Consider the following 123,592-nt stretch of genomic DNA (forward strand, 5'->3'; position numbering starts at 1 on the left):
TCCTCACCCTTTTGCAGAACAGACACGGATGTCATTCAAGCAGTCCAAACTCCATTGTTTTAGATATGATAACCAAACAGAAACCATCTCCTCCCAACTATTACAAACGACGTATATCAGTATGAAAGCACTGAAGCACCTGTTTGGCACTCCTTCACACACATCTTCAGTCATCAGTCTGCAGGCCTTAAAAGGTGCAGCGTCTGTGTTGGTCTTTGCCAACATGGATGGAAAAGGTCTAAGGCAGATGAGAGTGAGAGGAAGAGGTAGAGGGGTCCGAGTGTGAGGTTAAGGTATAGTTGAAAGGGCTCAGGTTTCTGATGACATTCGGGCAACTGTTATTGATCACGTTATCAATCATGGCCTTTCGCTCAGAGAGGCTGGACAAAGAGTCCAACCTGTTCTGAACAGAATTACTGTCGCATCCATTGTCAGACTTTTTCGACAGGAAAACATGTAATGATGCTGTACAGTATATACAGAAATATCTTCAGTGATATGCTTTATGTAATTGTTCCCTCATTCCCATTACATGTATTCTTTATACACGTAATCCAAAGGCTACCATTCTCTGGTGTTAGAGGGAGAATGTTTAGTGCTGATCAGGAGGCAGCCGTTGTGAACATGGTTGTGGCAAACAATGCCATAAGGCTGCGTGAAATCAGGGCAGCAGTGATTGAAGATCAGAGCATGTTTAGGAACATCAACAACGTGAGTGTGTCCTCCATTGACCGCATCCCAAGAAGGAACCATATGGCCATGAATCAGCTCTATACAGTTCCATTTCAAAGGAACTCTGACGTTGTGTAGGAGGCCAGATGCCAATATGTGGAGGTAAGGAAATATTACTACAGTATACTGTAATGCCTTGTCATATCATACAGTTAGTCAACTTTTCATTGTATTTTGTCTTTTTTTACTTTGAGAATAATGGAGCTTGAAACTGAGGGGGCACATGTCTTCATTTATGTTGATAAAGCCAGCTTGAATCTCTACAAAGTGAGGCGACGTGGAAGGAACCTCATTGGGCACAGGGCCACTATAGCAGTTCCAGGACAGAGGGGCGCCAACATAACCATGTGTGCTGCCATCTCCAATGATGGTGTCCTATGCCATATCCCCACTATTGGCCCATCCAACACTGAGCGCCTCATAACATTCCTGGATGCACTTCATGACAGGCTGATCCCACCTGAGGAGAGAGGGCTGTTGAGGCCTGGCATGCCACTCTTTGTCATCATCTGGGACAATGTGGCGTTCCACCACTCTCGCCTTGTCAATGAGTGGTTTGCAGTACACCCTCAGATGATGATGCAGTTCCTTCCAGCGTATACCCCATTTTTGAATCCCATAGAGGAGTTCTTCAGCGCTTTGAGGTGGAAGGTTTATGATCACCGTCCCTATGAGCAGATGCCCTTGCTGAATGCAATGACTGCTGTTGCCCAAGAAATAGGTGCAGAGAAATGTCAAGGTTGGATAAGGCATGCAAGAAGATTTTTCTCTCGGTGCATTGCAAGAGAGGATATTGAATGTGATATGGATGAGGCCATGTGGCCCCATCATCAAGACAGAAGAGACTGAGTATCAATTGTGGCTATTTCTTATACTTTACAGTAATAAATATTTATACTTTACTCTAATAGATTTTATTTTGGTTTACATGTATTTTGTGTAATATTTACAGTATTTCAGTTTTCAGCCATGGTTTCAAAATAAGAATCACTTGAATCAATAAAATTTGCATCAAAGCATTTCTGATTCTGGATCCAATCCTTTGCAAGAAGGCAAATTTGACAACAAATGGCACTGGCATAAAAGCCACGCACATTAATGGGCTACAATGACAAGCAATGTTGCACTGATTCGCACTGAGGCAAAATTTGCTTTTGTTGCATATTTTAAATGTTTTGGCATAGTTAGAGCCTTTTGCAAACCAAATGTGACATTTTGACCATGAGTGCCACTGTTTCGGTCTGTGTGTTACTAACTTTTTTTTAAAATGTGGAGTTTTGAGTTGGCTGCTGCATCAAAGCAATCAAGAAAAACTAAGTACAGTGTGACAGTACAGTTTATCTAGACACGTCCTGTCTGACTGCTGGAATTCATGTCTACTTGACCTGAACTGACCTTTAAAGAGGCCGACTGGCCCTGGTATTACCTCCATTACCTCACATGACGTGGTTGCTTAGTGTCCATTTACTAGGGGCATCCTCTGAGTAACACATACAAACACACACAAACACACACATACATTAAGCTGGGTGGTGGCTGGTCCAAGTTCCATAATGAGGTGATAAGAGTCCAGCGTTCTGTGGGCCGAAGCATGCAGCCACTGGGCTTGAGGAGGATTTAAACACTACTACTTAGCGGCTCTTAACCTCACTGACCCCTTCGGGACTGACACAAAATCCTGTTGTGCCAGAGAATTACACTAAGCTCATGGCTTTGAACCCGGGCCCCAGAAAGCACATGGATTGGAACATTTATGAAAGATTTTGCCGGAAACTGTCACTCAAATGTAACATAGAAGGTATAGCATTATGTTTTACGACCACGTAGTCCCTGTAAACGGCCATTGCTATTGGGAAGGTTGGCGCCAACTCTCAGATTAGTTGTTGAAGGCTGGTCTATAGCCAGATGATCTCAGACAGCAGGTTAGCCTAGCCCTGTTCCTAGAAAGTAACCTAAATTATTAGCCCAACCTTTATCTAGGGCATCTGATTAGAAGAAATCAGGATTACAAGAGTAAACCGTTCTTATCTTATACAGGTTTCCTTGTAACTGGAGGATCTTTTCACAGTCTAGATCATGGTTGATCTGCTAAAGTCAAAATCAAAATCAAAAACCCTTGAAAGTACATCAACGACCACTGCAGGCTAGATTCTGGTAAAACTAGCTCATCTGCTATAAGCTATAAATTGTAGCTAGCACATGTTACAGGCTATAAATTATAGCTGGCATGTTACAGGCAATAGATTGTAGCTAGCACACGTTACAGGCCATTGTAGCTAGCTCACTTTTTTATATGCTAGATGTCTGATTATCTGTTACAAGCAATGCCCAGATGCCTTCATGGCACACATGCAGATGGAGGAAGGCATCTCCTACTGTTTAGTATGTAGGACACAGTGTTCTTTAGTGTGCATACGTGAGTGTATTGGTGAGTAGATGCGTCTGTTAATGGGAGTGATGTGCAGGAAATCTTGGTTTAGGTACAAGGTGTTACTTGGGTGAGTTAGTTCTGCAGAAGGACCCCTATCCAACCCCTAGCCAAGCTGCCATGACTTATGCATGCTGTCAGCAGTGCTTGAGACACTCCACAGGAATCACAGGTTAAGATCCAAAGCAGATGTGTGTGTTTTTTCCCTTCCCACCCATGACAAGAGGCCCTGTTCCCTTATGAGAAAGGCAGAGATGTGGTTCGCTTCTCTGTGTTTGTTTTTTTGTAACAGTGGCAAAGTTAAATATGTAGGATTTTGAATGAACTTGAAAAGGTTTTGCCTGAAGAGCAGAGTTTGTAAGAGTGCATGTGTGAGGATTGAGGTGTTGATGCTCTTTATTGCGTTGGTGTCACCTTCCCCATTTAATGGCTCCCACTATGTGAGGTTGTCTCTCAGCACATCTGGAAAACTGGACCTGGAACCGTTCCCATTCTCAAAGACCACCCTCCACCCGTTCTACAAATGCGTCACCTTGTTGAACATTTCTTAATGATTCCAGTAAAGCCATTTTGAGTGGTCTGTTCTGGAAATGCTGTATCAAAAAAACTGTTCTAGTAAACCAGCTGTGATGTAAGTTCAAGCAGGTGATTTTGGCTGCAGCCAAACCTCCAGTTTCTCCCAACAAAGGATGTCTGAGTCATGGTAGAGTTGAATATACAGTACACAGACAGTATGACAGTAACTGGATGTCTTTGGCAGATGTGTGCAATATGTGGTAGATAACCACATGCTTCTAAATCCTACAGTTAATGCATTTATCTGTTCTCCAACAGCAGGACATAACCCCTTTTCTTCCCTTTGTGATATTTGTTATCCCTTTGTTCTGTGAGTTTCATATGCTAATTGACTCCAGACCAGCTATACCAGGAAAAAACTCTCGCAATAGGAACAGTTTGTTGTTACAGTAAGTTCCTAGAAAGCTGCTTCCTCGGAAAACCCATGCCTAGCTAACGCAAATAGTTCAAGTTCAAGTCTTTTATTGTCAGATGCAGAGAACAGCACAGGGTCAGACTTGGCACTGAAATTGTTTAGACAAGACAACGCAAAGCAACCTGGCATAACATGACATATATTGTAAGTACTCAGAACACAGAGAAGTCTAGGTGTTTTAAGATATTTATGACTTTAGGGGAAGTTCTTGAAAGGGACAGAAGAAGACATCCAGTCATGTGCTGACGGAGTCAGATGGCTGAGCCGGTGAGGGAGGGTGGGATGGTGAGGGAGTCGGGCTAGTAATCAGAAGGTTGCCGGATCGATTCCCCACCGTGACAAATGACGTTGTGTCCTTGGGCAAGGCACTTCACCCTACTTGCCTCGGGGGGAATGTCCCTGTACTTACTGTAAGTCGCTCTGGATAAGAGCGTCTGCTAAATGACTAAATGTAATGTGCTGATACAACAGCTGTTTGATCCATTGTGAAGAATAGTGAGGCCATTGTTTGTATTACTTTAATTAGCACTAGGACCCTACAAAGGAGAGGTGACCATTTGCCTGGTCAAACCCCTTGAGTTATGCCTTCCTGACCTAGAGAGAAATGCAACATGGGGTCTTATCACCTGGGGGAGAGACAGTCTGGAGACAATGTTGATTCGACCCTGATTGAATGGATTGATTGTATTGTTAGTGTGAGTGAGTCAATCACAGACGAGACATGGGACAATTGCATGTCTGTATGGTGATTGTGGACGGACCAATGTCTGTTGAAGGATGTTCTGAGGGGTTCAGGGCCATCAGCTCCAGTTCCATTCTAGAATACTAGATGGAGCTGTATGGAATTATCTTTGTGTTATTGTCTTATGTTTGTGTGTCGATTACGTTATGTTGTTAACGTTATTATGTATATGTCATACTTCAAATAAACTAGTCTAGTCTGGAGGGGATGATGGTGTTGAATGCTGAGCTGTAGTCAATGAACAGCATCCTCACATACATATACACTTTGTCCAGGTGGGAGAGAGCGGTGTGCATTGTCAGGGCGATGGCATCAATAGCAGACTGAGGGGGAAGGGCCCCTGGTAACACAGCTTCGCTGCATAGGAGATCTGTCAAGACATCCAGTCAGTTCATTCAGTCTTTATGCCACAAACTGTCATCTTTTTTTCTCAAACCAGAAATGTTGGTTGTAGATATGCTAACAGAACAATAACTAACTGTTTAATCTCTGAAGGCTGTAGTCGGTTCCACTTTACATTTTAGAGTAGAGTAATTAAAAAGTTGATCTACAAGTTAACACAAAGAGGGTTTACTGAAGATGTAGAACTATATATTCTGAACACCGACACACTCTGAGCTAAACAGCCTTTACATTCTGTTAAAGTGAGTAAATTAAGTTGAACCGATTTATATTTCAACAGAATTACCATGGTAAATTGTATAGCTTGTATGGGATCGTTTCTTGGTCCTTCCACTGCTTTGCACCCTTCTAACTATCCATCTATCTATCTGTTTCACTAATGTCACATGGATCATTTATTTTGAAGACTAATCAACATTGTACTCTATCATTCTAAGCGTTTGAGCTGTGAAATTTTACACTTTACAAACTTGACACTTAGGCAAAGAGATATTTATACTAAATAAAAGACGAAAATATGTTTTGGATGTATTAGATTGGTCCGGTGTAAAGGTCGGACACATTCTGTTATATTCTGCCTTGTCCAGTCCTGGATCACAACACATTCATGTTGGTTAGGGTTAGGCTTACTTGCGTATGTACTCCACCAAAATGGTTGCACATTGTTGGAAAGCAGCTCAACTCCAACTATATTTCACAGGTGTATTTCCCCAGGCTGGATAAATCATTCCAAAAAGGTTCTGAATCATGACCTCATCATGAAAAGATCCCATTGCTATTTTGACATAACCATATAAATATAGACAAAAAAGCCACTGTACTATGTACAATGTAAAATGTACATAAAAAAATTATATTACAACATGATGGTTTGAAAACATAATTAACAAGCTAATAATTGTTTCTCTGCTAAATTTAAACTCTGTGACCATGTATCTTCCACTAGATATGATTAAGAGGGGCAGCAGGTGTTTTGTCTTGGCAGACACAAGCAGAGAAGGCAGCTCATCTGAGGAGTCTGGCTAGAAGAGGAGAGTCCTCATTTGAACTTTGTGGGAATGAGACAGCGAACACACTTGCCTCCACCCAGCCCTGTGCTCAAGGCTCTCAGCTCTTCTCTGCTCCGCTGAATTCAAATGATGTTCATCTAGGAGGCTGCTGGACAGACACGCCATGTGTCACAGTGGTGTCACGGCAACCAGGCTGCGCTGTTGTTATTAGCTTTATTATAAGGGATAGAAAGTTAAAGATAAAACACAAAATGTGTTGCAAAAAAACGGTGCAGGGGCCGAACAGTCTGTACACAAACAAACAAACACACAAACACGGGCATCCGCACAGATGCGCACACACACGCCCACAAACACATACAGCATTTGATTGCATAAACAGTGAATGAAGCTGTACTGTCATTGCCCTCCCTAATGAAAAGTGCTCTGATGACTTGATCGAGAGAGGGAGCTTTATTGCCTTGGCAACCAAATGCATCTGAAAGAGAAACAAAACAAAAAAGAACCGCATTGCGTCATTGCATCAAAACAAAATTTTCGGGACAAACCAACACAGTTTCACACCCTGACAGAGACAGACAGACAGACAGACACACACGGATGTGAACACAGCCAAAATGAGTTTTCCGGAAGTTAAAAACAATCAGTGACAGCACTAATGCCTTGACTACACTGCAAGCCTATCCCCGCCACAGCAGACAGGGTTGAAAGTCAAGCTGAGGTAATCTGCAGTCTGCAGTCACAGTGCTAAGCTGCTGGGGAGGGCAAGAGAACAACAAGGCAGTGTGGGGCGAGGATTTCACCACTCACCCCTGCATAAGTCTCATGTTCTTGGGAAACACCTGATTGGTTTCCAGATGTTGGCCCGTGTTTCCGGATGCAGATGTGTGACAAAGGCAGAGGTACAGAAGGGCATTTTCCAAGCATCTTTAAAGGGGATAATCTATGAAGCTTTGAGATATTTTTAGAGTGAATCCCTGCCCTTTAAAACAGTAACATTTCCTCAGAATTATCTCTGCTTTGCAAAAATGACAAACCGGATGTCATCGTTTCTGCTGGTTGAAATATTCAGTTGATGCTGAGGACAGGTGATGTTTATGATGGCAGGCAGAGCTTGATCCCCAAAACGTTTTAATTCTAAGAATTTCAACACAATGCTTAAACTGAAACTAGCGACTACTAGGACTGAATAAAACTACATAACTTTAATGTATTTTAAAGGTTCCCTTCACGGGACACATTTATGAAAATGAATACGTCACTAGTTAAGAAGATGGTTAAAGGTTTACAAGTAAATAAAATGTAAAGTTCAAAAGTTTCACTCTGTATTTTCTTTTACTATATCACCTCCAAACCTGGTCTAACATAAAATCTAACATCCAAACAGTTGGAGAATTTGCACAGGTGTACTTAAACTGATATTTCGGTACATTTCAAATAAGTATACATACTAATGAAATATGAATATGGCATATGTTAAAAGCATATATTTCTTGCTGCTCATTTACACAACGTGTACTACTCCACCCCCCACCCATCCTCTTCTGACCAACCCTGATCCACGCCCCTCTTCCCCCATCCTGCAGTGCTCTGCCCCTACCCCACCCATGTCCCACCATAACTTGCCCTGTCTTAACCTGACCTGCTCTGCCCTGTTTGAGAGTTCAGTGTTGATGAAATGTTCAGATCAGTGTGACCAGGACTGTGATGACTAAAAGCAGCAGCCTCCACTATTGAAACTCACATGGTCCTCAGACACAGCACATAACGTCACACTCAGAATACGCAAATACACATACACAAAGTACATGGTGTCCTCAAACCAAGCTGGATGCTCCCTGTAAGCTCTGCCCAGAGACCAGATCTGAACCATCCATATCTGACACACACCCACACAAACACACACACACACACCTACTTACCAACACACACCCACACACACACAAATACTCCACCTCATGAGGGGCCGGCTGATTGATGTGGCAGCGGCTGTAGCCTGGTATTTCTTGTATTAATAACCAGGAGATGAAAGGAGCACAGCGCATGCTGAACTAGTATAGCTGGCCTATGTTTCCTTTGAAAACAGAGTGTGCCAGGATACACCAGGGGGTCCCACAAGCCAGGACTGTAACAGAGTACGAGTGTATTGGGGGAGGGGTCCACACATGCTGCCTGGTTGTGGGTGTCTGTGCGTGTGTGTGTCTTTACCAGACTTAAACTTGATAAAGCCAAACGATTCTTCAGTAAATCCATTATGAATCCAGAGAAAAAATTAAAAAATGCGTAAGTGTGTGTTTGTGTGTGTGTGTGGCCTTGTACAACTACCCGACCAAATGTCCTCACAAGTGTAGGGAAACGTAAAAATCTTTTTTTCTGGTGGTTTTGGGGGTTTTAGAGTTGTGGTTAGAATTAGTGTTAGAATTGTGAAAGTGTTAGGGTCAGGGATAACGGGTTTATGGTTAGGGTCAGGGATAAGGGGTTGTGGTTAGAGATGGTTAGAACACCATTTTGAATGGAAGTCAGTTGAACGGTCTGGCCCCAAATAGGATTGAAGAGCCAATTTGTGTGTCTGTGAATATGGTCCTTTTTCATGATACCCAGAGGTATCCAGTAACCAGTCTCAACCACGTGAAGGTGCCAAGTCATTAAACACTATTTTTTAAACAGGTAGGCTGAACATTTACACAACTTTGTTAAAAATGCGTCTAACAGTGTACACCGTACACACACTAATACCGTAGACAGTATTATAATTCTACAAGCAGTGTGTGCATCAACTTTTTGAGTGAATTAAAAGAGAAGCCCGTAATCATTCCCAGAGACTTGCTAAGATTGCAAACAGACATTCTGTTGGGTGTGCTTCTGCTTCTTTGTGCTTTTCCAGGAAAACGCTGCCCCTCACTTAGTTTACTCTCTCTATAGTGTGAGTTGAGATAGATTTACAGAGTTTAAGCAGTTCTCTGCTGCACAGACTTCTTAGACACCATCTGGTGTTTACTGTATCACATCCTGCTAATGATGTCATGATAACCACGTAGACACTGACTGACAACTGGACAGTGATGGGTTTACTCACTAAATGCTTCCAAAGACTTAATCTGGATTCAATTTGGCCAGGAAGTGAATAAAATACCAATGTGAGTGTGTGCAAATTCTTTCACAAATCTATCACTCTTCTATAATGTTTACATTGTGAGAGAAAAACACAAAATCACCAACAGGAGATTTGGAATTGACAGGACATGTTGTGTGGATTTCAAAGTCATCTCTCTTCCTATAAATGTGATTTTGCTGATCCTCAAAAAGTGGAAGAAAATACCCTTAACTATGTCTAAAGAGCATCCTCTATCTATAAGACTAAATGGGGAATGCAGGAGTAGAGGGCTATTTCTGTTAACACCACATAACGCCTTTACTGCATGAATTTAGGGGCAGATGGCAGATGGCTGAGCGGTTAGGGAATTGGGTTACCAAACATAAGGTTCCCGGTTCGATTTCAGGCCGTGCAAAAAGACGGTGTGTCCCTGGGCAAAGCACTTCACTCCACTTGCCTCGGGGGAATGTCCCTGTACTTACTGTAAGTGGATAAGAGCATCTACTAAATGTACATCTAAGAAACGCTTTCATCCATAAACTTTATAAGAGGAAGAGTTACATGGCATATACAACCTAAATACAACCTAGGTTGATCAGAGCGTGATTATTTCTCCCTCATCCTGCTTCCACCATCTGGTTAGTGTGGGTGCACTCTGGGAGGACTGGCATCTACGGTTATACAGACGGACACGCTCTAATTAGCTCTATCAGACTGAGCAGAGGGAGAGGTCACATGAGGACAATCTATTTCCATGTTTCTCTCACTCTCACTCTGCCCATGGCCCCTTGTAGATATGTGGGGTTCTCAAATGGGGGAGAGCTTAACAGGAGGGGTCCTTTGCTAATTCACTTCTGAACCTTTTTAAAATGTGTTTAGATATCATCTTATTCTACTGAAGTCTGCCGTGTGATTTCTTTCCATGTGTTCCAAGCCCCCTCTTCTCCTTGTTTGAAGCGGTTCCCGTTGGCCAGGGGGGGGGTCTGAGGAGTTGCTGGGCAGAATAATTACATAATGATAAGAGGGAGGCGGGAGCTGCCTTCTGATGTCTAGGGAACTGCAGACTTGGTGCAAAGGTTAGAACAAAAAGGTTTCTGCTAAACATCAGCAGACAACCTCTGACTGGGGCGAAGATTCACCTTTCAGAATGACAGAACAGCCTGCAGCACTGCAAAGTTAACACTGTCGTAGCTTTGGTACAAGTCTCTCTTAAAGTAAGTGGCCAGGCAAATGCCTGGACTTGAACCCCAGACCTAAAGATGATAGTTTACAGACACGCTACATCCACTCTGATAGACCTTAAGAGGATCTGCATGGACAAATGGGAGTAACTGCACTGACAGAATGTGTGCAGGGCTGCAGGTGTACAGATTGACTCTGATAAAGCGAGCTTGCTTTTGGCATTCACTGTGCTGTATGTTGCAGTACAAAAAGAAGCAGACCCCTTTCTCTTACTGACTCCAATCTTTAGGTTTGAGTCTGTCAAAGTCTGCAAGAATTGTAAAAAAAAAATGTGTTGTTATATATTAAGAGTAATTATGTTTATAAGAGCCACTTGTGATTGATTATTACATGTCAATGGTACAGTGGTATAGAATGAATGCCTCTGTCAAAACAAATAGTTTAATATTTATATATTATTTTATAACCTTTGAGTTATAATGAAAGAATGAGATGAGACAATTACACACATTTAAAAGTAATCAAGCATTTGATTAGACTCAAAATCAATTATCAGGAAATCCTGCCAGCAGTGATGCTCAAAGTAAACCTTATTATAAGGGAACAACCTTTAGGTTGTGGTTTCTGGAACCCTTCCCTCGCTCCATCTCTCCTTCCATCTCTCCATGTGGGAGGCACCGGCTGGGTTTATTCCTGCACTTCATCGTCCTCAAATGAACCCGGAAGCTGATGCCAAGAAGCTCAGTTCATAGAAGGTAAGTGGGTTAACGGCCAGCACAGTTCCTCAGCAGCTAACCGAACCAAGAAAGAAAATCCTGCGACACGCAAAACGTTGGTAAGCATGTTTTCTTTACCGTAACTATCAATACACGTCCATCCCCCTGGAGTGATGGGGAAGATTAAGGATCCTTAAGGATTTACAAACCAGGGAGGAGAAATTAGCAGAGAATAAAACTGAAGGAGAAGGAGAGAAGAAAAGAGGGGAGGAGAAGAGGGGAGGAGAAGGTGCTAGGAGTGTGTGTGTGTGTGTGTGTGTGTGTGTGTGTGTGTGTGTGTGTGTGTGTGTGTGTGTGTGTGTGTGTGTGTGTGTGTGTGTGGGGTTTGAGAGAAAAAGAAAGAAGGAGGGAGAGGTTACAACATGCTTTTATACACCCTCCTGAAGCTCTTCTTCAGCAATGCCAATATTGTATCAATATTGGTTTAGCCAAAGAGACCTTGTGGTGTTCTGGATAAGCTTGATTTAATTTAGCCCACTTTCTCAATTAGTTCCCAAGTGTTACAACACTGAGGTAAATCTAATGAACCCTAATTACTTACAGGTCTGGCCCAGGTTTTCTACAAACCAAATTCTGTCTCACCTGTTCAGATATCAGGTCCTCATCTCTTTTACAACAGAGACGAAAGCAGAGCAAAGAGCAGAGCAGCAGCCTGAATCTAACAAAATGATTTTAGATCCAACTTCCACTATTTGTCTTCGTCAATAACACAATCTTAACCATTTACATTTAGCAGACGCTCTTATCCAGAGCGACTTACAGTAAGTACAGGGACATTCACCCCGAAGCAAGTAGGTGAAGTGCCTTGCTCAAGGACACAACGTCAGGGGGGAATCGATCCGGCAACCTTCTGATTACTAGCCCGACTCTCTCAGCGCTCAGCCATCTGACTCCCTGATTAACACATCTGATTAACCAGTGGTTTACGGTAAAGCAACTGTGAGGTGGTGTTCTGACATCAGATTGTGCTACCATACTGCAAGATATAAAGGGCTAACCCTAACCTTAAACCAGGATCCGTGTGTCGAGTCCACACCATTTTGAACATGAAGCACAAACATCCACAATTGCTCCATTCTACCATAGGGACCTATACTAAGTCCTTAGTTCCACCAACATGAAGAACGCCTAGCCTGGCTCTAACAGGGTCATGTATTTCCAATGACAACCATTCATTCATTTGGACTCTTCAAGTGTCTGTAGCATTGGGAGAATGTGTGGTATTTCCTGACTGGAACTTGGATTTATGCCACATATTAGCATTACCGAAGGATGGGGCTCAACCAATATGTGCAGTTGCTCAGGGGCTGATCATGTTATCCCACAATCACCAATATATGTGTCAAATAGTTCAGTGAACCGGTTATAGCGTTTGAGCTAATCCTTTGTAGATAATTGTTCTACTTAAATGTATTTATTATTATTATCATACGTAGGCCTGTTATCAGACAAACTGAGAAACTCTTAAGGCAAAGTATTTATATTATTTAGTCTGCTGTATGATATCAGGCACACTGTGTATGGAAATATATAGTTTAGAATTATGTCCACGGTGACTTCTCAATGTTCATGCTACTGTATAAGCAGGCCGTGGTTGCAATTTTACACATGACAGAGAGGAGGGGTGACACTACCTACATTTACATTTAGCAGACGGCTCTTATCCAGAGCGACTTACAGTAAGTACAAGGAACATTCCCCCCGAGGCAAGTGGGTGCAGTGCCTTGCCCAAGGACACGACGTAATTTTGCATGGCCGGGAATCGAACAGGTAACCTTCAGATTAATAGCCAGATTCCCTAACCGCTCAGCCATATGACTCCCATAAAGCTAAAGCTTAAAACATGTGAAAATATTTTGAGACATGCGCTGAAACATGTACAAGACTTTGCCCAGCGCTGAAATGTCTGTTTAGGACATCAGTGACGTAGAACAAGGCTTTAAGCATGCCGTAAATTTAGCGAGCCCCCATTGCTGTCTGTGCTGTTCCCCAAGCACTGCTCATTTTATGGGGTTACGGATTATGTACGTTGACTAAACCACTGGGCATCATGCTCGCAAAAGTCACACGGTTATTGTCATAGGTCTACTGTCTATACTAGAAATGACTTTGTGATGGGCATGGCGACAGTTCAACATGGTAGCCTATAAAATTTGACAAACTTTAATTTGTGAAATTTAAAAGCATTCGTTGATGTCCTTCAGACATAGACTTTCGAAATTTTCAGAAACATTTTGTTATTTCACTATCTAGCCTTTCAACGTTTACATTCCCGCGAACTGAAAAGTTAAAAACCAAAGGTTTTATTGGATATTGTAGCCTATTCATATTCTACGAAAACATTGCTGTCATACTACAACACTATTGCTACAATACGTTTATTTGCCGTTTTGTCATTTTCTTTTCATGAAAATAGACAGCTAACAGTTTGACTGTCTTCAGTTTGTATTTATTATAGGCTATAGTTCCGGACAGAAAGTAGTAACAATTGGGATAGGCCTATAGTTAAATACAACTCAAGATCCACCTGCTATTTCGCCAGGGATGTTTTGGAATAACAGATGATTTTGTTGATGATCGACAATACGCGCGCGCACACGCACAGATACACGCACAGTACTTACAAACATATCTTCCTCTCCTCTCTTGTTATACGTTGGAGTGGAGGGTAATCCCGCCATGTGAGGACTCGACCGGGCTTCGAAGGCGGGCTGTTTCCATTCAATCCACCACCGGCACTATAAAAAGGGGAGTTGCGCTCAACTAGCAACTTCAGCCCAGAGGATCGTTACGCACAAGAACGTGAACTGAACACAAAGTTTTATAGTGGCTAGTTTGAACATAGTGACCGGTCCACGATTTTCAGAGGCCATGAATAGCGTGAAAGCTTTGAAAAATGCTATAGTATGTCTTATTCTGCTGCCTCGTTTTCTTCTGGCAGCGGTAATGCTGTGGTTGCTGGATTTTTTGTGCATACGAAAAAAGGTGTTTTTTAAAATGAGGGAACCAGAAGGAAGTATTGTTGACCCTCCCTTGTGCATTTCCGATTCGAATCGAATGTGTAGCTGGGAGTCTCTGAAAGCCGTCTGGCACGGACAGAAATTAGACTTCCTCAAATCGGCGCATCTTGGATATGTGGCGCCGAACAGTGAAGTTGTACAACTGGGAAACCACAGGCGCAGCCGCATCCTGGACTACGCCAGAGACAAGAGACCGCTCATCCTCAACTTTGGAAGCTGCACCTGACCACCGTTTATGGCACGCCTCAAGGCGTTCCAGGGGGTCATGCGACAGTATGCTAACATCGCAGACTCGCTGGTAGTGTACATAGAAGAAGCGCACCCCTCGGATGGATGGGTGAGCTCCGACGCACCCTACCAAATTCCCAAGCACCGCTGTCTGGAAGATAGACTGAGTGCCGCTAAACTGATGTATCTGGAGGTACCGGAGTGTCTTGTAGTCGCTGACAGCATGGATAACTCTTCCAACGCAGCATACGGAGCTTATTTTGACAGACTTTACATCCTCCGAGAAGGAAAGATCGTTTACCAAGGTGGCAGGGGACCAGAGGGCTACCGCATCTCGGAGCTCAGGGACTGGCTTGATCAATACAAACTAAGTATCGACCATTCCAGAAATGTTGTTATTCATGTTTAGGGTCAGGTTTTTCTCAAAATAAGGTTGTCAGAGCTCAACAATGATCTGTTACACAGCTGCTATAATGTATAAATATCACAAGCTGCAACATTTGTCTCTTGTGTCCGAGGGGCACATTCTCTCATTTGTGACATTACCTGGGTACATGCGTTAATTTATAACAGAGCAAGGTTTTTTGGTCGGTTTTAGTTAGGCTATAGACGTTAATTTTATCTTCGTCTCTACCGATTCTGTTGTCATCCTGTAAAGTAGACCAGTGTATGTTAGTCACATGAAACGTATTTTTATGAAAAATAGTGTTTTTGTCGTATTTCTGTGGAACGAATGTGTGTATTGAGAGCAAAATGAGCTTAACCTTGTCCTTTACCAATATCGCCAGTATTTTTTGTGAAGTTCGGTTTTTAAAAGGTGCACGACCAGAAAACCGACACTGATGTTTTTCATACTGGAGATCATGGTCATCGGAAAGCTTTTCATCTACCTTCATTTGTAAATATGGCTAACTTTTTATGGATATATTTTTTAATAAAATAAACAGCTGTTTATATCATTTGACATATAGCCTATCATTTAGTCTAACTCAAGCAAGTGAAACAAGATTAAAATGTAATCTTCTATTTCTCAATTATACAAAGATAATTTGCTATTGTTGATGTTTGTTATCCAAATCTTGTGTGGTTCTCAGGCTGCTTATTTCATTGCTGACACTTTTTGACCTGCAGTCGATAATATTCAAGCAACCTAAATTACCTAAATTCACAATAGGATTTGGAAAACGAGCGATTGGTCAAATTGGTTTGCAATGGTAAGACATCTATAGGCCGTATTTTAATTATAACATTCACAAATGTACATTTTTCACCAACATAGAAAAAAATGCTTTTTCACTTGCACTAATGCAATTATATCCGTTCAACAAATCTCTGTAGGATCATTATGCATGGCCAGAAGAAGATAGGAAAAAATATTATTACAGAAATGAGTTGTTGACTAAAGTGTCCGTACATAATCTTTATGAGACTATATGATTTCTGAAAAAAAATGTTGCAGCGTGACGAAAGCAGTCAATAGCTATTTAATATGGCAACAAGCCTAACTCGTGGTTACAGGTTTATTCCCTGAACGAAAGCAGTGGGCTTTCATGTCTCCTCCCCATTTCATTGTTTGTTGCGACGTCTTCTCTCGTCTCAGAAAGGGGATTATAGTCTGGAGACCGGCACAGAGTGAAATCAGTCTGGAAACAGACCTCTTCAGGGCTGTCCTTCTTATGATCTGCCAATTTAGTCTATATGTCAGGTTTTCTTTGAATCCTGGTCCATAAAAGCCAAAGTGAAAGTCTGTACAGAAAACGTGTGAGTGGGGTGTGTGTGGGGGGGGGGCATCTCGTTTTTCCAATAAGCAGAAATTATGTTAACATACATTTTATAGATAAAGGAAGTTTTTCATTTAGCACTACAAACTGTTCTGGTCGGAGACATCACAGAGCCAGCCATTGTGTGGTTATATCTCATACAACAAGTAAAAACAGTATTGCTACATCACATTTTCTCTAGGGGCCTCAGAGAAATCACAGACCACAGCCAAGTGTTGCTCTTGTCAGCTACATCTGACACCAACCCAAAGCACCTGTCTCACCTTGTTGCTTAGTTACTGTGTTTACCTGACATGGCATACTTTACAAGTGATAGGGGAGTTATGTGTCTCTTGGAACCATAACAGTGTCTTGAGAGAACCCTTACTTGACTCTTCTTCACAACATTGGTTATTTTTCTACTCTTCTTGGAGTTTTGTCCTGGCTTTATCTTTAAGGTTAAGTTTGGGTCTGTTTCTCTGGGCTCTTTCTAAAGATATCACAAGCTAAAACTATACACCATTTTTTTATTAATCTGAAAACTAAGAAAGCTTTATCAAGTTAATCTTCATGTATCCCTGACCAGAAGTTTGTTAATCAGAGCAGTTAGGTTGTGCCTATGACTATAGCTAATCAATGGCTTAACATGGATGACACAAATCCAATTCAGCTTATGCATTTTCACAGTTAATCGTATTTATAATCAAATAAATAAACCTTCATATTCAGTCATGCTCTTTTAAAAGGAGTAAAACTACACATACTGCACATCACACATCGCACACATACACGTACATGTGTTTGCATGTGTCTGTATGAATGTGTAACTCTAATGCATTCATGTTTAAAGTTGCATTAAAAAACAAAACTAGTTTTTTAGTTTTAGACTAGGGAATACAGGCACATTATGCCGAATACACTTACTGGCTTGCATGCCTCTTCGTGCACCAAACCCACATGGGTGGAAAAGACAAGCCTCAGGGGGCAAGACATTCATCCCGTTCTCACACCTTAAATAACCACGGCAACTGGCCCATAGTCTCTGAGGTCTCATGATTCAAATCTAAGGCTGGGTTACACCAACATGGATTCAATGAATCCTGGTTAAAAGATGATCTAGGGGTTTGAAAATCTAGGTTTAAACTGTTTTGCTAATTGATCAGAGTTGTACATTTTAATTCTAATCCTGAATTGGTTAAACTAGTAAAAAGAAAAGTGAAGGGATGTAACTTGTTCGGGGTCCGCTATGATAGATTCTTCCAAAATGTAAACAAATTCCGGATGTAGGCAAAATAAATATGGACCTTAATAATGCTCATGCTCCTCTGGTAGCTCTTCTCCTCCTTTCTTCCCAAAGTTGTACAAAACTAGACTTTTGTGCCTAGTCCTTCATGACCTGGATACACGGAAATGTTTGCTTCCTCACCTCAAACCTTCACTTTCCCCCGCTTGTTTGAATGTGAGAGTAGTTTAACTTGTTCTTCCTGGGTCTAAGGTTCATAAGAGGAGTTGTCAGGTATGGGTGACATGCATAGCCAATGTCACCTATTATGTGTCTACTGATCTCCCCTCCTTCCAGCAGCGTACAAAGTTAACTGTTTTCAAAGATCCGCCTCTCATGCGTGGATCTTGGCCATCGGTGGGATCTGGGGCTGGCCTGCTTGATTGAGCAATAGGCTTTTTGATCACAAAACAGTCCCCCATTTTCACCACTTGGGTGATTAAGGTGAACGAGGGTGCAGTCAATAACCTCAAATACTCCAGAAAAACCATTGACAAAGTTCAGCTGTCCATCTCTCATCAAAAAGGTTCAAAAAGTATACGTTTTAAACTCACAATTACAAAAATGTATATTTCGACATATTCTGTTTTACTGGTATATATTTTGACATATTCTGTTTCTAAGGACAAAGGGTAGCAAGATGATGTTGACTCATAAACTAACACCAAAGTTATATGAGTTCACTGTCTTGGGGAAAGGATAAGTCAAACAAATAGTCAGAAGTGCACATTATTACAAAAATAATCTGTTTACAGCCAGGATTGTACTGGGAAACATCACGTTGCAGAATGTGTCCCCTTATGTCACTCTTCATAAGAGAACACTTCCTCAGCAAAGCTAACGGCTGACCTCCCATCTCCATGCCATCTCTGTGTATCTATTAAGTGAAAGCCATCTGGAGGGTTGAGCGTGATGACGGCAAGCCTTCCTGCTTCCTGAGTGCTTGCTCAATTAATACACGTCCGTGCTTGTTTAGCAGTGATGAAGGCAACTCATCTCACATGCATTACAGAAGCATTATTCCCATTACGTCTCTCGCCAATGAGCATGAGGGATAAGCCCATGCCCATTGGCGTCATTGGCAGCAAGTGACGCATTAATAAACATCATGATTTTCAGAGAACAAGAGGAATGCACTCTGTTAATGATCCTACAGAGGACTGCCTCTGGGCTGCCACATTTTCAATAATCTAATCCCTTGATGGTGTTGCCTGCATGGGAGTGTGAACATCATAATCTAATCCCTTGATGGTGTTGCCTGCCTGGGAGCGTGAACATCATTTGATGATTGATCGACATTTGTCTAGTATCAGACATTTCAATCCCTGATTAGCATGGCCTCACTGTGGTGGGAATTATGGCAGGATGACTCAGATACTTCCGGCCAAAAGCATATAGCAGGGCCAGCTCAAGTCAGGGTTAGGGTTAATGACATGCGTGGGGCTAGGGTTAAGGTCCAATTCTCTATCTCTGGTGAGTATAGTTAAACCAGATCTTTGCAGATGAAGACCAGTGTGTTGCCTGAAATCTGGTCAAAATGTCCCCCAATATATTGATATAAAAATATAAAAAAACATATAAATGTCCTACGCTACGACAGGCAACCATGCACGCTGTCTGAAATTATCATATAAAATGTAATTCGTCCCCGCCAATGTTGACTCCATGGCTACGGCCCTGATGTGCGTGTAAGTGTGTGTGTAAGTGTGTGTATTTGTGTCTCCATCTGATTAGGTTCCTATTTTGTTGCGGTTGTAGAGAGGCTTTAGCCTTCCATCCCACTGCTCACCTCAGCTGACCTTTCTCTACCCTCGCTTTTTCTCTTTTTCCTTCTCATCCTCTTCTTTCCTGGCCTACATACAACAGCTCCTTCTTCAGGCCTTTGTCTGAATTGCAGTCTTCCTAATCTATTGCTAAGGCAGGCATTGGAGATTTAACTTAATTGAGACATCCGGACTTGTGGAGTATGAAACATGACCCAGTCTGAAGGCAAGATGGGCTATAGCCCGAGTTAGATGGGTGCATGTAGGCTCCTGAAATAAAATTAAAACATGAGTGCATGTTATTAAATGCAACTCGGGGGTCAGATGGCTGAGCGGTTAGGGAGTCGGGCTATTAATCAGAAAGTTGCCAGTTCAATTCCTGGCCGTTCCAAATCACATTGTGTCCTTGGGCAAGGCACTTCACCCTACTTGCCTCGGGGAGAATGTCCCTGTACTTACTGTAAGTCGCTCTGGATAAGAGTGTCTGCTAAATGACTAAATGTATATATGTCATGTAAATGTAACTCTCCAGTTCAGCACCAGCTTTCATTCATGTGTGTGTATCACACATCCATCAAAGGTTTAAGGAAGTTACCTATTTTTCTACCCTTGTAAATTCGTAAATCTCGGCTGTTCTCTTGAGCATTAATACCAAGGCTGGAGCTTAAACTCTAATAAGTTGAACAGCGTGTTCATCAACAGCACGAGATCCTGTGCTTGTGTAGAGGATCTGGCACGCTTTGAGGACGTGACATTGTGGCAGAGTCACAATCTGTCTTTTTCAGGGACAATCCAGGAGCATTCAGAAGCCCTCGCCAATTAACTTAGACACACACTACTAGACATAAACAAAGGCTGCCCAGCTGCCCAGACCGAGGACATTCAGGGTCGGGTACAGATAGAACAGGACAGGACGGGTTGGGACATGGGACAATCAGGCTCGAGGTGGGGGGCAGGGGGCAGAGGGCTGTGAGGCTGGAGGCTGCCTGAGTACTAAGTAGTGAATCCCAGGCAGCCATCTGACCAGGGAGGGAGCATGGTATAAACCCTGCTACACCGCTAACGCAGTTGGGGCACCCTTCCCTGTGTCTACCAAGGACACCCTTTGTCTCTCCACTGGGGTTGACAATGTCTCTCTACTGAGAGAACCTGTCTCTATACTGGGGGAATACTGTCTCTCTACTGAGGGAACCTGTCTCTCTACTGGGGGAATACTGTCTCTCTACTGGGGTAACCTGTATCTCTACTGAAGGAACCTGTCTCTCTACTGAGGGAACCTGTCTCTTTACTGGGGTAACCTGTCACTCTCCTGAGGGAACCTGTCTCTCTACTGGGGTAACCTGTCACTCTCCTGAAGGAACCTGCCTGTAAAAAGGGGTCAGATGGCTGAGCGCTTCAGGAATCAGGCTAATAATCAGAAGGTTGACGGTTTGATTTTGGCTGTGACAAATGCCCTTGGGCAAGGCACTTCACCCTACTTGCTTCGGGGGGAATGTCCCTGTACTTACTGTAAGTCGCTCTGGATAATCTGAGTATTGACTAAATGTAATGTAAATGTAAAAACTATTGCACTTTGGATGCTACTTGTACAGAAATACATCAAAGCAAAATAAGTGTGTACGCAATTGGTCAAATGTGGAATGTTCATCTCATTGATAAATCTTTTAATTTGGTGATGGGGTTCTTCATGGATTGTACAAATCTTTGATCCGTTAACAACAATGGGGCCCTTTTAGATCATTATAAAAAACTGGCTAAAGTACTGGTTGGTTCCAAAAAATCCTGTTTGTCAGTTTGTGTATGTATTCAATGAAGTGATAGTTATTATAAGGAGTTGTTCCTAGAAAGCCTGCAACTGCTGGTACGTGTGTGAGACTGTGTTGCAAAGTTGAAACGATTGCTTTTGTTTTGTAAAATACAAGTTTTTTTTCTCTGTGTTCTTCTTAATAATGTCTTGTGATGCCCTGCAGCCCAGACAGGCCCCAGACAGGCCCCCAGAGCTTTGTATGTGAGAGATCACTAGATATTTCGTGTAGCTATGAATTTGATTGGGATTCAACCTCCTCTTTGGAAAATGATTCAATCTGTGCCATCATATTGCAAATTGTTCTGGCTGAAGTAATAATTTAGGAGGTGGTGTGTGTGTGTGTGTGTGTGTGCGTTTTGTGCAGGTGTGTGTGTGTGTGTGGAGGGGTGATCTGGTCAGATTAAAGGTTGATTCCAGTCTGAAAGGGTCCGTGCCGTGTCTCCTCTCCCTCCCGGGCTCAGAGCAGCATTGGGAACAGACGGTGAATCCCAAAAACAAACACCAAATCTATCCGGTAATAAGTCAGGAGTCATCATAGTGGTCATTGTCTAAATGCTATAATATCCGGTGTAATAACAGAGGATGACCCCTCACCTCACTCTCTCCTATCCCTTCAATCCCAGTGTGTAAAATAATCTGCTTGTTGTCATCAAATGCTTTATTCCTGTTGTATGGGTCTTTCCAGGATTTAAACAGAGTGAACACAGATTAGGATTAAAGTGTCAGGAAACGCTGTCATATTTCTGCTTTTAATGTATTTATTCTTTGGCATTTGACTTTCCTAACATGCACTTTGCTCATCAGCACTTTTCCGGCTTTACCATGGGAGGTGAATAACTCTATATTTATTCCTATTTAACTCCTTCCCTTGACCACTCGCCTCACATGATCCCTCTACTACCCCTCCACACACACACAGACACACACAAACAAAGAGAAAGAGAACATCGGAATCTCTTTCTCCATGCTGTTACAGTTTCCACTGCAAGATAAGGCTGAACTGTATTCTTTATTATCCACGACCCCAGTGGTTAAATACCATAGTGTAACAATCCGACTCACATGTTCACCACCCACTGCAGAATGGAATTGTTCTTGTTGCTGAATCCAATCCAGCAGACTAAGGATCACCAATCTCCTCACCCGGTCTTCACCTTCTGTACTGAGCTGACGTAAACCCCCCCCCCCCTCTTCCACTCTTTTACAGTCTTGTTTTCTCTGTTTCTCTTGTTTTACGCTTGCAGTTGTTTGTCCCCGTGTGACTTCAATCTTGTTGATCACTTTATCTGTTTAATTGTGAGGGCTGCACATGCACGTCACTCTTGGAAATGGGTTTTTGGTTCAAATAGGATTATTTCAAAAATCCCTCCACCCCCGTTTTCTCCCTCCATCTCTGTCATTTCTGCTTCCACTCTCTCCCCCTTCCTCTCTCTTTCTGACCCTTTCCCTATGTCTCTCTTCCCCTTCCTCTCTCTTTCTGACCCTTTCCCTATGTCTCACTCCCACGCTCTCCGAGGGAGTTAAGCTACCAGACTGGTGGGAATGGAATCAAATGAAACAGGAAGTAATCCATAATGCACGTGGATGGGTCGTAAAAGGTTGGATCAGGGCCCATCAATCTTCTATTAGTCTGATCCCAATGCTAGGCCAGGTCAAGTCAGGTGAAAAGTGTAAAACGTGTTCTCTGAGTGGTATTGCTGAGCCGTGGCCTAGATTTATAGGAGGTTCTGCTTGGGCCACAGATGGAGAGTTCACTCACAAAGCCTTCACTGAAGTTAAACAGCACCCTCTTGTGGATTAATCTTAAAACAACTAGTGGACTGCTACTGGGTGCATTCAGCTACAAGCTAAATAAGGAGAGTTGTGTGTGAGCTGTGATCTTTTTCCGATTTCTTTGACACTGAAGTAAAACAACACCCAAAAGTAATTTATGGTTGAAAATATAAATTCAAATATTCTCTTTATTCATTCTATATAGTTATACACCAGTGGAGACAGCGAGAGAAGCACACACGGCCTGGGGACATCTGTCACACATCTGGAGAAGGGTTCAACCAAAAAATATTTGAATATTTTCTAATGGTGCAGCAACTCACAGGCAAAACAGGAGAAGAAGAATGTATGTGTCACATGGACAGCTTCCGGTTGCTATGGTATTTTTATTCTGTACAGACCATTTTGTACAAAATTAATCTAGATATATCACACTACATAAAACAAAGTAAATCATATGTACAATATTAAAGGAAGCCATATAGTACAGGTCACATACAAAAGGACACTTGTTAATTTATCATAGTTTGGAAATGACATGTTAAACCTAAAAAGCTGCAAATAAGCTGCATCCAAGCAATCAAGAGTGAGAAAAACAGAGAAAAACAATCACCAAAACTGTTTTTCTCCATTTCCTGTCATATGGGTAGTTTATTTCTCAACAAGAAAACAATCCACAACAGCTCTGGACAAAAACAAAACACGAACTGATAAAACATTTTTTTCAAGCAGTACTATTTTATAAAAACTAGGATTTTTTTAAAGGAGAGAAAAAACGTTTGGTGAATGCTATTCTTCCAGGGAAACGAGACATGTTTAACATGGTAGTATCATTTACATCTTTCGCATTCAAGCAAATACAGTTTTAATATAGTTATCAAGCCACACCTTGATGTCACTTGTTTTCAGTATTGGCCTCTTTCATTGGCCATGTTTTTGTATCAACTTTTTTCATTGGCCGAGGCAACTCTAAAACTGCCATCTGGGATTGCAGAGAGAATGTGAGAACCCATACCAGAGAAGAACTAGAATGTTAAAAAAACAAACCAGATTCATGACGTTCAAACAATGGTACATATAAGACGCGTACAAGTACTGGGGGTCCTTACACCCTCCACTGAGTTATAACTAGCTGAGAGAGTAGACTGAACACAAACTAGACCAGACATTAAAGAACTTCATTAAAGATACACGAACATGCCACAACTTTCAAGTTTTCAGGAAGTGCTTTTTAGGTAGTTCAGTTAATATTGTGTTGATTTGCTTGTGTGTGTGTGTATGTGTGTGTGTATACATGTGACAGATTTTTTGTGTATGCATCTGGTTCTAATGAATAGGGTGTGTTCCTCTCTCCTTCCTCCTGACAGCAAAGGCACTCTGGTGTCTCAGAGACAGAGAGAGAGATTTATGGGGATGGAAGAGATGTCGCCATTTACTCACAACCCTCTCATTCCCCTTAACACCTTTCCTGCAAGCTGAGCTGTGCAGGGGTGAACTGAATTGAGCTGGGCCAATCCTAGTTCCTGATGCCAGACTGCTTCTCTGTGTGAACGAGGTACCATTGTTTGAACTGCCACCATCCCTCAGTTTGTCCTCAGGCTCACAGACAGCCAATGAGATTAATCTGTCGGACCTCTGACTCCCAATGAGATTCTGTCCTCTGGTTCACAGTCAACCAAGGGGGGAAGAGAGGAAGCTGCACATGGCACACATTTAGAGATTCACCCCTAACTGTGACCACAGACAAGTGTCCTCTCTCCGCCCTTCTCTCCTTCTCCTTGTCCCCTCCCTTCCATTCCCCTCCTCCTCAACCCTTTCACCCATAGACATTAGGAACCATTAGAGCAGGTCAGCAGGGCTAGCCTCAGTGTGCTGAGAAGAGCATCGTAGAGATCTCAGAAGCCCAGAACAAGGCAGCTAACAGACACACACAAGTGTCCAGCTTGTCAGCCTTGAGTCTCTGCTGACATCACAGAGAAATGGAGAAACATGAAGACAGAGATAAAAGAACACAACAAAGTCTTGGCACTCACAAGATGTCCCTGGGATTGATGAAGAACAAAAAAAGACACAAAAAAGGGGAGAGAGAAAAAGTAGGATGAGCAGAAGGTCTTATCTTTCAACTGCCAGTCTCTGTTACGAGTGTTTTCCCTTTGAAAGGACACCGGTGGAGGCTCTCCAGCCAGCCATCTCTGCTCAGCTCTCTGTCCTTAACCAAGCCCCTCCCACAGGGTCTGGACCCAGCTCTCTGTCCTTAACCAAGCCCCTGCCACAGGGTCTGGACCCAGTGCTCTGTCCTTAACCAAGCCCCTGCCACAGGGTCTGGACCCAGTGCTCTGCTCTCTGTCCTTAACCAAGCCCCTGCCACAGGGTCTGGACCCAGTGCTCTGCTCTCTGTCCTTAACCAAGCCCCTGCCACAGGGTCTGGACCCAGTGCTCTGTGCTCTCCATTGCTGTGGTGAGCCCAGGGCAAGTAGGAAGGGCAGATGGAGAATACAGAATGGGGTGCAGAGGAATGGGGGGGGGGAATGAAAATGCAGCTTAACAGAGAAGGAGAGAGAGAGAGACAGAGAGAGAGTAGAGACCAAAGAGAAAGACAGGGAATTATTTTCCTTCCCCCTTCTAAATAAAAACACCTGAGAAAGCAGATGATTGTGACAACTGTGTTGTTGGATGGGGGGCTCACAGGTGTGTGTGTCTATGGGAGGGGGGTAGGTGATGATGGACCAAGGGGGGGGAGGCAGGGGGAGAGGTAAGAGAGAGGGCAGGACTTAGAGAGAAAAGGGCAGTTGTGCATCCCACCATGCAGGGTAAACCTCTGCATGGAGCCGGAGTGCAGGGGGCGGGGCCAGGAGAAAGACAGGGCTTAAATTCCGTCCTGGGGGGTGATCATGTCTTCGGCGCGGCGGTGTGACTCCAAGGCCTTGGCGGTGTAGATGTCCTGAGGCAGCTCCGACTTCCTGCGCACTAACGGACGCTCCTTCTTCTGATCCCTCTGGAGCTGGGAGGGAGGAGGGAGAGGGAGGAGAGGGGAGATGCCAGTTAGGTATTCCTTTAACACAGACCAATGTTAGGACAATCTGTTTAGTTTTTTTATCATATTGTGGAACGGCAGTAAGACAGGGGCGCAGGTCAAGCCCTGGGGAGAGAATAGTGTCAGGTTGTTTACCTGAGTGGCTCCATCTTTAATTGTCTGTTTTAACCCCTCAACATCTTCTATCAAGCCAAACTCCGTCTCCATAGCTACCGGACTATTGAGGTCAGAGGAATCAACATACACAAGGAGCTACGGTGAAGAAAACAAAAACAAAACAGAAAGAATGGAAAACAGAAAGTAAGTGGCATGCAGAGACAGATGGGTCAGGAGAAGCAGACAAACATGCTGTTTAGAGATGGTAGTTTAGCCTCTTGGTGTCAATAAGGGGTACAAGCTGAAGAGCAGGGTTGCTATATCTACTAATAGCTACTAAGTTCATATGACTGTGACTTAAATTGGGGTGGAGGTGGAGGAGAAGAAGGGGGTGGTAGATGATGGCAGAAGAGGCCAAAGATCACTTCACTGGTTGATGATGCCAAGCAGCCTTGACAAACCAGGCCAGTTTCTGGTTGAAAATACTGCTGCAATTCTTTCTCGTTCTTATGTTGAAGTAGTATACATGTAATAGCTGTCAGGGTTAGTTTGGAGTCAGGGCTGCAGTTGGGTAGAGTTGGGTCTTATCTGGTTACCTGGGGGTTGGACTTGGCAAGGTTCTCAATCTTGATCCACGCCTCTTCTCGCTCTTTCGACTTTGCCTTCTCTCTGTTGGCAGTCAGGGAATGAGAATCATTATCATAGCTGCCAGGATGGTAGTGATAATGTATAATAAAGTATGTGGGGGAGAAATTGTGACAATAGTGAAAAAGTTGAAAGAGTTGCCAATTTGCAATGCATACTTATTCTTCTCTGCCCTGAACTGTTGTGTGCAGTCATCAAACAGCTTCTGGTTCATCTCCATGAAAAGCTTCAGAGCATTGTAAATGAGGCCATGGATGGTCCTGTACAGAGAGAGAGTGAGAGAAAGAGGGATAGAAAGAGAGAGCAAGAAAGGGAAATAGAGAGAGAGGGAAAAGATGGAGACCACCGTGAGTCAGTCTGCACAGAAGTTGTTGTGTGAAAGGCCAGGAGTGTCCTGCAGCTAAAAGCCCAAACAGTCAGAGGGTAACGCCTCACTTGTTCCAGTGTGTCTTGGAGTTGCGGTACAGAGCAGGGAACATGATGGGCAGGATCTTGGCCGCGTTGTCACTGATCAGACTCATGATGTACTCGTTGTTCCAGTAGTATAGAGCTCTTTCTGCCACCTGCACACACACATACACACACATTATTAACAGTGAAGCATCAGTCAGGAAGCTAGCTAGTCAGTCAGCCAACCAGCCAGATGGTCAGTCAGCCAACCAGCCAGATACTCAGCCAGTCAGCCAGTCAGCCAGTCAGTCAGATAGTAAGTCAATAGATAGTCAACCAGATAGTCAGCCAGATAGTCGGCCAGGTCAGGTGATGGGCTACCTGGAAATGTGGGCTGGACACACACTTGGCCAGCTGTCTGAAGAGTGGCTCCTGGACCTTGACAAACTCGGACGGCTCAATGACATCCAGGATCTCCTCCAGCTCATTGAGGAACATCACCTCCTTGGGACTGTGGGTCTTTGGCCAGTACTTCAGCAAGGCCATCACCACCTGAGAGGACCGGAGTTTTAATAGTAGTAGTTCTATGTAAAACCCATATGGTCAGAGAAGTCTTCTGTTCATCCTTTCAAATAGTTTGATAATCCAACTGACTTACCGGTTCAGTGAGAGTGCTGTCCTTCTCTAGAAACTGCACCACACAGTAGGCCAGCTAGAAAACACACACACACACAATAAGTGCAGTACAAGCAAGTCTAGATGAGAGCTGTTTCCATAGCTACTGAGCCTTTTAATGTCAGGTGTCCAATAACGTCCAACAGCTTTTATTGCTCCCTCACCCTCCACTCACCCCCTAACATCGAACAAACAGAGTGAAAGACAGACAGAGGTCTCACCTGTGGATGATAGACACTGAGTGATTTGACTTTGTGCAGAGGCAATAGGACCTTCAGCAGGAAGATCTTGTGCTCTTCTTTCAGTGGTAAGGCAAACCCATTGATTATACTGAACAAAAGCAAACCAAACATACACACTGGAGTTAGATGGCCATGCTGCCACTTAGTGAACCCTTAATGCTGCAATAGGAAACATTTGAGTGAACTTCCCTACTTTCCTCCAGTTCGAGTTTGCTTAACAGTGGTTTCACAAAATAAGCAGAGGAGGAAGGCAATTGGCTGGAACAGGATTGCTGGAACATAATTGTCTGGAAAGTAGTGGGAGTTTCCACAAATTGGAAATTTTACTTCCACTGTCTGGCACTGAGCTGTCTGTGTTGCTAAATAACTCTCAGAGGGCCTCATTAGCTTACACAACCTGTTTATAGGTAACAAAACCCTTTCTTTTTTGCTGACAAAATCTTACCTGTTATACTTTTACCTCAATAACACAAGGCAACATTTTGACTTTATGGCCCCACTTAGATATTCGGAAACATTATATACTGTATTTCCCTCCTGTCTTCCCCAAAACATCCTCTGATTAACATTACCGAAACGGTGAAGAATGTGTTCCTCTAGCGAAGCTGCTAAACAGTCCTGTTATGGCAGATGGGTTCCAAAGGCACGGAGGAACCGAGGGTGACTTTTAAGAGAACAGAAACGTGACAGATCTCAGTTCTCTCTTACCTTCCCAGTATCTCCAGCAGCTCAGCTATACCATTATGGTGTTCTGTCTCGTAGATAAACCTGAGGGAAGCACAGAATCTTCTTTCAGTTCCAAAACTCAACTCGGAGCCTCAGTTAAGACCATAAAGACAGCCCAGCAAAACACAGTTCATGTGGAAGTCCTGAGATCATCGATTGGCCTGGGGAGGTCAGATGACTGCTCCTCCGCTATACAGGATGCTATTGATCCACTTCCTTACCTATAGAAGATGTTATTGATCTGTTTCCTGATGTAGGCTCTCAGGCCCAGGAACTTCCCGTAGATCCTGTGGAGGGTGGTCTTCAGGAAGTCTCTCTCCCGGGGGTCTTCACTGTCAAAAAGATCCAGAAGCTGCATACACACAACAGGTAGCAAGAACATCAACTTTCTTTAGTTAGCTTTATTTGTATATACATCTTTTTTATTTTTTTACAGGGACAGATTGCAATACTCATTACGATTGATATGAATTTATTATTCAGCGGGTTAGTTTAAGTTAAGTTACATCTAGGTCTTACATCTATCTGTTCTTACCTGCATTACAAATTTCTGGTCGATGTACTTCTTAGCTATGTTAGGCTGAAAGTCGGGAGATTCTAGAAATCTGAGGAAAAACTCGTAGACAAGCTGAAAAAAAAAAAAAAAAGGACAAATTTCAAACAGAAATCTTTATGTAATTACGAGTTGTTGTGGACAGAGCGTCTAACCCATAACCTCCAACCCTGACCCTGACCTACCTGAAGGTGTGGCCAGGCTGCCTCCAGGGTGGGTTCATCCTCCTCTGGGTCAAACTCTGCCCCTGTGGGGTTGGACGAAGGAGGCAACGTCCTGAACATGTTCACAGCAAACTGGAGGAAGAGAGGAGAGAAGGCACTGGTAAGAGAGGAGAGAAAACGGAGTTTGACCTAATACGATACGATAGGCACACTTTTCTATAGACATCTCTATTGCATTTCAACAGTTTCTAATCAGTGCAATCTATGAGCCAGACCCTTCAAAGAAGTAGCATGCAGGCTGAGTCACTACGGGAATGTGTGTATTGTTCTACTGTGACTGTATATATTGTGTTCTGTAGAAGTGTGTGTTGTGGTTTGGTGTGACTGTGTGTTGTGTTCTTTAGGAGTGGGTGTTGTGTTTTGGTGTGACTGTGTGTTGTGTTCTTTAGAAGTGTGTCATGCGCTACAGCGAGGGCTCGCCAGTGTCGTCTTCTTTCCGTCCAGCATAATCAACTGACCTGTAGGAGCTATTCTCAGACACCCAGGCTGGCCATGGGTGCCTGCAGGTGTCCTGGGAAACACTGAGCTCCTGTCTCAGTCTAGCTTCTGAGAATTGTCAGAGTTGATTATCCTATTAGTACTTATATGTCATCTTATGCCAGGTTGCTTTGCGATGTCTTGTCCTAAGAATTTCAGTGCCCAGTCTGACTATGTGTTGGTCTGTGCATCTGACAATAAAAGTCTTGAATTTGAACTAAGATCTCTCGCGTGTTCCAGTCACTATGAAAGCTTTGAAGGAGATCTATAGAGATCTTGGGATAAGAGTTTTTTTTATGTATCTAGTTTTAAATCTAAATCTAGTTTAGATTAAATTAAATCTAGTTTTAATCCAAACCAAAGCCTCAGCCTGCTATTAGACCAATTTATAGACCATGTCGGTCCCCATATCAACCGTCCCTCCTTGCCTATCTTTTTAGCACAATTCACCCTCTAATCCTAATCCTAGCCTAACACTGCTCCATTCTAGCCCCAAACCCAGTCTCAACCTAATCCGGCCCTGTGCGGTGCCACTGAGCCTCAGTCTGTTGGGTACTGACCATGTGCACCACCTCTGGATAGATGGGCTCTGTGATGACGTTCCTGTTGTGGGTGATGTACTCCACCATCTCGCTCAGCGCCGCCCGCTTCACCTCCTTCCATTTCAGATCGCTCAGCGGGTCGGACAGGAAGTCAAAGAGGACACAGCACTGCCGGAGCTTCTGGATAAACAGCTTCTCTTGCTCTGCAGGGGCCACATCTGGGTGATTGAAGAGGAAAAAGAAAGAGGAGAGAGAGAAGAGTGAACACGAGTGAGTTAAGCAGCGACTCTGGGAGCTCTGAGGTATTTTCTTCTGGACAAGTGAAGTAAAAAGAGAGTTTTGATTCCCCAACACATATCTATAACACATTTTCAAAACTGTGGGCCTGCACTGTTCCTTGGTTCTCTGCTACTACTAGTTCTAGTAACAGAACGCGTTGTCAAAGAAACCCTGAAAACACTCCCTCACATACACACTCACGCAGACACACATTTACTCACACACACTCATACACACACACACACACACACACTCACTCACTCACTCACTCACATATACATACACCTACATACTCACTCATACACACCCACTTACACATACATACATAAATACATACACACAAACAAATGTATGCACACATTCTTACACAAATACAGTTTCAACAACACATCAACAAGAAGTACAAACAAATGAACATGACAGCAACCGTTAATCTTATGTGTCAATGTGGCACAGTTTGACACACACACACACACACATACACACACACACATAGTGCTGTGATGGCACATGGTGGCAGCATGACAGCAGAGGGTGGCACATGAACAGCATTGGGCATATTCTTGTCTGCAAGTCTTTTTTTCAACAGGCTCAGGTGGGGGTGCGGGGACAAGAAGGGAGGGTTTCGGAGAGGGGAGGAGGGTGCGGCTTTCTAATCAACATGTGCTCACTTCTCCGTCTCTGTTGCTAGGCGACAGCCCTTGCCCTGCCCCTTGAAGTGTCCAGTAACCAGTCACCAGGTGAGGCGGTGGCCTTAAAGGGCAAGTCAACAAGGCAGACACACACCCATCCGGGAGAGCTGAGAGGTGGACTGGAGAGACTTAAGAGTTGTGTACTAACTATAGAGGATGCCAGGAATAGTGGTAGTAATACACATTGATGCTAACATTTAGGCTGTTGATGTAAGGTATGCATGTTGAGGTTAGGTTGCAATGTTTCATTGGCAGTAATCCATAGCTAGTATTCCTAAAATGTGGCTTTACTGGTTGCTGGTAACTGGTTTAGGTGAAGGTCATGTGGACCTACCTGCCTGCTGCCAGTCAGCATCTATGACACACAGGCCTAAATCAGGGTTTAACACACTTCCTCTCTCCTTCTCTCTCTCTCTCCCTCCATCTCTCTTTATGTGTCTCTCTACCTCCATCTCTCTTTCTGTGTCTCTCTCCCTCCATCTCTCTTTCTGTGTCTCTCTACCTCCATCTCTCTTTCTTTGTCTCTCCCCCTCCGTCTCTTTTTCTGTGTCTCTCTCTCTCCATCTCTCTTTCTGTGTCTCTCTCCCTCCATTTCTCTTTCTGTGTCTCTCTCCCTCCATCTCTCTTTCTGTGTCTCTCTCCCTCCATTTCTCTTTCTGTGTCTCTCTCCCTCCATCTCTCTTTCTGTGTCTCTCTCCCTCCATCTCTCTTTCTGTGTCTCTCTCCCTCCATCTCTCCTTCTCTCTCTCTCCCTCCGTCTCTCTTTCTGTGTCTCTCTCCCTCCATCTCTCTCCGTCAAACTGTCACTAACGCTCATGCGCTCCCTGGCGCTATTTCTCTATCTTTATCTCTTTCCTTTCAGCCTGAGGCCTGTAGATAGTAGAAATAGATAGTACTAGATGTCCCCCTCTACATCCTCACCACTCTGCAGGGGAGGGAGGTTGAATCTCCTGACACCAACATCAACTGAAGACAAATGAGATGGCAGAGTTCATGTACTAAACCAGACTGAACCATGAAACAGAATGTCACGAGCACCATCTTTGCTGTGGTTCTGTATCTTTTCTCATGAGAACACTAAGGGCTTGGCCAGGACAGATGGCTTGAGGAAATGGCACCGGGAGGCTGAAGATACAGGCATATAGGTATTTGCTACAATTACACTAAAACAGTTCTAACTGTAACTTAGCCATGTGATTTGTGGGTTGGTATTAAAATTTGGTTATTACATAATTGAAGAACTGTGGACTGAGTGAACTGTCTAAAAGGATATTGGATCACAATGATGATGCCCTTTACAGCATAACAAGACATATCTGATTAAATCTAATAATAAAGGCTAAAGTAATTTAAGTATGATGACCATGCAGACCATACAGATAGCTAACATATTATATTAAAAAAGCCATGTTTGGTTTTACTTGGTGAATTTGCATGGTTGGCATATTGTGGTGCACAGACAGCAGTGTTGTCACCCTGGTGTGCTCTGGGACTGCAGCACCTGGCCTCATGTCACTCCTCACACAAAGACACACAAACGCCAGGGACACTGAACTCAGACATGTGAAAACACACACAGAACACACGTCTGGAAGTATGACGGTGGGCCCAGATATAGAACTCTTGGAGCTTGTGGGACAAAGAAAGAGAGCAAGAGAGACATAGAGAGAGATACAGAAAGACAGAGAGACAGAGATACAGAGAGAGAGATACAGGGAGACAGAGAGAGATACAGAAAGACAGAGAGACAGAGAGAGGGAGTGGAAAAGAGAGTATGAGAGAGAGGCTGCTCAACCCTGACCGTGCCACAGTAGATTGGTCTTGTTACATAACCTCGCACTGAAAGTTTCTGTACACACGTTAAATACCCCCACTGGGTTTCTCTGTATACAGATGCAAATGCAAGCACTCCTTTTTTTAGGACAATTGAGGGCCTGGACAGAACTATTACTGATGAACATGAGTGAAGAACACTGAAAAGGAGACTAGCTGGTTGGGAACAGAGAAGGCTGAGGCAGGCTCAGGCACTCAGACTGATGAACTGGAGTATTCCACATACCTTCGGCAAACTACAACAGAGAGTGGGAGGGCAAGACAGTAAGAGGAAGAGAGAAAAGACAGGTGGAGAGAGAGAAACAGAGAGAGAGAGAGAGGGAGAGAGAGAAAGAGAGAGAGAGAGAGAGAGAGAGAGAGAGAGAGAGAGAGAGCAAGAGCAAGGATTTAAGGAAAGACAGTAGGAAAATGCAAACTAAGCTATCTCTAATAGCAAAACTAGGAAAAAACTATGATGACACACACACATGCACACCAAACACACATAAAACAACACACAGATATATAGAGAGGTAGAGAAAAAGAGAAAACCCTTCCCTAGGCTATGACCTCACTTCCTCCTCCATCAGCAGGCTGGTGGGGGGATGGGCAGAGAGAGAGAGAGAGAGAGAGAGAGAGAGAGAGAGGGAGAGAGTGAGAGAGAGAGAGCTGGTCTGTAAAACCTGCTTTTCTGCAGCTCTCTCCCTGGAAATCTGGCTCCCTGTCCAAGAGAACCACACTCATCTGCTCCATATCAATCCAAGTGGGTCCCTCTCCGAACAACCTCTCAGCAGATACAAAGACCGGCAGCTTATCTCCATTTGAGCAGAGCAGACCGGTCGAGAGGAGCGTCTCTGTCACTGCTCCCCCAGATTCCCCGGCTCCAGCCCAGGACACAGGAACAATGGTCTCTCTACATACCTCTGAAGTGCATGAGGGCCACGGGCTGGAAAGGCCCATTGGAGTTCGGAGCGTCCACCACCATCCTGTCACCAGCCTTACTGCATGTCAACATCTAACCTCCAGCAGGCAGGCGAGCCTCTAGGGCCAGCAGGCAGACTCCATTTTAGCACAAAGCAGACGAGAAAATGAAGCTCCGCTGGAGGGAACGGACTGGGCACTGACGTCAACAGGAAGGGAGACAGCCGATTGGCTGAGCACGCACACAAGGGGAAGGCTGCAAGGAGGAGGGGGGGGAGGGGATTGGACAAGAGCAGCAGGGGGTGGGACTAGCTGTGGAATTTGGCCCTGTGACGCTGGGGGAGGAGTGTAGCCTCAGCCTCTGGTCTCAGATCAGATCTTGCTCTCCCATACACAGCCCCATACTACAGGGGCCTGTGATATATCTGACCCAGGACTAGGGTTAGGGCCCAGCCTACCCTCTGTAACTAATACATCCCAGCACAGGACTGGGCCAAAGTTGCAATCATTCTCCACTGGTGGATGAAAATACACATAAAGAATGAGCTGGCAATTAACATACCATAATTATGAAAAGTAATATTCAAATGATGTTTATACAAATATATATTGGCAATTTCATTTTGGGACATCTAGACTGTTTGTTGGAAGACTAACGAATAACAATCCAGACCAGCATACAAAATTTAAAAATATGGGAATTTACGAACAGTTATCAGGAAATTAGTAAAAAACGCAAATGTACATAATTAAATCCACGCCCACTCATCCACATTCCACACCACACACATTTCACTCCACTTTTCTCTCGCTAACCCATCACTGTTTATTTTACACAAATAGTGCCCTACAAGATACTGTATACCGTATTTCCTCTTTGAATGTTGAAGCAACTTCCTCTTACGAAGATTCATCTAATTTACAAGAAATCATATTGACCACACCACAAACCCACAATGCCAAACCAGAAAGTCAAATGTATGTGGGGTAATAGTAAAAGGAGGAATCGAGGAATCAAAAGCTAAGTCAATTAGCAGTAAAGCAGACCCATATTAAGAGTCTCACAACTGTGTCCACCTCACACCCAAACATACAGCATACACACACCCAAACTCTAAGGCCAGACCTTTCTGGACAGCTGGGCATCTCTCTAATTCCTCCAGCCCCTTTCTCTCATCTTCTCTCGAACTTCCTTTCTTTTCCATTTTTGCTGTTGTTGCCTGTTGCTTATGGGCCTCTATCCCTTCTCTGGTCACTCTTTACCTGGTCTCTCAGGCCTCACAAGACCATTTCTCTATCATGCATGGTCTGCATCTTTCAAGCCTCCCTCTTGCCAAAAGTTTGTAGTCTCCCTTCTTTTATTGGTTTCTCTCATTTCTCTGTCTGAATGACACTTTCCTATTCCACAGCTGTAGCACATTCCAACTCCATAGCATCCAGAAGGAGAGCTTCTTGGGAAGGGTCTTCTAAGACTCTTTACTATTGGTCAGGACAGGTATGAAGTATCAATGGCAAAGGAGGCACAGAGAGAAGAATCAAATATCCTCCTGTTTGAATCGTTTCTGATGAACAGGCAGCTACATCTTTCTTGAGAAGCTTCCTATCGACACTTTTCCCTGTCTGCCCAAACATGTGATCATAAATCATATAAAGGCTATTGGTATCATTAAATGAGGACATCATCAAAGCTTCAGTGCTGCGACTGATATACAGTTTCGAGTGAGGAGAAAGGACAGGGAGGGCATGGGTAGTTCGCCTTTTAGCCACTAGATGGCACTACAGTTCACAGATACAGTGCTCAGCAGCACAGGCTGGTCATACATTTAAGAGGAGAAAATCACCTGATTCAAGAAATGCTCCAACAGCAATTATGCTTGTTTTGTTGGCTTGTTAGACACTGTCTTCACTAGGCCTATAGATTTTCAGCTACAGTTTATGGATGAATGTTCTTTGAAGATAAATAGATATTAAAACTGCTGCAGTGTCATTTCCCAAACCAATACAAGATCCTGCTGGGCAGCCTTTCATGAAGGTCATATGCCTGAACTGGGATTATACATCATTGGCGGGGTTTCCGGGTTACATCAGTGGCCTGAGGCATCACAACCCAATTCTAGGACTGTCTTAAATAGCCATAGTAGCCAACTGTTAACAATAACAACCCCAGTGCCCAAATCCATTCATGTGTGTCTCAGCATTCACAGCTTCCTCACTGGGCCTCTCTACTCAGGCTGCCCAACACAGCTAGACAGCATCAGCAGATTGACCACGCCTTTTTTGAGATACCCGCCGATTCTCCCAAGTGGGTGAATATGTAACAAGCAGACACCCACAGCCACATCCTATGAAACTCTATGTAGGACTCCATAAGTAGGCCCGGGTCAGAACAGTGTGCTGCAGTGTAGAAGCCTTCTGGAACCTACTTAGCCCTGTACTTGTCTGTAATGCAGCATGTAAACAAAGAAGTCATTAAAGATTCATGTGAACGAGTAAACCTCAACTCTGTCTCATCTTTATTGCATCAAACAGAGTAAAGACAAAAGCAACCATTGTGTCTATCTGTCTCTCAAGTTATAGAGATGAACAGCAAGGCTACACATTACCATTACTACTGCAGGTGGAAAGAAAAAACATGATCTCGTCGTGACGCAAACCCCAACAACAAACAGTGGGTCTATCGCTGTCTCTTTCTCTGTCACTGTCTCTTTCCCTCTCGACGTCTCTTTCTCTCGACCTCTGTCCCTCTCTCTCCTCTTTATGAGTCAGTCTTATCTTACACAGGTAAGCCCTTGGCAGGAAATATCTGGTTCCTTCAGATCCAGTTGACTGGATGTGAGCCGCAGTATAAGAAACGTGCAGCCATGCATCCGTCCTGCTATCAATTATACAGTCCGACCGGGCCGGTAGCTTCCAGAGTCCGTCAAGAGAATCCCCTCAGGTTGTGAATAGTTGATGTGAAGATGTGACCCCGCCCCCTAAAGTTTTTTTTTTAAGTCACATAGGTCCTTGTGCTTGCAATACTTAAAGGCAGGTGGATAGACAAAAAATAAAGGCAGAAGGGACCCAGTGCTCTATGTATTGTTCCTAACTCCTGATTTGGACATACAGTATTAGGACCTGAGCACATGAGATGCAGATGTTCTTACAGATTGAATTTTTAGGGGCACCCTGATGCTGTCCATTCAGTCGTGAGGGACAAAAGTGAATGATGAGAATATAGCTGCTGTTGTGAAACGGGCGTTCAGAATGGCTGTGAGATCCCGTTTACTGTACTTTTTTGGATTGTTTTGATTGAGTGGTTGTGTGTTGTTGATGCATGTGTACCTGCAAGAGCAGCCAGGTTCTGTAGCTCCCTGTTCTGGCTGAGAGGGAAACAGGATGCACTCAGCCTCCTGTCCTTCTTTAGGGCCGAATGAGAGCCCGGCGGTTTCACCCTCAGAAGCTGGGCCGTGGGGGGCACCTTCTTACTGGAGCCCTGAGGAAACAAGAGTCACAGAGAAAAGGTTCCTGTTACGCCATGAGGCAGTTCCTGGCCTGAGGAAGCCAAGGATCACAATTACCCAAATGAGCGGCAAGCAGAAGAGCTAGGGAGGGGGGTCAGGGAGATGTGGTTAAGGGTCATGTTCCTTTCCGAATCAGATCAGGTGATTCCCTGGGAGGGAACCTGATCTCCGGCTTGGTACTTTATCTGTTGACAGGCGATGTGACAGAGTTCTCTGTCAGATAATTCTGATAGGAACTGATAGAGCTATCCATGGACTGACAGCTGTTATGTAAGCTGGTATCAGTATCTCCACTAACTATCAAATGTACAGTAAAGACTGGCACATGGCAGACATTAGAGGCCAACTTCTAGTTAATGTCAGACAGATGAATGAGCTAAACAGATCAGATTATATTATTTGGAGGGAACAGCCTCTAGGTATACAGGCTACACTGGGGATAGAGGGCAGATTCTGTGCATTGGCTTACATGCAAAGGAACACTGAGAGTGATTTGGGCAGATATAGACGGACAGTAGATAAAACAGTGCACAGTGACTGTCATTGAGCATACCATTAAACATTAGATCTGAGAGAGAGAGTGAGAGAGAGAGAGAGAGAGAGAGAGAGAGAGAGAGAGAGAGAGAGAGAGAGAGAGAGAGAGAGACTGTTTGTCCTTGGCTATTATGGTCAGTTGCTTAAGCTAAAGAGGATCTAAAGGCCAAAAGAAGATTCCTGAACGCTGACATCTTTCATTAAGCCTTCTTGCCTTTTCCCACTAACCCCAATTAACCTGCGATAGAGCCCATTTCCTGTCACAGCTCACACAGAGTCCAACAACCACAGACTTTTCTAACCCTAAAATAAATTACAATTAAAACCTTACACCCTGGGTTAGGGTTTAAATGATATTTTGACCAACACACCCAACCATCACTTCAGATGATTAAGATGTTGGGATCTTTGTTTTTACTGCTAAAAAAGTCCTGAGGCTGAACTAATGCATTCAGAAAATAATTGCTGTTCTACTTACTCCCTTTTTAAACGCCCTGCCTTCACTGTAGAGGGGTAAAGATTAAAGGAAAACTGTCAGCATCTGTCTGACCTCATCCTACCTCTTGGTCATTTGACTGTCCGTTTTTGCCTCCAGATCTGCTTGATTTACCGTGCTTGGAAGATTCCTTAAAATAAAAAGAAAGACAGCAAAATTAAAGACAAAGAAGGAAATAAGGAAAGAAATAAAGAAAAACACAAATAAATAATTTAACAATATAATTTACAACAATTTAATCTCAAATGTAGTCCATAGAAACTTTACCTTGTCTTTTTTTCCCTTGTGCGGCATTTCCAGTGAGGATTCCCCACGTCTTCCGCGGGAACTCCAGTTGAGGTCTCTTCTCTCCACTCAATTTGTAGGAACGCAGACAGCACACGCACAGAACTGTTCTCAGACTGATCATGTGACAGACACACATAAACACACGCACATCCTTCTTCGCAGTTCGGAAAGAAGCGTGCTCTGAAAGTGTCCGTCAGATACAGTTTTGGCTATAAACTTTTGCCTCTGTAGTGACCACGCAGTACGACGCTGATAACTTATATCTCAGAGGAAGTAACAAATCTAGCACATATTCGTATTTTGAAGTAGTGATCGATTGGCAGCAGAAGAACCCAGGGGTATCAGCAACTACCACCTAAAAATGTTGCCCCCCCCAGTGTCTAAAACAATCCAAGTATTTCAGTATGACGTATTTGTTTGTGTAGCTAGCTCTATTGATTTACAAGAATAAAAAGTACTGAAAGTTATTCGAAAAACAAGTCTATAAAGAAACATTACAGAATTTGTTCTGAGACAACTCCTTATCCACCCGATAGTGACAGACCATCTGAACTGCATTGTGGGCATTGTAGTATTTTCACTTGAGCGTTCCGTTTTTTCCGTCTTGGGAATGCCCGAGCGTTAAAAAACTACAAGTTCCAACATGCCTTGCTTGCATTTATGGGCTGTGGCTTTTGACCATTGCTTTTGACAGAACTTGCATCCGCATCGCATCATCGGCAGCACTGACACATCACTATTGGGTGCGCCAGCAACCAGACACCCCGTTTCTTTGTTCACTGTCCAGTCTACGACCGATTGTTGTTCACACTCTCGGAAAATGTCCGACAGCGGCGGAGGGGACGATAGCTCTGGCACCATGGAGGTGTCTGCAGCCGTGCAGACGGTTGCCGATACTTCTGTGTTGCAGAAGCATATTCGTAAACTTGTCCCTTTGCTCCTGGAAGATGGCGGCGAGGCTCCGGCCTCCCTGGAAACCGCCCTGGAGGAGAAGAGCTCTGTGGAGCAGATGAGAAAATTCCTCTCAGATCCTCAAATTCAGACCATTCTAGTTGAGAGAAGCACACTTAAAGGTCAGTGTCAACACTAGCAAGGTACTTAGCTTGAGGAAACGATGAATTTGTTAGCTAGCAACAGTAGCCTAACGTTTGGAGGTACTAACACGCTGGGCCAGCTCACTAATCAGACTAGTTAACCAAACGAATCAGTTAGCACGGAAGTTGGTGATTGTTAAGTCTTGCGTATAAAGTAAATTGGCCTTTCTTGTTAAGTGGCTTGTTTTCCTTTTTTAAATGTAGTCCGCTGGTAAAATGTAACTACTATTAGCTAAGTAGTTTAACAACCAATACTAACGGAGAGCACAATACTTTTAGAACAGAGTAAGCGTTTACTAGCAAGGGCAAATGCCTCGTCGTTGTATCGTATCCCAGTTTTTGAATCATGTGAATATCATGCTTTCAATGAAACCTTTGTTATTCTCGTGTGGCCTTTCCTCTGGCACGGTGACTAGCTGAATGAATTTCCTTCTGTTTATTTACACTGGGTTTGCATGACTTCAGAGATGAACTGCACAGTCAGGGTATTTGCGCCAGCTAGTTAAACTTAAAACGATCAATTGTGGCCTCTGCAGGCAATGCGGCAGTGGAGGGATTGGTCAGCTGATGTTGATCAGCTGCACAAATGACATCATCTGGCAGGGAGGGGCAGAGTCATCTCCTGGAAAGCACTGTCATGCACTTGGAGGCCTAATAATAATACAGTATATGATTAATACTGTGTGCAACTTGATAATTATTGGTTCAACTCAAGTTCTGTCGCCTTTATTTGCAGTGTGCAGCTTCATGTTTCTGTATCTGTCTTTCAGAGGATGTGGGGGATGAAGGTGAGGAGGAGAAGGAGTGCATCTCCTACAACATAAACATCGACATCCACTATGGCCTTAAGTCCAACAGGTAGACAGTCATTGCCTAATTCACAAACCAACAAAGCTGTGTCATCCATGTTGAGATTGGATGTCACGCGTACTCGATTGCACGTAAATAAATAAAGATAATGTGTTTTTGCCTCAGCAGACATTGTACAAGCAGTGACACAGCAGATTGTAAATGACGATGCGGGATGTTTGATTCTTCCTCAGCCTGGCCTTCATCAAGCGGACGGGGGTGATTGATGCTGACAAGCCCATCTCCACCCAGGTGCGCGTGCTGACCCTGAGTGAAGACTCTCCCTACGAGACCTTACATTCCTTCATCAGCAATGCTGTCGCACCCTTCTTCAAGTCCTACATTCGTGAGTCTGGCAAGGCCGACAGGTACGACTGGCATAGAATCAATTCAATCAATTATGGCTGGAACACTTGGTATTCAGTCTTATTCATTTCTTTTACAGACATTTTTTTTTCTTTTCTTTTTTACTGATGCTGTGTCTGTGTGTCTTAGGGATGGGGACAAGATGGCTCCCTCGGTGGAAAAGAAGATTGCGGAGCTGGAGATGGGTCTCCTTCACCTGCAGCAGAACATTGAGATCCCAGAGATCAGTCTTCTGATCCACCCCATCATTACCAACATCGCCAAGCAGAGCTACGAGCGTGGAGACAAACCCAAGGTCCAAGACTTTGGCGACAAGGTGGAGGACCCCACCTTCCTGAACCAGCTGCAGTCTGGCGTTAACCGCTGGATTAGGGAGATCCAGAAGGTACAGAACCAGAGAGAGTGTGTTGAAAGAGATAGCTCTTTAGTATTAGACTTAAAAATTGTATTTATACATTCTTTTTTTTCAACTTTTCAAAAATGTATATCCGTTTATGTCATTGTGTGCACCTTCCTGCCACAGTACATGGCAATAAAAAAAACGCTTCTGATTCTGAGAGGTCGTGGAAAGTTTTTGTGACTGTTTCGCATCATCCTCATTTTTGTATTCCACCCTCAGGTGACTAAGCTGGACCGTGACCCTGCCTCAGGCACCGCCCTGCAGGAGATCAGCTTCTGGCTGAACTTGGAGCGTGCTCTGAACCGCATCCAGGAGAAGAGGGAGAGCCCGGAGGTTCTGCTGACCCTAGATATCCTCAAGCACGGCAAACGCTTCCACGCCACCGTCAGCTTCGACACTGACACTGGTGAGAATGAGACGCTTTCTCACACTCTCACAGAGACGCACGCATGGTCGTACACATAACACACATGATCAAGAATGACTCTGCTGCCTAACTATTTGTTATACGTAAACTAAAGTGTTTCATAATGATGTGTCTCCCCTACCTTGTCAGGTCTGAAGCAAGCAGTGGAGACTGTCAATGACTACAACCCCTTGATGAAGGACTTTCCCCTCAATGACCTGCTCTCTGCTACCGAACTGGACAAGATCCGCCAGGCGCTGGTGGCCATCTTTACCCACCTGAGGAAGATCCGTAATACTAAGTACCCCATCCAGAGGGCGCTGCGTCTGGTTGAGGCCATATCCAGGGACCTCAGCTCTCAGCTGCTCAAGGTTCTGGGGACCAGGAAACTCATGCATGTGGCCTACGAGGAATTTGAGAAGGTGGGTGAGCTGTGTTGTCAGCCGAAAGGCCAAGTGTCATTACTTTGTACCTGGTTACACTGCTTAGCCAACTCTCCCTTGCCTGTGAATGTGGCTAACCTCTCTCTCTCTTTCTCTCTCTCTCTCTGTCTCTCCCCCCTTCTTAGGTGATGGTAGCGTGCTTCGAGGTGTTCCAGACCTGGGAGGATGAGTACGAGAAGCTGCAGGTGCTGCTGAGGGACATTGTCAAGAGGAAGAGGGAGGAGAACCTGAAAATGGTCTGGCGCCTCAGCCCCGCCCACAGGAAGCTGCAGGCGCGCCTGGATCACATGAGGCGTTTCCGCAGGCAGCATGAGCAGCTGAGAGCCGTCATCGTGCGCGTGCTCCGCCCCCAGGTCAGAAACACACAAACACAGCCTTATTCAATCCTTATCTCTTCGTTCTTATCTGAGCCAGCATCAGATCTGGACCTACAGTGTTGATTCATAGCAACAAAGCATTAAGCCTTCTCATTTTACCACTGTGTTGTACCTTCATGTCTGACCGTAGGCCATTGCTGATATCTTTCCTCCTAGTATTGCTAGTTTATGACCTCTTAGTATAGTTAGACCACATATTTAAATGTAAGATTCCTATATGTTTATTGTATGCACCTTCCTGCCAAAGCAAATTCCTTGTCTGTGCAAACTTTCATGGCAAATAGATCCCTTTCTGATTCTCCTCGTTCCTTCCTTTCCTATCACAATCTGACTCGCGTCCCTCTCCCCCAGGTGTCGGCTGTGCCCCAGCACACCCCCGGAGAGCCTGTTGAAACTCCAGACTTGAAGGTCACGGAGGTCCTCTTTGACGCAGCAGACGCCAATGCCATTGAAGAGGTGAACCTGGCGTACGAGAACGTGAAGGAGGTGGACGGCCTGGACGTGTCCAAGGAGGGAGTGGAGGCCTGGGAGGCCGCCATGAAGCGCTACGACGAGCGCATCGACCGCGTGGAGACCCGCATCACCGCCCGTCTGCGCGACCAGCTGGGCACGGCCAAGAACGCCAACGAGATGTTCCGCATTTTCTCCCGCTTCAACGCGCTGTTCGTCCGTCCGCACATCCGGGGCGCCATCCGCGAGTACCAAACTCAGCTGATCCAGCGCGTCAAGGACGACATCGAGTCGCTCCATGACAAGTTCAAGGTCCAGTACCCCCAGAGCCAGTCCTGTAAGATGAGCCACGTCCGCGACTTGCCGCCCGTGTCCGGCTCCATCATCTGGGCCAAGCAGATCGACCGCCAGCTGACTGCCTACATGAAGCGTGTGGAGGACGTGCTGGGGAAAGGCTGGGAGAACCACGTGGAGGGCCTGAAACTGAAGCAGGATGGAGACAGCTTCAGAGCCAAGCTCAACACCCAGGAGATCTTCGACGACTGGGCCCGCAAGGTGCAGCAGCGCAACCTGGGGGTGTCGGGACGCATCTTCACCATCGAGAGCAGCCGGGCCCGCGGCCGCACCGGAAACATGCTCAAGTTGAAGGTCAACTTCCTGCCGGAGATCATCACGCTGTCGAAGGAAGTGCGGAACCTGAAGTGGCTGAGCTTCCGTGTGCCCCTCGCCATCGTCAACAAGGCCCACCAGGCCAACCAGCTCTACCCCTTTGCCATCTCTCTCATAGAGAGCGTGCGCACGTACGAGCGCACTTGCGAGAAGGTCGAGGAGCGCATCTCCATCTCTCTGCTGGTGGCCGGGCTGAAGAAGGAGGTCCAGGCGCTGGTTACCGAAGGCATCGCTCTGGTCTGGGAGTCCTACAAGCTGGACCCCTATGTCCAGAGGCTGGCGGAGACCGTCTTCAACTTCCAGGAGAAGGTCGGGAACTCTTAAGGCCTAATGATCAACCAGTCAAAAGAATGTCTAAATCATATTCTAACCTATATGGAGATGTTTCCATAATTAGTACCCTGTTTGTTGAAAAACGATTTGCCTATATCTCTTGTTATAACTGTGTGCTTTTCTGTTTTGTTCCAGGTGGATGACCTTCTGTTGATTGAGGAGAAGATTGACCTTGAAGTCCGATCTCTGGACACTTGCATGTATGAGCACAAGACCTTCTCAGAGATTCTGAACCGCGTCCAGAAGGCCGTGGATGACCTCAATCTTCACTCGTATTCCAATCTGCCCATCTGGGTCAACAAGTTGGACATTGAGGTCTGTATTTAGAAACAACTTTGGCATGTATCCCCCTACCCAATGGGGTTGATATGAAGAAAAAAAAAAGATTTGCGTTGTCAATTACAGATGGAGAGAAATGCATGAGTAGGTGTGAGGCTTTTAGTTAAGTAAAAGATTGACCCGTGGCTCTTTTACCCTGTCTAGATCGAGCGTATCCTGGGAGTGCGTCTGCAGGCAGGTCTGAGGGCGTGGACGCAGGTGCTGCGGGGCCAGATGGAGGACAAGGCTGATGTGGACATGGACACCGAGGCTCCGCAAGTCAGCCACAAGCCCGGGGGAGAGCCTAAGATCAAGGTGGGCCTGGATGGAGGTCCTGATGGAGGCCGGTGTTGAATGTCACAACGATCACTTTTTTCTTCCCACCTGATTGGAATGAGGTTGTTGTTGTTGTGTGTCTGATTCTAACCTCCCAGCCCCTCAGTGTGACTGGGTTTTAACTCTGAGGTTTCCCCCCCCCCTGTCGGCAGAACGTGGTCCATGAGCTGCGCATCACCAACCAGGTGATCTACCTGAACCCTCCCATCGAGGACTGTCGCTACAAGCTCTACCAGGAGATGTTCGCCTGGAAGATGGTGATCCTGTCTCTGCCTCGCATCCAGAGCCAGAGATACCAGGTATGATGCTGTGCAGCTGATAGACGCACAGCCTTCGCATTGAACCACATGAGAAAGCTATCTTTTTCTGTTACCACGAGTCCCTCAAACGGTCATTAGGAAATTGGACAAGACATGTGGTGGCAGTGTTGACATCTGAACCTGCTGGCCTGGACTACTTTGGAATGTTCTAGTAGATGGGTAACCGCTGCAGCGCTTGTTTCGACCAGGTGGGCGTCCACTACGAGTTGTCTGAGGAGGAGAGGTTCTACAGGAACGCTCTGACCAGGATGCCTGATGGTCCGGCTGCTCTGGAGGAGGCGTATAACTCCGTCAAAGACAACGTCAACGAGGTGGAGCAGTATGTCAAGGTAAGGTCCTTTAGGCCTGCACGGGTAACTAGACACAGAGTAAAGATAGATGATGCATGTATCACTAGATTCGGGCAAGAACAGTAACTGTGGAGCTCTAATCACCTAGGTCTGTGTGCTGGTTGAGGACAGGATTGTATGGGCTTCTGTACCTGAAAGTCAGAGCATACCTCAGATACTGGGGGATGTGTATTTGTATAAAGGAGTGTTTGTGTAACAACATGTTCCTCCCTCCTGTGCACTCCTCCTCCAGGTGTGGCTGCAGTACCAGTGCCTGTGGGACATGCAGGCTGAGAACATCTACAACCGCCTGGGAGAGGACCTGACCAAGTGGCAGGCTCTGCTGGTGCAGATCCGCAAGGCCCGTGGGACCTTCGACAACGCTGAGACTCGCAAGGAGTTTGGCCCTGTAGTCATTGACTACGGCAAGGTAACATCCTGAACTTCCTCTCCACAACTTCAAAAAACGCTCTCCTCCTTTACCTGCTCTTCCTGTCCTCTATTTCCTTCTTCTCACCCATGTTTGTGTGTGTGTTTCCAGGTCCAGTCCAAGGTGAACTTGAAGTACGACTCATGGCACAAGGAAGTCCTCAGCCGTTTTGGTCAGATGCTGGGACAGAACATGCAGGACTTCCACTCACAGATCTCCAAGGTAACCAGCCTTGGGGAAAAAAAAGTTTCCAATGATTCTAAATGTGATGATATGTTTCAACCGCCTTGCGTTTAAACGTGTTGAACCACTGGTGTATGCATTTTATATTATTATTATGGTCTATCGTTCCGCAGTCGTCCCTAAGTCTGTGTTGAACTGTCGCAGACATCTTTTTCATCGTGACGCCGTTCATTTCGAGCCCTACACATGGGACAAGGACACAAGCTCTGAATATAGGACTACAAGTGTGTTATGGTCCCTAAAGTTCTCTGGTCTCATATTTTCCCTGTTTTCTCTGCCTTCCATTAGTCCCGTCAAGAGCTGGAGCAGCACTCTGTGGACACGGCCAGCACCTCAGACGCTGTCACCTTCATCACCTACGTCCAGACTCTCAAACGCAAGATCAAGCAGTTTGAGAAGAATGTGGACGTGAGTGCTGTACACTAACATGCATATGTCCACCCCCAAATGCACCTGGGGTGTGTACCCTTTTATTGTCCAACAACTGTTGGACATGTTCTCCCATGTTTTTGACAACCTTTGGGGGTTTCCTATTTCATCTGCAGCTGTTCCGTAACGGCCAACGCCTGCTGGAGAAGCAGCGCTTCCAGTTCCCGCCGTCCTGGCTCTACATTGACAACATTGAGGGCGAATGGGGCGCCTTCAGTGACATCATGAAGAGGAAGGACACTGCGATCCAGCAGCAGGTCGCCAACCTGCAGATGAAGATCGTCCAGGAAGACCGCGCTGTTGAGAATCGCACCACCGATCTGCTCACCGACTGGGAGAAGACCAAACCAGTCGCTGTAAGAGAGACGGAGCCCGTATAGGCCTATCACCCGCCTGATTGTATAACTACTTAATTCATGACATTTATGTGAGCATTAACTGTTATTTTCCTTCCCATCCACTAGGGGAGTCTGCGTCCAGAGGAGGCCCTCCAGTCCCTGACGATCTACGAGGGGAAGTTTGGTCGTCTGAAGGATGACCGGGAGAAGTGTGCCCGCGCCAAGGAGGCCCTGGAGCTCACGGACACCGGTCTGCTCAGTGGCAGCGAGGAGAGGGTGCAGGTACGCTCACAACACTCTCACATACGTGTTCTTAGAGGGTGCAGGAATGGTTAGCACATCCCCAGAGTCCTGACGTCTGGTGTGTGTGTTTCTCTCTCATCCTGTAGGTGGCGCTAGAGGAACTGCAGGACCTGAAGGGGGTGTGGTCTGAGCTGTCGAAGGTGTGGGAGCAGATCGACCAGATGAAGGAGCAGACCTGGGTGTCTGTCCAGCCTCGCAAGGTACAACCCCCTTCAGCCGGTTAACACATCAACCCCCTTCAGCCGGCTGACACATCAACCCCCTTCAGTATGTTTTGAGTCGTCTAAGTGTCTGAGTGTGTGTCTGGTTGCAGCTGCGTCAGAGTCTGGATGGCCTGCTGAACCAGCTGAAGAACTTCCCAGCCAGGCTGAGGCAGTACGCCTCCTACGAGTACGTCCAGAGGCTGCTCAAGGGATACATGAAGGTGAGACTCACTCTCTCGCCATGGCTCTCCTTTTCCCCTCAGGAACAAACAATATGAAGCCAAGGAAAGGTCTTGCGACGCAACCCCCACTTGACATCCATTTTTTTCCCCACAAGCCGATATTTAATCTGCTCACCCGTGTGGCCCTCTCCCCCTGTGCCTCAGATCAACATGCTGGTGATCGAGCTGAAGTCCGAGGCCCTGAAGGACCGTCACTGGAAGCAGCTGATGAAGCGTCTGCACGTGAACTGGGTGCTCTCCGAGCTGACCCTGGGCCAGGTCTGGGATATTGACCTGCAGAAGAACGAGATGGTGGTGAAGGACGTTCTGCTGGTGGCCCAGGGAGAGATGGCCCTGGAGGAGTTCCTTAAGCAGGTGAATGTTCACAACACCTTACACCCCCACTTGTAGGAGCACTCGATGCAGGTGCTGCAGGTCCAGCACCGCCCCCCCCTCCACACCCACATTCTGACGGCGTCTGTGCTCTCCATAGATCCGCGAGGTGTGGAACTCGTACGAGCTGGACCTGGTCAACTACCAGAACAAGTGCCGTCTGATCCGTGGCTGGGACGACCTCTTCAACAAGGTCAAGGAGCACATCAACAGCGTGTCTGCCATGAAGCTGTCGCCTTACTACAAGGTAGGTTTGACCCCCCCACGCGCCCGCGCACACACAGTACCACGCACATCTGGAGCGCAGACACAGGCATGCTGCTTGACGCTGTATCACCGCCAGATGGGGACCACGGTAACCCACACACCCTCTCGTCTGTCCTCAGGTGTTTGAGGAGGACGCTCTGAGCTGGGAGGACAAGCTGAACCGAATCATGGCTTTGTTCGACGTGTGGATCGACGTGCAGCGTCGCTGGGTCTACCTGGAGGGGATCTTCACCGGCAGCGCCGACATCAAACACCTGCTGCCTGTCGAGACCCAGAGGTTCTCGAGGTGAGAGGAGGAACCAGAGTCTTAAAAATGAGACTCCTACTTCAACTGTTATTCTAACACAGTGGTTGGGGAGGAAATGGCTTTCTTTCTGGCCAGCTAGTGTCGTAACAGGAAACTACCTGGCATGGAAGGCATTCGTTTCATTTAATCTTTTTCCCCCACATCTACCCCCGGCCCCCCTTCTGCGCTGCAGCATCAGCACAGAGTTCCTGGCTCTGATGAAGAAGGTGACCAAGTCTCCGCTGGTGATGGACGTGTTGAACATCCAGGGGGTTCAGAGGTCGCTGGAGAGGCTGGCCGACCTGCTGGGCAAGATACAGAAGGCTTTGGGAGAGTACCTGGAGAGAGAGAGGTCATCCTTCCCCAGGTAACACACACACACCTGGAGAAAGAGGTCTTTTACCTTATTAGACACACACACACATCTAACATGGTAATAATGGGTTAATCCCTCCATCCACCTCTCCTCTCCAGGTTCTACTTCGTGGGAGACGAGGATCTGTTAGAAATCATCGGCAACAGCAAGAACGTGCCCAAGCTTCAGAAGCACTTCAAGAAGATGTTTGCCGGCGTCTCCTCCATCCTGCTGAACGAGGACAACACTGTGGTTCTGGGGATCTCATCTCGTGAGGGCGAGGAGATCCTGTACAAGACCCCAGTTTCCATCACGGAACATCCCAAGATCAACGAGTGGCTGACCCTGGTGGAGAAGGAGATGAGGGTGACGCTGGCCAAGCTGCTGGCAGAGTCCGTCACTGAGGTGACAGCCTTCAACAAGGGAACCATTGACCTGGCAGCCTACATCAACTGGATTGATCGCTACCAGGTAAGATCAGCTAGTTTTGTCTAATGTTTGGATGTAGTATAAAAAGCCTTGTCTGTACTTGCTTGGTAAACCAATCGTGTTAACCATTTAGTTAAGTGACAAAATATGGATTTTGAACACCCTTCTATTCTGGATCTACCTTTTTAATAACCTTTTTCGTCCTCTCGGTCTAACCTCCTACCTCCTCCTCGCTCCACCCCCCCAGGCTCAGCTGGTGGTGCTGTCGGCCCAGATCGCCTGGTCTGAGAACGTGGAGGCTGCCTTGACCACCATCTCCGGGGGCAGCGACATGAGCCCCATGCAGGAAGTGCAGAGCAACGTGGAGGCGACCCTGAACGTGCTGGCCGACACGGTGCTGATGGAGCAGCCTCCCCTCCGCAGGAGGAAGCTGGAGCACCTGGTACGCTGGAAGGACCTTCTCTCTCTGGGGGGTTCAGGTTCACAGTATGACTGTTGTCGTGACCGTATTCCTCTCTCTCCCCCTCTCCCCCCCAGATCACAGAGCTGGTGCACCAGAGGGATGTGACCCGGGCGCTGATCAAGAACAATATCGACCAGCCCAAGTCCTTTGAGTGGCTCAGCCAGATGCGCTTCTACTTCGACCCCAAGCAGACCGACGTCCTGCAGCAGCTTTCCATCCAGATGGCCAACGCCAAGTTCAACTACGGCTTTGAGTACCTGGGGGTGCAGGACAAGCTGGTCCAGACCCCCCTGACTGACCGCTGTTACCTGACCATGACCCAGGCCCTGGAGGCTCGTCTCGGGGGCTCCCCCTTCGGTAAAGAACGGGAACTACACAGAGAGACACACACACACACACAGAAGATTTGGACTCCTCTCGACTGCTAGTTTTGCTGGTGTTGATGTTGACAGTTGTTGTCATTGCTGCGCAGGGCCGGCTGGTACTGGGAAGACCGAGTCTGTGAAGGCATTGGGCCACCAGCTGGGTCGCTTTGTCCTGGTCTTCAACTGTGATGAGACCTTTGACTTCCAGGTACACACCCCAGCAAAACATGTGTATCCGCACATGGCTGAAACTATCAAGAAACTCCAGAAGCACTGACACACACACACATGCAGTGCTGTGGTGTACACATGTTGACTGCCGAAAAAAACGTTGAAATAGTATGAAGTGTTGAGTTGTGTTGCGGTCCTCCCGTGGTGCAGGCGATGGGTCGTATCTTCGTGGGGTTGTGCCAGGTGGGTGCCTGGGGCTGCTTTGACGAGTTCAACCGTCTGGAGGAGCGGATGCTGTCGGCCGTGTCCCAGCAGGTCCAGTACATCCAGGTGGCCTTGAGAGAGCACAGCAACGTCAACAGAGACCGAAGTACGTGCTCCCACACTGGCTAACGTGCAACACTACATGGTGTATATACCCTTTCTGGGATACACACTTCCTTGGTCACGACCCTATGTTTAACCCTAAGCAGCAACCTGACATCGTGTGCCTACCTACTCCCTAGGTGCACCCATCACCTGTGAGCTGCTGAACAAGCAGGTGAAGGTGAGTCCAGACATGGCCATCTTCATCACCATGAACCCTGGCTACGCCGGACGCTCCAACCTGCCCGACAACTTGAAGAAGCTCTTCAGGAGTCTGGCCATGACCAAGCCTGACCGCCAGCTCATCGCCCAGGTCATGCTCTACTCCCAGGGCTTCCGCACCGCTGAGATACTCGCCAAAAAGATAGTGCCCTTCTTCAAGTACGTCTGGCCAGATAGATACACAGGAAGCATACGTTTGGGGCTTTGGGGGGAAAAAATGAGTTTGAGGGGTTCATAACCCTCATTAATCATTCCGGATAGTTCCACATGAGTTAAACTGGAAGATTGGCTCAACTTTATTCAGGCCATCGTTCAGCCACAGCGTATCGTTAAAAGTCACCTCTCCCCTATCTTACCCACCAGGCTGTGTGACGAGCAGCTGTCGTCTCAGAGCCACTACGACTTTGGCTTGCGAGCCCTGAAGAGCGTGCTTGTGAGCGCAGGCAACGTGAAGCGCGAGCGCATCCAGAAGATCAAAAGGGAGAAGCGCGAGCGGGGGGAGAATGTCGATGAAAACGAGATTGCAGAGAACCTGCCGGAACAGGAGGTAAGGGAACCAGCGCATAACTGAAGAACTTGTATAGCACAGAATTCAGGCAAGTGTAAAAAAAACAAAAAACGACACAAATAAACCTTGAGAGAGGCTGCCCTTGATAACAGATAACCCAAGGTAGCATGTGTATGTTTCAGGACTGTATGGATCACGTAGGGTAGCGCGTGATCCGATTGCTACTTCCTCCAGACTCCCAGTTACACTAACACCACCCCATCCTCTCCAGATCCTGATCCAGAGTGTATGTGAGACCATGGTGCCCAAGCTGGTGGCGGAGGACATCCCCCTGCTGTTCTCGCTGCTGTCGGACGTGTTCCCCGGGGTGCAGTACATGCGTGGGGAGATGACGGCGCTGAGGGAGGAGCTGAAGAAGGTGTGCGCTGAGATGTACATGACCTACGGAGACGGGGACGACGTGGGCAGCATGTGGGTGGAGAAGGTACGTCTGACACGCTTTCCTCCAAAGGGACATACGAGTGACATGCCACAGATGGAGGAAACACAGTGAGCAAGCAATATGTATTTATAAAGCACTTTAAAATTCAAGGTGAAACACAAAGTGCTGTAACGCACAACACAAATCCAATCAAATGGACAATAAAGAAACATGGTATAAACAACATGTTATCGATTATAGAAAATATAAGCGACAGGCAACAGCAGTGATCTTCAGTACCCTTCTTTGGTGTTTTCCTCCGGCCGTCTTGTAATCCCTGTGTGTCCTTCCCCTCGCAGGTGCTGCAGTTGTACCAGATCACTCAGATCAACCACGGTCTGATGATGGTGGGCCCGTCTGGAAGTGGGAAGACCATGGCCTGGCGTGTGCTGCTTAAGGCCCTGGAGAGGCTGGAGGGGCTGGAGGGGGTCGCTCATATCATCGACCCCAAAGCCATCAGCAAGGACCACCTGTATGGAACCCTGGACCCCAACACTCGCGAGTGGACCGATGGCCTCTTCACACACATCCTCAGGAAGTACGAACAGTCATACGCACGTTATACACATCCTCAGGAAGTACGAACAGTCATACGCACGTTAAACACATCCTCAGGAAGTACGAACAGTCATACGCACGTTATACACATCCTCAGGAAGTACGAACAGTCATACGCACGTTAAACACATCCTCAGGAAGTACGAACAGTCATACGCACGTTATACACATCCTCAGGAAGTACGAACAGTCGTACGCACGTTATACACATCCTCAGGAAGTACGAACAGTCATACGCACGTTATACACATCCTCAGGAAGTACGAACAGTCATACGCACGTTAAACACATCCTCAGGAAGTACGAACAGTCATACGCACGTTATTCATGTCCAGTGTTTCCCACAGAATGGGATTTATATTTTGGGAAACACTGACGTCAAACACACATGACACGTCATACATCATACACCCTAGTCTTAACCCACATTATGCACCCTAGTCTCAACCCATACATGTAGGAAATGAGAGCACGCACTTCCGGAAGGTTCTTCTCCTAATTGGTCCGTGTCCTCCAGGATCATTGACAACGTGCGTGGCGAGCTGCAGAAGCGTCAGTGGATCATCTTCGACGGAGACGTGGATCCTGAATGGGTGGAGAACCTCAACTCTGTCCTGGACGACAACAAGTTGCTCACCCTTCCCAACGGAGAGCGCCTCAGCCTGCCGCCTAACGTACGACCACCGTCACCACGACGACACAGTCACCACGACGACACACAACATGCATGCTCGACTTCTGAGTCCATTTCAAGTCCAAAATGGGGTCACTGAGAGAGTTTTTTTTGTTGTGTTGCCGTGTTTCTCCAGGTGCGTGTCATGTTCGAGGTGCAGGACCTGAAGTACGCCACCCTGGCCACCGTGTCACGTTGCGGCATGGTCTGGTTCAGCGAGGACGTCCTCAGCACCGACATGGTCTTCAACCACTTCCTGGCTCGCCTTCGCAGCATCCCATTGGACGAGGGAGAGGATGAGGCCGGCCGCATGAGGAAGGGGACGGAGGACGAGGGAGACGAGGCCGCCTCCCCCATGCTGCAGGTGGGTCTTGTGACCTCTAACCCTCTGGTCCATCCTCCTCTCTGATTGGATTGCTGTTCCAGCTTTAGTATCCCGCCTTTCAAGAACAGTTGGCACGTTTGAATACTCAAAGCCAAAAACGACAGAAGTTCCCAACGATCTCCACTTCTGCCCTCTGAACCTGACTACAGCTGTTTTGAGGGGACAAAAAATCTCAATTTTGTCTCATTTCTGCCTTTTAGATCCAACGGGACTCGGCAGCCATCTTGCAGCCCTACTTCACCTCCACCGGCCTGGTCATCAAGGCCCTGGAGCACGCCTCCAAGATGGAGCACATCATGGACTTCACGCGGCTGCGCTGCATGGGCTCGCTGTTCTCCATGCTGCACCAGGCCTGCAGGAACGTGGCCCTCTACAACAACAACCACCCCGATTTCCCCATGCCCATAGACCAGCTGGAGAGATACATGCAGGTGAGACGCACACGCACACACACACAGATCCCAGGTGACCCATTCCTCTACTGACCGTCTCCACACACACACACACACACACACAGACCCTAGTTGACCCTCCTCTCCCGTCTCCAGAGGTATCTCATCTACGCCGTGCTCTGGTCCTTCTCTGGCGATGGACGTCTGAAAATGAGGGCGGAGCTTGGCGAATACATCCGACGCATCACCACCGTGCCTCTCCCTTCTGCACCCAACGTGCCAATCATAGACTATGAGGTAAGTCCTGCCTCTCCACACCAGACATGGCACTTCATGTAGCTTGAGAACCCCCAGGAACTTCTACAGACAGAATAAAGAAATGTAAAATAAAAATAAATTATTCTCTCACTCCTTTCCCTCCTCTTCCCTCCAGGTGTGCATCTCTGGCGAGTGGCAGTCCTGGCAGGGCAAGGTGCCCCAGATTGAGGTGGAGACTCACAAGGTGGCGTCCCCCGACGTGGTGGTGCCCACGCTGGACACGGTTCGCCACGAGGCCCTGCTCTACACCTGGCTGGCCGAGCACAAGCCCCTGGTGCTGTGTGGACCTCCCGGCTCCGGCAAGACCATGACCCTCTTCAGTGCTCTCCGAGCCCTGCCTGATATGGAGGTGAGGGTGGCCTGATAAACACGCTGCTGTCAGTGGGGGATTCTGGGGCAAGTCCAGGGTCTGAAGAACTCCGTTTTAATCCCTACTTATCTATTCTCCTCAGGTGGTGGGTCTGAACTTCTCCAGCGCCACCACCCCGGAGCTGCTGCTGAAGACTTTTGACCACTACTGTGAGTACCGCCGCACGCCCAACGGGGTGGTGCTGGCCCCCGTCCAGCTGGGCAAGTGGCTGGTGCTGTTCTGCGACGAGATCAACCTGCCCGACATGGACAAGTACGGAACCCAAAGGGTCATCTCCTTCCTGCGACAGGTGAGAGGGACGACAGCATAGACGACGTGCACGGCACGCAAACAGTCAGCCTGAATACGGGACATGTGGATCCGCAGTCAGATGCTCTACCACTGAGCTATGTCAGCCTGTGTTTTTGAGTAGTCCTGTCATTCCTGAGTAGTCCTGTCATTCCTGAGTAGTCCTGTCATTCCTGAGTAGTCCTGTCATTCCAAGTGCGTGTTGGTTCTAAGCCTCCGTCTGTGTGTGTAGATGGTGGAGCATGGTGGGTTCTACCGGACCTCAGACCAGACCTGGGTGAAACTGGAGAGGATCCAGTTTGTTGGAGCTTGTAACCCCCCTACTGACCCAGGCAGAAAGCCCCTCACACACAGGTACAAATACCTCCCTGGAACTCCCCAACCCCCGCTGCTCTGAAAGATCACAATCCAGTAACAATCCTGTCTGAATCTGGTTTGATTCTGGTTCTGACTCTGGTGATTGACTGCAATGGTGTTGTTGTTCTTCTTAGGTTCTTGCGCCACGTTCCGGTGGTGTATGTGGACTACCCCGGCCCCGCCTCCCTCACCCAGATCTACGGAACGTTCAACCGCGCCATGCTTCGCCTCATCCCGTCACTCCGCACCTATGCCGAGCCCCTCACCGCTGCCATGGTGGAGTTCTACACCATGTCTCAGGTACCACCAGAACACCCTTTTCCCACATGAATACTGCACTGGTTCCACACACACACTCTCACACACACACACTTTCAAGCTTCGGCCTTACCCCTCTGCACCCACACCAAGCTGTTACCATGGGGAATCCTGACACACAGGACTCTCGGGATGTCATCAATTTTAATCTCATCTCTCTCTGTTCTGGCTCTCTCTCCAGGAGCGTTTCACCCAGGACACCCAGCCCCACTACATCTACTCCCCCAGAGAGATGACCCGCTGGGTCAGGGGCATCTTTGAGGCCCTGCGGCCCCTGGAGACGCTGCCTGTGGAGGGCCTGATCCGCATCTGGGCCCACGAGGCCCTCCGACTGTTCCAGGACAGGTGGGCAGGGGGGGAAGAGACACCGGAGGAAGGGTGGAGAAACAGGGAGGGATGGGCCCTTGTTTGAGTTGGCGTATGTTGTATGGTGTTTGAGGCCTGCTGTTGTGCCTGCAGACTGGTGGAGGACGAGGAGAGGAGATGGACTGACGAGAACATCGACATGGTGGCTCTCAAACACTTCCCCAACATCGACAAGGAGAAGGGGCTCAACAGACCCATCCTCTACAGCAACTGGCTGTCTAAGGTCTGACGGCTGCTTTATCAAAGCCTACTGCGTGCGTTATGCTGTGCATTTGATCCTGTGCGGGCTGCGTTGGTTTGCGATGGCTCACGGTGTCTCCCCTGTGCAGGATTACATCCCAGTGGAGCAGGAGGAGCTGAGGGACTATGTGAAGGCCAGGCTGAAGGTCTTCTACGAGGAGGAGCTGGACGTTCCTCTGGTGCTCTTCAACGAGGTGCTGGATCACGTCCTGAGGATCGACAGGTGAACAAGGACCACTGGGCTTCTTTTATTCGTCCGACTCGCCCCTCGCCATGTGTTTATCCAGTGACAAACAAAAACCAGAGGGGTTTTAACCTTCCTATGAGGGGGGGGGGAATCGCTAATTTTCTTGGGTGCAAGCCTTAGCAAACCTGGTTGCTGTACTGTAGAGCTCCCAGCCTGTGGTGTCTTCACTGCTGAACACATTTACATTTAGTCATTTAGCAGACGCTTTTATCCAGAGCGACTTACAGTAAGTACAGGGACATTCCCCACGAGGCAAGTAGGGTGAAGTCATTTGGCACGGCCGGGAATCGAACCAACAACCTTCGGATTACTAGGCCGACTCCCTAACCGCTCAGCCATCTAAACACAGCTGTTGTCTCCTCCAGGATCTTCCGTCAGCCCCAGGGTCACCTGCTGCTGATCGGGGTGAGCGGTGCGGGCAAGACCACCCTGTCCCGCTTCGTGGCCTGGATGAACGGCCTCAGCGTCTACCAGATCAAGGTAGGCAGGGGCTGGGAACACGGTTACCCAGGGTGCAGTGCAACCGTGTAGAAGGACCGATGTTGGGGGATGGGATAGACTAACGCGTGGCACGGTGTCAACCATGTGACCAGATGTCTGATGAGAAGTGTTGGAGTGAGGATCTGACGTGTGTGTGTGTGTGCAGGTGCACAGGAAGTACACAGGCGAGGACTTTGACGAGGACCTGCGTACAGTGCTGCGTCGCTCTGGCTGTAAGAACGAGAAGATCGCCTTCATCATGGACGAGTCCAACGTGCTGGATTCGGGCTTCCTGGAGCGCATGAACACACTGCTGGCCAACGGAGAGGTAACGCACTCTGTCACGTGAGGTCACACCTTAGAGCAGATAAGTCTCAACAACGGAACATTATGCACGACTTAGTACTCTATTGGAATGTGTTGTTTTGAGTTCTACCATTTGTATTCTAATGTACCTCTTCCTCTGTCCCCCCCCTCTCCTTTTTTTCTCTCCCTTTCCCTCTCTTCTCCCTCTCTTCTCCCTCTGTCTCTCCCCCACTCCTCCCCCCCCCCCCCCCCAGGTGCCAGGGCTGTTTGAGGGCGATGAGTATGCCACCCTGATGACCCAGTGCAAGGAGGGGGCCCAGAAGGAGGGTCTGATGCTGGACACCCACGAGGAGCTCTACAAGTGGTTCACCAGTCAGGTCATCAGGAACCTGCACGTGGTGTTCACCATGAATCCCTCCTCAGAGGGCCTCAAGGACCGCGCCGCCACCTCCCCTGCCCTGTTCAACAGGTACACGCACACACACTCACACACACGCTGTCTCATACACACACACACACACGGTCACACACACACGCAGTCACCTGGTTCCACACATATTCTCTAACCTAACGGCGGACCTCCTCAGGTGTGTGTTGAACTGGTTCGGTGACTGGTCCACGGAGGCCCTGTACCAGGTGGGGAAGGAGTTCACCAGCAAGATGGACCTGGAGAAGCCCAACTACAAGGTGCCAGACTACATGCCCATCGTGTACGACAAGCTGCCTCAGCCGCCCACTCACCGCGAGGCCATCGTCAACGGCTGCGTGTTCGTCCACCAGACGCTGCACCAGGTACCCTCACCCGCCTCCTTTCAAACACGGACGGCTTGCTGTTCACACCAGCTGTTTGGACGCAAGTGTTGAGCAGACACCAACATCTTTACACAAACACACACACCTGTCTTACAGCTGCAGTACCACCGCATTCCTACAACAACATTTCCTCACCGCACCCCCACCCCCCCCCCCCACCCCCCGCAGGCTAACAACCGCCTGGCGAAGCGCGGCGGGCGCACCATGGCCATCACGCCCCGCCACTACCTGGACTTCATCAACCACTACGCCAACCTGTTCAACGAGAAGCGCAGCGAGCTGGAGGAGCAGCAGATGCACCTGAACGTCGGCCTGCGCAAGATCAAGGAGACGGTGGACCAGGTACAGCAGCTCCCTGCCGCGCACCGCGTTATCTAATACGCAAATACAGATTTGCATAGAAAAGGCCCAGAGTTACGTTTTTGGGGTATTGTGTTTTTCTAATGCCCCGCCCCATCCCTCCCTCCTGTCCTCTGCGTTTTGATAGGTGGAGGAGCTACGTCGTGACCTGCGAATAAAGAGTCAGGAGCTGGAGGTGAAGAACGCGGCAGCCAATGACAAGCTGAAGAAGATGGTCAAAGACCAGCAGGAAGCAGAGAAGAAGAAGGTACACACACACACACCACGGTACGTCCTGTCAGAACCACGGCAGGTCTGTCCCCTCACACTTGGTTTGTGTGGTGAATCTAGGTGATGAGTCAGGAGATCCAGGAATCGGTGTACAAGCAACAGGAAAAGATCAAAGACAAACAGCTGAGTGTAAAAGAGGACCTGGACCAGGTGGAGCCTGCTGTCATAGAGGCCCAGAACGGTACAACAACCTCTCCCTTATCACTCGCAACATTCCCCCTGCCATACGCCTCAGAGCAGTATCACCTCCTTTTCAACATTCAGCTTTAATGTACAGATATTGGTACGGTAACAAAAAAAAGCATTTATTGTTTGTTATACAGGACGTCTGTTGTAACTTGCTGTTGAGCGTTGACCATGGAGCAAGTGACGAGAGATCCTCACCCCTCGTTTCTCTTCCCTGAGATGAATTGACTCCCTTTCTTGAATATTTCCATTTTAAAACCCAGGTTTTCCCTCAGTCTCCAGGACTTTACTGGCATCCATGAAGTCTTCCTCTTTTTCTGTCTGTTAACCTCTCTGCCTGTCTTTTCCTCACCTCCCCAACCACCTTCCTCCTCCTCCTGCCCCGTGTGGCGGTGGTGGAGTGTAGCTGTGAAGTCCATTAAGAAGCAGCACCTGGTGGAGGTGCGCTCCATGGCCAACCCCCCCGGGGCAGTGAAGCTGGCTCTGGAGAGCATCTGCCTGCTACTGGGGGAGAGCACCACGGACTGGAAGCAGATCCGCTCCATCATCATGAGGGAGAACTTTATCCCCACCATCGTCAACTTCTCAGCCGATGAGATCAGGTGAACACCTGCACGTAGTTGGTTCATATATTTAAAAAGTCTCTCTCCCCTCCCCCCCCCCCCTTCTTTCTCTCCATTTCTGCCTGTCTCTCCATCCTCTTTCCTTCATCCTGCCTCCTCACTCCTCCCCCCCTACCTCACCCCCCCCCCCCCCCTCCTAGCGGTGAGCTCTATAAAGAAGCAGCACTTGGTGGAGGTGCGCTCCATGACCAACCCCCCTGCGGCCGTCAAGCTGGCTCTAGAGTCCATCTGCCTGCTGCTGGGGGAGGAGACCAATGACTGGAAAAAGATCAGACAAGTTATTATCAGTGACAACTTCATCAGCAGCATAGTGAACTTCTCCTCAGAGGAAATGAGGTAGACTTGACCTTGGCCCGCTGGCTTACTTACAAAGCCCCGGATGGCCCGTGATATATCAAATCAATCAACAAATTGATCGATTTTGCTGTTTTGATTACTGCTTGATTTGTAGGCTATCGATTTGGCCTTTGAGGGAAAAAATCTTGATGGGATTGTCTTCTCTGCTGGTTCTAACTTGTTTGATTCTCTGTCCGGAATCATGGCACGCTGTCCAAACCTGATGAGCAGATGGCTTGTTGGAATCTCCAGCCATAGGAATTTGATTAGTTTAGTTTTAAACTAAACTATGTCTTGACAGAATAAGTCTTCACTTTCTTACTCCACCTCCTCATAATTCGAAATACACGACTTCACTCTCTCCTTCCACCCCCTTCCTAACATCAAGAGACTGTCTGTACCCCTTTTTCTTTTCCACATCGGGCGCAATTGTGATGATTGGTGAGCATGTGTCCGTACGGATGTGCTGACCTCTCACCTCTACCCCCTGCAGTGACTCCATCCGAGAGAAGATGAAGAAGAACTACATGTCCAACCCCAGCTACAACTACGAGCAGGTCAACCGCGCCTCCCTGGCCTGTGGACCCATGGTCAAATGGGCCATCGCCCAGGTAGGCAGCTGGACCATCTCATCCACTCCCCCAGACACCTGAGTATTGCCTCAGGGGTACAGAACTTAAAGATCTACAAATCCTTTCTGAAGGAAGAAAATACTTGTTCCTGAACACCTGCCTGGCCACATAAATGAATCTAATTTTCACCCTGTAGAATTTTGGATACGTTGAAATTGACCCCCCCTCCCCCCCTCAAGTCCTAATATTAGTCCTACTTTAACTAACACGGCCACTGAGTTAGCCTCTTGACATTGACCACAGTGACCGTTCTCCCCTGCCGCCCCTCTCCCAGCTGAACTATGCTGACATGCTGAAGCGCGTGGAGCCCCTGCGGAACGAGCTGCAGAAGCTGGAGGACGACGCCAAGGACAACAAGTCGAAGGCCGAGGAGGTGGAGCAGATGATCAGAGACCTGGAAGCTTCCATCGCCCGCTACAAGGAGGAGTACGCCGTCCTCATCTCCGAGGCCCAGGCCATCAAGGCTGACCTGGCCGCCGTGGAGGCCAAGGTAACACACACCTGCGCATCAACACACACACATGCACACCTGCAAATACCCCCCCCACACACGCACACACACACACACCCCTGCAAACACTCACACTTCACAGGCACACACATGCACACTATTACACCATTTTCACACCTTCACCCTCAGGTCGTCAAGCAGTCTGTGCATTCACCTGTCCAATCACCTCTTCGCCTATCCGTCGATCTCTCCATCTGTGGGTGTGTGTGTGAGTCTGACGTGTGGTTGTCCGCCAGGTGAACCGCAGCACGGCCCTGCTGAAGAGTCTGTCAGCGGAGAGAGAGCGCTGGGAGAAGACCAGCGAGACCTTCAAGAACCAGATGTCCACCATCGCTGGAGACTGCCTGCTCTCCGCTGCCTTCATCGCCTACGCCGGCTACTTTGAGCAGCAGATGAGACAGAACCTGTTCACCACCTGGTCCCACCACTTACAGCAGGCTAACGTACAGGTAGATACTCACCCTACCCTCCTGACTTCTTCTTGTGCTTCTATCTTGAACTTCTCTGGAAGGGTCGGTTTGTTTTTTTTCTATCTAACACCCCCCCTGCTCCTCCTCCACAGTTCCGTACAGACATCGCCAGGACGGAGTATCTGTCCAACGCGGACGAGCGTCTCCGCTGGCAGGCCAGCTCCCTGCCCGCCGACGACCTGTGCACGGAGAACGCCATCATGCTGAAGAGGTTCAACAGGTCAGTGCGGACGCCGTAGTGGCTCCGGCGGTGTGTGAGGCTTTTCTGGAAGCTTCTCTTCTAAAAGGATTATGGAACATGGATACTAAAAGTGCCCAACTTGGTGTTGGAAGAGGGGCCATATGGACACAGGCACGATCTTGCTGCCGTCATTCAACCTCCATGTCTCCCTTTTCCTTAGGTACCCTCTGATCATTGACCCGTCAGGCCAGGCCACTGAGTTCATCATGAACGAGTACAAGGACAGGAAGATCACCCGGACCAGCTTCCTGGACGATGCCTTCCGCAAGAACCTGGAGAGTGCCCTGCGATTTGGAAACCCCCTGCTGGTTCAGGTAACCCCTGACCCAGACCTGAAGAGACTGCCCTGTGTTTCATTTAACCGATACTTTGAGCGTCGATAACGTTTTTGACGTCTGAATATTGCCCTTCCCCCCAGGACGTGGAGAGCTACGACCCTATCCTCAACCCCGTCCTCAACAGAGAGGTGCGCAGGACCGGAGGGCGTGTCCTCATCACCCTCGGCGACCAGGACATCGACCTTTCACCTTCCTTTGTCATCTTCCTGTCCACCCGAGATCCCACGGTGAGCGATTGGTCAACGCTAACACCGCGTGGCACGTGATTGGTCGACAGTAATGCAGCTTAAACACAGAGGCCCGTGTGTTCCTGTGTTAACTGTGGTGTAGAAGGTCTCACTCTGCTGTGTGTGGGTGTGGTGCAGGTGGAGTTCCCTCCAGACTTGTGTTCTCGCGTGACGTTCGTCAACTTCACGGTGACGCGCTCCAGTCTGCAGAGCCAGTGTCTCAACGAGGTGCTGAAGGCCGAGAGGCCGGACGTGGACGAGAAGCGCTCAGACCTGCTCAAGCTGCAGGGTGAGGGCACACGCATGCGTCCTCACACACACTCTTACTCCTCTCACACACACACACACTCTTACTCCTCTCTCTCACACACACACACACACACACACACACTCTTACTCCTCTCACACACACACACACACACACACACACTCTTACTCCTCTCACACACACACACACTCTTACTCCTCTCACACACACACAGATATGTTCTTGCTCGCTGTCGCTCTCCCTTTAGCACACACACGCACACAGTCACCCCTCCATAAATGCACTTTTTAACCCTCCCACCCTCACCTCCCAGGTGAATTCCAACTGCGTCTGCGCCAGCTGGAGAAATCCCTCCTGCAGGCCCTCAACGAGGTCAAGGGTCGCATCCTTGACGACGACACCATCATCACCACCCTGGAGAACCTGAAGAAGGAGGCGGCCGAGGTGACCAGGAAGGTGGAGGAGACGGACATTGTCATGGCCGAGGTGGAGGCTGTGTCTCAGCAGTACATTCCCCTGGCCAGTGCCTGCAGCAGCATCTACTTCACCATGGAGTCCCTCAACCAGGTACTCACACATGCACGCACGCACACCTACGCATACACGCACAACTTCACACGCATACACATGCACTCTTTACCTCTCTTTCACATGTACTGGTCAACTAACCTCTTGACTTCCTGTCCTCCAGATGCACTTCCTGTACCAGTACTCTCTCCACTTCTTCCTGGACAGCTACCACACGGTGCTGTACGAGAACAGCAACTTGAAGGGCCTCACCGACCACACCCAGCGCCTGGATATCGTCACCAAGGACCTCTTCCAGGTAACACACTCACACCCTTTTGGAACATCAAGGTTCAGAAGATGGCAGAGAGGGTTTAGTGGTCCCAACCCTGTGCGCGTGTGTGTGTGTGTAGGTGGCCTTTAACAGGGTGGCTCGAGGCATGCTGCATCAGGACCACATCACCTTCGCTATGCTGCTGGCTAGGATCAACCTCAAGGGCGTTCCCAGGTAAGATGCAGCACGCTTAACAGTTGAGACACAATGATGTTGTTGATACCGTCACCATGACATGCATTTCCTGTCTAACTATCCCCCCCCCCCCCGCCTGTCCAGCGAGCCTCCGTATGATGCCGAGTTCCAGCACTACCTGCGTGGGAAGGAGATCGTGCTGACGGGGACGGCGGTGCCCAAGGTGAAGGGGCTGACCTCGGAGCAGAGCGAGGGCATGATCCGCCTCAGCCGCCTGGCCGCCTTCAAAGACCTGGTGGACAAGGTGGAGGCTGACGAGGTACGGAGGGGAGGGGGAGGAGGAGGAGTATATGATGGGAAAGATCCAGTCTGTATGGACGGAGGGAAATGAGGGAAGTTGACTGGATTTCTCTTGGTTGCAGCAATTCTTCATGTGGATCGAGAGCAACTCCCCAGAGCTGTCTGTTCCTTACCTGTGGGCTGAGGAGAAGCAGGCCAGTAAGTCTACATGGCAGCTGCATAGGACCATGATACACCTCTTGCAAACACCTCGTTCATTTTTTTTAATGATAATAAACATCTTCCATGGAATATGTCACATTTCTAACTTTCCTTCTCTACTACTTTCTGCCCAGCTACCATTGGCCAGGCGGTCCACCAGCTGCTGCTGATCCAGGCCTTCCGTCCCGACCGCCTGCTCGCCATGTCGCACATCTTTGTCTCCAAGGTGCTGGGGGAGACCTTCATGGCCATCATCGAGCAGCCGCTGGACCTGGCCAACATTGTGGACAACGAGGTAGACCTCGTAGAGCAGCTGAACTACAGCAGCCCTGCTTCCTCCAGCTCCCCTGCAGTACTTTCCCATCTTTCTTGGACTCACCCCGTGTGTGTCTGTATGTGTGTGTGTGTGTCTGCAGGTGAAGCCCAGCACCCCAGTTCTGATGTGCTCCGTTCCTGGATACGATGCCAGCGGCCTGGTCAGAGACCTGGCTGCCGAGCAGAGCAAACACATCACCTCTATCTCCATCGGTGAGAAGACCTTGAACGTGCTCTCTCTCTCTCTCACGCAGTGACTGGAGAAAAGACCTTGAACGTGCTCTCTCTCTCTCACACGCAGTGACTGGAGAAAAGAATTGGATTCTAAACATGCATTTATTTTATTTTTTTTCTCCCCAGGTTCTGCTGAGGGCTTCAACAAAGCTGACCGAGACATCAACACTGCAGTCAAGTCTGGCAGGTGAGGACTGCTGGCAGCAAGGACAAGCTTAGAGCAGGCCAGACCGAGCCATAGACCTACGCGTAAACCTTGCGTGTGCTCCTGGTGAACCTGTGTTTGTGTGCTGCTGCAGGTGGGTCATGTTGGAGAACGTCCACCTGGCTCCTGGCTGGCTGATGCAGCTGGAGAAGAAGCTGCACTCCATGCAGCCTCACGCCTGCTTCCGCCTCTTCCTCACCATGGAGATCAACCCCAAGGTCCGCCTTCTCTCTCTCTCTCCCCCTCCTCCCCCATACTACCTCTGCTCTCCAGCTCTCTGTTTTGGTTTCCTTCTCTGCATTCTGACTGTCCTCCTCCTCTTCCTCCCTCCAGGTACCAGTCAACTTGCTGAGGGCTGGTCGTATCTTCGTGTTCGAACCTCCTCCAGGCGTCAAGGCCAACATGCTCCGAACCTTCAGCAGCATCCCCGTGGCCCGCATGTGCAAGGTGGTCTCTCTCACACACACACACACACACACACAATGAATAATGCACGTTAAGACACATCTCAGCACTTTTTTTGTTCCCTCTCCTCTTGGTTGCCTGTAGTAACCCTTCTCCTCCTCCTCCCCCCCCCCAGGCTCCCAACGAGCGTGCCCGGCTCTACTTCCTGCTGGCCTGGTTCCACGCCGTAATCCAGGAGCGTCTCCGCTACGCCCCACTGGGCTGGTCCAAGAAGTACGAGTTTGGAGAGTCCGACCTGCGCTCCGCCTGCGACACGGTCGACACCTGGCTGGACGACACCGCTAAGGTCGGGCACTTAGTGCACCAGCACACCAGCTAGACTCCATGGCTAGGTCCAAGTCTTCTCCTCATCTGACCCTGGCTGTCCTCTCTCCTCACAGGGCCGTCAGAACATCTCCCCTGACAAGATCCCCTGGGCAGCCCTGAAGACCCTGATGGCCCAGTCCATCTACGGCGGCCGCATCGACAACGAGTTCGACCAGCGGCTGCTCAACACCTTCCTGGACCGCATCTTCACCACTAGGAGCTTTGACAGCGAGTTCAAACTAGCCTTCAAGGTGGACGGACACAAGGACATCAAAATGCCCGAGGGAATACGGTCAGTGGCTGGCCAGATTGGGGGAGCGGGGACAGTGCTGGACGGTACTGGGACAGTGAGGGGAATATTTTGGCCTAAAACCACAACTTATTCTTAGATATTTAACTTTTTAACAATTGTGTGTGTGTGTGTTTGTTTCAGGAGGGAGGAGTTCATGCACTGGGTGGAGATGCTTCCCGACACCCAGACGCCATCTTGGCTAGGGTTGCCTAGCAACGCGGAGAAGGTCCTGCTCACCACTCAGGGTACGCTTTGGCCAGTGGTCTCTTGTCGCCGACGCCGGGGGCCATTTCCATCTCAGTGGGATTTTCTTTAGCGGTCCCATGATGGAGACTTCCTGCTTTCCCTCTTCCCTGTGTGGTTCCACCCCTTCATCTCCTTTTCTCTCCCAGAGTAATGGAGCTTCCTGGAGCTGGCGTTGAGCTTGCTGCAGAAGCGAGGCGGCTGGGGTTTTTTTCTGTTCCCATTGCTGCTCCTACGTGTGTGTGTTTGTGTGTGTGTGTGTGTGTGTACTGTAGCATTAACAGATCTCTCCACAGCCTCTTCCAAGCGGGCTGACAGGATGAGAACTATCTCTGGGTAGAGCATCTCCACTGCTGTCGCTCTGTCTTACTACCTAGTCCGAGCCTTGCGGCCTGGAGCCAGTGTTGACCAGGCAGTACTGGAGGACTCTGGTGATAAGGAGAGCGACACAGGGCTGGGGGTGCTCGGACCTGGGCAGGCTCAGGGGGGCGTCTCTGCGTCCTCACCCTCCAGCAGCTGTACTGTTCACATCCATCAGACCGCTTCCCCCTGGTCCATCCCTGGTCCCTTGCCCCTGGTCCATCCCTGGTACCGTCACCCTGTCTCCCCCAGCCAACCCCCACCTACCCTGGTCCTCTCACTCTGATCCCACCCTCCCTGGTCCCTTCACCGTGGTCCAACTTCCACCATCCCCACAGTCTGCCATCCTTCTCCCTGTCCTTCTCTCCCTCACTCTATCCTCACAGAGCTCTGGAACACTCTTCATTTTGTTTTTACATGTCTGACATGATATGCATGTGTCTGACGGTCTTTGATCCCTTCTGTTTTCAGTCTATCTGCCTGTGTGCCTGCTTGACAGGTCTACATTAAACACGACCTTTCTTAGGATTAACTTGTTTTAAGGCGTTGCAATGCTTCGTGTACGTCGTCCACAATTAATTTCTTCTTCCTCCCCCCCCTCCCTCCCTTCAATGCACCACGGGCATGCGCCCTCCCCCACTTCCTCCCTCGTGCCTGGCTGTCTCCCCCTGCTGGCTGCCTCAGGCACGGACATGATGGGTAAGATGCTGAAAATGCAGATGTTGGAGGATGAGGACGACCTGGCCTACGAGACTGAGAAGAAGCAGAGGACCGCCTCGTCCTCGGACACCCAGCCGGCCTGGATGAGGACCATCCGCACCACCTCCAGCAACTGGCTGCAGCTCATCCCCGAGGCGGTCAACCCGCTCAAGCGCACTGTCGACAACATCAAGGTACTGTGGCAGGGGGAATGGGTCTGTCCACTGTCTCCTGTAGCAGATGTAGGATCGGGGGTCGGCTCCCAGGAGATCAGAGACGCGTCTGGTTGGAGACGGGTACGTTTTGCAAAGATGTTAACAAGCTTTTCCGTCCCCGTTTTTCAGGACCCTCTGTTCCGCTTCTTCGAGCGCGAGGTGAAGATGGGCGGCCGCATGCTGCAGGAGGTGAGGCAGGACCTGACCGACGTGGTGCACGTCTGTGAGGGCAAGAAGAAGCAGACCAACGACCTACGCACGCTCATCAATGACCTGGTCAAAGGTACACACACACACACATACCTTAATTCTCTCCCACTGTAATTACACCCAAATGTACTCCCAATGGGGTGGGGCGGGGGGCGATCTGTGTTTGTGTCCTCATGCCTATCCCATGTGTGTTTACTCCAGGCATCCTGCCTCGTGGCTGGTGCCGCTACACAGTGCCAGCCTCCCTGACTGTGATCCAGTGGGTAGCTGACTTCAGTGAGAGGATCAAGCAGCTACAGCAGATCTCCCAGGGAGCCGCCAGCGGGGGTGCAAAGGAGCTCAAGGTACGCAAACCTCTCAAGTCCTCAAACAAAAGATGTGTACAGCTGGTTGTTCTGACCTAACCTCCTCCCTCCTCTCTTCTTCTTCTCCTCTTGTGTCTTAACCTCTCCTCTCTGTCCTCTTTTTTTCTCCTCTACAGAACATCCATGTGTGCCTGGGCAGCCTGTTTGTGCCTGAGGCCTACATCACAGCCACCCGTCAGTACGTGGCCCAGGCCAACAGCTGGTCCCTGGAGGAGCTCTGTCTGGAGGTCAACGTCACCACTGCCCAGGGAGCCGCTCTCGATGCCTGCAGCTTCGGCATCAAAGGTCAGATCAACATCAGTCATCCAGCCATGTAGCTGAGGGCACAACTAGAGTCTGAGTCACTGTAAACATGAGATTCACCATGGCTCCTTAATGAACTTATCAACTCAATGAGTTTTAGTCTCCACCTTCAGTTACTGTTGTGTTGTTGTGAAGCTGACTCTCTCTCTGTTGTACCTGTCCGTCCCGTCCACGTCTTCCTCCTCCCAGGTCTGAAGCTGCAGGGGGCCACCTGCGCCAACAACAAGCTGTCCCTGTCCACCACCATCTCCACAGAGCTGCCCCTCACACAGCTGCGCTGGATCAAACAGTGCAGCACTGAGAAGAGACACATGGTACGACCCGCAGCTCACTGGACAGCCAGAGCCATCGGATGTTTCCGAGTCTGTTTGATGCATTCTAAATGAAATGATATGGAAGTACATTCACTATGCCTGTTTATGGCTCAAGTCTGTATCACTGACGATTCTCATCGTTTCTCTCCCAGGTGACTTTGCCAGTGTACCTGAACTTCACCAGAGCGGACCTTATTTTCACTGTAGACTTTGACATCGCCACCAAGGAGGACCCTCACAACTTCTACGAGCGCGGGGTGGCTGTCCTCTGCAATGAGTAGACATAACACACCCCAGAATACAGTGGAGAAACCATATTAACTCTATAATCTCCTCTGTTGATCATTAGTAACCTGTTCTGTGTAGTCAAGTCCATTTAGAACGTACTCTGTCATGTGGTCTAATCTAAAACATGACATAATCCGAGTCGTAGTTTAGTGGTCATTTAACTGGAAGTTTTGCATGTATCCATTGATGGTGTTGTAGGAAGTTTTCTGGAAGGTCTGAGAATGTGGTCAGGTGGTCTGTGAATGGAAAGGAGGATGGGTTTGATAAAGGAAGGTAGAAGTGTTTTTTAGGAAGGAATTTGTATGTTTTTATGAAGGAAAATAACATATGTATCAAGTTAATAACATGGAAAATAAAATGCACCAATGACTCATACAGTAGTTGTATTTTGCATCTGTTTGAATGCAGGTGGAACATGTACAGTTATTTGCTTGCCCCAAACATTGTCATTTTATTTTTAGCTTTCATTATTAATAGGGTTTTAAAAACTAAAGACACAGGAAAAACTGTTCAGAACCATGTGTTTATTTTATATCAAAGTCTAAAGACTTCACAATATCCATGATACGACCATACAATAGTGGAAGAGCCCAAAATTAATACATTAAACAAATAAATATTTCAAGATATGTTCAACCAAAATGGGCATCAGTGAAATCCTCTAAACTGACAAGACTTGTTTCCCAAAGAAAGAAAGGTAATGTGCACATGCATTTCTTATGCAGCGGCTTCACATGGTGTGAACAAAAACCCTGGAGGCTAGGAAGACCTCTGACCTCACCGGATGCTATAGACCTGTGAAGGAGAGCAGGACAAGTTATTGTCATGGTTCAAGTGTGCATTTTGATATGCATTTTGTAAGACCTGCAAAGATCTAACTCACATCCATACTAGAGTCTTCTCCCATCTCCATTCTAGAGACACACAGCCTCTTCCTAGTCTCTTCCTCCTTGCCTGGCACACCAAGAAGACCCAACTTTCTTTTGGATGCACAGCTGAGAGGGAAGGGGCTGTCTACAGACTTCTCTGGAGACATTCCTGGAAGGCAGAGAGAATTTTCTCCCACACAGGGGAAAGGGGAGGATGTGGTATGCATCCCAGAATCCACAGATCTAGTTCGCCCTCCTGATTCAAAAGTGCTTTCAGGCAGATTACTCTCTCCCTCTCTGCTATGGCCAGAGGATGAGGTCTCCAAGCCACAAATCCAATGATCCAACTCGCTGGTTGACCTCATCTGGATGTCCAAGGTCTTCTGTTGGTTCTGCTCAGCCCTGCCAGGTTCTGTCTCTACGGCCCTCAGCTCGTTCAGGCTGACGCCTCGGAGGAGTGGGGGGGCAGAGTGAAAGGGGACCCGGCGGCTGGTCCTCCCCCAACGACAGCCCGCCTGCGGCTGCCTCTGCCTCCAGGGGAAGCTCAGTGAGTCGGACACGTCTGAGTCCTCTGAGCTCCCATCGTAGGGATCTATGGACTTGAGACAGAAAGACACTTGTGCTCAGCTCCCACACTGGAGCTAAAGACATGAGCTCAGCAGGTCTCCAGTATGTAACATTTGATTTTTAGAATGAGAAGATCAGCTCTAAAGTATGAACAGACATAAGAGAGGGGGGATGTGTACCAAGCAGTGATATGAAGGATGTCGACCAGCAGGCTTATGTCCGCATAACAAACTCCGCTGGACTGGTCTGCTTTCTGCTGCACTGCTAACACAGCCCTGAGAGTAACAGCAACATCAACATCATACAACATTGGGTTGATTCTGGGACTCTTTTACAGGTATCTAAATAGAGCTCAAATAAACCAGGGTATTGTCATTCAGAGGACAGACCACAAATGTAATACCATAGTGCTGGTGTCTGACCATCTGGGACTAACATCAGACTCTGAATCTGTGCTTGACTCCACCTTACACATCTGCAGAAAGAGAAGAGGAATGAGGCATCCTGATCCTGTATCACGTGCTGCTTCGTCCAGGTGAAAGACAAATGACACAGGTACACAGAAATCTCCCTCTGAAAAAAACTTAGGGCTAATTATAGGCCTGTAAACTATAATATGACGATTGACGAGAAAATGGGGCCTAGCCGATAATCTTTAGTGTTGCTAAGCTTTATTTGCCTTCTGTTATAGCTAGGTAATTTACTCACCATATATCTGAAAGCCAATTTATCCACATTACTTGAGCCGTTTGAAACAACTTTTCCTCCGCCTGAGCAACCGAAAAAATAAAGAGCCTAGCTTTGCAGTTTTGCAGAATTGTTTGGGGTGAATATTTTGCTTTTGTCGAAAAGTTATTTTATATATTATTAGACCTACCTCGATTTGAGTGGTGTCGCTTTCGCCTTGAAGTTGCCATGCTGGTGCCGTTTCAGCAGGTGCGCAGTGACATTAAGTGATTTCTATTCATCAACAATGCATTTTAATTCAATATTTTTTTCATCAGATATATATTTTATGATTCAATCTAGACCAGTTGTTTAAAGGTCACGTTTGAAGTTTGTTAATTGTTCAATTACTCATCACAACGCAGCTGATCTCAGATAAATTAACTGATGAGGATGCATTTGATTGACTTATCTTGATTGATAAGCGTTATCATGGAAGGTGTGTTTCGTCGGGATTAAACAGTTAGAAAAGACGTTTGCCATTGATCGCACATGCACCACAGTTGCACGCGCACGCCACAAAATACAGTTTGAGAGATTTGAGTGCCAGAGAATTCTTCTCGACAGTCGCCACTTTCCTCCAGTGGTGAACGGGAAAGCGCACGCTCAGTGCGTAAGATCCGGGCCCGAGGAAGGATGAATGTTAATTTCAAAGATGGCAGCGGAGGGAGGAGGGAAGGAGATGAACGAAATTAAAACTCAGTTCACCACACGGGAAGGTGTCTATAAACTCCTCACTCACTCCGAATACAGCCGACCCAACAGAGTGCCTTTCAATTCCCAAGGCTCGAACCCCGTCAAAGTCTCCTTCGTTAACGTCAATGACCAGTCTGGGAACGGCGACAGAATCTGTTTCAATGTGGGCCGGGAGCTCTACTTCTATATCTACAAAGGCGTTAGAAAGGTAAACTTCCTGCTAAAACTGTCGAATGTTTTACAATGTCTCTATCCATTGCCTAGGTTGCCAGACATTTTTATTACCTCAGGTTTATGTTACCTTACTTGCGAGAATTTTGACCAAAACAAAGTGACAGCTACTGACAGTACTGTACTCGGTTAGCATCAGTGGCTAGCTAGCTGGCTAGTGCTACTAGCTAACTTAGCACAACCCTTAAAAGTGTTCTTCTAGGTATTGTATTCATCGCAGCTATAACCAGCCAGACAGCCATCTAGCCAGTAGCTTGTTTCTGAAAGCCCTGGCACTGGGACATCTCCCCACGGTCTTTGAACTGGCAGACTTCACAGTATTGTAAATTTAATGCTTGCGCATGGATACGTGTGACCTCCGCTGTTAGAGGGTTGACGTGCAGCAGAACCGGGATGCTGGGTCTAATGTGACCCGCTGAAGCTATCCCAGGCTAAGCTAAACTAACATGACATAACCTGCAGCTGGCTGGCTAGCTATTCATAATCAGTACCTAAAGCCTGTCGAGCAGAATAAATCACTAGTTGTCGGTGCATATTTCAAACTGGTTATGTGGCCGTAACTTATACTTTGTCAGTAATGATGACACTGCAGGTCTAGTAGGAGGAACTGGTTAACTTGCATGCTTGGTTTCAGATCCTATGCTGTGTTTGTGTGATTCCTAAATGTCCTATGTGGTTAGTGTGTCATTGCCTAACATGTCTGGGAGTTAAAAGCTGTAATGTCACAAATGGACAGTACCCTTGTGGTTAACCCTTATTTTAGTTGACTGTGGATAGCAGAACACTTGTTGACTTAAAAGAGCACTCAGGAATGACCTCTTATATACTAGTGGCCAGTAAACCTTAAGGAAATCCCCCCTCTGACTGATTTTTAACAATAGATGATTTGTAAAACACAAACACATCTTATCTGAAAGACAGCCTGGCTTTCTTGAAAGATATGGTGTATCATTTTATTGTTGCAGCTAGTGTCATTTTTCGGTCCATTGTGCCAGTAATTGGTATCACTGTTGTCTGATGTATTCATTAAAAAGTGCCCCAATATCTCAGGTCACAGTATCTAAAGGGGGTGACTGCCCTCTAAGAGCTAACTCTGTGTGCGTGTGTTTGTGTGTGTGTGTGGTTCTTGTAGGCTGCAGACCTGAGTAAGCCCATAGACAAGCGGATATACAAGGGAACGCAACCCACCTGCCACGATTTCAATCACCTGACAGCCACAGCAGAGAGTGTGTGTCTGCTAGTGGGCTTCTCAGCTGGCCAGGTGCAGCTTATTGACCCCATCAAGAAGGAGACAAGCAAGCTGTTTAACGAGGAGGTAAGTCAGAAGCCCTAAAGTCTGCCTTCTGTGTAAAGGGACAGGGCAGGTAGAAGCAATGTAGCTGTCTCTCTAGCCAATCAGATGCCTAGTTAGAAGTGTCTTCACATATTGTAGCTGATTTGTGTCCAATCCTTTTAGATCCTAAGGTCTAAAGTCCTGTAAAACTCATGAACATACAAAATGTGACATTTTCCCTTTTTCTCCTTCACTCCTCCTCCCCCTTCCCCAGAGACTCATAGACAAGTCACGAGTGACATGTGTGAAATGGGTCCCTGGGTCCGAGAGCCTGTTTCTGGTGTCCCACGCCAGTGGGAACATGTACCTGTACAACGTGGAGCACACCTGTGGAACCACGGCACCGCACTACCAGCTGCTGAAGCAGGGCGAGAACTACTCTGTGCACACCTGCAAGAGCAAGTCCACACGCAACCCCCTGCTGAAGTGGACGGTGGGCGAGGGGGCGCTCCACGAGTTCTCCTTCTCCCCCGACGGCAAGTTTCTGGCGTGCGTGAGCCAAGACGGATTTTTGCGCGTGTTCAATTTTGACGCGGTGGAGCTTCATGGCACCATGAAGAGCTACTTTGGCGGCCTGCTGTGCGTCTGCTGGAGCCCCGATGGGAAGTACATCGTGGCGGGCGGTGAGGACGACCTGGTGACCGTCTGGTCCTTCCTGGACTGCCGGGTCATCGCCCGGGGCCATGGACACAAGTCCTGGGTCAGTGTTGTGGCCTTTGATCACTACACCACCAGCGTGGAGGAGGGCTGCGACCCCATGGAGTTCAGTGGCAGCGACGAGGACTTCCAGGACCAGGTCCAGTTTGGACGGGACCGGGCCAACAGCACGCAGTCGCGCCTCTCAAAGAGAAACTCCACGGACAGCAGGCCTGTTAGTGTGACCTACCGGTTTGGCTCTGTGGGCCAGGACACCCAGCTCTGCCTGTGGGACCTGACAGAGGATATCCTGTTCCCCCACTTGCCCCTCTCCAGGACACGAACACACACAAACGTCATGAACGCGAGCAGCCCCCCAGGGGGAGCTATCATCACCACCAACCCCAGCACTAACGGCAACAGCAGCGGTGCCACCACCCCCCTGCCCACCCCCCTGCCCCGCTCTAACAGCCTGCCACACTCTGCTGGCACCACCACTGCCAACAGCAGCAGCAAGGGTGGAGGGGGGGTTGTAGGGGGTGGTGGAGGAGGAGGGGGCGGGGGAGTGATGGATAGCGCCAATGCCACTGGCGTCAGCAAGTTTGCCACGCTGTCGCTCCACGACCGCAAAGAGCGGCACCACGAGAAGGACCACAAACGCAACCACAGCATGGGCCACATCAGCAGCAAGAGCAGCGACAAGCTCAACATGCTGACCAAAACCAACAAGACGGACCCTGCCAAGACCCTGGGCACGCTGCTGTGCCCGCGCATGGAAGACGTTCCACTGCTAGAACCCCTCATCTGTAAAAAGATAGCACACGAGAGGCTGACTGTACTCATATTTCTAGAGGACTGTATAGTGACTGCTTGTCAGGAGGGATTTATTTGCACATGGGCGAGGCCTGGCAAAGTGGTAAGTTCATTTTGAATCAGACGCGTGTGCTTTAGTCGAGGGTTCCTCTTTGCCTTCTAGTCCCCGTCGTAGGCTAAACCAGTTTGCTGTGGCAGGGAAGTGACCTTGTTGCACCTGATCCATGTGACTCCCTACTGGACATTTCAGACAAACAGGCTCAGCTAAGGAGAAAGGGCTGTTTGTTCCTGCACAAGCAGTGCTATATCACCTCAAACTGTCTGTGACGTGTGTTCTACCCCACACCAAGGCCCATTATTCAAACAAGATGTTAAGAAATGTAAGGTGGTAAGAATACAACCGTTTGAGGAGGACATGACAGTAGGCTCACGACTGTACCACAAGGCATAGCAGCTTTACCAAATACTTGTCTTCTATCTGCTCACACCTTCCTGCTTAAGCCACAGCCTGATATGCAGAGCCTATGGACTGTACTCACATGTTGATGAGGTTTAAGGTTGGAAGACGAACGCATAAACATCTAACATAGGAGGGACAATCTGATCAGGTCCTAGCTTGTTCAAATAGCCTCCCAAACCATCCTTGCACAACTGGCAGTCCAACTCTTTAAAAGACACTTCACTCATAAGCACCCATGTTATAGATGCACTTCAGTGAGGTTCTCCTACTGTAGCCTAGTGTAGGACTGGGCATCATCAGGACTTAAGGATCTAAGAATGTATAACAGAAGAATCTCCAGGCTCATCCATAGTTGTTCCATTGGCTCCTAGTGTAATCTTGGGTGGTTCCAGGTAGTGTGTGACTATGACATCTCAGACGCTTCCTTAAGTATGTGGTCCTTGTCTGGGTAAAGGTTTTCCAACTATCGTGATACGGATTCACGTTACTCAATCCTCTAAAGGCAGGGTAGAGGGAGAACAGTCCGGAAGATGAGAGGGTTAGAGGGAGAACAGTCCAGAGGATGAGAGGGTTATAGGGAGAACAGTCAAGAGGATGAGAGGGTTAGAGGGAGAACCGTCCAGAGGATGAGAGGGTTAGAGGGAGAACAGTCCAGAGGATGAGAGGGTTAGAGGGAGAACAGTCCAGAGGATGAGAGGGTTAGAGGGAGAACAGTCCAGAGGATGAGAGGGTTAGAGGGAGAACAGTCCAGAGGATGAGAGGGTTAGAGGGAGAACAGTCCAGAGGATGAGAGGGTTAGAGGGGGAACAGTCCAGAGGATGAGAGGGTTAGAGGGAGAACCGTCCAGAGGATGAGAGGGTTAGAGGGAGAACAGTCCAGAGGATGAGAGGGTTAGAGGGAGAACAGTCCAGAGGATGAGAGGGTGATAAAAAGTTGTTGCTTTGCTGTGTCAACTCTCCCAATGCAAATCTCCTTGTTTTCCTTTTCCAGGGGTTATTGTCATCCCAAAACCCAGCCAGCTCTCCCAGTGGAACTGTAGTATAGCCTCTCTATCTGCTGCTAAAGACCCTGCAACCCAGAGCCACAGGCTTCTCTGCTCGCCACCCGCAAACCACTGCAAGATTCTGTTCTTTTTGTTTTACCCACCCCCCTCCCTCCCTCTCATCTGTAGACTTGGGTCCATTACATTGATCAATTACTTTAAAGACGTTGAAAGTCATTGAGGTGTGTTTGATTTGCCTCAGTAGGAACTTCTGGGGCTGATTTGTTTGCTTCATTACATTAGATAATTTGAATCACCCTGAGCCCAAGTATTTGCTACAAGTGATTGACCCGATTCTGGTTATCTGCTGTTCTGTTAGACATCTGACATGTGGAGAGAGAGGTTGTGGTGCAATGTGTGCCATATTCTTATTTCTCCAGAATATATTTTTTATGTTTTAGTTACTGTATTTTCCCTTTTGCTTTCATGTCTCCCTCGACTGTTTGGTTGTTTTGTTTCTGTAATTCGAGCTCTGTTTATTTTGATGCAAACCAGTCATGTGTCTTGAATATAAAGGTACAGTCCACCCAAATGTCACAACATTGACCTCCTTTACATTGGAAGTACGCAATAGGCCAGGAAATACAGGCTGAAACATAATCTGGGTGAACTGTCCCTTTAAGGCCAAACATGTAAGCATCAATGGATTTGCTTGCATCTAAACAAATCGCAGTCTTGTTTCTCCTGACTAGAATCTCCCCAGTGAGAACTTTGCACTGATTTTGTTACTTTGTTAATGTTTTGTAACTGCTCTAAAGGAGAGAGAAAAGCAGAGATGAGAGGGCTGCCTTGATGCACTCAGCTTTGACATCCTTGGTCTTGAAACCTGAATCTGTAAAGCTGAATGCTGCAATCATAGTCTCTTAAAAGAAAAAATTGTTTGCACTTAAAATTAGTTTATTAGAAGAAGATGGCTTTACATTTTGGGTGTGCAAGAACTCACAGACAACTACTAGGTTGAGTGATGGTGATGTTATTAAAACATTTGTATCTATTGAGCATTTATTTTAATATTATTTCAGATTAAAATCTGCTCTGTATCATATGTATAATATTGTAATTCAGTGATTTGATGGGGCAAAAACAACCGATCATTACTCTAGTGGATGTTTTGTCATCATTTAAGGAAATAGTTATATTTCTAAGGCAGAAAATATACATATTAATAATATTAAAATAATCTTGAATACATTGGTTTCTGTTGTTCCATCCTCTTGTTAAAAAAATGCCCAGCTGTGAAATTGTCTTTGATACTAAAGTGCTGAACAAGGACCTAAACATTAATTCACATATACTTCAACAGTAATATTACAGAGAAGACATTATAGACTTGTTCGTCACATACAAATGAAGCCTTTTCAATTATTCCTTTCAATTAAAAAAAGGTTCATTCATGAGCTTGAGGCTGAGGGTAGTGTAGAAATGTGAGCCCAGTAACAAGAATGCTATGTTCATCTGAAGGGTGAAAACCACTACTGTGTGAAGCATGTTTGTATTTACCTATGAAGCATTGGGATCAGGCTTGATAATATCTGGCAACAGACAACAGTCTCACAGACTGAGAGATCTCATAGAGCCAACACTTAAGACAGAGTCCAATATACTTTGAAAAGCACATTATATTTCATTTGCACTTCAAATGAACATCCCCAGTAGCTATTGCTACTTGGACACAAGGTCGGCCCTGCTTTCCACAAGGTGGCAGGCTTGGCTTGGTTAAATCATGTTATCCTCAACATCTCAAACAAGCAGATTTATTCATATTTACAGAAAGAACAGTTCAGTCTGGTCTTTTTCTCCCGCAGACTGTTGGGGGTAAGGCTGTTTAGAAGCCTCCGCGTTTCCTCTCCAGGGGCGGCATGTAGTAGGCCTTGAAGGCCGAGCGGTGGGACTCCTCCCTGGGCTGTGGGGAGAGACAGACCCGGGTCAACCCTGGTTTTACAACCCTGCTTCGTCACACAGGCTCACCTCATACTGTAGCCACTCTCCACAACACACAGTCACAACCAGATCCTTCCCCAGCTGCCAGACGTCAGTAGAGACGATGCGTTACCTTAGCCAGCCGCGAGTGGCACTTCTTGGAGGTGATGGCAGGGAGGGAGCCTCGGTGAGAGATGCCCAGCGCGGGCATGGTGGAGACAGGAAAGGATATCTGCGGGGCTGGCACCACCACGCTGAGCTTGGGCAGCTCCATCCTGTAGTGTGGGGCATTGCGTCTCAGGAGAGGCTCAGCCACATGCTTAATGTTGTGCTAGAGAACAGGAAGTAGAATTATCTAGCTATTCGGGGGGGGGGGGGGGGTAGCACATCTAACAAAGACAAACTTGCACATCGAGACAGAATGTACCTAGAATAACTAAATGACTAAATGTGACTGAATGTCAGTTGTGATTGCGTTCTGGCTGAAGCTGTGACTCACCTGCCTCCTGCCCTGTCTGGCCATGCGCCACAGTTTGTCTACAGAGTTGGGGGTCCCACTGCTCTCCCCTCCCTCTACAGTCCCTATGGCCCTTCGAAGACCGTCAGCTCTCCTCTCTGCCAGCCTGGAGGACGAACCAGGGGGAGAGGAGAAGAGGCATCATGGAATGAGAAGACGATCATTTGTAGTCTTAACTCGTGTACACCAGTTTTTGTTTTTGTTGTTTGCGCGTGGCTATTATCTTCTTACCGAAGGTCCCTAAAGTAGACGTGCTGCAGGGTGGCACGGGCACTGATGCGTTCCTCAGGGTCATAGGCCAACATCTGGTAAAGCAAGGACATTCCAGGGGCGGGGCAGTTAGGAATCAACTGGGAGATCCCACTGCCCTTCTGGGAGGGGAAGTCAAACCGCATCGCCCTGGACCTGCAGGAAGGACAAAGGAAAAACTGACAATAGTACACAAACAAACCTACTCGACAATGCTATGGGGCATACAGTAAATGCCATGGTTTCCTGTGTGTGTGCCTGAGTATACATATGCTAAGTTCATGTTAAATAACTTACTGCTTGAACTTCTGCAGAAGGCTGGAGTCAGGTGTTCCTAGAACTTCGTGGATCTTTGCTACCTGGTCCAGCTCATTAGTTCCTGGAAACAAGGGTTTGAGACTGCAACGTAGATATGATAATTACTTATTAAGAACTTGTGACATGACATCCAGGACATGTAAACAGTTTGTCAGTGACATGTCTGTGGTGGCAAAATTGGTCTTCCTGACCAAAACTAAGCCAGATGGGGCATTATACAGCCACTTCAATGGAGTTAACATCATGAACAAAAACAACCTCATAACCATGAATAGCACATATATGATGTACTATACGTCTTGTCTATTTCTCTGGCAGGTACCTGATGATCTCATAAAAGACACAGCCAACACTCCACATGTCCATTTTGAGGGAGTAGTGTCCGTCGGTCAGGAGGCACTCCGGGGCGCGGTACCAGCGTGTGGAGATGTACTCTGTGTGTGGTGGCTTGGAGTACACACTCCTGCAGGAGCCAAAGTCCCCCAGCTTCAGCACGTCTTGCTTTCGAACCGACATGCCATTTACAGGACAACGATACCGTCAGATATTTCGCCATTAAACCTGTCGTAAACTGTGTCTCATGTCATTTGTGATGCTGCACTGTCAGCCAAATCAGCGTAAGGCAGAAGTTTGGACTTACTTTGATCAGGATGTTTTCTGGTTTCACATCTCGGTGGAAGATCCCACAGCTAGAGAAGACAAAAAGAAAAACATACTATTACGTCACTAAAGACCCCACAGACAGACAGCACCGGGATGGTATACTTAGAGTCAACCTTTAGATGCCATCCCGACAGTCAACCAGGAAATTATTCATTAGACATCAAGTGTATAAGAATTTACACCTCCTGTAATGACCACAACTAAAAAGACAGTAAAACACCCACAGGAAATGTAGAAATCTACCCACAGGAAGTGTAAGAAATCTACCTGTGCATGTGATCCAGTGACTTGCAGAGTTGATACATGTAGTGCTTGATTTTACTTTCTGGCAAAGGATGCTGTCGCCCTGCAGGTGGTACAGGTTAAGTTAATAAGAATATGTTTGAATCCTTAAAGTATCTGTAATTTGAGTAACAGTGTGGCATAAACAATTTGTGATGTTCCCAGCTCTACTGACCTCGTATAAACTCATAGATGTTCATCTCCATGAGCTCACAGATCAGGGACAGTGATCCCGTCTCTTTGTCACTAGAAAATAGATAAAAAGAATGATCTAGCAGGTCAGAAAATGCTTTGCAGGTCAGTATAAGTCAGTTTTAAATCAAGACATGTTTTGAAGCGTAGTATAGACTCACAATATGAGTTCATGAAGCTGAATGATGTTTGGGTGAGGACATAGTCGCTTCATTGCCTGGACTTCACGCAAGTTGTTGGCCTGTTCAAGACTGTGCCAAAAAAACAAAACAGTTATAGTCACAGTGCCTATGTCATTATGACACCAGGATAGAGCTAACTTGAATGATGATTTTGATGTTTTTGTAGAGAGCAGGTTTGTGGCAACATTTCACTTTTTATTATTTACCCTTTCATTTTAATAATCAGAATAAAAATTCGGATTCCGACACTGGATGCATAAGGCTATAGATATGAGATGAATGGATAGAAATCAGTGCTCTAAAGACTGTGACTGGCGTCAGAACAGATCTCCATCTCCATTGCACAAGGTCAACGTCAGGGCTCAGGGGGTTATGGGGAGGGCGGGCTGTCACCTAATAGGCTACTTAAAGCTAGGGGTGTCAAGCTGCCGGCTCAGGATTCCAGGGTCCACAAAGGATAAAGCTCGCATGCAGCAGTGCACGTGAAAATGGCATACCTGGCGATGAAGTTAAGGCAGTAGAACTGAAGAATACCTGTTTATAGTCTGCTTCATCGATTTACAGGCATAGAACCTCCCATCTCTCAGGCTTTGTGTTTTCAACACCTCGGAAAACGTTCCCTCTCCAATTTTCTTAATTAATTTGTAATCTGCATGCCAAACAAAGATAGAAAACAAGTACATTAAGTGTGTTATGCAGCATCAGAAACTTACAACTAATCGTTAACATCGTTATTTACATATTGCTAATGCTAACATTCACTAGTACAGTAGTCAATGTTTTTGGCTAACGTCGTTACTGTAGACTACTTCAAGTCAATTACTGTATATCCTGTTGTTGTAACAGCTAAAGCAAGATGATTTAGCTAGCTCTAACACTTACTATCCATTCTTCAAAGTGGTCACTGCATATGAGTAAATTATCCATAATAGATGTGTTTAAATAACACATTACGATGTTTTCATGGCACAGCCTTGTTAGGGCTAGTGATCTAGGCTGCAAAATAAAGGGACTCTTAAAAATTAACTAAACACGCCTTCAGTGCTAGCCGAGGTAGCTAGCAATGTTAGCTGGCCGTCACCTTGGTAACCAGGCACGCGGCAAGCCTCACCCTCAACTCTGACCCAAGCCAAGGTGTGAACGAAACAAGAATCTACAGGCTCTAGCTTGCTGGTTATCTGTCTCGGTCAATACAATTTTATTGTTCCAGAACAAAAAGCTAGCAATGTTAGCTAGTATAATGGGCGGGGGTAAACTACATTTTTGTTATTAATATTTCGTGCATTTGCCCGATTCGTGCATTAGAGATAGAGCTGGTCTAACGCTAGTTAAAAAAGAGAGTTCAAACAAGATTGGCAACTGCATATTTATTCTGGTGAATAAACTAGACCGTCTAACACGGTCATATGTTTGAAGTTGAATATTTTTCGCCTCTCACCATTTTTCCAAAGATGGTTGCTGAGAGAAACCGAAGATATTTTTCGCTGCTGTGGATGATTGTTGTTCACGGAACTCCTGCTTCTCCATTCAATGTCAGGCGTCTGACATGTTTGGCGAATGTGTGCTCTGTTTTTTACACCAATAAGCCAATTTGAGTACTGCATCATTATACCAAAAAGGACACATTGGATGCAATGGATTGACTATAGTTCTTCAACCCTGCCGTGGGTAATCATGATAGAAATTTCTGGAGACACTCCCTCCGGCTCAGCGGGTGGACAACAGCATCATACATATCTTAGTAGCATAAGCAAATAAAACATTATTAGCTATAAGATAAGCACCAATCACAATTTCCGTTATTTGCGTAGGCGTGTGTGCGTGTGCTTCTTTATCGTCAGCGAGTATTTTGGTTCGATTGAAGTTTTCTCCACACAGGCTTCCGTAGAACATCCGTAGCCCTTACAGTGAGCGTGAAGTGTGGGTAGACAGCTCTGGTTAGCTAGCTAACGAGTTAGTGTTGCACTGATGGTGATGATCACTTTCGACTATACGTTCTACATTCATAACAGTTAACTACTAATTAAGATACATTCAAAATGAAAACCAGGTTTAATACAGTGGATATAAGGGCAGTCATTGCCGAGATCAATGCCAAGTGAGTCGTTTGTTGATTTAGCACTGCATGACACTGTGGCAGAACTAGAGCTAGCTAACCAGATGCTATCCAAGTTTTCAAGGCTAATTGTCCTGCACTCCTAATGGTACGCTCTTCTTTCAGCTATATTGGGATGAGAGTTAACAACGTGTATGACATCGACAACAAGACCTATCTTATCCGCCTTCAAAAGTAGGTTGTCTGCTGTTCTGTCTGTCAGTTCCAACGCTAACCAGCTAGATAGTTGCCAAAACAGTTGTTGCCCGTAAACCTGCCCTTTCCGCAATCTGTTGTAATCGCGGCACATGATGACCATATCTTTCACTTAATTGCCTGTTAAAATACAGTGCAATTAAGGTAAACTGTCAAAGAATATCACCATGTCTTCCCGTTGCTTCAGTGATCCCTGTGTTATCATCCTCACATGAGTTTGAACCTACATGAGTGGTGATAGAAGTCGCTGTAGTTCTGGTCAAATTCTGTTCCTCTTTAAGGCCTGACTCGAAAGCGGTGCTGTTGGTCGAGTCTGGAATCCGTATTCACTCAACAGACTTTGAATGGCCCAAGAATATGATGCCCTCTGGCTTTGCCATGAAGGTAAGATAGGTAGACCCTGATCAACTGTCACTGGTCACCTGCAATGTATGAGATCTTAAAGTGTGGTTGTATCTCTGATTAGTGTCGAAAGCACCTGAAGTCAAGGCGCCTGACGCAGGTGAAGCAGCTTGGAGTTGACAGGATTGTTGACTTTCAGTTTGGCTCAGACGAGGCTGCTTATCATCTCATTGTGGAGCTCTATGACAGGGTGAGAGTCTCATCTTTCAATCAATCCAATAATCATATTAGCACATCAAAAAACAAGTGTTAAACAAGGTAAATGGAGCATCACACACAAGACAAACTATACACACAACCACGTGACTTCTATGTCCTTTGCGTTTCTGTGTGCAGGGTAACATCATTCTAGCGGACCACGAGTACACCATTCTGAACCTGCTGCGTTTTCGGACGGCTGAGGAAGCAGATGTGAAGATCGCAGTCAGGGAGAGGTACCCTGTGGAGAAGGCCCGCCCCTTGGAACCCCTCATCAGCCTGGAGAGGTAGTCAGCCTGTTCACACAGATAATGGGGGCGTGGCTGAAAAACAGACAAAAGGAGTGGAGGGATACAGTAACCAGGATGTCTGGACCAGCTAATAGTACACCTGTGTGGATTCCAGCTCATGTTTGGTTGTTTGTGTCAATGCAGACTGACAGAGATCCTTACCCAGGCACCCAGTGGAGAGCAGGTGAAGAGAATCCTCAACCCACTCCTCCGTAAGTCACCTGAACTCTGTTCATTCAGCTCTAGTGTCGTTTTAGTAGATTATCTTCTAGTGTTCAGATTATTAACTGTTAAAACAACTTTACTAGTCTTACTGTCATTGGAAAATGGATATACAGATGTAGACTCACTGATGAAGATTCTAGAACATTAGAGCATTATCTGCTGTGCATTATTGTCTAAGAAATGTATTAACGTGTCTTGTCCATTCCTGGTGTGACCTAAACATGGCCCTTGTCCTCTCTGTGTTTGTTGTTTTGCAGCTTATGGAGCCACTCTCATTGAGCACTGTCTAATGGAGGTGGGACTGTCTGGTTTCATCAAACTGGATGGCCAGTTCAATGTTGCTCAAGGTAACAGCTATGGTACTTTTATTGGTACCTATTCATTCAGTGCTTTCAGTTCTATTTGTGACATTCATACATGCAGATCAGTCAGTCTGAGGCAAGCAATACTTTGATATCTCGGATGTTGCAATCTGATGTTGAATCTTTTTCTATTCGAATTTCTGAAGCTTGAATTTTGGGTATCTGAATTTTACTGTTTGAATTTGAGCAACCTGAATTTCGGAACTTTTTTTTACATTATAATGTCAACAATTATATTTCAATTTTAAAGAGGTGATTTCAAAACCAACACATTTGGTGGTGTTATATATAAGTAGTCATCGCCTTTTAAAATTCAAAACATATGTCACTGATTTGTATCCGTAATAACCCCCTCTCTGACAAAAAGTCAATTTTTTGTGGTGGTCAATTTTTAATTGTGGCGGGCCACCACAAATAAATCGATGTATAGGAACACTGTAATTAATGACTAATTAATTAACTTTACCTGTTGAACTCTTGGTGATGAGGCGATTTATATTATTTCAATTTTGTTTATCAGATGCACCTAAGATTCTGGAAGCCTTAAAGATGGCAGAGGATTACATGGAGAAGACAGGGAGTTTTAGTGGAAAGGTATTGTCTGACACAAGTCTTAAACACGTTTTTTGATTCTAATAAGTATACTTTTTAATGCACTTGTATGTCATTAAGCAACAAATTAATTTGAACTGAATGTAGTGCATGAATAACCCCCCTTTAGGGCTACATTATCCAGAAGTGTGAAAAGAAACCCAGTCTCACTCCAGACCAACCCAATGAGGAACTACTCACGTAAGTTCCCGTCCCATCTATTACCTTTATCAATTACTTCTAACTGAATCTATTTCATTTGTTCAATTTACCTCACAGTTCTCACTTTAGATTCCACTGTCCTGGGTTGATAAACCAACGCCAAATTATTTAATGGTATTTTAAAATGACTTGATGATTGTTTTTTCCCCCTGTAGTTACGAGGAGTTCCACCCCTTCCTCTTTACTCAAAATGCCAAAAGCCACTATGTGGAGTTTGATTCATTTGATAAGGTGACTTTCAAAAACAAATGCTGTATACACACACACAATTGCATGTAGAACTCCGTAGTAGGAATGTCTCTGGTGACCTTTGACTTCTGCCCCCAGGCGGTAGATGAGTTCTACTCTAAGATGGAGAGTCAGAAACTCGACGTGAAGGCTTTGCATCAGGAGAAGCAGGCTCTAAAGAAATTGGACAATGTCAAGAAGGACCATGTGCAGAGGCTTGAGGCTCTGCACCAGGCCCAGGTCATAAGATATACATATTGTCCAAACATATAGTATATGCTATATATTATATATAAATATATAGTAAAATCCAATGGTTACTTGAAAGCAAACAGAATCTCACTCAATAAATTGATTCCACTCTACTGTTCTGAATTTCAGGAGGTGGACCGTGTGAAGGGCGAGCTGGTGGAGATGAACCTGCAGGTGGTGGAGAGAGCGCTCCAGGTGGTACGCAGTGCCCTGGCCAACCAGGTAGACTGGGCAGAGATCGGCATCATTGTCAAGGAGGCACAGGCAGCGGGTGACCCTGTGGCCTGTTGCATCAAAGAGCTGAAGCTACAGACCAATCACATCACCATGCTGCTAAGGTCAGGATCATAACACATCACTGACCAAATAGCCTTGCTGCTCAGGTCACAATCAGTTACGATTAGGGCACAGGAATCTGGATGTTACTGTTGGTAAGGTATGACTCCTGCTTCTCCTCCCCCTAGGAACCCCTATATTTCCGAGGAGGAGCAGGAGGAGGTAGAAGAGGAAGAGGAGGTGGCTGAGGTGCAGAAGGGGAAGAAGGGGAAGAAGGACCGTGGTCAGAAGGCCAAGCTGCAGAAGAACAAACCCATGCTGGTAGATGTTGACCTCAATCTATCAGCTTACGCAAATGCCAAAAAGTAGGTGGGACCACTTCAACTTATTTTTATACTAATGTATCCAATAATATAAAATAACAAGGCTCTCTTTTTGGAAAGATTTCAGTAGCGATAAGGCAAATCCAGTGTTATTTTTTTATTTATCTGAAAGAGCTTTGCAGATGCTCATAGGTGTCAACATGAAGACAATCTGGGAGGAGAAATTGTTTATAATGACACTTGTATCAAAATCAACACACATTGGGGATTTGAACCCGTGACCTCTTTATCTGCGAACAAATGCTCTACCAATACCCATCCCCCATACGGGATTCTGAACCAAACGTTTCATGTCTTTGGCAGGTACTACGACCACAAGCGGACAGCTGCTAAGAAGGAACAGAAGACAGTGGAGGCAGCTCAGAAGGTCAGGACGCCCCCCCCCCCCCCCCCCCCCCCCCGTCTTCAGTTCCTCATCTTCATAATCCCTGAGGCAGATCATTTGAACTGTCCTACCGTGTATTCATGTGGTTCCATCTCCCTCCAGGCCTTTAAGTCAGCTGAGAAAAAGACCAAACAGACCCTAAAGGAAGTCCAGACCGTCACCACCATCCAGAAGGCAAGGAAGGTTTACTGGTGAGAGTTCTTCCACTCACAGGCTGTCTGGATCTGCTTACTAAACCAGCTAACATGTAACAATCACTGATTCCACAGATCATTCATATTTGATCCAATAGAAGATGTCTGTTTGATTTGACTGTTTATCTTCATCAAGGTTTGAGAAGTTCCTCTGGTTCATCAGTTCAGAGAACTACCTCATTATCGCTGGACGTGACCAGCAGCAAAACGAGATCATTGTCAAGCGCTACCTGAGGGCTGGTAAGTGCTTGCTCAAACACACAATCCACACAATCCCACAGAACTTGTCGTGTCTAGATCCTCAACGTGTATGTTTGTGTTCCCAGGTGACGTCTACGTCCATGCAGATCTCCATGGAGCCACCAGCTGCGTCATCAAAAACCCCAAAGGTGAGCCGGAATTGCCACTGCTGCTAGGCAACACGGGCCTAGATTAACCCGAGCAACCTTTGATGAACTTAACTGGTCGATGTTAAAGATGTGCATACCTCTTCCCACTGTGTTAGTGGAACTATGAAATAACTGATGCTTTCATCCCCTTGCCCTCTCCCCCAGGTGACCCTCTGCCCCCCCGTACCCTGACAGAAGCAGGCACCATGGCAGTGTGTTACAGTGCAGCCTGGGATGCCAAGGTGGTCACCAGCGCCTGGTGGGTCAACCACCATCAGGTCAGTCCACTCACAAACAAATACCCATACATTCCAGTACACAACCTCATCCCATTCCTCCAGGTCAGAAGATTGGCTGCTGTTGTGTTCCACCCAAAACCACTCTGGTTCAAGGGGTTTCATGTCTGTGTGTCCAGGTAACTAAGACAGCCCCCACAGGAGAGTACCTGACCACTGGTAGCTTCATGATCCGAGGTCAGTGTTTACATGCAGCTTCACAATCTACAGTATAGAAAATGCGAACAAACGTCTACAATTTTGTTTTGTATCGTCTTGTAATATATATATATATATATATATATTTTGGAATGCCCTTTTACCCTGCTGTCCTGAGAGGAATCTCATGTATAATAACCAGTTAGTTTAACAGGGAATAGGTTAGTAAATGGGAGACACAGAGCTCCTGTGTAACTGTAGTCATTTGAGTACAAATGAACTCTCTCTCCCCTCAGGGAAGAAAAACTTCCTGCCACCCTCTTACCTGATGATGGGCTTCAGCTTCCTTTTTAAGGTAAAACACACACTGACTTAACGCCTGATCCACACTAACTCCCTAACCATGACCTACAATCTCTGACCCCCCCCCCCCCCCCCCTATTCCATATGTGTCTGGTTAATATATATGTGGGTGTGTGTGTAGGTGGATGAGCAGTGTGTGTTTAGACACCGTGGAGAGAGGAAGGTTAAAACCATTGAGGAGGACATGGAGCAAGTAACATCCAGCACTGCTGAGCTGCTCGAAGATGGAGAGGAGCTTCTGGGTATACGTCAACACACACACACTCCAGTGTCTGGTGTAAAGCCTAACGGATACAGAATTCACTGAGTTATTTTTCCTCTTTCTAGGAGATGACAGCAGCAATGAGGGAGAAGGGGAAGAACAGGGAGAAGGGGACATGAAGAAAAATGGCGAGGTGGGGACAAAGGAGCCCAAGACAGGGGAGGAGAGTCAGGAGGAGGAGGAGGAAGGAGAGAGAAGAAACCTAGCCAGCATTTCCGAAGAGGCCACAGACAACCCGGAGAGAAAGTCATCAGAGTGTGCCAGCATAGAGGATGGAGAGGATGGAGAGGGGGATGACGAGGAGGAGGAAAAAGTGATGGAAACTGAGGCGAAGAGTGACGTAGAGAGTGCTGAGATCAGCTTCCCAGACACCACCATCTCACTGTCTCACCTCCAGTCTTCCAGGTAAAATCATCCTCACCTATCTGTCCATACCACTGCAGGACCTGTGTGGTGGCACTCTGTGATAACTTTAGTACAGGATGTATTGGCGTGTTGTAATACGGTTGACTGTCTTCATTACACCCTTTCTCCAGGGGAAATCCAAGTGCTGGGTTCAAAGCCGAGGTTTCCAGTCAGGTAAACCGTCTTTGTATCTATGAGTTTGGCAACTCTTGAGTGCCACTGCATCTGTTTTTCTCAGCATGTACAATATAGTGTTTCCATACTGGACACTAAGGCTTCATAGCTGATGGGCATGTATGTGTCTATAGGCTGAGGTTGATGCCCAGGGAAGGAAACACATGACTGCCAAAAAGCGGAGGTGAGGATCCTCAGATAACATGAGGAAGAATAAACATTGAACACCAATACCATCTCACTCCCGCTTGCATGATTGTGGTGTGTGTGTACTTCTCCACAGAGAGGAGAAGAAAAGGAAACAGACACAGGATGGCTCTGAACCCCAGGAGGAAGTAGACATGCCTCCTCCCTCTGCAGCCAATCAGGGAGCTGCGAGGACTGGTGGCCCCTCCCAGCAGCCTCTGAAGAGAGGCCAGAAGGTAAGAGGCTTGACTGCATTACTTGTGCATGGTCGGCAGTTTTACATTCATTTTAAATTCTGAGTTTGATTCAAGACAACAGTTTTATCACAGTTCCGTATGTTTTCAATATAGCAAAAGTTTTATTTTAGGTTGCCACCAGAATTAAGTTATTGTCAAGACAGCAGTGCACACGGATGACTGAAGCATGTGGAGCTGCTGCTCCCACTATAGTGCTCCAATCCGCACACACTAAAGGAGGCACAGAACACAGTATCTTGACCCTGCATTTCTCTCCCCCTGTGGCTCTTTGGTGTTTTCCAGAACAAGTTGAAGAAGATCAAGGAAAAGTACAAGGACCAAGATGAGGAGGACCGTGAGCTGAGGATGAAGCTGCTGGGGGTGAGCAATGGGGAGGGGAGGGGGGGGAAGAGGGCAAGCAGAATGTGGGAGACAGATGGCATGTTTTTACCACCACGATATCCACCTTTTTGTCTCCTGTCATCTTTCCTCAGTCTGCGGGGGTGAAAGAGGAGAAGGTGAAGAAAGGGAAGAAGGGGAAGGAGGCTGGGAGGAAACCCCCCCCGGCCAAAGCCCCTCAGAAGCCCAGTGCCCAGGAGGCGGCCATGAAGAAGTTAGAGCAGCAGAGAGAGGGGGAGCAGGAGGGGGGAGAGACAGGGGTGGAGGTACCAGCTGCTGAACTGGAGGATAAGGTACAGGGAGAGATTCACCCTCCCAGCAACCTATACTGCCTTTATACCACTTTCAACCATCTGAAATGTAACTGTTTGTCGTGTCTTTGCTGCAGGAGGGAGATGATGTGGACCAGGACAATCCAGGAGCAGAAGTGAGTCCTGACATCTCCTGGTTGTTGCTCTACACAAGCCATTATTTGGTTACCACAGTGAAATGATCTGCTATTTCATGAAGTCTTTTTTTCTTCTTTTCAAAGAGGATTTAATTTTTAGTAAGTACATAATCAAAATGTAGACTTTTGACATTTCCAGACAAAGGTATGACCAGCGTACACACATCTAGCAAAACAAAAATGAAATGTCAAAACAGTTTGATATCGTGAACAACACATGAATATTCAACGCCTTGCTTGAAATGTTTTATGAAGTGGCGTCAGGATGAAACCTACTCATGTGCCTGCTCTTGTCTCCACTCTGAGTGAACTTCTTGCCACAGACATGGCATCCATAGGGTTTCTCCCCAGTGTGAATCCTCGTGTGAGTTGTGAGCTGTTCTTGCCTGTGGAAGCTCTTGTCGCAGCAGGGACATTGATAAGGTCTTTCGCCCGTGTGCGTCCTCAGGTGCCTTTGAACATCGGACAGGCGGCTGTACGTTCGACCGCAGTCTGAACACGAGTATCTAGGCAGCGATTCTGTGTGCTTCCGCTTATGCATGTAGTATTGGGAGCTGTAGCGAAACGTCATGCCGCACTCTGCGCAGAGGTACGGTCTCTCCCCTGTGTGGGTCTGCATGTGCTTCATGAGCACTGTCGGGGAGGTGAACACCTTCCCACACTCGTTGCAGAGGTGCTGTTTTCCAGAGTGGAGCTTCTGATGTCTCAGCATTTTGGTGTGGTTTAGGAAGGTCTTCCCACAGTCGGTGCAGATCATAGGCTTCTCCCCTTCGTGGTTAGGGAGGTGAGCCGTCAGCTCCTCCAGGTTGGAGAATCTCTCATCACACCTGGAGCACAAGTAGGGTTTCTTCTTTTTGTGTTGGGTCAGCTGCTTGGACGCTTTGAGCTCCATCTCCGACTGAGACGTCTTGCCCCGGCGTTTAGGGCGTTTGGATCCCCTTGGCACCCGGGTGTGGACCCTCCGGTGTCTTTGCAAGTGGTAGTTTTGGCCGAATCTCTTCCCACAGTCAAGGCAGGGGAAAGGTTTTTCTCCGGTGTGAGTCCGAAGGTGCCTCTCCATCCTTGCTCTTCCTCTGAAGCTCCGGGCACAGATGGAGCACTGGCGGAGCCCCCTGGAGACCGCCGGCCGTGTCATGTGACCCGGAGCTTCCTCTTCTCGATTAGCATCATTGTCGTCATCTTCTGGGTCTTTAGGGTTAGGGTCCAGGTTGTGGATGTTTCGCAGATGTCTCTGCAAGTGGTAGGTTTGGCTGAATCTCTTCCCACAGTCGGGGCAGGGGAAGGGTTTCTCTCCGGTGTGACTTCGGAGGTGCCTCTCCAGCTTTGCCCTCCCTCTGAAGCTGCGGTCACAGATGGCGCAGTGGGGGGTTATGGGGATCTCAGGCTGTGCCATGTCATTCACTTCTTCATCCTCACCCTCATCATCACCTGTACCTTCATTGTCTCCGACATACGTTGTCCCGTTGCTAGGCAGCTGGTGGCAGGGGTCGAGGCTTTCTTGCTTGTGGATGTTTCGCAGGTGTCTCTGCAAGTGGTAGGTTTGGCTGAATCTCTTCCCACAGTCGAGGCAGGGAAAGGGTTTCTCTCCGGTGTGACTTCGGAGGTGCCTCTCCAGTTTGGCCTTCCCTCTGAAGCTGCGGGCACAGTAGGGGCAGTGGTTGGTTCCGCTGGAGATGTCAGGCTGCTCCTCGTCACTGGCATCAACATCATCCCTGGCCTCAGACCTTTCAAACCACTCTTCAACTCCTTCATTGTTATCGTCATAATCAAGTTCTACTTGGATGGTACTGATGTTTCTCATTGACTGGGAGCAGGCATTGGCTGCAGCCTCCTCCGCCGCCTCTTTAGCAGCCTCCTCTAGAGCCAGGGCTCTCTCTTCAACGGACTGGAGGGTGAGCTTTGTCTCGGTCAAAAGGATTCTCTGCAGCGACTTGTCAGTTACACCATAGAGGATTCTGTCTCTGAGCAGAAGTTCCTGCTGGGTACTGAAGCCACAGCCAGACGCCAACTCCCGCAGCTCTGCGATGAAACCTGACACGCTCTGACCTGCCTTTTGGCTGCAATCATGAAAACGCATCCTCTGGAGTACCTCCATCTGCTCGGGGCTGGTCAACATATTGGAAACGGGATCGTTATTAAAAAGTTCCATTGAGGGAACACCATACTCCCCTGTATCTTCCTCCTCGGTCACTCCCAGAGAAGCCATCATAACCATACATGAATCCGCAAATGTGATCTAATGTAGATGAACGTACGAAGCAAACTGCGGATAAAATGTAGCAGACAGGGCGTCTATCCTCTTTGCACGTCCAACTCGCCCCCTCACTGGCCCATGTGGACACTACGACAAAATAAACATTTGATGAGGATGTTGTGCATTATCAATAGGACATATTTACTTTAGGATGTGTGCTAACTAAGCATTATGCTTTACCAACGTATTTACATAATTATATAGCTATGTTATTGGGTCTATCGTATATATTTTTGTAAGATACTGACAATTTGGATATCATTGTGTATTCGGCCGAGCTAGCGTTAAGCTCGCAAGCTAACTTACTACGCTAGCTAACAAGCTAGCCGACTAGACCTAAATCAATGTTATTCAACTACTCACCTAGATCAATCTTATCCTTTCGATTCACCTTCAAGTTGACGCTCAACTGCGCAGTGGCTATTCTATACAACGTAATACTAACGTTAGCAAGTTAAATAATATAAGATTATATTTAGGTAAAGTTTGCCATCAACTAGTTACTCGATTTCTTCTCTTTTTCATCCATGAGTTTGATTGGCGGATCTATACCGCCACCTACTGTGCGGGAGGGTGAGATCAGTCACGGTTCTACTTGTACTGTAGGTAAAAAGAAGTACTGTAGAACTCAAGGCTGTGTTAATTATTTAAAGTAGTAGCATTTCCACACGCACAAGAATTCACGAGATTGGGACTAAAGTGGCCACAAGAAAACCCACTTGTTAGAGGCTAATTGGGGAAAAAAGGGAAGAACTTTCCCCGGACTACGTCACAACTCGCAATGCAACAATACATGCACTACTATCTCCTCCACCAAGCACTTCTCACACAACCCAATATAATGGCTCCTGATGACTGTTGCATTCAACCCTGTGTGCCCAAGCCTCTGCACCACCTCCTCCCTCCTGCTCCCCATGACACACTCGCACCCCTAACACACCTTCTCACCATACACCTTCTGTTCAAAGTCATTCTTTCTTTGCTGCCCTCAGTCAGGTAAAACTTTAAAGCAACCTTTTCTTTCTAGATACATGTAGCTGACCATGCAGCTGAAAGGTACTGGTGTTCCAGTAAAGTATGTGAATGTTACATTTGTGTTTTGTTGGTTTTCTCAGGAGGCTGAGAACTTGCTGACCTCCCTGACAGGTCAACCTCACCCTGAAGATGTGCTGCTGTTTGCCGTGCCTGTCTGTGCACCCTACACAGCCCTCTCCAACTATAAGTAGGTCTATGTACTTGTGGTATTATCTGAGAAGGAAACATACAATGCTTTAAGTTTCTCTACTTTGATGACTAGTTTGTTTTTATCGTGTCAGACATAAGGTGAAGTTGACCCCAGGGACTCAGAAGAAAGGCAAAGCAGCCAGGACGGCTGTTTTCAGCTTCATGAAGGCCAGAGAATCCTCCACTAGAGAGAAGGACCTGTTCCGCAGCGTCAAGGTACATTAGGCCCAACCCCTCTGAGCGCATCAAATCTGCCCCTCACTTTCCATCATCCTCCCCCTTCTTTCTCCCAAACCCCCTTTCCCTCCACTCGGTCCCAGTTTTTATTAATATTTTTCTATCCCTTTCTTCCCCTCATCTCAAACTGGCTGCGTAACAGAAGAAATATACACTCTATAAATCTAACCACCTCTACCTTATCTTGTGTTCCAGGATACAGACCTGTCTAGAAACATGCCAGGCAAGGTCAAAGTGTCAGCCCCCAACCTGCTGGCAGCCAAAAAGAAATGACACAAACACAGGCCAAAGTGACCAGGGCGAGGTCTGAAGTTTTGCCTCCAAGTTTTTTCTCTGTCCACTGCCGCCTTCTGAACTGAACTCATCAGCCAATGCCCCACAATGTCATTACAACAGTGGCTATGTGCTTCAGACCTCTCCAACATGTGACTGACATGCTGAATAATAGTTCTGAGGAGGTCCATATTTAAAAACCAGGACGTAAATAATGTACAGGCATAAGTTCTGATTTCACTTCTGTCTGTTTATTCTCTCCCGATTTGAAAATGAAAACATAATTTTAAACATTTTGTACAATATATTTCTTAATAAAAATGTCAGGGGAAAACTGTGCAAATCAGACAGGTTATAAAAACAACATAACTTTTATCTTTTGTGATAAGAGGGGTCTTCAGTGCAAATGTGACTCATTGATGTAGTTTGCTGTTTAACTGAAGCTGACTAATTAAAAGATGACGCTACAGCTGAATTATTGTAAAATCTGTTAGTCTCTCCAGCAATATTGATTACAGGAGCTTAAAAAATAGAAACTTTTGAAACACTGACAATAATTCCACACAAAAATATATATGCAATACAAAATTTACATCATTACAGACACTCAAAGAACAGCCCCATGGTAATAGCCTCGTTCCGAACTATCTGGACACGACGCATATCTGTAGACCCAACTACTATAACAAGCTTTGTTGCTATAGTTGAACGATTTGATTTGTCTGGCTAAGTCAGACAACAGTGATAGTCCAAGCAGCTCACTGTGCTATAACAGTAGTATATGCAGGTCTGATCCGGCGGACTCAGAATCTCCATCAGTCCACCAACAGTCCATAGTAGTTCTACGTATTATTGACAGAGGTTCTGACTATCCCTCCCCATGTATCAATGGTGGTAATTATCAGTGGGCAGTTGTCTTCAAACAGGTTTGTGGCAGTCCACTATTGCTACTGTACATTATACACACACAAAGTTTCGTTTTACTATTCATGTGGGGACTCAATTCAGTCCCATTCAAAATCCTGTTTTCCCTAACTCCCAGACTAAACCTTAACCCAAAAACCTAAACTAAAACTATCACCAAATGTATCCCTTAATTTAAATCTAACCCCTAAAACTCTAGAAAAAGCACTTGAACTTGTGAAGACCAAGAAAATGTCCAAACAAATAAATTATTTCCATTCTCTGCTATTCTTGAGGGGATCTCGGGTCCCCACAAGGACAGATAAACATGCCCACACATGCAATGCATCTGACATACACTTCCTCCTAGCATCCTAAAGACTGGTTTTCGTTTCTTTCCATTTAGGGTAATGGCAGCCAACTATTGATCTTTCTCACCATCTCTCTCACATACACACACACACACACACACATACACACATACACACAGTAGTGGATATGCTCCTAGGAACCCAATGTGTTAGGGTCGCCCATCCTCTGCTGGAGGCAGTGCAGCAGATGTTTGGGCAGGCAGTCCCAGGAGGAGGCCAGCCGCTCCCTGTGCTGCAGCGCTGCCTCCACACAGAACCTGCAGCATAGAGACAGAGCAAGAGAGGCCAACACACTTTGAAATACATATTTAAGTGCAGCTTAATAGCCATTTTGTGAAGCAGACAATATAAAAAATAAATCTCTAAAAAGGTGTTTTCCTCTGCTAATTCTTACCTCATCAGAGACTTGGGTTGGACAGAAAAGACCAGCAGCTCGTTGCTGTGAGCCTGAGAACAAAGCAGCTCCTGTCAGAAGAACTATCAAGTGAACAAACAACTAAACCACAAAGATATTTGTTTTTTCTGTGGTGACTTTGTTTGCTTCACATTTAAGAGTTACTCACAGCCCTGTGTTGGGACAGCAGGTTGTTGGCACAGCCCCCGAACACAAACACCTCCCCATCAGGACCTGGACATGCAGTGTGCCATAGCCTGAGAAACACACACACACACACACACAGTTACAAACTGACACACTTGAACCTGTACTACATCATTATTTTATCTCAACAAACTCCTTTAAGTACAGTAATACAAGATGTGATATTATATTGCAACAATGTGTTTCATCTGGGACTTGTGACTGTCAGATAACTTGTGCTGTACCGGGGAGACTCTGTGTGGCCGTGCTTAAAAGACTTCCATTCGTTCTTACTGACACAGTACAGCCAAGCATCACCTGAAAAGAGACAGAGAGAAACCGTTTTGAACCTGTTTGCTGGTCCCCTCTCAGGTTCTGCCTGGATTGATGAAGATTTATACTGTAAATACACATAATTATCATTCATATCATTCAGCAGTCATATTAAAAGACTAACTTAATGTCTCTCTGACAGTGGTGAATCCTCCAAACAGGAAGATGTGGTCAGGTGACACAGGGGTGAAAGAATGCCAGGACCGCCCCACTGGCCCCTGCTGTGGAACGCTCCTAAGGAAGTTAAAAGGCAGATTTGAAGGAAGTAGATGGGTTGGAGGCCACTGGTGAGAGCGGATGTTCACGTCGGAAAACATTGACACCAAACTTACATCTCATGCCACTCCCAGGTGTCCAGGTCAATGTAGTACAGATCGTTCAGACGGTAATCCTGGAGACAGGGAGAAGGAAAAGGAATGTTGCATAAATCCATTAAAGTTAGCAATATACTTGGTCTCTCCACCCCTACAAGTGAACGGGTAGTCCTCACCCTGTATCGCCCCCCAAATACGTAACCTCGGTTGCCCACCACAGCACAGGCATGTGCTGCCCTGGGAGAAGGAGCGTTTCCCTGCAACAGACACACAGGAAGAGAACACATAGGACGTATAGAAGTCTCACACAATGGAGCAGAATGTCCGCATCTCAATAGTGTACTTGAGCCTAGTTACCTTTGTGATAGGCTGGCTCCATGATGACGTCTCCAGGTCTAGAATGTGGATGTGGTTGTTCCAGCCACGCCCAGGGTGGTCCCCCTAACAAAACAAGCACAAAGGGACATTAAAAAGTGTTTTGTAACTTTACATGCTTTTAGATAAATAAAAAATACATGTTTTGCGAACATTCTTGGTACACAATTCAGGGAAGGACATCTTGCCACTGACCATGAAGGAGGAACTTTCGTCGTACTCAAAAGTCCCTCTATGAGGCCCCTGTGCAACGTAGCCGTAACCTCCGAAGAAAATTAGCCTTGGAGCAGAGCAAGAGTGAGGCACACATTTACTGACACATACACTCTCAGCTTTGTCACCTGTAATTAGTCAGTTCAGAGTGTTTAGATGTTCCCTTTCATCTAAACACTTAGATGAAATTTTAAAGCAATTAGGATCTATAACAAACTGTGACAACGCACTATGCACCTTTTCATGCCTGTGTGGACCCATACCTGTTCTTGTGAACCCAGCAGCCCAGCTTGTCCTTGCAGGATGGAGGCAGGCCCTTCAAATCTTTCATCTCTTCCCAGGACAGCTCTGGAGCTCTCAGGGGCAGACGATAGATCTACACACACACACACACACACACACACACACACACACAACAAGAAAAGAAACAAGTAAATCACCTCACTCAGTTTACAAGCTCTTTCTCTCCCACACACACACACACAACAGTATTTATATATTTTTGCATGCAGACAAACACTGCGCTCACCCGGTTAGTGTTGCCTCTGGCGTGGTGTCCTCCAAACAGATAAAGCACCCCGTCTACACACACTCCACAGCTGCCTGACATGGATGAGTGCTGGTTGCCACTGGTCACACACTTCTTCCTGTGAAGTTATTGTGTGATACATCATTTATAGTATCTAATATATTTTTGGTTTGTGTATGTAAAAAATGGCGTGTAAAAAGAGAGCAAAGAAGTTACCATCCTCCTGTCTCCATGTTGTATATCCAAATCTCATTTTTGGGCAAGTATAAGTCAAAAGATCCATGAGACAGCGAATTCTAGTAGAGTCAAAGAGATACATTATAATATGGTATAGATATATTACAATGTATACGAATGTTTCAGGTTTTCTACATTGTGTACATAATTGGCTTACCTTGTACCCGCCCCAGACATACATGCAGTTTCCATCCACCACTGCTATGTGACCGCTGCGCTCTGCTGGGGCGTCCAACTCCAATGACCCAGCAGCCTCACTATCCAGAGGAGGGTCATCCTCCTCTTCGTCATCTTCTTCCACATCATCCACATCGTCTTCCCCAACCACCCAGTCAAACTCCCTCTCATCTTCATCCCTCTCGGACTCATCGTCATCTTCCTCGGCAGGCAGTTGGTCTGCAATGTCCTCCTCCATTTCTGCCATGATGATCTGGCACTGACAACTGCAGTCTTGATTGCGTTGTGTGCTGAAATTAAAAAACTAAGCGTATTGTAACTTTCAGTATGTGTGTTGCTAGAGTTTCTTGTTACCTGGAATATTCAGAAAAACAAGACGTTAGCTCCGCAACAAGACAGTATACAATAATCTTTGACCAAGATTAAGCAGAATTGTGGGTATGACCATTACATGTTGACTGAGCTGCATCGCTGACCAACTGCAGTTTTTTTTTTTTACATTTGTTTGTTGACTAAGTACCAGACGTCATGATGCACAAAACAAGCACATTTTGTAATACTGTGACATGACTATACCGTAGATATAAATCACGCTACTAGTAAGAGTGCTTGCAGGAATGAAGCGAGCCACAAACTACTGTTAGATGTCTCTAACGTTAAGGTCTTTACAGCACAAAATATATCTATAAAGATCAAAGCTAAACAGAAAAGTAGCTTTGCAATCCTGCTACATCTTATCATAGACGTACTTTATTTCAAATGCTCTCCGTCTGCTTAGGCCTGCTGTGTTGATTTCTGTTTTTATTTTAGCAGAAGTGAAAGGCTGCGTGACGACATTAAGATGAGGTCGTTCGTTGAAGTCCGAAACCGGAAGTTACTTTCCCAATCGGCCATTTAAAGAAGGTAAAGAGGTAGGCTGTCTACCGTCAGAGCCTGTTTAATATGTTTCATATTAGACATTCCCTGCTACCGTTTATGTATTTTCTTGTTCAGTGCCCGTTGGATGCGGTTTATTGATGCCATATGATGTTGGTGCAGTTTGTTAGCGCCGTATCCATTGGCGGCATCCAAAGCATATTTTAGTCCTGCTGAACGTAGCGGCAAACTTGTTTTTAAATATTTATATTTTTTTAGTGGTCACATTTATAAATGTAAAACAAATTCTCACATGTTTAAAACCTTTCAACATACAACATAATGTAGATCTTTATTCCATAATACAACTGGTATATTGAAATACAGATATAATTTACACTTTTATTTTTTATTTTATTTTTTTTACAAAACGATGAGTTACACAGTTAATCCATGGGAAGCTCCCATCCATTCTCTAGAGCCCTTGAAGCTTGCTGTGAGGATAGAAAGAGAAAGCACATTTAAAATAACAACTTTAACTTTTTTCTCTCCAGTAGAGTTATCGTGGATAGGTTACAATGTGGGTAGAAGAGAATATTCCTTACCTGTCCTCCACAGTCCTGTTGGAGGGATAGTACACTTTGAAGGTGAAGCCAGTCCTTGGGAAGGAGCCCTGCAGAGAATGAAGGCATGAAACAGGATATTAACAAAATCCACTCAATAAATAAGGAGATACTACAAGTAGGCACCAAGTTTAGTTTGTCGATTTATTATTTGAGCTGCATCACCGCATGCACCGGTAACTAAAACAAAATCCAAATGTGTAGGTGAAGGCTGCTGCTGTTACCGGGTTGATGCAGAGGCAGTCTGTGTTGGAGATGTTGAACGGGTCGTATTTGTCAGCAAAAATAATGACGTCGGGCAGAGGGTAGACACGGAGGGCGTAGTCATAAGCCCAGAACACCGGACTGACATAGAGCGGCAGAGGGGTCAGGTGACCCTGGGACAAGATGGTCTTCACAAACTATAGAAGGAGAGGTACAACAGTCAGCTATAGTTATACCTTCATTAAAAAGAAGTGATGAACTGAGATTTTCAACTCTGTGAAAAATAAGCATGACAACTTTGATGACACCACGGACCAGTGGCAGAAGGATTGGCTGAATCCCAGATCTCAGACAGGAAGAGGACCACATGACAGCAGTCAGACACTCACATGGTTTGGAATGTCAAGATTGTTGCTAGGCATCCGGACACAGTTTCTGCACATCTTGTTGACCAGATCTTCTCTAAGGACAACGATTTCCTGACTACAATACTGAATCCTAAGGGGGAAGGGGTGGGGCCAGGAAACAAAGATAATTATACATTTGATGCACAAGCATTGCCCTTTTTAGAGACAATATAAACAATAAACATCTGAAAATCCTATAGTTCATATTTGTCCACTGGAGGCGATTTGTTGTTCCATACCTGCAAGGGTTTGTGGTAAAGACTGAGAAAGGAACCCTCTGTCTAAACTCCTCAGTGATGTGGTCTGCTAGGGGAGGCCTGGGGATTCAATGTGAGCACACATAAAACTCAACATGTATACTACAGGATGCCTACATCTGTTCAAAATATTTATGGTATATTGAAATGCAAAGCCAGCAAAGACATCACAAAAAAATCAGCATATGCCCTAAAGACAGGTCCAATCTTCATGGCTGCTGAATATGATATCTTAAATTTGTTCTCCTCTAGTGAGTTTTTCTGGGAGTTTTTCCTTGTCTTCCTTGAGGATTTAGGTTGGTTGAATGGCAGTTCAATGGGCGTATGTGAAGCCCTCATGTGACATTGCTTGTAAAAAGGGATATACAAATCATTTTGATTTGATGATCCCTAAATTCTTACCTGGGCAGGATGGTGCTGGGGCCAGGGTCGTCAGGCCCAGGAACAAACACAAAGCGACTACTGCAGGTCAGATTAGATGAACTCAGTCAGTAGCAGAATCCTCCAGAATTACACTTTGGTAAAACCATCAATCGAGTGCATCACAATACAATACTATGACATACACAGATCTAGGATCTTACCTGTTGTGAATGCTGGGGTATTCACAGATTGCATCTGCCAGTAGCTTCAGTGACTCTTCAAAGAGGAGACCAGAAGACAGAATCAGTCTACTGAGCAACGTAATATAAACAGCTGAGATAAGGATCTTGAGGCCCTCACCTTTGAGGGATGTGATCTGAGTTTTCCCATACGGGGCAGAGGAGAAGTTTCCACAGAAGATGAAGCAGGTGGGAGGCATGGCAGCATAGCCTACACAGAGCAAAGTATACCAAATGTCAACTGCTGTCACAATCACAACTGTACCAAAAATGTAAAGACACTGAGATCAATGAATCAAACTCTTACACTGTATGAAGATATTTTAGTATAGAAGGATTTGAGTATAGGGCAAGTCTGGGCCGAGACTAGCTCATAATCCAGACAGACAGACTCTCACGACCAGTGTTTCCTACCTGAAAACATAAGATGGATCTTCTCCAACACCTCCACACTGTCCAGCCACACGTCAGACAATACGACGAACATGGCATCCTCGTTCTCCTCCTCCAGCTGTTTCAACTTAGCGGACGCCTTTACTGACATGGTTGACGGGCCACCGAAAAAGTTAGTGTTGCCATAATATGCCCTAGAAAAGATAAGGTCACACACAGGTAAGATTCCTCACAATACTAAACACAAACAAATAACAGTAGTAGTAATTACTTTATTGATCCCAGAATTTCACATACATTGATTTATTTGTGACGGCATGACACAGTAAAAAAATTTACCACCACAAATGTATACACTTTTTGTTGTTGTTGCAATTTACAAATACAAAAGAGAGGAAAACAAGTGATAACCTAAACTAGTAGGAACACTACCCACAATACATATAAAGTGGAAACCAGAAGGTTGACCTGCTGACCTGGTGGTGGAGGAGGGTTCAGTAGGGGGGAACCCAAAGGCGTTGACATGGAAGACGGAGTCCTCGTACCAGCCTGTGAGGAGAGGGAAGTGCAGACGTATGTTTAGCCTTAAGGGACAGGAATGCTCCTTTTACACTATATAACATTACACCTGAAGGACTATCTAATCTCAAACTCTCTAGTAACTCTGTAGTACCTATACTTGGCACCACACTATAAAGACCTGTATGATTGTGTTGATAATAATGATTACTTTACCTTCTGCCAAAACAAAGCAAGATTCTGTGTACAAACCACTGTGAAACTGGTGGAGATACAGGTAAAGGAATGATACAATTGTAGCAGTGAAATAAAGAAACTCAGATTTCATGTAAATTTTCCCTGAACACAATCATCGTTCACTTTGTTGTTTTTTTCACTACCCTAAACTGAGATGTTCAAGAAACTAAGCAGAAAAGTATGAGTCTACATCTTTTGTGCTCGTCAACCTTGTATCGTCTCATCATCCTCCACCCATTCACCCACACTTGGACAGTGGAAGGATATTGCCTTTGACATGTTGAGCTGGATGGTTCCACTGGGGTCTTCCAGATAGAATTTACCCTGAAAAGATCAACATAACTTCAAACCTCTGTATACACAGAGCAGGCTTAATTTCCCGATTTCACCTTTTTCAAATGAAAATGTATTCAGTCGCCATACCAATGTTCATTTGTTGTGTACTGATTGATAGACTTTATTGCATGAGCACCTCCTATGAAAAAAACGAATGCATTAATAAGACTACTCCACCTCTTTCAGCTGTGTCACCATTCCTAGGACGATGACCTCGCCTAACTTAGCTGTGCAACCAAGCAAGGCCTCTATCGTCTTCAACTGTTAAAAATAACAGAAATATATAAAGTCAGTACCAAATCAGGGGATGCAACAAGGCATGCACATATAAACCATTGTTGTTACCTGAAATTTGTTCCTGCCTTCCTCTACAGCTGCACCTATAGCAGGGGGGGTGAAGAGCTCATGACGATGTGTCCGCTGTGAAAGGAGGGAACACATCAGGCAGAAGACAAGTCTCCTTCACATTTTTGTAAAGCTGTAAGTCAGTGCAGTGTATTAACCTGCTGCAGTTTATGAACTCAGTTGGCAACAGTGTACTAACCTGCTGCAGTATAGTATAGCGCTCCCTGAAGAGGTCGGCCTTGTCTCTGGCTGTGCCACACAGGCTGGGCGCAGGGTGATTCGTCATGCTGATGCTGCCAAAGACCAATCAGCAACAACTTTACTAAAACATGTCTAGAACCAGTTGTAGGATCAATTAATTACTGCAGGAAATGCTTACATTTTGAAATTATATGGTACTCACGGAATGAACTTTTTCCTCTCAGTACTGTAGATAAACCGTGGCACATCAAATGCACTGATGATGTTAAAAACATTGTCTCTGAAAATATGGACGTAGTTAATTTCAGCCCATCATAGTAAGAAATGAGACCACAACCAATAGACCATGATACAATGTACCATGATGTATCAGATTTTTGGACAATAACTTACATATTTTCATCACATGACTGACTACAATCCTGTACAGCAGTCTCCACTACTGGTAGCTCTATCATATTGGAGGACACTGTAGATGAAGGACGGACATTTATTAATGGCAGCTGATTGATTGATTACTTGCTGCGTACAAGATCAACTGTCATCGTTTGACACTCACAAGGCTGCTTCTCAACAGCATCTAACACCCGTTCGATGACATCATCCAGTTCCAGCGGACTGACTGATTCCAGGACCTCAATGAGATACCTACTGGCATCTCTGTAAATTCACAAATCAACATGTAGTCATCAACCCAAATGACAGCTATGTAGCTAACTATTGTTGGCTAGGATCAATGTCATTTATTCAACATATCCTGCTGACTTCAAGAATCAACACAGCATCACACAGTATCAACAGAGACGTTACTTCTTGGCTCACTACCTGTGTAACTGAGTTGACTACCCATTCCACAATAAATATACCCCCTACAAGATACAGACACACATAACAACAATAGACATACGGTCGAAGCATCAGTCCCCGCATCTTGAACCCAGCAGACACTTTAGATTTTACTTTGCGAACTTCCATGTTCACTGCTGCTTCACTACAATCAACCTTTCGCGCTAAACTTGATCAACTTCCGCATACATTTACCTCACTTCCGGTAAAGGGGTGCACGTTTCAATTCAGTAGAATGGCTTCCTCTCCCTTCTCTGCGTATTTTTACCAGATGTTTACACAGACTGTATGTAATATTTTACCGTTATTAATTATTCATCAAGCAAAATCCCCGCCTGCAATCTTTCCCCTCCCATTTTCGGACGTGGTCATTGTCAGGGGAAGGAAACGACGCAAGGGTGATGGTGAACACTATTAAGATGTAGACCATTTTCAGCTTGTCTACTTTGACAAGACTATGCACCACACACTGTCATGTGATGTCACATGCTAGAACTGACTTATGTTTTCTTTTTACAACTTAATAAAATTGTCTATGCAAGTATATTAGTTTTATTTCATGCTGTCTGACTTCAACAGGACCAGAGATTGGCTCTGAGCAGGACGAGCTGAAAGACGGACTTAAAATGTCCTTCGTCCCGTTCCGTAATAGCCCCCTTTGTCTCGCCCCCCTTCTAAATTCCTGCTGTCAAATGGCAAGCTTCTGGGTTGTTGACATGAACTCTTAGCCTATATGCTATTTCAACAGTTTATAATTGTCACGATTTTTTATATTCAATCTATCATGCATTTTTTATAACATTTACAGCGGACATGAATTCTGCTATTGAAGCACACTGTTCAGAGCTGGTGGCTCGCGAGAGAAGCGGACACACAGCTCTAGTGGAGGGGGACCAGCTTTATGTCTGGGGAGGCTACGTGGTAAATACTGTGATACAACAACTGTCAAATCAATAAATACATAAATCATTCTAGTCTTTTTTTGTATGTTAACGCAATGTTATGCCAGACTAGGCATCACAACGTCGATGTCAAGTCAAATATTAATGTGATCATAGTAATCATGTAATTATCTTTTGCAGTCAATTGCTGATGATGAAGTATTCCTACCCAATGATGAAATCTGGGTGTATGATATAGAAAGAGGAGCATGGTGAGATGGTGCATCTTACGACATTGTAACATTTGCGAATGGTTGCATGGAAACTGTCAAGCTGTCAGTGTCTCATGTTCATGAATGTTTCAACTGAAGATAAACCAAACTACACACAAGAGACAAATATGCAAAACTGAATCATGGTGATGTACAGTACTGTACAACACAGTCCTACAAGCAAAATCATCACTGTATTATAACACACATATAGCTACTTCATCTTCCATTTACAAAAACATTCAGTGTCAGTAGTCTCTTAATGCTTTTAGACTGTGTGTGTGTGTGTGTGTGTGTGTCTGTATATAGGTGTGTGCGTGTGCGTGTATTATAGACAGATTGATCCACAAGATCCACATTCACTGTTGGACTCTTTTTCCTGTCCTAAAGGGAAATGTTTCAGATGTCCGGCCAGGTACCGCCCTCCATGTCTGGCACCTGTGGCTGCTCTCTCAATGGAGACATGTACATATTTGGGGGTTGTGATGACAATGGACAAACAAATCAGGTGATTGCTATGTAAATGTAGTATGGCTTACTGTGACGTAGTATGGCTTAACTGTGAAGTAACAAAACATAAATAATATACAAATGAAGAAGCAAGAAATACCAAAATATTGTAGCACAGCCATTGTGGGTCTAATAAGAGTCTGTGTTGGTACACAGCTTTACTGTGTGAACCTGCTAGATGGTCAGTACTGTTGGAGAAAGATCATTCATGAGAGTGGCTCCCCTCCCTCTCCCAGAGACAAGCTGTCCTGCTGGGTCTACGCTGGTAGGTGAGTATGGTTATAGCTATGAATGGCTTTGGACAGTGAGCCATAAACTGAACATTAGTCAAGTTTACAATGCACTATATGTACTATTTGTACATCGTTTTGGATAAAGGCACCTGCTAAATGAATAAAATGTAATGAACATTTTTACAATTACAGGTTTACAATGTCCCAATTTTTTTAGGCTATTGTGGCCTTGACCAATGTCACAGTACATCAAAGTCTGGTAGAGTGTGTGATGTGGGTGTGTGCCGACCCCCGCAGGCTAATTTACTTTGGAGGCTACGGTCACAAGCAGCTGAGAGACATTGACAACAACAACCGAAGCTTCATTCTGGATGAGGCCTCATGGGTAAAGTTTAATGGCAGTTTATTTATAGATAGTCTTATAAAGTTACTTAAGAATATAATAAGGGAGTAAGGTGCACTGCTGCAGAATGGGGGTGGGGGGCAGGGTGGTGTGACAGTTTCTTACGTTCTTGTCTGACTTTTTTTCGCCCCTCACCCCCAATATATCTGACAAGTTGGCACCCATGGTAAGATTTATTGAAAGTCAATTGAATATTTCTTGGCCACACTCACTAGTTTTTAACCTTATAGGTTAACAATGTTTTTGTTTGTGACATTTTAATTGTTTGCACTTCAGGTTCAGGATGTCTTCTGGGGATGGAACAATGAGGTCCACGTGTTTGACCCCAGAGCATCCAACTGGAGTGAACCCCGCACTAGTGTACGGCTTAAGTCTTAAATTAGGCTGAATGTATTCATTTCAATTAACTTTCATTTCGAAAGGGCAAAAAAAAACACAATCACCAGGAAATGATCTGGAAAATGATGATACTAAGTAGCCGACTGCACGGCTGGTAGACAGTGATTGATGTTTGTGTCTGCAGGGTCGTGCCCCCGCGCCCCGGGCAGCTCACGCCAGCGCTATTCTGGAGCACAGAGGATACGTGTGTGGAGGGAGAGTCATGGTGAGAGTTGCATGTTTATCTCAACTTCTTGTGAGAATTCCGAGCTATCAAAAACATCTTGACACACGTTTGTCTGTTCTTCTTGAGTGTCAAATATGCTTCCTCACTTGTAGGAAACCAGGACCAGCGACATCCACTGTCTGGATCTGAAGACATGGACGTGGACGGAGATGTAAGTTTTTACACGTGACACAATTGAAATTCTAACATATTGACCATAGATATCAGTTGTCCAATAATAATTCAAAAATAATATCAGGTCATGTCTAGTTATTTTAATTGATTTTTGATAACCCCTCGTCTAGTGTACCAGTCTCCACAGTACCAGTAGGACGGTCTTGGCATACTATGACTGCAATATCAGATAGAGCTCTCTTCCTCTTTGGTGGATTGAGTGTGGAGTGCCGGCCAATGAGTAAGTAGTAGTACAGTATACCCACCGAGAGAATTGAAGTAAATTTGTTTCTATTTTTAAACAGAACCTTTAGACAAGCATCCATAAAGCCTGGATTCTATTTCCCAGGTGATGGCTGGGTGCTGGACGTCGAAACAAAGAAATGGAGAGAGATCGAACATCCCTACCAAGAGAAACCACGGTAGCCAAAGAGAATTTTGTTGCCAAAAAATACATTGTCTAAACAAAGTAAACTCGATTTAGAGTACCTTTCATTTGGCTGTATTTTATGTCAGGGATATGTATTATTATCCATGAAATATTTCACACCGTTTCACACAGGAGATTATCCTATGAGTCTTCTCTGTCCTTTACTGGAACTCACTTTTATTGTATTCCTCCAGGTTGTGGCACACAGCGTGCCTTGGCAGGGATTCTGATGTCATCGTCTTTGGTGGAAGCTGTGACTTCATCCTCCTTGTTGACAAGGTAGGTTTTCTATTAAATACTTATCTCTCTGTCAGGCTGTTGTTACTACTAGGACGGCATTGTCATGCATGACAGGATGAACATTTAAAAACATGCCTTAGAATCGAGAATATGTTATTCATTTAACAGATAACAATGTAGCCGGCTAAAATGAGGAAATACATGTTGAATGGATAATACACTCTCTCACTCTCTACCTTCTTTAAGGGTCACTGCAATGATGCACTTGTTTTCCAGATACAGCCTCATCCCCTCTTTAGGTAAACCATCTTTCCACTCAAAGTGAGAATAATAGTTTTGTTTCATCACATCCAACCAGTCTGCTTTCTCTTGACATTATTTATTTCCTGACAGGTTATGCGAGGACTACATCGCAAAGAATATACAGTCGAGCAAAATACTTGAGAAAAGGTTCACTTTGCTGCCCTCCAAGCTGCTTCAGGCTGTCCAGAGACGAATGACCTTCTATAGAGCCTCAAAAAAGAATGTCAATTAGTCCTACATGCTACAGATAGTTTTAGTTCAGTATAGCATTCTGCTTTGTACATGCAGTTTTATTTATTAATTATCTTTTATTAAATAGTGAGTATTGCAGTCACTCTTTATTGCAAACTACTACATATACATTATTTTCATATTTTCATCATCAATCATAAAAAAAATACATAACACACAAATACAAGTTTCAGCTGCTTTTACATTTGTATACTGTTGAAATAGACTTGATATCTGTTAGTATATGATGTGCTTTAAATATATTTTATACCATGCATGTGCATCTATAAAATGTGTTTTAAATGAATAAATATACAACTAAACCTGCATGGAGTAAACGGTCATTACTCTATTCATACACGTAGTGTTTTATACTCGTCAAGTCATTCCATGCATAATGGAGCCAATATATTATTTTATGTAGCCTACTACAAATGTTTCGATTTTTAGACGGATGTCTATTTTTAATGGTTTATTTTTCAATGACTCTGATTCTAAAGTTTTCCCCTTAGTGGATTCCAGCCACATGATCTGTTGCCATGGTTAAGTCAACAGACGCTTTGTGTCTGGAGGAGTGGAGCTGCGAGTCAGTTGAAGAACCATGGCAAAGCACTGTGTGACTTAAACAATTTGCTTGTGGTTTCGTATTAACCAGTAAAAAAGATTGAGGTTTTTGTCAAGTAAAACTAACTAACTACATTAAGTTTCAAAGTACATTAGCATAGCCTTCACGACACAAAATGGAGTTCGGCGAGAAACTAAAAGAGATGAACATGACAACCGATGAAATTAAAAGGTTTACCAACGCTTTCAAAGACCCTAAATTCAAAGAATTGCTACAAGATTACGCCCAGGAAATTTCAGACCCGAAGATTAAGATGATATATGAGCAAGAAATTAAAAAGTTGGAGCATGAAAGGGGCATTGACCTTAATTTTATTCACCCCAAGCCTTTTCGCGTCTTGAAGACGAGTGTGGACGGCAAACAGAAGTGCTTTATCAACATCTGCTCCAACGAGTGCATTGGAAAACCAGAATTTAAAGTCGGGAAGTCAAACGACGGCATTCCAGGCCACCACTGGTCTCTGCCCCACAGCTTGACCCAAGGGCGAACTGACAGGGATACCAAAGGAAACAAGTTCATTATATATGACGTTGTATTCCACCCGGACACACTTCACATTGCTGGGACAAACAAGACGTTCATGGACATGGTGGATGGTATTGCTGTTCAGGCCATCCAGGACGGATTCAAAGTTAAACTGGACAAAAATAACACTAGAGTCCTTACGATCAAGTACAAGGGGACACCTGTGGCTTCTGTCACCCGCAAAACTATCCCTGGACACCCTGGTCGAGAGAAGCCAGCCCAGCCTGACCCTCTCGCTTTCCCCTACCCAGACGAGAGGCCAAACACAAAAGCACCTAATCCTAAAGAGGGTCTCAAAGCTAAGGTGCAGCCCAGCCAGAGCCACCACAAATCGAATTCTGACCCTTCCAAGGGTTCCACCAAGCCCAACTACACCCTAAAGTACATAGAGCATATTGACTTACAGGATTTCAGGTTCTCAAGAGACTCTGCCCGCAGCCCCCGGCCCAAAGAAATAGTCGTAATGGTGGAGCTGCCCCTCCTCAGGTCAGTAGGGGAGCTGGATCTGGACGTGACAGAGAAGACTGTCCTGCTGAACTCCAAGAAGCCAGCCTACAGCCTGAAAGTACCCCTGGCATACCCTGTGGACTACGACAAAGGAGAAGCCAAGTTCAACAAGCTGACCCACCAGCTAACTATCACCCTGCCTGTCCTGCCCCTGAAGCAGCCGACCAGCCAGCCATTTCTCTCAGGGGCCTGCAGTGAGAATGAGGAGGGGGAAGACAGCAACAAGGCAGTGTTGTCAGAGGGCACGTCGACAGCATCTGGCCAAGGAGATGAGTTGGCTCAGGACGACGCTTCCACAGCAAACAGCTCAGAGGGAGCAGCTGACTGTGGGACTGATCCAGCACCATCAGCCCAAGCTGGGAAACAGCCTGGTTCACCCCGGAGAAACAGGGAAGAGTCTGGCCAGCCAGGTGGCCTTGACCGGAGTCACAACCTGAGACACTGTGAGGAAGCAGGAGACCAGGCCGGAGACCAGGCCGGAGACCAGGCCGGAGACCAGGCCGGAGACCAGGCCGGAGACCAGGCCGGAGACCAGGCCGGAGACCAGGCCGGAGACCAGGTCGGAGACCAGGCCGGAGACCAGGCCGGAGACCAGGTCGGACACCAGGCCGGACACCAGGCCGCTGACTGCAACGACCCGACAAGGGAGGAGGAAGAGCAGGCTGGCAATATGCATCTGAACAAGGTAAACCCCTTATAATCCCACATAATTGTACTTTTGTAGGATCATGAAAGTTAAAGTCATAGTTCTCCAATTGTTATTAACACCAGCCTCTCCACTTCCACTTCTTCCATTTCTTTTTAAAGAGCGACTCTGAGCCCTCATCCCTGATCTCCAACATGGTGTTTGAATCAAACAAAACATCTGCTGTGTCCACCATTGCATCCCAGCCTGACCTCCACCAGTCCCATCACCAGGCCACTGACCAGCTGCAACACAGAGAGAAGAGAGAGGGGGACACATGTCCTGAGGAGAAGAGTGGAACCCCAGCGTTAAACAGAAGTGGTGTAGAGGCCGAGAGAGCAGCTCTATTCACTGAGACAGACGGGAAGCCAGCTCCATCTACAGCCAAGGTGAATAACAGCACCGTGCACTTCTGTGAGGACGTGTCTGTGATCCCACAGAAGATGTTGAAGGAAGAGGAAGGGGTGGATGAAGATGACCTGGCATCACAGCAGACCTTTCCTCAGGACTGGAACATGAAGCAGTTTGTACCTCCAGCTGTACTGAGGGAGACCAATGAGGACGGACAGGAAGTTGTCATTACCGAACATGCTACTTCTGCCGGATTCTCCTTTAAGAACACTCTTCTCTATGACCTTGACTGATTCTCCTGTTTAACTATAACTTTGATTTAATGATATACTCATATAGCAGGGGTGTTCAATCCTAGTCCTCAGCTTCCTCCTGTATGTTTATTGCTCCAACACACCTAATTCAAATGAATGGTTGTTATAAGGCTTCCACAGAGCTTGATAACAACCCATTCATTTGAAACAGGTGTGCTGGAGCAGGGAAACTGCATAATATACAGAACAGTGGACCATGAGGACCAGGATCAAACACCGCTGTCATATAGCATATGATTTTCTATTTAGTTCTGTTCTGAACAGTTTTGTTGTGGACTATGAAAATGTTCTATATGGGTTCTATATTAACGTGCATTACAGAATGCTCATTGTGAGCCAAAGGCAACGGTGTTTGAGTTTTGCTTTACTCACAACAGTGATTTAAGTGGTAACACAAGCTCCTGTTTCAATAAACTGTTGAGTAGTTCTCTACCTAATGTAATCAGATCACTGTTAAAACATTTGAATGTTTGTATTCAGCCCCAATAAACGGTGACAATATTGGACTTTCTTTGACTTCAATCTTGTAACTTTATTATGAAAATTGTCCCAGTAAAGTAAAAAAATAGGACCCTTTTAGACAGCTTTGAATGTTTGAGTAGTAACAAAGTAGACTGACACAAAGACGACACTGTAGGTATCCCCGATAACAATGCAGAAATAACGTGGATGAAATAACACAGAGATAAACACGCAGGACATTGTCTGAGCAGAGATCCTGTCAGTCATCCTGCCATGTATGACTAACAACACTGACCAACTCAAGCTGACATTCTGTAACTTCCATTAATAACACTGCTGACATTCATTCACAAGCTCAATTGAGGTAATTCAACTTGTCTACTGCAATGCCTGGTCAATGTTACAACATGTCAATCATGTCAGCCATTGCTCTCCTACTTGTCCATCCTACTCTGCAATTAGAGTCCTGGTATGTCTTTCCCATCATCACGGTAACCCCATGTCCACATACACACACACACACACACACACACACACACACACACACACACACACACACACACACACACACACACACACACACACACACACACACACACACACTTCCATTGTTATCATCATTTGATGCCCCTTTGGAGGCAGTTGTCAAGGAACTCAGAGTAGCAGGCCAGGGAGCAGAAGTGTTGCTGGACAGGGGCCTCTGTGCCCCCCATGTCATCCACAAGTACCACAGTGTGGGACACCTGGTGAAGGTTCATGCTAACTGCAGTCTGAATGAAGAAGCTAATGCAGGGCTGGCCACAGTCACAGGTCTTGGCCCTCTCGAGGTCCCTGCACAGGTGGGCGGGGATGAGGTGAGGCCCGTATGGAACCCTGGGAGGAGTGACGGAAAGATAAGTGTGAGGCCAACCTTGATATAATATACCTGTTTAAGACATGGCAAATATACATTATATATACCTAAAGGGCAGACAGAGTAGAGACTAACCTGAGATTTACCACAGCCCTGGAGGCCATCTCCTGTAAGCTGAGGGGGAAGGTGAGCTCCATGTGGTGGTCTAACGGATTAGGCTGAGTAAACGGGTTCCCAAACAGGTCTAGATTCTCTAGGCTCAGCTTCCGGAAGTTATCAGGCAGCAGTGACAGCTGGTTATGTGCGGCGGACAGGAACCTCAGCTTGGACAAATGTCCGATGCGGAAGGGCAGACATTTCAACTTGTTGTCATCCAGTTTCAGGTTGACCAGCTCTCTGAGCTGGCAGAGCTGTGCGGGCAGAGCCTGGAGGCGGTTGTGGCTCAGGTCCAGGTTCTGGAGGGTGCCCTGGAGGGAGGACAGACAGAGGGCTTCACTGAAGCTCTCCAGGTGGTTGTTGTGCAGAACCAGATCAGCCAGACAGCCCAGGTCACCAATGGTGGCAGGAAGCTTCTTGATGTGGTTATTGCTGAGGTCAAGTTTCCGCAGGGACTTGAGGGAGAGCATCCTCAGGTCGATGCGGGACAGTCGACAGTAAGAGACCTGCAGTTGCTCGAGGGAGTATGGGAAGTTGGATGTCATGGGGTAGTCCTTCTTTGACATGATGGTCAGCTTCTTCTTGGGCTTCTCCACATCCCGGGCTCGCACTGGTGTCAGTGTAGAAAGAGGAAGACTGTTCATGTCACTTCCTCTGTCAGCCAGACGAGCAGCAGAGAGGAAGTTCTTCAGGCTATTAGCATCAGCCTGGAAAAATAACCACACCCATTTCACACAAATGTTGTATTTTAATTTTCTACATAGACCTGTTTAACTTTGTGAATCACTGATTTTACATGAAATAATTGGGTAATGGTTCACCCAATCCCAAAACAGATTAGATTTGGGTTCCCACTAGACTCACTTATTGCTGGTATTCAGAGTGCTGTACCATAAGACATCAGCTCACAGATACAATATTAGGCAATCACTTCCCAAAAAGTAAATTGACACATTTCCTCTCTATGAAAACAGAAATAAATCCTTCAGAGTGGTGTAAAAAATAAAATAGTGGCCTATACATTAAATTTAAAAACAATTAGTAATCAAACACAAAATTATTTTACATTTTACTTCAAAGTATAAAACACAGACCACTTTGTTTCTCACTGGAGGTACACAATTAATTACATTTAATTACACACAGATTACAATACACGGGAGGTTGCATTAACATAATAAGTCCCTCACAGGGGTTGGTAGTAATCTCTCTCCCATGGAGATTCGGCAACAGGCCTATGACTGTGTCTGTGATGCTACTGACCATGTGATGATTAGGCTACATTAAACTGCATTCCTATTTAGGGAAATAGGTCATACCCAACCCTGTAGGCACCAGAGGCAATCACATCAAGTGAAAATGATGAGCCTGAGAGATGGAATATTATTATGTTCCTCACACTAGTACACCACTAGGCTAACATCCTTACATTGACTTTCAAAGGTTCCTTGAGCATCACATGCAACCGTCTGCTTCATATAATAAATAGCAAATTCCTTCTTTACATATTCCTTTTATATTATTTTTGGTAACCCCCCCCCCCCCCCTCCTCCTCCTCCTCTTCCCTTCAAAGTGACTCAGTCAAGTGCCTTTAGCTACTCTTGCTGTGAACTGAACAGCACATAACCTAGATCAATCAACATGCAGTGCAATATACTGGGCCAAAACAACATGTCTCATTTAAATTTTCCTGTCACGTTTAATATTGTGAATAGCTAAAGAACGTGAGCCTATTCCTACCTTGCTCAGACAGATGTCCACAGCAGGCTCCTTTAGCCTGACGGTGGCCTTGCCCTCATCTACGAACCAGGTGAAGAACTTCTCTATGTTGTCCTTTAGCTGGGGACAGATGGCAAACATTAAATTTGAGGTAAAGTGGAAAAAACACTGTCTAACAATTTGATATGAAGCAGTTAGAAAGATTTAAGAATCAATTTGATGTACTTGAAATATATTTCACTCATTTATTCATGTTATTTATGGCACCTCATCTTTAAGCATGGTCAAATACATCACAATGTAAAATGTAGGGGTGTTGTTAGTCTTGTGTAGTAAATTGATTCTAGCCACATGACAGGGTAACTCGCTAAGCCAGCAAGATAAACAGCTACCCACCTTGTACTTCGAACCAGCCCGGTCCTTGGCTGTGCAGATCATCAGATAAATGTTCCGCTGAGTATTCTTGTCCACATGTTTTCCTATTGACAACACGGCCCGGACACCTTTCCCCTTTCTCTTCATTCCGAAGGTGGGTAGCATCCTGCTCACCACCTCAACATCACACTGGAGCTTCATGGCACCAAGGGCCCGATGTGTCAGAGCTCAATTCGTGGGGTTAATGCATGCCCAGATGAATATTATACGCGACTGAGCTGCATCGACACCATGTATTCAATGGGTGACATATATAGTCCACAACTAGACTGGTTCGGCTGCAAGAAAAACAAATGCAACGGCTGTTGAGAAGTAGCTAATATGAAAGCTATCCAACACTAAATCCAACTTCAAACCAGCTCAGAACCAGATCAGAGCTTCAAAATGTAAATTATCTTCATCGCACTTCGTGCAATTCGTTGTCGTACTTTTAATGATGATTGTACTTCAATAAACGGCGCCTAGAAACTCCGCCATTGCAGGTTCCTGTTCTTCACAACAGTCTGAAGCGCGCGAGAGGGAAGTGGACGAATGGCAGATGTACACATGCGCACAAGACATCGCACGGTTTACTTCATGATACTGGATTTGTTTTCCAACAACCTTAAAACATATGAAACGATCCTAAAAATACAGTCGCCTGTTTGTTGTTTTTGAAACTATAAATTATGTTGATATGCAATGCGGTTTCATAAGACAAACCAAATATTATTTTCAGTGTCAGTGAGTTTCAGACTATAGCCACTGGGTGGTAGAAAAGGTCTTTGTGGATTTCTGTGGGGGTCGATGGGCCAGTGATTTTGAGTCAACTGTTTGCCATGGCGACTAGTAATGGTAGAATATATTATTTATTAACATAAAGTATACATTAATATTATTGATTTGATACATACATATCAAATCATGTAAGGTCAGCGAGAAACAAATCCCTATACTTTTCATTTTGGAAGAGGAAATGATTAATGTTTACAGAGGTTATGCCTAGTTGCTTCTTCTGTGTGTCTTGATAGGTGTGACAGAGAAAACTGACTAATCTACGTGTCTCATAGATTCACCATTCAACTAAAGATGTAGACATATTCTTGTGAAACTGTGGCAGTGGCTTGCCTCACACAGGGTGCTGTTTGATTCCTGCTTGGAGCTTGAGTTTGGTGTTCCGGTGGGCTCTCTCCCCAGGTCTGTGTGGAGTTTGCATGTTCTGCAAAGAACTCAAATAAAAACATGCAGAACAGAATGCTCTCTTTGTCCATGTACATGGCCCAACTGAGGACTTGGACTAGGCCCCCCCCGTCACCTTCATGCTGGCTACCCTCAGAGGAAGGACAGTAAGATGGGAAAATGCAGAGGACTCATTTAAACGGTGGACACTCTCTGCACGTGTGTGTGTGTAGTGCTGATATGGAAAAGTTTATTCTACAACAGTGGAGAATCTTATACACAAGAGGTAGGTACAATTCAGTGCACATGTAAAAAGGGTGCAGGCATGCACCACCTATATACCTTTGACCACACCACTGTTGCAAAATCTTCTGTTATAGAGCAGAGTGTCTTGACTCCCGCTTACCAACTCATTCTCTCCCTCCTCACCCTTTTTAAAGCCACTCAACGCTAATCATATTTTCAATTTCCATTTAGCCAGCATGCTAATTCTATTAGTGGGATAATTATGAGGAATGCTTCTTACTGTAATTCAGCATGCAGGATCTCACTTGGCTGCATAAAACAGACTGGGAAAGTCAGCTCGTTTATTAAAACAGAGATTACGCTGAGACAAATGTCAAAACACACAATTGAATCTCACAGAGAATATTAGTCTTCTCCACCATCTGTACTTCACTCTTTTTTTTCTCTCACAGAATGCCTGGGAGATGTCCTGTCAATCAGAGGAAAAAGTATTTAATTTCTAACATTTCGAAAAATGGCTGTGAGCAAAGCTTCCCTTACCTCCCAGAAATCCTATTTTGACAAATCTCCATTAGGAGTAACCTTTTCCCATGTCACCCACATGCTCCAATTGATATGATTGGCTACCTGGGTGCCTCTGAGCAACCTCTGGTCCCTGTAAACGGAAAGTTAATTGAATCATTTTGTTTATGGAAATGTTTGATAATTGAGGACATACTGTTGATAATAAAAATAATTAGAACCTTCATGTATCTCCGGAATAGTTTCACACGGATATATGGCCATTGACCATTTTTATGGCCATATTTATTAATATATTACATACTTTGAAATTTTAACGAGTATGAAATAGCATATATGGGTATTTCATGGGTATTTAATTTGAAAGAGGTATTTTGTCATCTACAGTAGTATTATGACAATGAAATGCAAATAAATAGAAAATGCAATGCACACACCAAAAGGTTATTTCCTTTGATTAGAGCTCATGATGTCATCTGAACCTGATCCGACCAGCAGTGGTGTGCTCCTGTGTAGTGATATACTAAAAGAAGAGGTGAGTATGTTCAGCAGGGATAGGGTAATTTGCTGAAATTTGATAAATTTCATCTATTCAACTAGGTCCACATAAAACTGTGACCAATTTTTGTGATTCATACTTTTTATATCTGTATTTACCTTATGACACTGAGAAAATTCTAGACTTGTAATCACAGTCTTAGACAGCACCGAAATAGATTATATCCACCACTGGTAATGGCTGGAACATCTGTCACCTGTCTCTGAGACATATAGGTCACTTAACACCTCCTTCATGTTCAACTGGAGAGCTATGAAAGTGAGGTCACCTTCCTTTCTCCTGCTTTTCTAGAGATGTGAAAAGATAGTTATGTTAGTTAATTGGTGTCTTCTTTTGACACCTTCCAGCTATATTCACGAGGATAACAAGAGCAAACAAGCACTCATCACATTGATCAACTGGGATGGTCATTTGGCACAATCTCCCTATAGTAGAGATTAAATGCTAACTGCCAGTACGTGGATTTGATGATTCAGCAGACAGTTCTACCTATGGAGGCCCTTCCAGACTGAATCTTATATAGGAAAGGCGCAGACACACCTAATCCATTTGAATGGATTTGTAATATTTTTTTATTTGTAATATCATGGCAATAACCTTTATTACACAAGTGGACTAACGTTTCACACAACGTTTCACACAACGTTTCACACAATTACTTAGAAGCATTCATTTACTAATTTACCATCATGGTTATCAATTTACAGAATAAAGACATGCACATGTAAAATTATCCAAAACAGATGAGGGAAAATAACTAGTACATTTCAAAACAAGATGTGTAGGCCTAATGAGCTAAACATTGCGGATGCATTTAGCCTGAAGCTGCAAAGCCATTGCAGATCAGTCCGTTAACTTTAACTGGAGATTAACACAGACGAGTTACTCACCCTTCTCGTTTTATAATTAAACTTCAACAAACTCCAGCCTGCGAGTTGGCCTGGCTGACCTGCATGGTAATTACCTCAGGACTAAATTGCCAATTTGTTTTTTCTGCCAGCCTTTAAACGCTTTCTGCATTCATTTACATGGCTGAAAACATAGCCTGGCATCTAAATCACTGGCAGCGGGCACCCTTACATTTAATTATGAAGTTCATTTACCAATCTTTGCGTAAAAGCTATTCAATACCTTTACAATTATGAACCAGACCCTCTGTGAGCCAAGCATGTTGCAGATGTGTTTACTAGCATGTTGTAGAGAGGTTTTAATGACGTTGGCTGGAAGAAATCTCCTACATTTTCTTATTCAGCCTTAAAGACTGTTCCTCAGAGGGCTTAGCAGAACTTTATAATTGTTTTGGCCCCAAGGCCAACAACTGAATACACAAATATTTACCATTAACCCCCAGACACTACAATGAACAGTTACCTCGTTTTACTGCCACCCTTTTTAGCCCTCACTTGATATGCTTTGGTCAAGCCATTAAAAAGCTTTTTGTACAATTTCGTATACTATATGCAGGGCTCAAAGCTGTTTATAGTTGAAGACGTATTAGATAATACCCAATTGCTCTGAAAGTACCAAGTCAATGGAATAGTTAAGATAAGGACAAGACAAGTTCAAGACAAAATGTATGTATTTATTACACAAATGTGAAGTGCAGGTGTCTGTTACACTCAAGTTGAGTATCACAGAAGACTGGACAATGTATACAGGAAATCAAGAGAGTATATGGTATCACAAAATGGGAGAATACAAGATTATTAGCATAGCCTTCGCAGGCAATGGAAAAAGACACTATGATAGATAACTTGTGTTTAGGTCCTCAAATAGGGCTCCTAGAAATGGCCTTGTCACTCCTATTTTCCTCATTCAAAGTTGCATGGCATAATACACTTTGGCAATATTGTGACCTCTGACTTATATTAGTGACAGGCCTTTCCTAGTCACACCTTACAAAGAACTAACTTATGGCTATGCATTCATAAGAAAACAGCATAATGACAGTTTATCAATGATACAAGAAACATAATTAATAGATTAATTATGGACATAGACAAGGGTTATATGCTCATTAGCTTAATATTGCTAAGTTATAGATCAAACATTGTTTATTATATTCAAAACATTTCAAACAGTATAAAAGTAATAAAGTAATCACTATCTTTAATTGTTGTTAATTTATCCATGGTTTAAGGACAGACCTCTTTATAGTCTAATAATAATACAATGGACATTCTTGTGATCTGAGAATGAAGTTTGGGAGTCAGTCCAAGTCACATATCTCAACGTGAGACAGAGTGGCTTCAAACCATCTCAACATTTTATCCTGAAATTTCCCTCAACCCTTGTATTATGGCTTCACAGTCTGAGGTTCAAACATCTGAAAGATCTAAAGGAACAGCAGGGAATCAATCACCAGTCATGTCGCTTTGTAATTGCCTGGTAATGAGAACAAGCACGGGTATCAACTAACACCGGAGGCTTTTTAATGAATCTGTATTGTGTTCAGATTTGATCTAATCCTGTTTTCAATGGTTCCTATTAGTGGTTTGAACTGACTGTCTCATCATTAACTCATTACATGACTGTTCTGGGGTTTACACCTATCGATCATAAAAAAAGAAGCTCTGCACAAGCTTTCACGTGGTTCAAATCAAAACTCAATTACTGCATTGAAATCCGTTCATCCTTCTACATTTCTTGTAATGTAAGGGATCTAGTACAACTCCAATAATACTTCATTTAATGGTCGGCTTCTTAGCTCACTCCATACTACGTCAATAGCCATTGGGGGATTCACTGCTACAGCAAGCTGAAATATTTTAGCATCCTGTCTGGTAACTGTCACACAAATCTCATTTCTCCTACATCGGTTGATTGCTGGTTTACTCTCCAGAGGTTGATCCTAACTGAGTTGTGGAATACAAACAATCCATTAGCTGGTCGTAGTGTAATTACAGAGATAGCTATTCATTATTAACCTGGACATGGAGCCTAATAGCGGGAGTGGAACTGGCTCTGCAGTTAACCAAATGAAGAACCTTGTCACAGGTAATGGGGCCTAACGATGCATGATTGTAGATCCCCTCCTTCAAACCTAAATCTCCATTTCACGTAAACATCATCACTCTTCTGACTCCTCTGGAACCTATTATGGAACATGATCAGATCCATACACTCTGTCTGGATGGTTAAGGTACAGAAGTGGGTGATCTGTATCTACTGTCTGATTAGACAATGTGATAGATTGGGTGATCCACACCCTCTGTAGTCTGAAGGTAAATCTACTGTCAATTCAAGATGTGCATTGCTGTCATGGATGTACAAGCTCCACTGGTCATATAGTCATCCTCTGAACGTTTAGTCCACAGCAGGCTGCTGAATACAGTTGAGTAGATCTGGTCTTTCAGCCTAACATACCTGAATTGCTTTTTATCATCTTTGCACGCCTAATCTACATGCAAAGTGCCTATGGGCACTCCGGCGACTGGGGACTAAAACAATGAACATTTCATTTGATTTCCTTCGTCCCTATTCTGCTGGGCTAGCTGAAGTTTTCAGAAGTTCCAACAGAAGCACAAAAACTCAGAGCTCTGGGAGGTACAGCCCGAGCAACTGTCCTCGGTTTGTCTGAGTTTCAATTCCTTTGATGGCAGAGCAGAGCTGGATAGATTCTGTAATGGTGAACATGATGAGGATTTTAATTACCACAACTAGCAAGAGACATTAGCATATTTATGAGGTGGTCTGCTGCCGATAATCATGTAAGTCTGATGGATCAAGCTGGTGAAAGAATTTTGCATTGAGAAGGCAGATTTGTGGACCATGGTAAGGTGATAAGGGACCCTGCCATTGAATTGTTGGACCACAAGGATGCCTTGGACTAAAAATAAACATTTTATATTCAGTAGTGTAAATCCCCCAACAAAGCCTTTAAAAGATGCTAAACCGGACACGTCAAGCATCACTGAAGGAACACAGTTTTTTGACTGGTTGTGGCTTTTGAATGAAATAATTTCAAGACGTAAGGGCCTAATCCTGTTTGGTTCCTCCTTCATGGTGATGTAGAGTTCATAAAAGGTTCATCACATCCAGCCTCCTTCTTTTCCACCAAGAATACATTTGAACTGTGGCAGAGAAGCAGTGAGTGAAGTTTACCAGTCAGCATTAGACTAGAAAATGCAGAGCAGATTTGTTTTAGTTGTATTGTTTGTTTGCTCCCTCTACACAACCTTTCACACACTAGAAAGCCAGTCCCTTTGAAGGGCATTTAATCAGTGGATTAAAATCACATTCACGCACTGAACAAAAAAGGCCTTGCAAATGCTAGTTACTGCTCATGCAGATTCACCTGTTTGGAACAATAACAAGCTCTGATTGGCTGTGCTCTCTGAAGGGACTTGCAAAAAGATTAGAAGAGGGTAGTGCTTGTTGTTTCAGGAAGTAAAGCGATGGGTTTTAATTCACTTCTTCTCAAACAGTCAGAGTCTCTGATCTATGCAAGTAGACTGTCTCTGATTAGTGACAGTAGTGAGTGAATTGTTCCTATTGTTCCTGTAATGTTCAGCCAAGAATCAGTTCTCTGTATTGAGTAGAAAACCTATTCTCCAGTTTAAATTAACATCTGGAACAGGAAAGCTTTTCTTGGGCATTTCATTAAGTGGACAAAGCTTTTCTTTCACTGGCCATCTCAAACATGATGCCAGGTACAAAAGAGACAATTAGGAGAGACTTGTATCTGTCTGTCACTGTTGTATTCTACTGTTGTTGGGTGGCTTTGATCTTTTGACATGATGGGAAATGTTTGTGGGTTTTCATGTTATTCAAATCTCTCTTGCTTAGAAGTTTGGAGGTCACCATTTCAATTTGTGCTCTTGGTTTCTTGCATTTACTAGCTGTCAGAGTAAAGAATCGAGAATTAGAATTGTTATTTTGTTTCTACGTTGGGGTGTTTTTTGAGAATATAGATAGTTTCCATGGTTTAATGGAAAAAAACTAAATGGTAGTAGTAACAGTATACACACATGAATCAAATACAATGTAGATGCTGACACAGCGTTGTGCACACGAAAGGTCCTATCCCCAAAGTTAAGCTGTTTTTAGGAAGAAGTTTACCAACACCACCCCCTCACACCAAACACTCTGCAAAGCAGCCTAGGGGTAAAGTAGACTTAATAATTCATACTGGCTTTCATTAATCTGCTACGATGTGATGATTTCTGCAGTGTGGATGCAGCACTTCTACATTACAATATGCTGAGTATCTCTGTTGACCTGAGTTCCCTCTCTTTCCACATCCCTCCTGCACTTTCTTTCTTTCATTCCTTCAACCCTCCTTCTCCCATACTTCTCATCTTCACCTCAAATCCCTTTTTTACTTTCCTCTTCACCCTCAGGCTTCCCAATCGCTTATACTGTGCGTGATACAGAATGTTTTGTACAAGAATGAGTACAATTTTTCTCCATATTGTTTAGGATTTTTTTTCATTCCGTAGAATATTTTTGTTACGTTATAAACTTCATTTTCTTAATTCTTGACTATGGAGGGATAACATATGAAAGGTATTGCTCTTCTATAAGAAACAAATGTGAATGAAATCTAGGCTACTCTGATATATGATATATATTACAGTAATCAGTGATAGTTTTCCTGAGTCCCTGCCTTATGGTGCTGTGGCTGTGGTTTAGAGACAGCGCTCAAGGGAGCTTCTGGGTTGATCTGTCTGTGTCTACTCTGCCTTTGGCAAAGGAGCAGAGACCAGTTAGGGAAGAGAAAAGAGTGGGGTGAACAGAGAAGGAAGAATAAAGGAGCAGAGAGGAATAAAGATTGGGGAGCAGCGAGGAGTTGATGGGAGGAACATTGGAGCAGAGCGGTCAACAGAGGAGCAGAGAGCAGAAGAGTTGAGGAGAGAGGAGAAGAGAGGAGAAGACTGGAGAAGAGAGGCA

At 45.9% G+C, this 123,592-nt stretch overlaps 13 protein-coding genes across 24 annotated transcripts; 6 read left to right on the plus strand and 7 right to left on the minus strand.

The window, feature by feature from the left end:
* Nucleotides 1-14,034: 14,034 nt before the first annotated feature.
* On the plus strand, nt 14,035-15,563 carry dio3a (iodothyronine deiodinase 3a). Its single transcript, XM_047018476.1, has one exon. The coding sequence runs from the start codon at nt 14,229-14,231 to the stop codon at nt 15,012-15,014; it is 786 nt and encodes a 261-aa protein (XP_046874432.1). The 5' UTR covers nt 14,035-14,228; the 3' UTR covers nt 15,015-15,563.
* A 7,581-nt stretch (nt 15,564-23,144) lies between these two features.
* On the minus strand, nt 23,145-39,668 carry LOC124463574 (serine/threonine-protein phosphatase 2A 56 kDa regulatory subunit gamma isoform). 3 transcript variants are annotated; one of them, XM_047015344.1, is made up of 16 exons: nt 39,099-39,668; nt 38,896-38,961; nt 37,623-37,773; nt 30,613-30,812; nt 29,537-29,647; nt 29,334-29,426; nt 29,020-29,150; nt 28,781-28,840; nt 28,052-28,160; nt 27,814-27,867; nt 27,537-27,707; nt 27,201-27,328; nt 26,924-27,025; nt 26,717-26,789; nt 26,160-26,276; nt 23,145-25,991 (listed from the first exon to the last, which is right to left on the minus strand). In XM_047015344.1, the coding sequence occupies exons 1-16, from the start codon at nt 39,123-39,125 to the stop codon at nt 25,857-25,859; spliced, it is 1,728 nt and encodes a 575-aa protein (XP_046871300.1). In that variant the 5' UTR covers nt 39,126-39,668; the 3' UTR covers nt 23,145-25,856. The 3 variants fall into 3 exon arrangements, with proteins under 3 accessions (XP_046871300.1, XP_046871281.1, XP_046871290.1); XM_047015325.1 differs by lacking the exons at nt 37,623-37,773; nt 38,896-38,961; nt 39,099-39,668 and adding an exon at nt 34,299-34,494; XM_047015334.1 differs by lacking the exons at nt 26,160-26,276; nt 37,623-37,773; nt 38,896-38,961; nt 39,099-39,668 and adding an exon at nt 34,299-34,494.
* A 154-nt stretch (nt 39,669-39,822) lies between these two features.
* Nucleotides 39,823-69,523, plus strand: dync1h1 (dynein, cytoplasmic 1, heavy chain 1). Of its 2 annotated transcripts, none has more exons than XM_047018338.1 (77): nt 39,823-40,192; nt 40,984-41,071; nt 41,257-41,430; nt 41,558-41,813; nt 42,048-42,234; nt 42,385-42,656; nt 42,803-43,030; nt 43,406-44,482; nt 44,642-44,821; nt 44,990-45,139; nt 45,313-45,459; nt 45,669-45,809; nt 46,063-46,239; nt 46,351-46,461; nt 46,771-46,890; nt 47,028-47,267; nt 47,376-47,531; nt 47,639-47,752; nt 47,866-47,976; nt 48,142-48,351; nt 48,470-48,616; nt 48,756-48,922; nt 49,116-49,289; nt 49,397-49,748; nt 49,954-50,148; nt 50,244-50,526; nt 50,642-50,742; nt 50,916-51,075; nt 51,212-51,452; nt 51,657-51,840; nt 52,073-52,285; nt 52,582-52,820; nt 53,358-53,514; nt 53,650-53,877; nt 54,099-54,329; nt 54,447-54,587; nt 54,724-54,957; nt 55,061-55,267; nt 55,499-55,620; nt 55,758-55,923; nt 56,123-56,286; nt 56,401-56,530; nt 56,637-56,770; nt 57,160-57,274; nt 57,441-57,602; nt 57,835-58,049; nt 58,168-58,372; nt 58,562-58,735; nt 58,881-59,000; nt 59,084-59,204; nt 59,616-59,811; nt 60,662-60,779; nt 61,075-61,290; nt 61,548-61,760; nt 61,874-62,001; nt 62,183-62,336; nt 62,441-62,587; nt 62,726-62,876; nt 63,169-63,422; nt 63,547-63,681; nt 63,776-63,870; nt 63,976-64,150; nt 64,254-64,329; nt 64,467-64,627; nt 64,749-64,860; nt 65,008-65,068; nt 65,181-65,304; nt 65,420-65,533; nt 65,667-65,837; nt 65,932-66,149; nt 66,291-66,394; nt 67,437-67,645; nt 67,796-67,949; nt 68,078-68,220; nt 68,358-68,526; nt 68,734-68,858; nt 69,011-69,523. In XM_047018338.1, exons 1-77 carry the CDS (start codon nt 39,940-39,942, stop codon nt 69,137-69,139), a joined length of 13,926 nt encoding a protein of 4,641 aa, XP_046874294.1. In that variant the 5' UTR covers nt 39,823-39,939; the 3' UTR covers nt 69,140-69,523. The 2 variants fall into 2 exon arrangements, with proteins under 2 accessions (XP_046874294.1, XP_046874295.1); XM_047018339.1 differs by lacking the exon at nt 59,616-59,811 and adding an exon at nt 59,973-60,168.
* A 497-nt stretch (nt 69,524-70,020) lies between these two features.
* Nucleotides 70,021-71,394, minus strand: LOC124489333. The gene is made up of 4 exons (XM_047051975.1): nt 71,291-71,394; nt 70,986-71,057; nt 70,762-70,857; nt 70,021-70,614 (listed from the first exon to the last, which is right to left on the minus strand). The coding sequence occupies exons 1-4, from the start codon at nt 71,291-71,293 to the stop codon at nt 70,021-70,023; spliced, it is 765 nt and encodes a 254-aa protein (XP_046907931.1). The 5' UTR covers nt 71,294-71,394.
* Nucleotides 71,395-71,908: 514 nt separating this feature from the next.
* Nucleotides 71,909-77,710, plus strand: wdr20a (WD repeat domain 20a). The gene is made up of 4 exons (XM_047018394.1): nt 71,909-72,212; nt 73,368-73,550; nt 73,783-75,120; nt 76,468-77,710. The coding sequence occupies exons 1-4, from the start codon at nt 71,949-71,951 to the stop codon at nt 76,519-76,521; spliced, it is 1,839 nt and encodes a 612-aa protein (XP_046874350.1). The 5' UTR covers nt 71,909-71,948; the 3' UTR covers nt 76,522-77,710.
* LOC124466500 (MAPK/MAK/MRK overlapping kinase-like) lies at nt 76,929-82,702 on the minus strand. Of its 2 annotated transcripts, none has more exons than XM_047018398.1 (12): nt 82,281-82,702; nt 81,377-81,491; nt 80,822-80,911; nt 80,644-80,714; nt 80,454-80,532; nt 80,164-80,212; nt 79,846-80,024; nt 79,503-79,604; nt 79,188-79,361; nt 78,939-79,062; nt 78,573-78,770; nt 76,929-78,422 (listed from the first exon to the last, which is right to left on the minus strand). In XM_047018398.1, exons 1-12 carry the CDS (start codon nt 82,447-82,449, stop codon nt 78,345-78,347), a joined length of 1,428 nt encoding a protein of 475 aa, XP_046874354.1. In that variant the 5' UTR covers nt 82,450-82,702; the 3' UTR covers nt 76,929-78,344. The 2 variants fall into 2 exon arrangements, with proteins under 2 accessions (XP_046874354.1, XP_046874355.1); XM_047018399.1 differs by lacking the exon at nt 82,281-82,702 and adding an exon at nt 81,725-81,932.
* A 26-nt stretch (nt 82,703-82,728) lies between these two features.
* LOC124466496 (nuclear export mediator factor Nemf-like) lies at nt 82,729-94,760 on the plus strand. Its single transcript, XM_047018391.1, has 31 exons — nt 82,729-82,940; nt 83,064-83,132; nt 83,435-83,537; nt 83,620-83,745; nt 83,892-84,040; nt 84,188-84,255; nt 84,526-84,615; nt 85,151-85,224; nt 85,352-85,422; nt 85,599-85,674; nt 85,771-85,911; nt 86,053-86,261; nt 86,388-86,564; nt 86,886-86,949; nt 87,070-87,158; nt 87,298-87,401; nt 87,488-87,550; nt 87,716-87,828; nt 87,966-88,023; nt 88,281-88,339; nt 88,469-88,589; nt 88,675-89,014; nt 89,146-89,188; nt 89,323-89,372; nt 89,472-89,610; nt 89,914-89,991; nt 90,105-90,302; nt 90,398-90,436; nt 93,827-93,933; nt 94,028-94,151; nt 94,368-94,760. The coding sequence occupies exons 1-31, from the start codon at nt 82,882-82,884 to the stop codon at nt 94,443-94,445; spliced, it is 3,279 nt and encodes a 1,092-aa protein (XP_046874347.1). The 5' UTR covers nt 82,729-82,881; the 3' UTR covers nt 94,446-94,760.
* Nucleotides 90,443-93,804, minus strand: LOC124466497 (zinc finger protein 345-like). Its single transcript, XM_047018392.1, has 2 exons — nt 93,075-93,804; nt 90,443-92,798 (listed from the first exon to the last, which is right to left on the minus strand). The coding sequence occupies exon 2, from the start codon at nt 92,670-92,672 to the stop codon at nt 90,705-90,707; it is 1,968 nt and encodes a 655-aa protein (XP_046874348.1). The 5' UTR covers nt 92,673-92,798; nt 93,075-93,804; the 3' UTR covers nt 90,443-90,704.
* On the minus strand, nt 94,681-99,350 carry klhdc2 (kelch domain containing 2). Of its 4 annotated transcripts, none has more exons than XM_047018403.1 (14): nt 99,227-99,350; nt 98,458-98,767; nt 98,280-98,359; nt 98,064-98,181; nt 97,798-97,910; nt 97,517-97,601; nt 97,304-97,387; nt 97,123-97,203; nt 96,965-97,023; nt 96,757-96,866; nt 96,545-96,617; nt 96,283-96,370; nt 96,114-96,184; nt 94,681-95,976 (listed from the first exon to the last, which is right to left on the minus strand). In XM_047018403.1, exons 2-14 carry the CDS (start codon nt 98,722-98,724, stop codon nt 95,853-95,855), a joined length of 1,353 nt encoding a protein of 450 aa, XP_046874359.1. In that variant the 5' UTR covers nt 98,725-98,767; nt 99,227-99,350; the 3' UTR covers nt 94,681-95,852. The 4 variants fall into 4 exon arrangements, with proteins under 4 accessions (XP_046874359.1, XP_046874357.1, XP_046874356.1 ...); XM_047018401.1 differs by having other exon boundaries at nt 98,458-98,781; XM_047018400.1 differs by having other exon boundaries at nt 98,458-98,831.
* A 375-nt stretch (nt 99,351-99,725) lies between these two features.
* pole2 (polymerase (DNA directed), epsilon 2) lies at nt 99,726-104,471 on the minus strand. Of its 3 annotated transcripts, none has more exons than XM_047018397.1 (19): nt 104,364-104,471; nt 104,016-104,116; nt 103,850-103,925; nt 103,659-103,736; nt 103,455-103,548; nt 103,256-103,330; nt 103,088-103,171; nt 102,842-102,898; nt 102,554-102,602; nt 102,295-102,367; nt 101,840-102,012; nt 101,547-101,636; nt 101,408-101,462; nt 101,226-101,285; nt 100,806-100,883; nt 100,549-100,657; nt 100,180-100,356; nt 99,938-100,005; nt 99,726-99,826 (listed from the first exon to the last, which is right to left on the minus strand). In XM_047018397.1, exons 1-19 carry the CDS (start codon nt 104,429-104,431, stop codon nt 99,808-99,810), a joined length of 1,584 nt encoding a protein of 527 aa, XP_046874353.1. In that variant the 5' UTR covers nt 104,432-104,471; the 3' UTR covers nt 99,726-99,807. The 3 variants fall into 3 exon arrangements, with proteins under 3 accessions (XP_046874353.1, XP_046874352.1, XP_046874351.1); XM_047018396.1 differs by having other exon boundaries at nt 102,554-102,556; nt 102,784-102,898; XM_047018395.1 differs by having other exon boundaries at nt 101,408-101,636.
* A 485-nt stretch (nt 104,472-104,956) lies between these two features.
* Nucleotides 104,957-108,910, plus strand: LOC124463673 (kelch domain-containing protein 1). 2 transcript variants are annotated; one of them, XM_047015495.1, is made up of 14 exons: nt 104,957-105,223; nt 105,385-105,455; nt 105,846-105,963; nt 106,122-106,234; nt 106,496-106,583; nt 106,756-106,767; nt 106,878-106,961; nt 107,125-107,205; nt 107,319-107,377; nt 107,511-107,620; nt 107,729-107,801; nt 108,004-108,088; nt 108,296-108,348; nt 108,443-108,910. In XM_047015495.1, the coding sequence occupies exons 1-14, from the start codon at nt 105,116-105,118 to the stop codon at nt 108,582-108,584; spliced, it is 1,197 nt and encodes a 398-aa protein (XP_046871451.1). In that variant the 5' UTR covers nt 104,957-105,115; the 3' UTR covers nt 108,585-108,910. The 2 variants fall into 2 exon arrangements, with proteins under 2 accessions (XP_046871451.1, XP_046871460.1); XM_047015504.1 differs by lacking the exon at nt 106,756-106,767 and having other exon boundaries at nt 104,963-105,223.
* A 247-nt stretch (nt 108,911-109,157) lies between these two features.
* On the plus strand, nt 109,158-111,851 carry dnaaf2 (dynein axonemal assembly factor 2). The gene is made up of 2 exons (XM_047051976.1): nt 109,158-110,925; nt 111,048-111,851. The coding sequence occupies exons 1-2, from the start codon at nt 109,324-109,326 to the stop codon at nt 111,567-111,569; spliced, it is 2,124 nt and encodes a 707-aa protein (XP_046907932.1). The 5' UTR covers nt 109,158-109,323; the 3' UTR covers nt 111,570-111,851.
* Nucleotides 111,852-112,097: 246 nt separating this feature from the next.
* lrr1 (leucine rich repeat protein 1) lies at nt 112,098-115,738 on the minus strand. 2 transcript variants are annotated; one of them, XM_047014091.1, is made up of 5 exons: nt 115,644-115,729; nt 115,177-115,493; nt 114,802-114,900; nt 113,041-113,768; nt 112,098-112,925 (listed from the first exon to the last, which is right to left on the minus strand). In XM_047014091.1, the coding sequence occupies exons 2-5, from the start codon at nt 115,354-115,356 to the stop codon at nt 112,670-112,672; spliced, it is 1,263 nt and encodes a 420-aa protein (XP_046870047.1). In that variant the 5' UTR covers nt 115,357-115,493; nt 115,644-115,729; the 3' UTR covers nt 112,098-112,669. The 2 variants fall into 2 exon arrangements, with proteins under 2 accessions (XP_046870047.1, XP_046870039.1); XM_047014083.1 differs by having other exon boundaries at nt 115,177-115,738.
* Nucleotides 115,739-123,592: the final 7,854 nt, after the last annotated feature.

Source organism: Hypomesus transpacificus, chromosome 3 (assembly GCF_021917145.1).
Source record: "Hypomesus transpacificus isolate Combined female chromosome 3, fHypTra1, whole genome shotgun sequence".
NCBI classification, from domain to species: Eukaryota; Metazoa; Chordata; class Actinopteri; order Osmeriformes; family Osmeridae; genus Hypomesus; species Hypomesus transpacificus.

Coding starts and splice junctions, on each gene's coding strand:
- LOC124463574 (XM_047015344.1), bottom strand. CDS start 39,125: ATGCCGCACAAGGGAAAAAAAGACAAG. Junction 27,329..27,536: donor TGTCCAGCCCACATTTCCAG/GTAGCCCATCAC, acceptor GTGTGTGTGCAG/GTGGCAGAAAGAGCTCTATA. Junction 27,026..27,200: donor TCCAAGACACACTGGAACAA/GTGAGGCGTTAC, acceptor CTCTCTGTACAG/GACCATCCATGGCCTCATTT.
- dync1h1 (XM_047018338.1), top strand. CDS start 39,940: ATGTCCGACAGCGGCGGAGGGGACGATAGCTCTGGCACCATGGAGGTG. Junction 57,603..57,834: donor CACTGCTGGCCAACGGAGAG/GTAACGCACTCT, acceptor CCCCCCCCCCAG/GTGCCAGGGCTGTTTGAGGG. Junction 61,761..61,873: donor TACAGCAGGCTAACGTACAG/GTAGATACTCAC, acceptor CCTCCTCCACAG/TTCCGTACAGACATCGCCAG.
- LOC124489333 (XM_047051975.1), bottom strand. Junction 70,858..70,985: donor GGTCAGACACCAGCACTATG/GTATTACATTTG, acceptor TGTTACTCTCAG/GGCTGTGTTAGCAGTGCAGC. Junction 70,615..70,761: donor ATCCTTCATATCACTGCTTG/GTACACATCCCC, acceptor TTCTGTCTCAAG/TCCATAGATCCCTACGATGG.
- wdr20a (XM_047018394.1), top strand. CDS start 71,949: ATGTTAATTTCAAAGATGGCAGCGGAGGGAGGAGGGAAGGAGATGAAC. Junction 72,213..73,367: donor TCTACAAAGGCGTTAGAAAG/GTAAACTTCCTG, acceptor TGGTTCTTGTAG/GCTGCAGACCTGAGTAAGCC. Junction 75,121..76,467: donor GGGCGAGGCCTGGCAAAGTG/GTAAGTTCATTT, acceptor TTCCTTTTCCAG/GGGTTATTGTCATCCCAAAA.
- LOC124466500 (XM_047018398.1), bottom strand. CDS start 82,449: ATGATGCAGTACTCAAATTGGCTTATTGGTGTAAAAAACAGAGCACAC. Junction 81,492..82,280: donor CAACCATCTTTGGAAAAATG/GTGAGAGGCGAA, acceptor TTTGGCATGCAG/ATTACAAATTAATTAAGAAA. Junction 80,533..80,643: donor CATCTATGAGTTTATACGAG/GTCAGTAGAGCT, acceptor TACCACCTGCAG/GGCGACAGCATCCTTTGCCA.
- LOC124466496 (XM_047018391.1), top strand. CDS start 82,882: ATGAAAACCAGGTTTAATACAGTGGATATAAGGGCAGTCATTGCCGAG. Junction 88,340..88,468: donor GCTTCAGCTTCCTTTTTAAG/GTAAAACACACA, acceptor GTGTGTGTGTAG/GTGGATGAGCAGTGTGTGTT. Junction 89,373..89,471: donor ATGACTGCCAAAAAGCGGAG/GTGAGGATCCTC, acceptor ACTTCTCCACAG/AGAGGAGAAGAAAAGGAAAC.
- LOC124466497 (XM_047018392.1), bottom strand. CDS start 92,672: ATGGTTATGATGGCTTCTCTGGGAGTGACCGAGGAGGAAGATACAGGG.
- klhdc2 (XM_047018403.1), bottom strand. CDS start 98,724: ATGGCAGAAATGGAGGAGGACATTGCAGACCAACTGCCTGCCGAGGAA. Junction 98,182..98,279: donor AACATGGAGACAGGAGGATG/GTAACTTCTTTG, acceptor ATAACTTCACAG/GAAGAAGTGTGTGACCAGTG. Junction 95,977..96,113: donor CAACCCAAGTCTCTGATGAG/GTAAGAATTAGC, acceptor TCTATGCTGCAG/GTTCTGTGTGGAGGCAGCGC.
- pole2 (XM_047018395.1), bottom strand. CDS start 104,431: ATGGAAGTTCGCAAAGTAAAATCTAAAGTGTCTGCTGGGTTCAAGATG. Junction 103,172..103,255: donor AAGGCAGGAACAAATTTCAG/GTAACAACAATG, acceptor TATTTTTAACAG/TTGAAGACGATAGAGGCCTT. Junction 100,884..101,225: donor CCCAGCACCATCCTGCCCAG/GTAAGAATTTAG, acceptor TTGAATCCCCAG/GCCTCCCCTAGCAGACCACA.
- LOC124463673 (XM_047015495.1), top strand. CDS start 105,116: ATGAATTCTGCTATTGAAGCACACTGTTCAGAGCTGGTGGCTCGCGAG. Junction 107,621..107,728: donor TGTGGAGTGCCGGCCAATGA/GTAAGTAGTAGT, acceptor TCTATTTCCCAG/GTGATGGCTGGGTGCTGGAC. Junction 108,349..108,442: donor CAGCCTCATCCCCTCTTTAG/GTAAACCATCTT, acceptor ATTTCCTGACAG/GTTATGCGAGGACTACATCG.
- dnaaf2 (XM_047051976.1), top strand. CDS start 109,324: ATGGAGTTCGGCGAGAAACTAAAAGAGATGAACATGACAACCGATGAA. Junction 110,926..111,047: donor GCAATATGCATCTGAACAAG/GTAAACCCCTTA, acceptor TTCTTTTTAAAG/AGCGACTCTGAGCCCTCATC.
- lrr1 (XM_047014083.1), bottom strand. CDS start 115,356: ATGAAGCTCCAGTGTGATGTTGAGGTGGTGAGCAGGATGCTACCCACC. Junction 114,901..115,176: donor GGGCTGGTTCGAAGTACAAG/GTGGGTAGCTGT, acceptor ATCTGTCCCCAG/CTAAAGGACAACATAGAGAA. Junction 112,926..113,040: donor AGGGCTGTGGTAAATCTCAG/GTTAGTCTCTAC, acceptor CACTCCTCCCAG/GGTTCCATACGGGCCTCACC.